General features: G+C 44.2%; 4 protein-coding genes across 15 annotated transcripts; all 4 read left to right on the top strand.

Moving 5' to 3' along the window:
- Positions 1-1379: 1379 nt before the first annotated feature.
- Positions 1380-27632, top strand: ZNF613 (zinc finger protein 613). Of its 7 annotated transcripts, none has more exons than XM_043600204.1 (5): positions 1380-1929; positions 16111-16407; positions 19433-19559; positions 19801-19944; positions 24949-27632. In XM_043600204.1, the coding sequence occupies exons 2-5, from the start codon at positions 16390-16392 to the stop codon at positions 26664-26666; spliced, it is 2007 nt and encodes a 668-aa protein (XP_043456139.1). In that variant the 5' UTR covers positions 1380-1929; positions 16111-16389; the 3' UTR covers positions 26667-27632. The 7 variants fall into 7 exon arrangements, with proteins under 7 accessions (XP_043456139.1, XP_043456140.1, XP_043456138.1 ...); XM_043600205.1 differs by lacking the exon at positions 1380-1929 and adding an exon at positions 11401-11524 and having other exon boundaries at positions 16111-16318; XM_043600203.1 differs by lacking the exon at positions 1380-1929 and adding an exon at positions 11401-11524.
- A 16132-nt stretch (positions 27633-43764) lies between these two features.
- On the top strand, positions 43765-81982 carry ZNF614 (zinc finger protein 614). 2 transcript variants are annotated; one of them, XM_043600222.1, is made up of 6 exons: positions 43765-43979; positions 45406-45596; positions 48814-48940; positions 50319-50414; positions 55466-57121; positions 78362-79413. In XM_043600222.1, exons 2-6 carry the CDS (start codon positions 45582-45584, stop codon positions 79228-79230), a joined length of 2763 nt encoding a protein of 920 aa, XP_043456157.1. In that variant the 5' UTR covers positions 43765-43979; positions 45406-45581; the 3' UTR covers positions 79231-79413. The 2 variants fall into 2 exon arrangements, with proteins under 2 accessions (XP_043456157.1, XP_043456156.1); XM_043600221.1 differs by lacking the exons at positions 43765-43979; positions 45406-45596; positions 48814-48940; positions 50319-50414; positions 55466-57121 and adding exons at positions 65577-65737; positions 68379-68591; positions 76638-76764; positions 77040-77138 and having other exon boundaries at positions 77714-81982.
- A 4078-nt stretch (positions 81983-86060) lies between these two features.
- ZNF615 (zinc finger protein 615) lies at positions 86061-101766 on the top strand. Of its 2 annotated transcripts, none has more exons than XM_043600193.1 (5): positions 86061-86676; positions 92665-92872; positions 94798-94924; positions 95423-95515; positions 98947-101766. In XM_043600193.1, the coding sequence occupies exons 2-5, from the start codon at positions 92855-92857 to the stop codon at positions 100905-100907; spliced, it is 2199 nt and encodes a 732-aa protein (XP_043456128.1). In that variant the 5' UTR covers positions 86061-86676; positions 92665-92854; the 3' UTR covers positions 100908-101766. The 2 variants fall into 2 exon arrangements, with proteins under 2 accessions (XP_043456128.1, XP_043456127.1); XM_043600192.1 differs by having other exon boundaries at positions 86061-86723.
- Positions 101767-107242: 5476 nt separating this feature from the next.
- Positions 107243-121185, top strand: ZNF350 (zinc finger protein 350). 4 transcript variants are annotated; one of them, XM_043600226.1, is made up of 5 exons: positions 107243-107370; positions 113413-113570; positions 113947-114073; positions 115335-115430; positions 118998-121185. In XM_043600226.1, exons 2-5 carry the CDS (start codon positions 113556-113558, stop codon positions 120356-120358), a joined length of 1599 nt encoding a protein of 532 aa, XP_043456161.1. In that variant the 5' UTR covers positions 107243-107370; positions 113413-113555; the 3' UTR covers positions 120359-121185. The 4 variants fall into 4 exon arrangements, with proteins under 4 accessions (XP_043456161.1, XP_043456165.1, XP_043456163.1 ...); XM_043600228.1 differs by having other exon boundaries at positions 107283-107506; XM_043600230.1 differs by lacking the exon at positions 113947-114073.
- The last annotated feature ends 339 nt before the right edge of the window (positions 121186-121524 follow it).

The following is a 121524-nucleotide window of genomic DNA, read 5'->3' as shown; positions in this document are numbered from 1 at the left end:
AACTGTCCTATTAATGACACATTTTACTGGATGCTTCCCTTCTTGAAGGACTATATCCTAAAACTAATAGCTAATTTTTAGTAAGTGTATACACATTTTTTGAACAGGAAACTATTTCAGGCATAATAATTAGATTATCTTGGTACTCTGAAAGCTATAGATGGTGATCCTAAACATTACCCTCACTTCCCATATGGGGGGGGGGGAAGGCCAAATGTATCAGAATGTCTGTTTCCTCAACACCTCATCAATCTTTTAAATTGTGCCCATTTTAAGGGTGGGGTGCCTAGGTGGCTCAGTTGGTTGGGTGTCCAACTTTGGCTCAGGTCACGATCTCACCTTTTGTGGGTTCGAGCCCCGTGTCCAGCTCTGTGCTGACAGCTCAGTGCCTGGAGCCTGCTTCAGATTCTGTGTCTCCCTCTCTCTCTGACCCTCCCCCACTCACATTTTCTCTCTCTCTCTCTCTCTCTCTCTCTCTCAAAAATAAACATTAAAATTTTTTTTAAATCTTATTCTAGTTTATTTTATAAATTGTTTACTTCCATTTCCCTCAGTATTTTAAATTGGTTATCTTTTTCTTAATCATATTGGGGGCATTTATACCTATTAATTCTACCCCCATTCTCTTATATTTACAGACACCTATATTGTTTCTCATTTGGAGCTATTTGAATAAAGGTGCTATGAACATTCTTGTGTAAATCTTCCTGAAGATATACCATTTCAGCATTGTTGAGTAGATATCTAGGAGTGGAACTGCTGCTCTCATATGGTTCTCAGTTTTATTTTGCAATTCTCTTAATCTTAGGAGTTAGTTTTGAAAGGATTTTTAGTCTTTTAAAGATTTCTGATATCTTAAGTAAGATGGATATACTTCTTTTTTTTTTTAATTTTTTTAACGTTTATTTATTTTTGAGACAGAGAGAGACAGAGCATGAACGGGGGAGGGGCAGAGAGAGAGGGAGACACAGAATCCGAAACAGGCTCCAGGCTCTGAGCGGGTCAGCACAGAGCCCGACGCGGGGCTCGAACCCACGGACCGCGAGATCATGACCTGAGCCGAAGTCGGCCGCCCAACCGACTGAGCCACCCAGGTGCCCCAAGATGGATATACTTCTAATGGATTTATTTGGGGGCATGATTTATCATGAAGGACACTTCAAAACACTCTCCCGCAAATATAGTCTTCTGCCATAGGCATTTCCTTTTCCTCATTCTTCCAATCGAGTTGTATATATTTTTTTCATGTTTACTTATTTATTTGGAGAGAGCAAGTGAGCACAAGCAGGGGAGGGGCAGAGAGAGGAGAGAGAGAACCCCAAACAGGCTCAGCACCATTAGTGCAGAGTCCAGTGCAGGGCTTGAACTCACACACCCGGAGATCATGACCTGAGCTGAGATCAAGAGTTAGGTGCTTAACCAACTGAGACACCCAGGCACCCCCAAGTTACATGTCAATTTTGGTTGGATTAGATTGGTGTTTACTTTATGATAACTATGTAAATACTACTTATAGCTCAGCCATGTAGTATACTATGATTATTTTTCCTTTCTTGCACAATTTTTTATTCTCCCTGGAGTTGCCTTATTCCTTCCTTCCAGAAATTCTGGCCTTTGGTTCTCAGAGAACCAATGGTCCTTGTCACTGGCTCCACAGCAGGATGGGGAGCCTGCTACCACATGTAACTTGCCATCTGGACATTGGCTGGAGACTGCTCTCCTCACCTTTACTGGGCGGTAATTGTGTTCTTGGGGGCTCACATCTGGGATCCAGAGACTGTGTTTCCACTTCCTTTGTCACCATGGTGCGAACCTTGGAGCTCCAGGAGAAGTGATCTTGCTTAGCGTCAGTGGATCACTTGGCTACGATGCACAATGGAACCCAGTGAGGCCCAGGAACCAGCTCAGGGAGCACCACCCATCAGACTGGTAAGAACCTGGTTTCATTTTGGTAGACCTGTCCCTAAGACGCAGAAGGGGAGCCTGATCATCTCCCAGAGTTGCCTGAGTAGTTCCATAAGGGACAAAACTGCAATTTCAAGGCGCTGGGTGCTGGACGGTGGGTTGGAGTCCCTATGTGACTGTGTGTGAATGAGACAGACAGTGGAAAGATTCCTACCTGACCATTGGGCCACAGTAAGTGTTGAGTCCCCGCTGCGGTTCCGTGGGGACCTCATACGGCTTAGGGTGGTGTCAGACTTCCTCAGGAGTCTGATCCCTGTCAGGACTTGATACTGAACCCGCCAATGCTAAGAGGCGCCTACAATATCGCCTAGAGGAGAGCGGCAGGAAACTGGCAAAGCGAGTGTGCATCCTGTCCAAATTAGTCCCTCCCTTCCCCTTTTTTCCTCTCTTGTGCGTGAAAGTTGTCCGTTAGGGGGAGGAAATGGGTGGAAAGCAGAGTAAACTGACTCCCCTAGAGTGTATGTTGAGGAATTTCAAAAAGCGATATTCAGAAGACTATGGTATGAAATTAACTCCCAGAAAGCTCCAGACAATCTGTGAAATTGATTGGCCATCGTTCAAGGTGGGCTGGCCCTCTGAGGACTCATTGATAAGAAACTAGTTGGCCGAGTGTTCAGGGTTGTTGTGGGGGATCCAGGCCACCCCAACCAATTTCCTTACATTGATTTTTGGCAAGACCTTGTCCTATCCTGGCTACCTTGGCTAAAAGTCTGTATTGAGGAGAACTGTAAAGTTACGATGGCTCGTGTCACAGCTTTCTTCAAATGCCAGCCCAAAACTGAAAAACCCATGCTGTCAGGAGAACTTGAGACCCCACCACGATATGCCCCACTGTTCCCCTCACTGCCACCTGTGCCTCCAGCCACTGGGCTGCCGAAACCCTACCGGAGCCTGCCTCTAGTCCTGAGACCTCACCACCTCCAGCACCACCGGCCTCTCCAGATGTGATGGGCTTGCCTGGACCACTTGTCCTAAACCCATACACCCCTCCTGGAAAGCAACTAGAAGATCAGGCCAGCAGAGACAGTCCCTTCCTGCAGCAACACCAGAGCCCTACAGATGCCACTAAGGGAAACTAGGGGACCTGTCTCTTAAGATCAGGAAGGCCAGATCCGAGGAGACCAGCATGTTTTTGTGTACCCAACCTTTACCACTACAGACTTCCTAAGTTGGAAGCACCATACTCCTTCCCATATGGAGAAGCCCAGGCTATGATTGAACTAATCCATAATTCATACCCACAAACCTACCTGGATGGACTGCCGCCAACTCCTCCTGACCCTCTTTGACACAGAGGGGTGTTGTGGAATTACCCAGGCAGCCCTAAAATGCTTACAGGAGAATGCCCCGGCTGGGATGCTAGACACCCAGGCTTATGCTCAAGCTCACTTCCCTGGGGAGGATCCCACATGACTCAAGTGTAGATGGAGGGCTCGCAAGGACTGAACAGTCTCAAGAAGCCCTTCTAAATGGCATGAAGGAAGGGGGTGAAAAGGCCATAAATGTGAGTAAAACATCAGAAGTGCTCCAGGCACCCGAGGAGAGCCCAAGCCAGTTCTACGAGACATTATGTGAGACATTTCGTCTCTACACCCGTGTTGATCCAGAAGCGCCCGTGACCCAGCGTATGGTCAATGGGCTTTTGTCAGTCAGGCCCAACGGGACATCTGGCCCAAGCTGCAAAAGCTGGAGGGTTTTGCTGGCATGAATGCCAGTCAGTTGCTGGAAGTAGCAACTCAGGTGTTTGTCATTAGTGACCAGGTGGCATGGAGGAAAGAATGCCAGAAGGTGCAGAAGAAGGCAGACTTGTTAGCTGCTGCCTTGGTGGAGCAATCGGAACACTCCTGGAAAGGTGCCCCATAGGGATGGAGCCGGGGCCAAAAAGGGGACAGGCGGGGAGGATCATCTTGCCCAGGACCAAAGTTAGGGTGGAACCAGTGTGCTCACTGCCATCAGGAGAGCCACTGGAAAAATGAGTGCCCCCTGCGGCTGGGTAATTCTCAGCAGGGCCCCAAGCAGAAACAAAGGGGCCATGTGGTCCAGGGCCAGTACCAACCAGCATCATGGCCTCATGGGGCCCCCAAAGATGATTTTGTGGAGCTGCCATGGAGGACTATGAGGAGGACTAGGACAGACTGGGCTCTATTTTGTTAGGCCCCCAAGAGCCTATGGTCCAATTGAATATGGGGGGCTGACCCACTGACTTCATGGTAGATACTGGAGCAGAACACTCGGTGGTGATGCAACCAGTGGGCCCCCTCTCGCAGAGACAAGCTACTGTTGTGGGGGCCACAGGCAATCAGACATGCAGTCCCTTCCTGCTGCCTCAGTAATGCAGTTCAGGTGGCCATGAAGTCATCCATGAATTCCTGTACCTCCCCTCCTGCCCTGTGGCTTTAATGGGCCAGGACCTCTTGGGAAAGCTGCAGGCCCAGATAACTTTCAACTCCCATGGACAAGCTGCTCTGGACCCTACGAAAGCCGGAAGCAAAGATTATGACTGTCAGGATTCCTCAAGGGGAAGAATGGCGCCTCTACAGTCTCATGGAGGAACCACAACAGGGACCTGAGCTGCCCTTCAGAGTACCCTTGTGTGGGCTGAGGACAACCCCCCAGGACTGGCCTGGAACATACCTCCAGTAATTGTAGCCAGGGGCAGAGCCTATCCACCAAAAACAACATTTCATCCCTCGTAAGGCACAGGTAGGGCTACAGAAGCACCTGGAGAGACTTCTAAAATATGGGATCCTCCAACCCCGTCAGTCATCTTGGAACATGCTTCTCATACCAGTCCAGAGCCGGGCACCGATGACTATCAGCCAGTCCAAGACCTGCATGCTATCACCAGGTCAGTAAACCAGGCCGTTGTCACCCTACACCTGGTTGTCCCAAACCCATACACTCTCTTGGATCTTATCCCCACAGAAGCTGCCTTCTTCACATGCCTAGGGCTCAAGGATGCCTTCTGCATCCACCTAGCCCCCCAGAGTCAACCAGTCTTTGCCTTCCAGTGGGAGAATCCTGAAAATGGTGACAATGACCGGTTGACTTGGACCAGATTGTCTCAGGGGTTCAAAAACTCCCCAACTATTTTTGGCACTGCATTAGCCTCAGACCTAAAAGCCTTCCCAGCGGATCAACATGGCTGTGTCCTGCTTCCGTATTAGATGATTTACTGTTGGCTGGAAGGTCTCGGGAGGATTGCATGGAAGGAACTCGGGAACTCCTTACCCTCCTATGGGAAACTGGCTATAAAGTCTCAAGAAAAACGTTCAAATCTGTCAAAAGAAAGTCAAGCACCTTGGCTTTCACCTCTCCCAGGGACAGTGCCAACTCTGCCTGCAGAGAAAATAGGCCATATGTTTAATTCCGGTCCTGTCGACCCGACGTCAGGTTCGGGAGTTACTCGGGGCTGCAGGTTTCTGTAGAATCTGGATACCTAACTTCTCGGTCTTGGCAAAACCCCTTTATGAGGCCACAAGCGGGGAGAGCAGGAATGCCTGTTACGGGAGCAAGTACAACAAAGGGCCTTTAAAGAGCTCAAGTGGGCCCTTGCCAACATGCCTGGTCTGGGGCTCCCAGACACGTCCAAGCCCTTCTTCTTGTATGTTCATGAACATACTGGCATTGTGCTGAGAGTCCTAACTCAGATGTTGGGGTCATGGCACCTCCCAGTGGCACATCTGTGCAACTTGACTCTGTTGCCCAAGGCTGGCCACCCTGCCTACGGGCACTTGCAGCCACGGCCCTCTTAGTGTCTGAGGCTGACAAGTTAACTATGGGACAAGAACTGACAGTCTGAGTGCCACATTCAGTATTGACATTTATGGAGTACAAGGGACAGTACTGGCTATCCAACGCCCGGATGATCACATATCAGGGAATGCTATGTGAGAACCCATGCACTCACCTAGAGGTAGTGCAGCCCCTAAACCCTGCAACCCTATTGCCTGTCAGGCCAGGTCAACCAGATCGTGACTGCATTGAAGTCATGGATGAGGTGTTCTCCAGCTGACCAGACTTGAGGGACCAGCCCCTCAAGGACCCCAACTCTGAGTATTTCCCCGATGGTAGCAGTTTTGTGAAAGAGGGAGAACGCCTTGCAGGGTATTCCATGGTGACCCTGAGTTGTATCGAGGCCAAACCCCTGCCAAAGGGGGCTTCGGCACAGAAGGCAGAGTTCATCGCACTAACCAGAGTCCTCCAACTGGTGGCAGGGATACGTGTTAATATATACACAGACTGTAAGTATGCCTTCACCACCCTCCACGTACATGGGGCTTTCTATAAAAAGAAGGGTCAATAAACTCACGAGGAAAATACACAAAGTATGGTAAGGAAATCCTTGAACTCTTAGACGCTGTGTGATCCCCTAAAAGAGTGGCAGTCAGGCATTGTTGGGGACATCAAAGGGGAGACACCACGGCTGCACGGGGAAACTGTAAGGCAGACCAAGAGACAAAGCTTGCAGCCTCCAAAGGAACAGCGGAATCAGCGGCTTTAACCACCACACTGTTCCCTAGTCCACTGGGCAGAGTGGGACCCTAATTACTCACAACATGATGTACCTGGTTTAAGACTGAAAATGGAAGCTACCTCCTAGGTGGATGGTGGAAATTCGAAGACAGCCGAGTAGCGATTCCTAAGGCCCTGGCCCTTACTCTTGTCAAGCAGTTCCATCAGGAAACCCATATTGGCCAGACAGCTCTTGAGACTACTTTGAGCCTACATTTCTACATCCCTTTACTCTCTAGCATAGCCTGAGCAGTAGGCAAGCAATGTGAAATGTGTGCCCAGCATAACCCATGTCAGGGACCCAAGGCTGCCCTTGGGGTACAGAGTGTTGGGGGATCCCCATTTGAAAATATCATGGTGGGGGCACCTGGATGGCTCAGTCAGTTAAGCATCTGACTTTGGCTCAGGTCTTGGGTTTGAGCCCTGCATTGGGCTCTTTGCTGACAGCTTGGATCCTGGAGCCTGCTTCAGATTCTGTGTCTCCCTCTCTCTCTGCTCCTTCCCTGCTCACGCTCTCTTTCTTTCTCTCTCTCTCTCAAAAAATAAACATTAAAAGAAAATTAAAAAAAAAAAAAGAATATATGACGGTGGACTTCACTGAGCTTCCCCAGGTCCAAGTCTGTAAATATCTGTTGGTCTTGGTGTGCACCTTCTCTGGCTGGATGGAAGCCTTCCCTACTCACATAGAAAAGGCACATGAAGTGGCCCAACTTCTAAAAGAAATCATTCCTCCATTTGGGATCCTTATCACTATGGGATCAGATAACGGGCCAGCATTCGTGGCCAAGGTGGTGCATCTGGTGGCAAAGGGGTTAAAAATCACCTGGAAGTTACACACAACATACCGACCCCAGAGCTCCGGGGAGGTGGAACAAATGACCTGAACCCTGAAGCTGCAGTAAGTAAACTATGTCAGGAAACCCACCTATACTGGGACCAGGTGTTGCAAATTGCCTTGTTAAGAATCAAGGTGTAGGGGTCCCTGGGTGGCTCAGTAGGTTAAGCGTCCTACTTCAGCTCTGTCATGATCTCATGTTTCATGGATTCGAACCCCACGTCGGGCTCTGTGCTGACAGCTCAGATCCTGGAGCCTGCTTCGGATTCTGTGGCCATCTCTCTCTGCTCTTTCTCAAATATAAATAAACATTAAAAATTAAAAAAAAAACTTTTAAAAAAAAGGTGTAGCCCCACTAAGCAGATGGGGTTCTCCCCTTATGAAATCCATTATGTGCGCCTTCCCTGTATTTTCAAGGGCATAAGAAGGGATCTAAATGAGATAGGGAATCTAATCCTAAGACAACAGATGTGGGCCCTTGGCTCTACCCTAACCATCTTCCACCACTGGGTTAGGGAGCAATTACCTGTGAGTCTGACCACAGAGACACTCACCCCTTTAAACCAGGAGATGCTATATGGGTGAAGGAGTGGAATGTCCAGTCCCTAAAACCCCTCTAGAGGGACCCGGTCACTGTCATTTTGTCTGCCCCTCCTGCAGTAAAGGTGGCCGAGGTGGGTCCCTTGGATTCACCACAGCAGAGTGAAGCTGGCATCTCCAAACTGGGAGTGCATTCCTGATCCATCAATGCCATGCAAGCTGACCATACGGAAGAAGCAATCTGCAACTCCAGAGGCTCCGGGAGACTGCAGCCCTGCTTTAGTCACTCCGGAAGCTGACTGATCCATGCATGGCAGAAGCTTGAGGAGTCGACGGTCCGGTGGAACAAATAGACTGTCCGTATTTTCTGTATCTGTTTCCTTACTCTGATGCACTGTCGCCTTTCATCTCTCGATGTTATTGTGATTCTTGCTCTACTTTTTGCCATAGGATTGGCAGAGGCCGCCCCGGCCAGCGGGGAGTGTGGTGAGAGGTTTCTGTTAGCATTCGCCTTCCTTTTGTGGATAGGATAGTTTGTTGGCATTGGTTGCTTCTAATCTGCACCTCTTCTGTAGACCTAGATTCTTCATCACGTGACCCATGTATTCACATAACCAGGTCAGGCCAGGGAGTCACTTGGACCTTACTATACCATACCCACTTCTCATGCCAGGGAAGGGTCCTGGGGCCCTGCAGACACAATAAGACCACCTATTCTATCTGCCAACGGGAGAGTCAATACATTTGCTTTGGCCCACAATACTCCCCCAGTGAAGATTGGTTAGAAGTCCAATCCTACCAAGGGTGGGGGCTGGAGGGGGGGGCTTGTCAGCCAGACATAAATTACTAACCCAAAGCGACCTGTGTCAATGCTGTTTGACGTCTGTGTGGTTATAAGTATTGGCCCAGGGGCATCTGTCATACGAAAAAAGCGGGTGCTCGTCATAGAGGGCCCACAGACTGTTGATATACCATGCAGAGGCTTAGATTGGGAGCCGGAATACTGACTCAATGACAAATACGTGTGTGAGGAAAGCGGTTTATGTGCCTATACACCTGAGTTTTTATGCCCCAGCTGGAGCTGTGTTTCATGGGCTACTTGGAAAAAAGAAGGCACAACAGTGCTCCTTCAGAAGGGGCTACTACATCAGATTGTCGATCGAAGGCCTGTAACCCTGTTAATTTTACCATTATTAACCCAGGAGATTCCAAATGGCAATGGGGCACCTGAATTGGCATCTGGATCCATGGGTGAGGCAGAGACCCAGGGACTGTGCTATATTTCAAGAGAGTCACTACCGCCCATCCAACCATGTTCCATCAAGTCTTCCATGCCTTCTATGGAGAAATAAGAAGTAGCCCCCTTCCCACTTCAGTCACAGTAAGAAACTTGTTTCTAGCCCTAGGAGAGACATAGCCCAAACTCTAAAGATCTCTTCTTGCTATGTATGCAGGGGAACCAACATGGGGGATCAATGGCCATGGGAGGCTATAGAATTAGATCCCTGTGAAGCTTATAATGGAACAGAATACCCCAGTCCTACTACTGGGGCTTGGCTCCTCAAAAACTCAATTATAGGGAAAAATTGCCTTGCCCAGTGGGGAAGAAAGCTCACCATTTCTGTTGGAAACATAATATGCCTAGGCCAAAGATTTTATAACTCAACCACCTGGGAAACCCAATGGTGGGGGTCCCCAGATCACCTTGAACCAGATCCCCACCCCTTGTCTAACTTCTCTCATCTCTGAGAGGCCTGGGATCATGTTGACACAGCCATCAAATGGCGGGCCCAGGTGAATATACTGGATACGTGGAAGGACAGCCTATACAGCACTTCCCTCAGGCTGGTCAGGGTTATGTGTGCTGGAAACTATTCATCCATCCTCTCTTCCTGCTCCCACTTGCCAGAGGGGAATATTTTGGAGTCCAAGTGTATGGGGACAGAGAGACTCAAAGGAAATGATGTGCCCTACAAATTGGCAATTGGAAAGGTGGTGAATGGCCTCCCTAGCATGTAATCCAATATTATGGTCCTGCCACCTGGGCAGAGGATGGGACCTGGGGTTACCACACTCCCATTTACATGCTAAACAGACTAGTCAGACTGTAAGCAGTTGTAGAAATTATAACCAATGAAACTGCCAGGGCTCTTAACTTCCTAGCTGAACAGAGAACCAAAATGTGCAATACCATCTATCAAAATCGCTTGGCCTTAGATTATCTGCTTGCTTCTGAAGGAGGACTTTGTGGAAAGTTTAACCTGAACAACTGCTGCCTACAGATAGATGGTGAAGGAAAAGTCATAGAGGAGATCACAGATCGAATGAGAAAGATTGCTCATGTCCCATCCGGATCTGGAAAGGTTGGGACCCCGGGGAGTTATTTGGAGATTGGTTTTCAACTCTTGGAGGATTCAAAACCCTCATAGATATTATTCTCTTGATTTTGGGAACTTGCTTAATCCTACCTTGCCTAGCTCCCCTGGTTATACCGTCTGTCTCCAGCCCCATTGAGGCAATGGTCAAAAAGAAATGGCCATGCATGTGATGATGTTATGGAAATACATACCTCTAAACCAAGGTGATGCTCTTTGACCCAAAGGAAGGGGGTTCCAGCATCAAAGGAGGAAATGTGGTAGAGTCCCTCCCTAAGGAATGTGGTGGAGGCCTCCTCAGAACAAAGGAAGGTAACGTGGCCCAATCAACTCCTATAGGCATATGCGTAGCTCTGACATTACTCTGTAACTTAGACTGTGTCCGGTCAGACTGTATGTCACCATACATGGGAGACAAAGAAGTATAAATTGCGTAAAAGCTACATTCCTCTGTGCCTGAAGCTCAGTTTTTTGGGTATGAACCCACTGAGCCTGTGCAGGCACGACAAATAAAGTTGCGTATTGGACTGAAAAGCCTATGTGTCCCATCTCTCTGTGTGAGAATCCTGCTGCAGTGACTCCCTCCACCTCCCCAAAGGAAGCTTGGTTTCTTCCAGTCGCTGTTCTTGACTTCCTTGGATGGCGTTATCACTCTCCCTATATTGTGAGTGCTTCTCCAGATACTGGAGAAGATACTGAAGATTCTCCAAATCTTCCTCTTGCCCTCTATATCCAGTCATCAGCGTTCCTGGGGTATTCACCCTTTATGTTTGCCCTTTATCCTCCATTGACAGGTGTTTTCCTTTGTAGAGACACCAAACTTCTAAGAAGACTGCGCCTTGTGTCTTTCGGCAATCTTTCTTTGCGCAAAGTCGTTTACTTTTCTCGCGAGCCCGCTGAGATGGACATAGCTTATTACCCCATGTTTGTCTTGTGTAAACTCGAGCTTCTGAATATCCGTGCGGTTTGCAACGCAAGATTTAAGGTGCGAGAAATGGGAGTGTTTTCGGTAGGTGCTCACTGTGCCGAGCCTTACCTGGCGACTCGCCAATAGGACTACTTCGCCTTCTGTACGTCAAGTACAGAAGGATGGCCGCCTGGGACACCCGTGGCCAGATGGGCGCGGACATATTGACTCCGGGAAAAGCCGGAAGTCCAGGCGTCCGTGCTCCATAGAAACGCCCCTGGCCCTCGCCGGCCGCCGTCGCTGGCGGGGAGCTGGGCACGGGCGCGGCAGGAGAGTTCGCGGAAGTGCAGTTTGTAGGAGGTCATCGTGGGGTCTCTAGAAAATCAGGTCTGTGTGTGGGTCCGTCTGGGGAACAGGGTGAGAGGACCGAGGTGACTGTGGGGTCCGTGGGGAGAGGACGGAAGTGGGAGCCCGTGGTCGGGTGTGTGTGGGTGCAGTGCCTCTGGAGTCGGTCCTGAAGAATTGTGAGGGTCAGTGATTACACGTCTGTCGAGATCCACGTTTCCGAGTCTGTGGTCAGGGTTCGGTGCCCGTCTGTAGCGCCCAGCGACTGAGGACTAGTTTTGGAAGTGGGTTTTGTTCATGAAAGCGGTGTCCGCTTCGGATTCGGGTTTTACCCTGTGGCTCATTGACAGGAGCGAGGGCGCCCGGTTAGCTAACACAGGTGTCTGGTACAGGTTTCGGGATTATTCCAGGGTGGGGGGTGACGAGTGTTTGGGGGAAGTCCAGGTGTGTCGGCCCTTGAGAGGTTTGTGAGGGCTGAAGCAGGTGGGTGGGTGGGTTCCAACGTTTCTTTCCCTGTCAGCCCTTCCAATCCAAGCCCTAGTTTGCCTTCCTTCCTCTCTTCTTCTCTTCCTCGGGGTCGCATCTCTTCCTCTCGACCCCCTAGATATGAGAGCTTTGTTGGAAATCGAGCATTAAACACAACCAAAGTGGTAAGGTTTCTACTAAAGATGAGGATTTTGCCCTTTCTGGAAGTTTACTGTGTGCACACATACACACACACTTGGAGACACTTCTTTTCGATGCCACTGTAACACAAGTAAAATTATATATATATATATATATATATATATATATATATATATATATATATATATATAAAGTTTATGTATTTATTGTGAGAGAGAGCGAGGGAGAGGCAGAGAGAGGGGAGAGGGAGAGAGAATCCCAAGCAGGCTTGACACCGTTAGCACAGAGCCGAAGTGGGGCTCTTTCTCATGGCTGTGAGATCGGGACCTGCGTGGAAATCAAGAGTCAGACGCTTCAGGGGACTGACCCACGCAGGCACCCGTGTGTACAAAGTTTTGTGTGGACATGCCTTTACTTCTGGATATAAACCTGGTGTGGAATTGCTGGGTCACACGGTAAATATGTTTAACTGTTGGAGGAACCACCAGACTATTTTCCAAAGTGGCTGCACCATTTTGCATTTCCACGAGCAGTTATGAGGGTTCCATTTCCTCCACATATTCATCAACGCTTGCAATTTTCTTTTTTCTTTCTTTCTTTCTTTTTTTTCTTTTTTTTTTTTTTACTATATCTCAATTGTGGTTTTGATGTTCATTTCTCTGAAGAAGAATGATATTGGGCATCTTTTCATGTGCTTATGCTATGCATAACTTCAAGGTATATATCTTTTCACTAAATATAGATTGTTAGCATTTCTCATAGCTGCATAATATTTCACTGGATGTGTATACTTTTATTCATTCAATTAATTCTCTATTAGCAGACCTAAAATTATACTTTTATATCAACTTGGCCTGCTTGTTCCATTATTTCTTTTGCACCTTTTCCTAAAAGTGGATTTTTTTTTGGATTCTAGCAAAATCTCTATTGAAAGTGTTCAATACGAAGTGTTAAGCCATTCCCCTAATAGTCACGTAACACTGCTGTAAGAAATGTGTGTTTTGGAATGCTATCTATTTAAAATTTTTTTATGTTTATTTATTTTGGACAGAGAGAGACAGAGTGTGAGCAGGGGAGGGACAGAGAAAGGGAGACATAGAATGTGAAGCAGACTCCAGGCTCTGATTGTCAGCACAGAGTCCGACGCGGGGCTCGAACTCACAAACCACAAGATCATGACCTGAGCCAAAGTCAGATGCTTAACTGACTGAGTCACTCAGGTGCCCCCAGAATGCTATCCACTTTTAGATAGAAGTCCTATAATCAGCCATCTGACCAAAAACTTATTTTTTTATACGAGAAATATTGTTTTTTTAGTTCATAGAATGTTAAGATGAAAAACTTATTTTTTTTAAATTTTTTTTCAATGTTTATTTTTGGGACAGAGAGAGACAGAGCATGAATGGGGGAGGGGCAGAGAGAGAGGGAGACACAGAGTCAGAAACAGGCTCCAGGCTCTGAGCCATCAGCCCAGAGCCTGACGCGGGGCTCGAACTCACAGACCGCAAGATCGTGACCTGGCTGAAGTCGGACGCTTAACCGACTGCGCCACCCAGGTGCCCCGAAAAACTTATTTTTGATATATGTTCGCTCAAATCTCTGAAGTTCTGACCCTTAATCACATTGAAGGAACTTTTAATCATATCCTTCCTCTTCTCTGATACTGATTATTCTTATTTGATTATTTTTTTCTCTTACTTGATTCTTTATGAAATTAACTGGGTAGCATTTCCAGAATAGGTACAGATAATGTGACGAGGTGTTACTGCTCATCCTTTTCTTGTTCTCGGGTTTAAAGAAGGTACTTTATTGTTTTACTGAACATATTTAGGAGGTATTGGATTGTTTTTATTGAATGAAATTCACAAAACAACATTAACTATTTTAAAGTCAACAATTCAGTGGATTTTAGTACATATGTAACATTGTGCCCTCACTTCTGTCTAGTTCCGGAGCATTTTTATCACTCTGAGGGGAATCCTCTAACAATTAAGCAGTCACTCTATACTCCCCTGCTCCCCCAGACTGTGACAACCACCAATCTGCTTTCTGTCTCTGTGGATTTACCTATTCTGGATATTTCATAGAAGTGGAATCATACAACATGTGACCTTTGATGTCTGGCTTGTTTCACTTGTATCCCGGGGTGCTCCTTCAGTGCTAGCCAGACTATTTTGTTTACAACTCTGCCTTACCGTTCATTTCCTACTTGCATTGAGTGTAGAGATCAGCCAGAGGGAAAGCTTAGGGTCTTCTCAGGTTTTTTTCTGAGTAGGTGTCCTGCCCTGTGCATGTACTTGGCTTTATACATTCCCCAGTATGCACTGGTGCTTTTATTTCTTTCTTCTTTATTTTTAACGTTTATTCATTTTTGAGAGACAGAGAGAGACAGAGCATGAGTAAGGGGGAGGGGCAGAGAGAGAGGGAGACACAGCATCGGAAGCAGGCTCCAGGCTCTGAGCTGTCAGCACAGAGCCCGACACAGGACTCGAACCCATGAACCGTGAGATCATGACCTCAGCTGAAGTCGGATGCTTAACAGACTGAGCCACCCAGGCACCCCCCAAATTGCCTCTGTCTTGATTGAGTGATCACTCTGCTGCTATAAACCCATGAGTTTAGAGTTCTTCAGAGTTATGATAAAGGTTTTGTTTTGTTCTTTATTCTGACAGTTCTTGCTTGTTTTTTTGATGTTTCTGTAGAGTTATGGGCCCTTGAAACTTCCCACTCTGTCATTGTCATTCAGTGGGAATTTTCCTTCATGATGTACCTGATTTGTTTTGTTTTTTTGTTGTTGGTCACTGGTACTTTTTAAAGAAATAAACTGATCACGGGGCGCCTGGCTGGCTCATTCGGAGGAGTGTGCCACTCTTGATCTTGGGGTTGTGAGTTTGAGCCCCACGTTGGGTGTAGAGATTACTTAAAAATAAATAAACAAATAAAAATCTTAAAAAAAAAATTCACTGACTGCAAATGCAACTTAAGTGATGGCCTCTAATCCACCCCCTCCCCTCCCCAGAGATAATGGCTTTCTTTCTCTTTCTTTCTTTTAAAGATTTTACCCTTTTTTTTTTAAGTTCATTTAGTTTTGAGAGAGTACACGCACACGCACATGAGCAGGGGAAGGGCAGAGAGGGGGACAGAGGATCTGAAGCGAGCTCTGTGCTGGCAACATAGAGCCTAATGTGGGGCTCAAACTCACAGACTGTGAGATCATGACCTGAGCTGAAGTCAGACGCTTAACTGAGCCACCCGGGCGCCCTAAGATTTTACCTTTTTAAAGTAATCTCTGTACCCATCATGGGGCTTGAACCCACAACCCTGAGATCGAGTCACACACTTCACTGATTGGGCCAGCCAAGCACTACTATGACTTTCTTGAACTTGGCTTAAAAATTTTTTTTAATGTTTATCTTTGAGCGACAGAGTGCGAGCGGGGTGGGGAGTGGTGGGGCACTGAACTCGGTTTATATAAAGCATGTTTTTATAGTTTCATTCAATGTGTATATAGCCAGAAAGAATAGCCTTGTCCAATATGCTTTAATTTTTTTTCCCATTGGTTTGGCTTTATTTCTTTCACATAACAATTAATGAAAATGGTTTGTTAGATAATGCTTTGCTGAGCACATTGGGTCTTCAAACTGAGCCATGTATGAAGACTTTTGAGGAGGTACACTAACACATGTGATTTTAAAGGAATAGATGTCCAAATTCTCACCTTTTACTTCTTCTCCCAAACACTGACCTGTGTGAGAGGCCCCCGTTGAGGGCGTCACGCTGTGTTGTCTCTCCTTTCATGGCGCCTTTTGCAGACCCCACTTTCACTTCCTAGAAGAAAGTGCCCACACACTCACAGCCTGGTGTTTCTTTGCTCCAGAGTGCAATAGCCTTTGGGGCTCCATACAAAGGGACAGATGGCCTTGAAATCAGGTGAGTGACAGTAGCAGTGATAGCATCTGGGCCCAGAGGAAATGTGCACTCAAAGTGAACTTACTTTTCAGCCCACAGGTCCCAGCTCTGGGAGCAAAATCCATCAAGCGAAGCAAGGAGCGGGTCTCAGGACCTGCGTGCGGTCATTTGTGGGGACACCACTGACCAGAGACCAAGATTTCTAACCAGGAATTTAGGGCAATGCAAGGAGAAACTAGAGACACAGCGTCCCCGTTACTGGCTGTTTTCCAATAACAGAAGAAAATGATTAAGGACCAGGTGACTTTATTTTATTCTTCCCTTAATTCTGTGATTGATTTTTGGAGGACTTTAAAATGCAACTGAATTAAATGGAAGAGTATACATTGGTAAATAGGATTTGTGCAGAAATAGATTTAGATTCCAACTCCAGTATCGAGGCAGATAGGCTCAGGAACATGTTGTTGTTAGGATCCACACTAACTCGTGTTAGAACATCCCGTGTGACTGGAGCATCTTTTGGGCTACGTTAGCTGTCGGCTTATGTCTGATGTCTTTGATGGCCGTCATAACCGGAGAATCACGATGATCACAGGATAGACCATGACTGAGGAGAAAGCAGACTGGTTCCACAAGGATGTCACTATATATTTCATGGCACCTAGGCATCCGGACTTTTGTCTAGGGGTGCTTCCTAGATGTGAGATGGTGTCTTGAACTTCCACTTTCTCCTAAATGCAAAACAGGGTTCCTCAGAGTCCTCTTTGAGAATAGACCAGGAGACCTCAGTGGGCACAGTTTTTTCTGGGACCATAACTAGAGAGCCCATGGATCCAGCCTTGCGGCCATCAGGGTTATTCTGAAAATAAAACCCAGGTGACCTAAGAAAATGGAAGGACTGCATGACTTTAAAAAGTCCTTATGAACAGGGGGCTGAACTGGTTGGTGTTTGAGTTCAAATATGGCAGTAGAGAGTTGAAGGTACTGTTGGGTAAGGTTGTTGGGATCCAGGCAGTTTGCTTTCAAACTCCCCCTTAATGAAAGATAGTACATGCTCCTTGCTCATGTTCAAAGCCAATTTCTACTGTCTCCTATTTTATTTTATTTACTAAATATTTTTAATGTTTGTTTATTTTTGAGAGAAAGAGAGACAGAGCATGAGCAGGGGAGGGGCAGAGAGAGAGAGGGAGACACAGTCTGAAGCAGACTCCAGGCTCTGAGCTGTCAGCACAGAGCCTGATGCAGGGCTTGAACCCACGGACCACGAGATCATGACCTGAGCTGAAGTTGGATGCTTAACCGACTGAGCCACCCAGGCACCCATATTTAAAAAAAAAATTTTTTTTTTACATTTATTTATTTATTTATTTATTTATTTTCAACGTTTATTTATTTTTGGGACAGAGAGAGACAGAGCATGAACGGGTGAGGGGCAGAGAGAGAGGGAGACACAGAATCGGAAACAGGCTCCAGGCTCTGAGCCATCAGCCCAGAGCCCGACGCGGGGCTTGAACTCACGGACCGCGAGATCGTGACCTGGCTGAAGTCGGACGCTTAACCGACTGCGCCACCCAGGCGCCCCTACATTTATTTATTTTTGAAAGACAGAGAGAGACAGCATGAGCAGGGAAGGGGCAGAGAGAGAGGGAGACAGAATCAGAAGCAGGCTCCAGGCTCCGAGCTGTCAACACAGAGCCCGACGCGGGTCTTGAACCCATGAACCGTGAGATCATGACCTGAGCTGAAGTTGGACCTTTAACTGACTGAGCCACCTAGGTGCCCCTGGGCGCCCCTATTTTATTTGTTTTTTGAGATACAGTATATTTTTAAGGATTTTTTTAAAGTTTATTTTAGAGAGAGAGAGAGAGAGAGAAAGCGGGGGAGAGGAAGAGAGAGAGGGAAACACAGAATCTGAACCAGGGTGCAGGCTCTGAGCTGTCAGCACCCTGACGTGAGGCTTGAATCATGAACTGTGAGATCAACACCTGAACCAAAGTCAGACGCTTGACTGACTAAGCTACCCAGGCACCCCACTGAAATACAGTATATTTTTAAAGTTTATTTATTTTGAGAGAGAGTGTGTGTGAGAGTGAAGGAGGGGCAGAGGGAGAGAGAGAATCCCAGCAGGCCCTGTGACTCAAGGCTCAAACCCATGAACTGTGAGATCATGACCTGAGCCTAAATCGAGAGTGAGCCGACTGAGCCACCCAGGTGCCATCTTCTATTACCTTTTAAATATTAACCCCATAGAACAGTCTGGATATATTTTAAAGGTAAAAAACTCTAATGATTACAGAGTTATATAGCAAAACTATGATTCTTCTTCATGTATATATACAGCCAGTGCTTCAAATACATATATTGGAAATGTTTTTAGTTTAGCAGAATTTAATGACTACTTATTACAGAAACTTCTGATTTGTTGAATGATACTTCACTGCGTGCTTACTGAGCATTTTGTTATACATACTTTAAACATGGATGTATTTTGCTTCTATAGCAACATAGTTTAAAAAATATCTGGGGTGCCTTAGTGGCTCAGTCAGTTAAGTATCTGACTTTGGCTCAGGTCATGATCTCGTGGTTCGTGAGTTCGAGCCCCGCGTCGGGCTCTGTGCTGACAGCTCAGAGCCTGGAGCCTGCTTCGGATTCTTTGTCTCCCTCTCTCTCTCTGCCCCTCCCCTGCTCACACTCTGTCTCTCTCTGTCTCTCAAAAATGAATAAACGCTAAAAAAAAATTTTTTTTTTTTTTAAATACCCAAAGACCTGGGGGCACCTGGATGGTTCAGTCAGTTAAGTGTCTGACTTCAGCTCAGGTCATGATCTTGCAGTTCACGAGTTCAAGCCCCCCGTTGGGCTCTGCGCTGACAGCTCAGAGCCTGAAGCCTGTTTCGGATTCTGTGTGTCCCTCTCTCTCTGCCCCTCCCCTGCTCACACTATCTTTCTCTCTCTCAAAAATAAATAAACATTGGGGCGCCTGGGTGGCTTAGTCGGTTAAGCGGCCGACTTCGGCTCAGGTCATGATCTCGCGGTCCGTGAGTTCGAGCCCCACGTCGGGCTCTGTGCTGACAGCTCAGAGCCTGGAGCCTGTTTCAGATTCTGTGTCTCCCTCTCTCTGACCCTCCCCCATTCATGCTCTGTCTCTCTCTGTCTCAAAAATAAATAAACGTTTAAAAAATAAATAAATAAATAAATAAATAAATAAACGTTAAAAAAAGAAAGAAAAATAAACATTAAAAAATTTTTTAATAAAATTAAAAATAAAACAAAAAATAATAAATTAAAAAAATATATCCAAAGACCTAAGTGTACATATGTGGTCTATGTGGCGAAAATGAGAACAACTCCCCTTATATTCCTTCCATTTCAGGAACTCAAGGAACAGTCATGTTAAACAGGACTGTGTTGTTACAGGAATCGCTGACACTGGAGGATGTGGCTGTGGACTTCACCCAGGAGGAGTGGCGGCTCCTGGCCCCCGCCCAGAAGGACCTGTACCGGGACGTGATGCTGGAGAACTTCAGGAACCTGGTGTCAGTGGGTGAGGACGGCTCCCCTGTGTCTCTCTTTTAGGGGGTTCCCAGTCAGTGGCCTTTCCTCTGTCAGCTTCGGAGAGCTCTGGCGTGTCTGTGCTGCTCTGACATGTAGGTTCTCAGTCCGTCCCCTCTGGCCCCAGATTCGAGGGTGTCATGTGCCTTTCCCGAGACAAGCCCTTTATCTTTGCCCGCCTGGAAATTGCAATTGCATGGCCCCTGACATAGAACGTTGTTCTGTGTTGGCAGACCATGGCCCAGTTCACAGAGCCTGCCTCTTCTGTCGTTTCCCACGAACAGGGTATGTGGCCAGCATGCCGGCTGCACTCTCCAGACTGGAACGAGGGGGACGGTGGATGACAGAAGATGAAACCCGCCGTTGGATCTGTCCAGGTGAGAGCCAGTGGGGTAGATGGTGAGGAGGTCGCATTTAGTCACTCAGAGTGTCACGGCTGCAAGGGTGTCTGAGGACGTGTGTCACAGAGCTCCAAGAATCTCCCGTAGAAGGGTCCTTTCTCTTTTAGGTGCTTAGAGGACCTGTCTCTGCTAGGGTTCAATTTGTGGTTGTTTCATACAGGTCTCCGTTATTTTTCTCTCTGGGTTTCTTTTTCAAATCTTCAAATCTCATCAGCCTTCTTTGCCCAGTGCTGTATCATCACCTGTTCCTTCTGCTTCCCTTGCTCCGAAACTCCACCTTCCACACCTCTCTCCAAAGAGAAGTGTTCAATTTGAGCCCCGTCTTCTGACCAGTGCCCCTTCCTGTCCCTTTGGATAACGTCATTTTCCCTTCCTAACATTCACTTCCGGTTTTGATTGGGAGTTAGGATTTCAACATGTGAATTTGGGAGGGACGTAACTTCTGATCTTCCCATCTTGCATCCGGGCTGTGTAGAAAACCTCTCGTATCTCTCCTTTGACACCACGGCCACATGCACAGAACTTCTGATGCTACGTGTTGGGGTTTCTCCCCACACCAAGCAGTTCTTTGTGACACTGGCTGGGTGTCTTACGATTGAACTCAGTTCTGACATTATCTACCTGGAGGGTAGTGTTAGATCCCATAGGTTAAGGGCAGATCCCATGAGACTGCCCCCCGCTTTAGATATCAATCAGGTTACTCACAGCTTCTGTCTGACTTGGCTACAAATTCGAGGTTCCCATGACCTCCTCCCCCTTGAATTTGATTATTTGCTAGAATAATTCAGAGAATTTGGGAGATGCATGGGCATCTTGGTTTCCATTGACCCTTCTCCCACTCTGCATGCATGGGAATTTGGGAGAATTTGGATATGGCAGAGGAGTCCAGGGAGAGTTTAGGACTAGAGATGGAAATATGGATTGAGTATATCTCGTGTGGTATGTGGACAGATTAAGAAGAGCCTTGGACAGAGGTGCCTGGGTGGCTCAGTCGGTTAAACGTCCAACTTCCTCTGAGGTCATGATCTCGCCGTCTGTGAGTTCAAGCCCATCATCAGGCTCTGTGCTGACAGCTCAGAGCCTGGAGCCTGCTTCTGATTCTGTCTCCCTTTCTCTCTGCCCCTCTCTACTCATGCTCTGTGTGTGTGTGTCTCTCTCTCTCAAAAATAAATAGATACCTAAAAATAAATAAATAAATAAAGGAGCCTTGGACAGCTAGGAATCAGAAAGGTGGCCATTTGTTAAACGCAGGGTTTCCCAGACCCTTTCTTTTGAGAGCGTGTTTTTGTTAGCTTCAGGGTGATGGCCTGGGCTGGTCTATATATGATGCTGTAAAACAGGCCCTCTTGAGCCTAATTGGTCGAGCCACAGTCTTCATATGTGCTGGAAGAAATTGAATTTAGTGAGAAGTAAAGCAATATATTCTAGAAGTAGGATTTTAGTAGAAAATAGAGAACAGGGGCTTCTGGGCGGCTCAGTTGGTTGAGTGTCTGACTTCGGCTCAGGTCATGATCTTGCAGGTTCGTGAGTCGGAGCCCCGCATCGGGCTCTCTGCTGTCAATACAGAGCCCACTTTGGATCCTCTGTCCCCCTTCTCTCTCTCCCCCTCCCCTGCTCACATGCATGAGTGCACTCTTCCTCTCTCTCTCAAAAATAAATAATAAACATAAAAAAAAAAAAAAGAAAACGGGACAAATTGGCATGTAAAACATGGAGGTTCCGCTTTGAATGAGGCGTCTCGTGCTACAGTCCTGGGCTGGGTGAAGTTAATTGTCAGTGAACGGTAAAGCTAGGAGTACTTTAGAAACTGAGGGGAAACAGTTCACAGTGATGCAGAGTGGGAGAAGGGTGGCATGATATGTGGGAGGCATAAATAAGATTGGAGTAAAGATGATGAAGGGCAAAGAACGCAGGTGTGAGTGTGGGAATGGGCACAGCCGTGTGGGGGCTGTCAGAGGACTAGCCTGACTGCAGCTACATGAAGGCCAGGTTTAGAAGGAATTCGTGGGGGAAACATGGATAAATGGGGTCATCGTTGGAGACGTAACTTATTTCCAGGCTAACTGTCGGGACTTGGTTAGTAAGTGAGGTAGAATGGTGGAGCTGTAAGTTGGATTTGTATTGTCCTTGGATGTGTGGTCTCCCTTTTTAACTGAGTGGCAGTGGTGTATATGCATCCAGTAGTTCTAAGAAAAATGGAAGGCAAAGCCGCCAAGAGTCTTGGTCTAGGATCAGAAATGTGATCCTTTAGCATCCTGTAAACGATGGAAACCAAGATGTATATGTAGAATTTTGAAAGAGGGGTGCCTGGCTGGCCCAGTCCGATTTCGGCTCAGGTCATGATCTCACGGTTCGTGAGTTTGAGCCCCATGTCGGGCTCTGTGCTGACAGCATGGAACCTGCTTGGGATTCTCTCTCTCTCCTTCTCTCTCTGCCCTCTTCACCCCCGCTCATTCTCTCTCTCTCTCTCTCTCAACTAAGTAAACTTAAAACAAAAAAGAATTTTGGAAAAAGATGCTATTGGGGGCAAGGTGTCGGTTTGGGGGCTCATTACACTGACATGGGAACAGTTGGAATATTCCTTGTGTGCAAATACAAAATGTAAATGTGACAGAAGAAGGTGACAGCCCCTCGTGTGGTATTGTGATGTAAGAAACATGTATTTGGTCTTTCGCCCTGGTTCCTGGCACAGAGTGTCTACAATCCTTGTAATTTCCTGACTATGGGCATGTTTATTTCCCTTATTAATGTAGACAATGTTTGTTGCTTCTCCCTGGGTTCCCCCCCCCTTTGGTATTTTTGTTTCTAATTAAATTTTTAGTTTTAATTCCGCTATAGTTAACATACGGTGTTATATTCACTTCAGGTGTCCGATATAGTGATTCGACAATTGGACGCACTACTCAGTGCTGATCATGATAGATAAACGTAATCTTAATTCCCTTCACCTATTTCACCTACCCCCACCCTCCTCCCCTCTGGTAACCGTCAGTTTGTTTTCTATAGTTGAGAGTCTGTTTTTTTGGTTTGTCTCTCTCTCTTTTTTTTTTCCCCTTTGTGTATTTTTGTTTTTTTTTTTTTCCAACTTTTTTTTTTTTATTTTTATTTTTGGGACAGAGAGAGACAGAGCATGAACGGGGGAGGGGCAGAGAGAGAGGGAGACACAGAATTGGAAACAGGCTCCAGGCTCCGAGCCATCAGCCCAGAGCCCGACGCGGGGCTCGAACTCACGGACCGCGAGATCGTGACCTGGCTGAAGCCGGACGCTTAACCGACTGCGCCACCCAGGCGCCCCTTTTGTTTCTTTTTTTGAGAGAGCATGCACTTGCGAGCAGGGGAGGAGCAGAGAGAGAGGGAAAGAGTCTTAAGCAGGCTCCACAGTCAGTGTGGATCCTGACCCGGGACTCAACCTCATGAACCATGAGATTATGACCTGAGCTGAAAGCAAGAGTCGGACACTTAACAGACTGAGCCACCCAGGCGCCCCTGTTTTTGTTTCTTAAAGTTCACATATGAATGAAATCATATGGTATTTGTCTTCCTCCATGGGCTTTTTTTTTTTCTAATGTTCATTTATTTGTTTTGAGAGAGAGAGCTGGGGAGGGGCAGAAAGAGAGGGAGAGAGAGAATCCCAAGCAGGCTCTGCACTGTCAGCACAGAGCCCGATGTGGAGCTCGATCTCACAAACCATGAGATCATGACCAGAGCTGAAATCAAGAGGTGGACCCTTAACTGACTGAACCATCCAGGTGCCCCAGTCCATGGGCTGTTTAAAACCCAAACTCCTGGCGCGCCTGGGTGGCTCAGTCAGTTGAGCATCCAATTCTTGATTTCATCTCAGGTCATGCTCTCACGGTTTGTGAGTTTGAGTCCCGCATGGGGCTCTGTGATGACGGACAGAGCCTGCTTGGGTTTCTCTGTCTCCCTCTCTCTCTGCCTCCCCGCCGCCCCCAACACTCTCTCTCTCAAAAATAAATAAATAAACATTTAAAAACCCAAACTCCTAATGTTCCAGTAATTGTAAACATGGTCCCGTACTTTCATCTTTCAACGTACTCATTTATCCAAGTGCGAACCCAACCAGTTTCCTGTCTTTATGTGACATTTATACACTGGTGATTTCTACATTGTTATTTCTAGTTGAGACCTTTCTTAGGATTTACATATCCAATCAAGCTCTTCGTGTCTGTATCAGCTATCCAAAACGCCTCTGAAGGCTGATACGCTCGCTTAATTTCCCCACATTCCAAACCCCAATAATATTTCCCATCTCATTAAAAGTCACTACCCACCTGTCAATTGGCCTAGGTCAAATACTTCAGAATAAGACCTGATTCCTCACATGTATTAATTCCCCCCAAGTTGAAGTTGTGAGCGAGCCTTGTCTTTTCTCTCTCCACATTATGTTCTGACTCCATCCACCTCACTCTCCATTGCTCCCTGAACCCACTTTTCACAGTTTGTACCTGCTTTCTCTGTCACTGCTTGCTTAATTTGGTTTTTCCTAACTAGAACGTATGCTCAGTGGAAACAGGAAATGTGTTTCTATGTCCTCATCACCAGCACAATGCCTGGTACATGGTCATAGTTTCCTAAGGATTTATGGATGTATGAATGTGTCCCACAACATTTTAAAACAGATATCCTTCTGTCTCCTCTGGGAATTTGGTTTTATTGTACTTTCTTAGCATGCTTTGTAAGGTCACAGTTAGAAAGGAGCCAAATCTATGTTTATTCATTTTGAGTGATCTAACCTTATTTAAGCACTGACTATTCTTACCTTTCTTCTTTGCTTATATTATTGTGCTTAACCTTTGTTCAAATGATAACAAACATATTTCCTGGAGTTTCTTTAAAATGAGGTCATAGTGTTGTCAATAAGGAACCAACCTACACAGATCCACTTGAGAAATAGTTTTAGTGTATATCAAGCTGATATATCAAGCTCATGGAAAGATTCATTCTTCTCTTCTTTCCTAGAGATCAAGAAAGATGGTGGCCATCTACAGGGGCACTTGCAAAATCAAAGATGTCCAAAGAGAATGAAACAATGCCATGAACATAATGCATTTGGAAACATTGTTCATCGGAGTAAAAGTAATTTTCCTGTAAGGCAAAGTCATGACATCTTTGACTTACATGGGAAGACACTGAAGTCAAATTTAAGTTCAGTTAACCGGAACAGAAGCTATGAAGTAAAGAACCTGACTGAGGTTAATGGGGATATGAAATCCTTTTCCCATACAAAGCATGACCAGTATTGTATTGAAATTAAATTTCCTGAATGTGGAAGTTCTGCAAATACAAATTCCCAATTCATCAAGCATCAGAGAACTCAAAAGACAGAGAAACCCCACGTATGCGGTGAGTGTGGAAAAGGCTTCTTCAAGAAGTCTCGGCTCACGGATCATCAGAGAGTGCACACAGGAGAGAAGCCTCATGGATGCAGCATATGCGGCAAAGCCTTTTCCAGAAAGTCCAGGCTCACCGAACACCAGAAAACTCACATAGGAGAGAGGCGGTACGCATGCACTGAATGTGACAGATCATTCCCCAAGAAATCACGGCTCCTTGTGCATCAGAAAACTCACACAGGAGAGAAACCCTATGTATGCAGTGAGTGCGGAAAAGGCTTCTTCAAGAAGTCTCGGCTCATTAACCATCAGAGAGTTCACACGGGAGAGAAGCCCCATGGATGCAGTCTGTGTGACAAGGCATTTTCCAGAAAGTCCAGGCTCATTGAACACCAGAGAACTCACACAGGAGAAAAACCTTACGAATGCACCCAATGTGACAAAACGTTCCGCTGGAAGTCGCAGCTCAACGCCCATCAGAAGACTCATACAGGAGAGAAACCGTATATATGCAGTGATTGTGGGAAAGGCTTCATTCAGAAGGGCAATCTCATTGTACACCAGCGGACGCACACTGGGGAGAAACCTTACGTCTGCAGTGACTGTGGAAAAGGCTTCATTCAGAAGGGCAATCTCCTTAAACATCAACGCATTCACACTGGAGAGAAACCCTATGTATGCACCGAATGTGGGAAAGGCTTTAGCCAGAAGACCTGCCTCATATCCCATCAGCGGTTTCACACTGGAAAGACGCCCTTTGTGTGTAGTGAGTGTGGAAAATCCTGTTCCCACAAGTCCGGTCTCATTAACCACAGGAGGATTCACACAGGAGAGAAACCCTATACCTGTGGTGACTGTGGGAAGGCCTTTAGAGATAAGTCGTGCCTTAACAGACACCGGAGGACTCATACAGGAGAGAGGCCCTACAGGTGCACTGACTGTGGGAAGGCTTTCTCCCACCTGTCTTGCCTCGTTTACCATAAGGGAATGTTGCACGCAAGAGAGAAAGGTGTACGTCCAGTCACGGTGGGGAATCCTTTCTCAGAGAGCCACAGCCCGTCACGTTCAAGTGATAGCACGCAGGAGAAAGACCCTGTTAATAAGGTGTCCAGGCCAATGCCTTCTGTAGCGGCTCAGACTTCGTTACGCCTCTGTGGGCTCCTAGCAAATAGGAACACAGCCACAGTGGGACAGCCAGGTGCTAGATGTGCACCACCAGCAGATAACCAAGTTTGCACAGGGAAACCTGTTGAATGCAGTGAATGTGGTGCTGCCTTCACCGACCAGTTGCATCATAGTTTATGTCCCAAAAAGCACACAGGCATAAAGTGTGATACAATCTAGGTGGAAAGCCCTTGAATAAAACTTGCCAGGTCAGTGTGTGGCTGACAGGTGTATACTGAGACGCATAGTGTAAAGCCCGGGAATAGTATAAAAAGACAAATAGAATAAAGATCCAGAAAGCCTTTGTGGAAAGATAGAGCCTGCCGGGTGTCTCACGGGTCCCATATCAGCAGTGAGCTCATAGCTGGTAGAAATATAATGACTGTGGGAAAGTCCTTCCCCAGAGAGAAGACCTCACTAGGTGCCAGACGGTTCCCACAGGAGAGAAACTGTTGGAAGAGCTTTGAAGGCAGTGACTGTGGCAGGACTGTCACTGAAGCATCCTCAGGCTGGGGAAATCCTATAGAAAAAAAGGACTCTGAGCACACCAACTGTGGAACGTCTTCAGCAAAATAGCAGCAAACACATCCAGCGAATACGCCCTGTGAAAGTGAATATTTCAGAGATTTCTGCCAGAAGTCTAGCCTCATTCCACACCGTGCACATTTCAGGACAATATACCTTGAATCAGACTCCTAATTGATGTGATGGTGACTCCTTAATTCAAAGGAGGTGGTAGATGGTGCACATCAGTGGTTAGAACTATAACCGTGCACCCCCCCTTTTCTGGGGGGCGCATGAATCTTTCATTCCCACCCAGGATCAGTATTTGGTTAGCTCCTGTATTATTTTGGTTCTAAATTTATTCAGTTAATTTTAGACCACTGAAGTCCTTCAAAAGGAAGCTGAATACATTTAATTCAGTGTTGTACCGTGGCATATTTGGATGCCTTTGACTTTGTAAATATCCCCCAAAGGAACAACTACTCGGAACTCCTGAATAACCTATCCGTCAAGTTCTTTGCCTAGAAGACAGTTCCCAGCCGGTACACACACCGCTCAGAAAACCTTTCATTAGCTATTTCCTTACATGATCTACAGATGCTGACAGTAGTGAACTAAATAAGAATCCTTGCTGCCTTTGAAGTGTTTTTTTTTTTCTTTTTAAACTGAATTACATGCATATAGCACTTTGACCTTCCAGCACATGTAATCAGAGGATAGATACACCTACATTAGTTGAAAGGGACATAAGGTAAAAGGTACAAAGTATCATGGTAATTTCTTGCTGGAGGGGCATGTTATTATTTGGACAGGGATGGGGAAAAGATTCAGTTGGTTTTACATGTGTAAAATAGGATGTGGATACTTTGTTAAAAGATACTATCTTTCTACCTGGATTATAAATCCCTACCCAGATAGTTTATAGATTTTCGCATATTCCCCAGCCCTTAGCAGACTGGAAACAAATCCCATGGCTTTGAAAGGCAACTGAAAGTAAATGTGTGGCCTAAATGAATGACCCACTGGACTAATCAATCAAGCGGATTTTTGTTCACTTAAGGAAAGGAGCTACGGAAAAGAAATTTCAAAGATCAGAAAATTATAAAAAAAAGAAAAAAGAAAAAAAAAGAATCCTGAATAGAGGCCCCTGGCAATAGAGAAAGGGCAGATCAGAGAAGGAATAGGATCCTCAGAGCAAGCCCAATTGGTAGAAAATGACGTCACCTTCAAAAAGGAGGACAGTGCGTTAGATGGGTGGAGGTGAGATTCTTTCGATGCTGTGAAGCGCCCTGACCCTCGCTCCACAGTCTGCCCCCTGTTAGAGCTTTTATCTCAGGGATCCCAGCTCCTTTGTGATGTGGTGAACTGGGACACGTAGCTTCATCACACTCACTGTCCTGGGAACGGGGCCTTGTCCTCTCTCCTGTACTCAGGGTTCTTTCCCTTGCTTCAGGAAAGATCTGTCCAGCTTAAAAGCGGAGCGCTGATTACAAGGGAAAAAAGTGGAAATTTGCCATCAAGTGGCTGTCTCATTGAATTCCAAACACTGAGTTTTTGAGGAATTTACTGCAACAGATGTTTTTTTGAGCGCCTGCACTGTGCCAGGCACTGTTGTAGACATGGGGTACACACTGATGAACAAAACATGCAAAATAATGGCCTCTGGAAGGATGGATTTGGGACAGATGCTCTTCAAAGAATCAGAAATGGACTCTTGTTCGACTCAGGCTTCAGGTCATCTCCACTCCTCGTGTCGCGAATCTGCACCGCCTCTCGTGGCCCGTGTCTTTGTCCTTGAATCTTCAGTCGGGGTCCCTGAAGGGGCTGCCCAGGCCTGCCTTGAACCCTGAGGCCCAGGTGCTGACTCACCTTTCCGAGGCTGGCGTTCCAGGTAAATAAAACATTTTAGTAGGATAGGTAATTCCAGGTGGTCCTCTTTGAGAAGGCCATGTCTGTTTACATCCTCTAGGCTCTACCTCTCACCTTCATAAAAATCGTAACAATTACTAAGCATGCTGGCTGCCAGATGATAATGGCATTGTTGGTTACTTAGACTCTGGAACGCTCCATTTCCATCTTCATGTATTTTAGGGAACTGCTTTTCTACCTTTGAAGCCTCATCATTTTCCCCTCCGTCCAGGTGCCACGTTCTCAGCTGTGGCACAGGGTGATGAGTGAGGATCCTAAGGTCTACGTGGGTCACTGCCTTGTGTGGCTCAGTGGGGTGGGTGTATTAGTCTTCTCGGGCTGTCATAACAGAGCACAGGCTGGCTGGCTTACGCAACAGACATTTCTCACAATTCTGGAGGCTAAAGTCTGAGATCAAGGTCCCCACGGTTGGTTCCTTCCGAGGTCTTTCCTCGACTTGTACATGCCACCTTCTCCCTGTGTCCTCATGTGGTATCTGGTCCAGGTTTCTTTTTTTTTTAATTCATTTTTATTAAAAAATTTTTTTAGGGGCGCCTGGGTGGCGCAGTCGGTTAAGTGTCCGACTTCAGCCAGGTCACGATCTCGCGGTCCGTGAGTTTGAGCCCCGCGTCAGGCTCTGGGCTGATGGCTCAGAGCCTGGAGCCTGTTTCCGATTTTGTGTCTCCCTCTCTCTCTGCCCCTCCCCCGTTCATGCTCTGTCTCTCTCTGTCCCAAAAATAAATAAACATTGAAAAAAAAAAATTTAAAAAAAAAATTTTTTTTAATGTTCATTTATTGGGGGGGGGGGGAGGACAGAGCGTGAGAGGGGGAGGGGCAGAGAGAGCAGGAGACACAGATCCGAAGCAGGCTCCAGGCTCTGAGCTGTCAGCACAGAACCCGATGAGAATTGACTCCCGAGGTCATGACCTGAGCTAAAGTCAGACGCTCAACCGACTGAGCCACCAAGGCGCCCAATATATGTGTATATTTAATAGTTAATATTTATGCATATATTGTATGTATATTCAGCAAACAAGTGAGTTCCCTTTTACCTTGCGGGTCCCCAAGACCACCCTCAGGTATGCTAATTTGCTAAGAAGACTCAGAACTCAGAAAGCGTTTTATACTCGAGGTTACATTTATGATAGAAAGAATAGAGATTAAAACAGCCAAGGAAAAGCCACAGCGTGGCTTGGGGGGCGGCTGTGTGTCCGTGCACCCCTGGAGAGGCTGGAGACTGAAGGCGGACATGCGTGTGTCCTGCCCAGCTGATTGAGCCCCCACACGGAGCAGACATCAAGCTCGGGAGTTTTCTGTTGGCAGTTTCCCCTGCCTTTTGTCGCAGGTGCATGCTGAGGAAGTAACACTGCCCGTGGCTCCATTGTGGGAGGTCATCTGGAAGCTCCATGTCTGGGACTTTGCTGTGCTCTGCCCTTTGCGCCACTTTTCTTGGCTCATGTTAACCCGTATCCTTTAACTATCATAAGCTGTAACAGCTTTCAGTGAGTTCTGAGTCCCGCTAGCAAATTATCATGGTCTTTCGGAATATTCTGCCCAGCTGCAGTAGCTCTGCTGCATTTTGGGTAATTTCTAGTTCACTATCCCTTCAGTGCCTCTAATATGCTTTCAACCTGTGGGGGTGTTTCTTTTTTTCAGATATACTGTTCCTCAATTCTGCCTACCTGTCTCTTTATAGTTCCTGTTCCTTAGACATTTTAAAATACTCCTGGTGACATTTTAAAAAGATGTTTAGGGGCGCCTGGGTGGCCCAGTCGGTTAAGTGTCCGACTTCAGCCAGGTCACGATCTCGCGGTCCGTGGGTTCGAGCCCCGCGTCAGGCTCTGGGCTGATGGCTCAGAGCCTGGAGCCTGTTTCCGATTCTGTGTGTCCCTCTCTCTCTGCCCCTCTCCCGTTCATGCTCTGTCTCTCTCTGTCCCAAAAATAAATAAAACGTTGAAAAAAAATTAAAAAAAAAAAAGATGTTTATTTATTTATTTATTCTGAGAGGGGGTGCAGAGAGAGAATCCCAAGCAGGCCCCACACTGTTGGTGCAGAGCCCGATGTGGAGGCTCGAACCCACGAACCGGGAGATCACGACCTGAGCTGAAACCAAGAGTCAGACGCTTAACTGACTGTGCCACCCAGGTGCCCTACCTTGCAACACTTTTTAAAAATTCCTTAGAACATTTTAAACACACTTATTAAACATGACATATCTTGTAATTCTGGCATCCCTCGTCTCCACGTGGTTAATTCGGATCCACCAAGTCTGGGAAGGCCCTGGATGAGTGTAATAACATGTTTCATTAATCTTGTTTTATTAATATTGATTAATCTTGTTTTATTAATCTTAATATCAAGATTAATGTTTGGCAAGTGTATAATGTTTGGCAAGTAAGTGCTCCCATGTATATGATTCTTGGTTGGCAAGAGAATGTCATATCTACTTATTACAGAAATTTCTGATCTGTCAGACAAATGGACTATTGAAAGTATAAATGCAGAATATCCCAATAGTATTTTCCTTCTACAGACTGATTTAAAATAGTTTTTAATGATTATTTATTTTTGAGAGAGAGACAGAGTGTGAGCGGGGAAGGGGCAGAGAGAGGGAGACATAGAATCCAAAGTGGCCTCCAGGCTCTGAGCTGTTAGCACAGAGCCTGATGTGGGGCTCGGACTCACAAACCGTGAGATCATGCCCTGAGCCAAAGTCGGATGCTTAACCGACTGAGCCACCCAGGTGCCCCTACAAAGTGGTTTTTAAAAAACTGCTTGTGGGGCTCCTGAGTAGATCAGTTGGTTAAGCGTCTGACTTTGGCTCAGGTCATAATCTCACAGTTCATGGGTTCAAGCCCTGCGTCTGGAGGGGCAGAGAGAGAGACACACACACAGAATCGGAAGCAGGCTCTGCGTTCCGAGCTGTCAGCCTAGAGCCTGACATGGGGCTCGAACCCACAAACTATGAGATCATGACCTGAGCTGAAGTCATACACTTACCCAACTGAGCCACCCAGGCACCCCAAGAAAAAATAAAATCTTAAAAAAATAACAAATAAAAGGGAAACACTTCTATCAAACAGGACCATGTTATTACAGGAGTTGCTGACACTGGAGGATGTGACCATGGACTTCATGTGGGAGGAGTGGCAGCTCCTGGCCCCCACCCAGAAGAACCTGCCGGGATGTGATGTGGGAAAACTACAGGAACCTGGTGTCAGTGGGTGAGGACAGCCCCCCTGTCATTCAGAGAGTCCCCATCAGTGGCCTTTCCTCTGTCAGCTGCTTAACACTTCAGAGTATCTGCAGCGCTTTCCAGTGGTAGATTCTCGGGTCCTTCTCTGGCTTCAGACAAGAGTGTATAACGTGTCCGCTCCTGTGAGAGAAGAACCCCTGCCATGCAGATGCGAAAAGTGCCTCAGCCCCTCACGTGTAGCGTCCTCCCATCCCGACACACCCCAGCCCATCTCCAAGTGTCCTGTCTCTCCCACGGGCAGGGCATCAAGCCAGCAAACCAGACTCGCCGAGCTGGAACGAGGGGAAGAACCGTGGGCGATAGAAGAGGAAGTCCGCAGTGGAACCAGTCCAGGTGAGCAAGTGACAACAGCAAGGTGAATGGCCGAGGAGGTCACATTCTCACGAGCCAGGGAAGGTGCCAGGGCTGTGAGAGTGTCTGAAGATGTCTAAACAGCTGCCCCTCATATCCTTCCCTGATGAGAGCTTCTTTGTAGGAGCCGATAGGAAAATATGCCCCTTTTCTTCTTCCGAGAGCCGACCCCTGTTTATTTTATGTACATCTTAATTTTTTTAAAAGATTTTATTATTATTATTTTTAATGTTTTATTTATTTTTGAGAGAGAGAGACAGAGACAGAGTACAAGCAGGGGAGGGGCAGAGAGAGAGGGAGAAGCAGGCTCCGGGCTCTGAGCTGTCAGCACAGAGCCTGACGTGGGGCTTGAACTTGTGAACTGTGAGATCATGACCTGAGCCGAAATGGGACACTTAACCGGCTGAGCGACCCAGGCGCCCCTAAGATTTTATTTTTAAGTAATCTCTACATCCAATGTGGGGCTCAAAATTATGACCCTGAGATCAAGAGTCACATAATGTACCGACTGAGCCAGCCGGGCATTCCCATCTTGATTTTTGTCATTGTTTGCTTAGTTCTCTTCTTCCTACAGTTCTCAAGTCTTTTTTGTCCATTGTTGCAGTGTCTCTAGCTACTTCTTCCCCACTTCCATTGCTATGAAATTCCACCTTCTAAGTGTTACTCCAGACATAGCTCTTTGAATTCAAAATAGTCTTCCAATTGGTTCATGTAACTGCCCCATTGCAAACTAGTGATTTCCCTTCCCAGCATTCAGCCTCGCTTTGGATGCTGTGTCCACACTGTAATCTGATCTCTGTGTTTCCATGGCTTCTTAGCTTCTTGTTCTAGACTAAATGTTTGTGTCCTCTCGAGATTCAGGTGTTGAAATCCTAATCCCCAAGGTGATGGTGTTAAGAGATGTGGCCTTTGAGAGGTGATTAGGTCATGATGGTCCTGCCATTTCTGCCATATTAGATTGTAACTAGAAGGTACTGCCCACGAGGAAGCAGGTCTCACCAGACAGCCAATCTGCTGGTACCCTGATCTGGGACTTCCCAGCCTCCAAAAATATGAAATACATTTTTGTCGGTTTTTGTTCTAGCAACCTGAATGAACTAATGAGACACTTCTCTTTCCCCACTCAGAAGTTGTCCAAAGATTCTGTTTTCCATCTCTTGTTCTGTTCTCCTGTCCTTAAACTTTCCCTTTAATTTGTGAGTTAAGCTTTTATTTTCAACAGAGACTCCTAAGTTCACAGAAACTCCTGAATGAATTCAGACTTTTTAGTAAGGAACTAAAATCACTTTCTCTAGAAGAAAATTTCTTCCACCTTCCTCTTTTTTCCCCTTAAGTTTAGTGTCTTCTAACAGTTTAGAAAAATGAGTACTATAGAAGGTTAAGAATGGGGGGCACCTGGCTGGGTTAGTTAAGCATCTGACTTCAGCTCAGGTCATGATCTCATGGTTTGTAGGTTTGAGCCCCACTTCCGGCTCTGTGCTGACAGGTGGGAGCCTGGAGCCTGCTTTGGATTCTGTATCTCCCTCTCCTCTGCCCCTCCCCTGCTTACACTCTGTTTCTCTCTCTCTCTCTTAAAAAATAAATATAAAAGAAGAAAGAAAGAGCAATGGAAATTAAGAAAGAGGTGGTGAGGTTGGAAGATCTAAGAGAGGCTGGTTCTCCAAAAGCAGAACAAAAATGTCTTTCAGGAAAGTAACAGCCATAAACGTTGTCGGGAGTTGCTGATTCAGCAAGAAAAGACATAAACTAAGGGACAGGGGTATGATCTTAGTGTTGTCTTCCCATTCATATAATTGTGTGTGTGTGTGTGTGTGTATGTGTATTGCTGCACTTTGAATTCTGTGTTCATGAAATGGTCTCTGACTGCTTGTTTTCCTTCTATGAATTCTCTTAGTGCTTTGTGTCCACAGCACTGAAACTCAGCCTTGAAAACATCGTATCTATTTTTCAAACATTTCTTAAATCCAAGGCTTTTGTTGGAGACCGTGTGTATAATGCATGCATCCAGGCCTTTCTCTCTCAGCCTGGTTGATTAGATTTCGGGTACAAGTCTGGGGATGTTGATATCTAAAGTTCTTTAGAGGCTGCTGTTGTGGCACTTTATTTGGTGACTCACAGCTAAAATGCTGAATTTCAAAAGAAGCAAAGAAATACCACCTAGTAGCAGAGATGTTTGTGGTAAATATATGACATGGATCCATGAAAATCTGTATGCAATACAGATTTTGAACACATAGTATTGTTGCTAGAATTCAAGGTTGAGGTTACATGTCAAAATGATTAGCAAAGGTGTGATACTGTGGAAATCTAGAGGAAATAGAACCTACAGTTATATAGAGAGCCTGGGGAATAATGCCACGATATGTGGGCGCATACCTTGATTTTAAATAAAGAAGGTAATGAAGGGCAAAGAAGAGAGGCATAAATAGTAAGAAATCTGCAAGGCCATGGCCAAGACTGCCACAGAGCAGCCTGAAGCCTTGCAGAGGCCAGTGTCAGAGGGTATTTGTGGGGGCAGCACTGGAATGGAAACAGGTAAATGGGGTGATCAAGGCAATGTTAACTTTTTTATTTTTAAGTTTATTTATTTGAGAGAGAGAAAGCACGAGTTGGGGAGGGACGGGGGTGGGCAGGAGAGAGAGAATCCCAAGCAGGCTCCACATCATCAGTGGAGAGCCCGATGCGGGACCCGAACTCACAAACTGTGAGATCACGACCTGAGCCCAAGTCAGACGCTTAACTGACCGAGCTCCCCAGGCACCCCAAAGCAACATTAACTTTTATTGCCAGGCTGACTGTTTAGACTTTATGTATTGTTAATTGAACTAGTTGAGGTAGCATGATGAATGGTAGGGGTTTTTTGTTGTTTTGTTTTTTCACCTCTGGGTTGTCTTAATTTCTACCTGGTGGCAGCTGTGTAGCAATAATAAGGAAGGGCCTGAGGCTGTGGGAAAAACAGCATACCAGTGGCCCGAGTCTTGGTTCAGAAGGAGGCAAGTGGTCCCAGAGGCTGCTTAACTGAGGCCAACATGGAGACAGAAATGCAGAATTATGGAAGAAGACGCAGTCCATTGCAAGATGAGGGATCAGTGCCTTAGGGGTGTCAAAATGGGAGGAAATCAGATGTGACATCTGTACAGGTACAGCTTGCAGAATGCGACGGAAGGTGACGGTCTTCTTCTTCCGTATGGAAGCACATCTGTCCCTGGAGAAGTCTGCGTGTCCACCAGTCTGGTGGAATTTCCTGGATGGTCATTCTCTCTCACCTTTGCCCCTTTCTTCAGGAACGTGCCCCAGCTAGACTAAAAGTTGGGAGTGTGGAGATAAGAGTCTGTCCCTAAATGTATGGCCAGGGTGATGGTGCTCTGCAGAATGAAGAAAGGGGTAAATTTTAGAAAGCCGACAACCACCCAAGAGTATCACAGAAATGTCATACTCAAACGCTGAGGGTCCAACATTCTGAATTGCCTGAGATGTTTGTTCATAACAAGCATCTGGTTCTGCCCTTGACCACCATAGTCCGTTTGCTTCCTTTGGTGGGACTCTTCCAAACCGGAAGTCTGAATGTTTGAGCAACTAACATCTTGGTCCTTTGCCTCAACTTTGTTTCAGTCTTTGTGCTCTGAACACGACCTCAGCTTATCCTTTATCCTTAAAAATTTACATATGGTGGGGCGCCTGGGTGGCGCAGTCGGTTAAGTGTCTGACTTCAGCCAGGTCATGATCTCGCGGTCCGGGAGTTCGAGCCCCGCGTCGGGCTCTGGGCTGATGGCTCGGAGCCTGGAGGCTGTTTCCGATTCTGTGTCTCCCTCTCTCTCTGCCCCTCCTCCGTTCATGCTCTGTCTCTCTCTGTCCCAAAAATAAATAAATGTTGAAAAAAAATTTTTTTTTAATTTACATATGGATATTTTCCACATCGCTGTGTCCACTCAGGCCAGTTCTCAACATTTGTCTATCCAACTGGGTACTGGCACCTTGCCGTCTAATAAAAATCAAAATGTTTATATGCTTCGGAAAGTCCACTTATTTCCCCCACATTCTGAACCTCAGTAACATCCACCCTCTTGAAGAAAGTTTCCACCTACCTCTTGACTCCAGCAAAATATTTAGGAGTAAACCTTAATTCTTCATGTCCTTTCTCCTTCCATTTTGAACTCAGTGGTAAGACTTGTCTTACTCCACAGTGTATCCTCATGTCCTCCACCTCTCTTCATTTCCTTTGCTTCTTCTAACCACTTCTCATAATTTGCAGTTGTCTCCCTTTTTTCTTTTTTTTTCAATATTGATTTTTGAGAGAGAGAGAGACAGAGCATGAGCGGGGGAGGGGCAGAGAGAGAGGGAGACACGGAATCCAAAGCAGGCTGTCAGCACAGAGCCTGATGCGGGGCTCGAACTCATGGACCGTGAGATCATGACCTGAGCTGAAGTCAGACGCTTAACTGACTGAGTCACCCAGGCGCCCCTGCCTCCCATTTTTCTTTGCTCAGTGTATTTTCCATACCTAGAATGTAAACTCAGAATAATACATTCACGTGTCCCCAACACCAGCGCTGTGGCCAGTACCTACCAGGCATTTTATTAGGATTTGTGGAATGACTGAATGCAGCCCTTGTAACCTTGGATGAAGTTTTTTTTCCACCTGTGTTTTCTCTTCTAACAGTGGTTTTCTTATTTTCTGCTCTTTCTGCATGTTTTGCAAGATGCTATTTAGAAAGCAGCCGACTGTATAGTTATTCATTGTGAACTATCTAAACTTATTTGTATGCTTTTTGCTTTTGCCACTTGATTTTTGTGTGTTGTGTTTTTACCAGTGTTCAAGAAATAAGGGACATTAATAGAGACTCTTTTTTTTTTTTTTCAACGTTTATTTATTTTTGGGACAGAGAGAGACAGAGCATGAACGGGGGAGGGGCAGAGAGAGAGGCAGACACAGAATCGGAAACAGGCTCCAGGCTCTGAGCCATCAGCCCAGAGCCCGATGCGGGGCTCGAACTCACGGACCGCAAGATCGTGACCTGGCTGAAGTCGGACGCTTAACCGACTGCGCCACCCAGGCGCCCCAATAGAGACTCTTTTATACTGAGATCACGCAGTCAACACTAAAGATTGGCTAGCCCACACCTAGGCACTCATTGTTCTCTTCTTTCCTAGAAGCTGAAGTTGGTGATCACCTACGGTGACACTTGCATGGCTGGAGATGCCTAAAGACAACTAAATGTGGAACAATGCTGTGAACATGATGCCTCTGAAAATATTGTCCATCTGGACCATCATTTTCCTTTAAGGCAAAATTAGGGAAAAACTCTGAAATCAAATTTAAATTCAGTCAGTTAAAGCAGAGGCTATGAAATAAAGAACTCCGTGGAGTGTAGTGGAGATGAGAAATCCTTTCTCCTTACAAAGTATGAGCAAATTCATACTAAAATTGCCTGAAATTGGAAAACCCACCAGCACTAAGGCTCCCGTTTGTTCAGCATCAGAGGGCTCACAAAATTGGGGAATGCACGTATGCAGTGAATGTGGGGAATCCTTCATGAGGAAGTCTCAGCTCACTAAACGTGAGAGGATTCACCGGGGAGAGAAACCGCATGGATGCAGTACATATGGGAAGGCACATACCACAAAGTCCAGGTTCACTGGACACGAGAAAATTCACACAGGAGAGAAACCTATAGGTGAATATGGCAAAGCCTGTTATAGGAAGTCAGAAGTCATTATATACGAGAGAAATGGAAGAGGAGAAAACCCCTTTGAGGCAGTAAATGTGGCAGAGCCTTGCTCATTAAATGACATCTCATTTTACTTCAGAAAACTCATACCTTAGAGAAACCCTATGTATGATTGTGGAAAGGGCTTCACCCAGAAGATTAGTTTCATTGTACGTGAGTGAACTCATACTGGTGATAAATCCTGTATATGTAGTGAGTGTGGACAAGGCTTCATCCACAAGGTGCGCCTCTTACGACATCAGGGAGTTCATGCAAACAAGGCTTCCTTTGTATGTAGGGACTGTAGAAAATCCTGTCCTCAGGGGCACCTGGGTGGCTCAGTCAGTTAAGTGTCCAACTTCAGCTCAGGCATGATCTCGTGGTTTGTGAGTTGGAGCCCCGTGTTGGGCTCTGTGCTGATGGCTCCGAGCCTGGAGCCTGTTTCAGATTCTGTGTTTCCCTCTCTCCCGGCCCCTCCTCACTCACGATCTATCTCTCACTCTCACTCTCTCAAAAATTAAAAAAAAAAAGAAAATCCTGTCCTCAGAAGTCAGGTCTCATTAAACATCAGAAAACGCACACAGGAAAGAAACCATATAAAGGTAGTGAATGTGGGAAAACCATCAGGAAGCAACAGGTCATTATCCATTAAAGAACTCCTACAGGAGAGAGATCTGTGAATGCACTGGGTGTGGGAAAGCTTTTGCCTACAAGTCTTGCCTTATTAAACAAACAAACAAACAAACAAAAACCCCCCACACAAAGGAGAAACACGTAGATTTATAAAATTGGAAAACCCTTCCACAGAGTCACAGCTTCTTAGAAGTGAAGTCCTGTTAATTTGGTGACTGTGCAAATGCCTTCTGTCGCCTCTCAGACATTATTAAATATCAGTGGGCTTCTAGCAAATAGGAACTTAGCCCTTTTGGAACAGCCTCTTGCTAGGTTGCGCCCTCCAGTGTTGGCAGAAAATTTGCCCAGGGGAACAAAAATCTTACAAATGTAGTCAATGTGATTGTGCCTTCAGTGGTCAATGATTTCACACGTTATGTCTCAAAAAACCTATGGGAAGGAAATGCAGAGTAGAAAAACAGTGAACAAAAAATTCCAGGCCATTATATAGTTAAGTGTATTTTGAGAGAAATATGAATGCAGAGACTGGGAAAGCCTGATAAATTTCATTCTCTATATTGTTGATACAGAGACACAGTCTGATGTTAGTAACCCTGTCGTTTCTTTGCCTCTTTTGTTTCCTCCCCTATGTTCATTTGTTTCTTAAATTCCACGAGTGATATCCTAAGGTATTTGTCTTTTTCTGAGGTATTTTGCGTAACATAATACTCTCTAGCTTCCACATCAATTGCTCAGTTTCGTCAACTAATCTGGAATGCCTGGGATCATAAGTGAAACAAAACACTGCTGTGAGTATAAAGAGATAAGGTGGTATCTGGATATTGCTAGGAATGAAAATCTTTATCATATAGAGTTGGTTGATAGGAAAAAGCAGTCTTTGACTAGTGGAGTTTGGGGAACATATAAGATCTGTTCAGTTTCCCTAGGATAGTGTGGAGATTTTCAGGACCTTATATTATGTAAAGTCACCTGAGAAATAGCCTTTCAATGAATTGCTGTTCATTCAGTGAATGTTTGTGAAGTACCTGCTTTATACCCGGTATTCTTCTACCAGCTAAGGACACAGAGGTGAACAAAATGTCTTTGCCCTCCTGGAATGAGTGTTAAGTTAGCTGAATTAGGGGCGCCTGGGTGGCTCAGTGGGTTAAGCGACCAACTTCAGCTCGGGTCAAGATCTCACCGTCTGTGAGTTGGAGCCCCGCATCAGGCTCTGGGCTGACAGCTCGGAGCCTGGAGCCTGTTTCCGATTCTGTGTCTCCCTCTCCCTCTGCCCCTCCCCCACTCATGCTGTGTCTCTCTCTGTCTCAAAAATAAGTAAAAACATTAAATTGGTTAAAATGAAATAGAAAAAAAAGAAAAAAAAAGTTAGCTGAATTATATGTAAGTGGTGTATCTTCACGCTCCATCTAACATACTCAGGGTATGTAAACTCCACATTAGGTGAAATGGGACGTGAAATAATTGGATCACAGGTTTTGTGCTTAGAATGACGTGGAGTTAGAATGATCCTAAGTACATTTTTCCCCAAGGAGAGTATTTGAATGGGAGACAAGCGAAGGAGTCCTATTAATAATGTATAAGTAATTGATTAATGAATGGATAAAGATGTGATACACACACACACACACACACACAAATGGAATGTTAGCCACCAAAAAGTGGAATCTTGCATTTGCAATGATATGGATGGAGCTAGAGAGTATTACACTAAGTAAAATAAGTCAGAGAAAGACAAATACCTTATGATGTCACTAGTGGAATTTAGGAAACAAATGAACATAGGGGAGAAAAAAAAAAAAAGAGGCAAACCGAGAGGGAGGGTGGGGAGGGGTGGGTTAAACTGGGGATGGGGATTAAGGAGTGCACTTGTGATGAGCACTGGGTCTTGTATTAAGTGATGAAGCACTAAATTCTACACTTGAAACTAGTATTACACTGTATGTTAATTAACTGGAATTTAAATTAAAACTTGGAAAGAGAAAAATAATGTATAAATAATCCAGGATACAAATACGTCTTTAGAAATGCCCATGTCTTTTCTCCCCATGTTAACTGTACATTCCTTGATAGTTTTGCACTGCTTCAGTACCACTAGCCACATGTGGCTATTTAAATGTAGATTAATGAAAGTTAAATTAAACATGTATTTCCTTAATATCAAGAGTTCACATTCCAAGAATTCAATAGTTCTAGGTGACTAGTGACTACCATGTCAGACAATACAGATGTATTACATGACAATTACATCATCACAGAACCGTCTATTGATTGGTGCTGCTTTATAGGGTCATACATTCTTTGTGACATAGAAGAAATAAAAGAATTATCATGTCGATTTGGAAGATGAAGGTGAATGGACTATAAAGAAAAAAGTTCTATCAGTGCAAAGAATGAGCGATTGTAAGGCAGCTGTAAAGAATGGAATTGTTCAAAAAAATACTGTGTGTATGTGTGTGTTATTAGGCTAAATGTTTGCCTATAAAAGGGGGGAGAGAAGAGGACTAGGATCCCTAGAGAAGCAGAATAAAAAACATGAGAACCTCAGGCAAGATGGAGGAAAGCTGGGATATGAAAGGAGGTAAGATTCCTCTTGAGTGTATTGGAGAAGAACCCTTAAGTTGTTCACAGCCCTATCACCTTTGAAAGTTGCTATAATTTGAGTTCCCATTTCCTCTGTGACCTGCTTAACAGCATATGTGGTTTGCCTTTTCTATTCCTTTTTCCTCTTATGATTGGGGCTCTTGTCCTCTCTCCTCTTTCCAGTCTTTCTCTTGATTCATTAAAGATACCCTGCTTGAGTCCTGGTTAGAGAAGAAATGGATATTTGCTATGCAGTAGCTGTTTTACATTTCCATCACAAACCCTGAATTAAGGGGTAAATTGAATCCGACATATATATATTTTTAAGCATTTAAATGTTATGTTTTAAAAAAAATTTTTTTTAATGTTTATTTTTGAGAGAGACAGAGACAGAATGCAAGTGGGTTAGGGGCAGAGAGAGAGGAAGACACAGAATCTGAAGCAGGCTCCAGGCTCTGAGCTGTCAGCACAGAGCCCGATGCAGGGCTGGAACTCACCAGCTGTGAGATCATGACCTGAGCCGAAGTCGGACACTCAACCGACTGAGCCACCCAGGCGCCCCAACCCAACACATTTTTAAGCACCTAAACTTGGTTATCTCAATTCCTGAGATTTTATTCTGTATTGCAGTCATTAGATAATGGAGAACAGGAAATTTTTCATGATTGATTTGTATTTTACAAACATCACCTTGCCTGCTGTATGAAAACGAGCTTAGCACAGACCACCGGTGCAAGCAAGGACAATTTTAGTATCAGGGGCGAGACTGGGCCAGCATAGTAATGATGGAGGAGTATGAAGATGGAACTGTCTTTTGCTTTGACCTGTGGTTACATGACTTTATCAGGTGCATTCTGAAAATTATAATAGCCTACGGGCTTTAACATAGCGGGGGCAAACAGGTGAACACAGCCTGTGTTCTTGAGGTGTCTGGTTCCTGGGAGTGAGGGAGACTTCTAAGCTCAGCAACTGGCATTGGCAGGAGTGAGGGTGGGGAGGCGGTGCGGGGTGGAGAGGAGAATATGAGCGAGAGCAGGCTGGAAACGGGTAGCAGGCCTGCAAAAGGCTGGCAAACACGTCTTGGTGAAGATGCACAGGGCTGTGGTCAATCTGCTTTTTGTGCTCATTTTATTTCCTGCACGTGAATATTCACAGCAGTTCCAGCTGCAATATCCAAAACACTGGAAACAACCCCAAGGCAATTATGCTGTGTTCAAGAAGCTAGAAAAAGGAGTACATACGCAACTAATTTCATGAATATGTTGCAGACTAATCTTTATAATTTTTTTAAAGTTTATTTATTTACTTTGGCGGGGGCGGGGGTGCAGAGAGAGAGGGAGCGACAGGCTCCGCACTGTCAGCACAGAGCCCCATGCGGGGCTTGAACCCACGAACCAGTGAGATCATGACCTGAGCCGAAACCAAGAGTCGGACGCTCAACCGACTGTGCCACCCAGGCGCCCCTTTATAAATTTTTTTTAAATTAACATGTATTTACTTTTGAGAGAGCACGAGTGGGGGACGGGCAGGGAAAGAGAGGGAAACAGAGCCCGATCGCCGGCTGGAACCCACAAACCGTGAGATCGTGACCTGAGCCAAAGTCCCACGCTTAACCGACAGAGCCACCCAGGCGCCCCTAATCTTGAGTGACAGAAGTGGCTGCCTGGGATGTGTAAGGGACATGGGTGGGATGAGGCTGGCAAGAGGCTCACAACGACCGTGGCTTCAGCTCTCTTGGCGACCGCCGCATGCCCCACCCCATCTCACTTTTCCAAACCGTGGTCTCCCCGGCACCCTCGCCGAGCTCCCGGCCGCGCGGCTCCCTCCCAGCCGGCGGGCACCTGCCCCGGCCCTCTCCGGCCGCAGCACGCCGCCCGCTTTCTTGGCAAGCCTGCTGGAGCTTTTACACCGCCGCTGAGCCTTTCCGCGATGAGAATCGAGACCGAGGTGCCCAGAGGTTATTTTAATTTCCCACCGAGCGGAGACCTCACGGCCGGAGGAGCCGCGCCCCTTAGATGGGGAAGGGCTCCGGCTTTGGTCAACTCGGCGCCGTTCCGCGTCCCCTACAACTAAGGGTCCTCTGTCCCTTCAAAGGTTACCGCCATATCACGTCTGCTTCGCGTGAGCGGGAGCCTCTGAACATCTCCCCATTTTCCTGTGAGGCCTGGAGGGGCGAGAAAGGGCGAGGGTTTCCGCGGCGTTCTTTCACCGCCGCCTCACAGCGCAAACACACCGCTGCCCAGGTTTCCGTACGGCGGGTATTCAAATATGGCGGCCCCCGGGGCGCCGAGGCGACGGCCGCGCGGACTTATGACCTCATAAGGAGGAGCCGGAAACCCGTACTCCGTTCTCCATAGAAACGCGCCAGAAACGCCGCTGACCCTCGTCAGGTGTTCCCGGGAGAGGAGGCCGGGCGAGGGAACTAGAGCGAAGGAAGTTTAGGGAAGTAAGTTAGGCCCTGAAGAGGTCGCTGCAGGTTCAGGAGAGACTCAAGTCCTTGTGTGGGTCTATTTGTAGAAAAGGCGGGGAGAGGGGCGGCCTGTCGGCCTCTAGGTAAGTTGTTGCTCCCCTAAGTCGGTGAAGGTAGCGTAGGGCGGGTGTGTTTTTGGAGGTGAGCACGGAGGAGTCTGTACTGAATGTCTGCAATCGAGATGTCTTTGGGGTCAATCCTGGGGGGGGGGGGCTGTGCTGGTCAGTGATTAAAGATCTTAACAGATCAACTACCGGGAGTCCTGAGGTCAAGGTTTAGGGTCTTCGCAGGTCACCCAGCCTGTAGGTGATTGACAGCTGGTGGGGTGGTGTTTGTCACAGAAGGCGGCGTTTGGCTCTGGTTCTGCAATAATTTGGAGCTCAGTGATTAAGGAACCATTAAGGGAGGTCAGTGTAGCTGATCCAGTTTTGGTATTGATTCGGTGGGGTCGTGGCCTGTCTTTTGTGCAGGATCGTGTGACAGCAGGCTTGGAGGCTCAGGGGCCCCGGCTGGTTCGTGCGTTGGGCTCAGACCGGCTCCTGGAACAGACGTGTTGAATGTTAACATTCCTTAAAAGCTTCAGGTCCAAGTCCCTCCTCCATATAATTTTCTAATCTCTTTTGGCTCTCCACATCATCCCGTCCCTTTGAATCCGCAGAAATGAAAGTTTTGGGAGAGAGAAACGATTCAGCAGATTTAAAATTAATTAGCCTTTTGTTTTTATTAGGCTTTTATTTAAGATTCTGTGTTTATCCTTCTGTAATTTTACTGTGTGTTGTCTTGGATATTTCCTTTCAGGTTATATATTATATAAAGTCTGCTATTTTCCCAGTATTTATTTAAATTTTTTTTAAATGTTTGGTTTTTTAGAGAGAGAGAGACAGAGTGTGAGAGTGTGAGAGGGGAGGGAGCAGAGAAAGAGGGAGACACAGAATCCGAAGCAGGGTCCAGGCTCCAAGCTGTTAGCACAGAGCCCAATGTGGGGCTCGAACCCATGAACTGAGAGATCATGACCTGAGATCACATCGGACACTTAACGGACTGAGCCACCCAGGCGCTGCTCAGTATTTATACTTTTGAGTTGTCTTTTAATTTTTAATTTGTTGAGGTGTTTTTAAAACTTTGATTCTATAGCTCATATTCTCTCTCTCTCTCTCTCTCTCTCTCTTTCTCTCTCTGGTGTGCTCATTGTTCTGCATATTGAAGTGTATGTACATAGGGTAAATAAAGAGATAGGAGAGCAACATAGTTTAAAGGAAAAATTCACTGTTCCTCGCTGTCCATATGGCCTCATTTCTAAAATTGATCTGAAAATTACTTGCCACTGAGGCAGAGTTCTGTTCCGATTCTCCTTTGCCACTTCCCATTACCTGCTACTTCAGGGTCTTATGCCTAAGTCATGATTCCTGGGGAACCAAATAGACACAAATACTGGGGACCATGTGTCAAGGTGAGTACACAGCAAGAGAGGATGTAACACTGAAAGTAATTTTGCTCTTTGGCCTACAGGTCCTGACAAGAGACAAGAAATGAATGAAGAAAGAGGAGGTTCCACGACCTAGACAGTGTCATTTCTGGAGCACTTTTGACTGGCTACTAGATTTCTAACTAGAAATTTGGGGCATATCCGGAAGAGACAAAGACAGAATATCCCAGTTGTTGGCCATTTCTCAAAACAGAAGAAAATGATCAATGCCCAGGTGATTTTTGTCTTTTTTTAAATTCTCTTCTTTATTCCCTGGTGAATTTATAGAGGCTTGTGAAAATATAGAGCCTGAGTGGCTCAGCTGGTTAAGCGTCTGACTCTTGATTTCGGCTCAGGTCACAATCTCACAGTTGGTGAGTTCAAGCCCTGCATCGGGCTCTGCATTGCAGTGCAGAGTCTGTGTGGGATTCTCCTTTTCTCCCTCTCTCTCTGCTTCTCCCCTGATCACGTTCTTTGTATCTCAAAATAAATAACTTTATTTTTTTTTAAAAATCCGTTCAGTATCTAGAGAGAAATAAACTTTGACTCTACCTCCAACATCATGGCAAAGTAGAATCAAGAATATAGTGTTAATGTGATTCCTGGTAAATGACCAGCGTTGGAACATAATATGTAACTAAAGGATCCTCTGGGTTACATCAGCTGACACGCTGCATCTAATATGTGTGACAATGACAAGAGAATCATGCTAAGTTACATGATATGCAGTGACTGAGAGGAGAAAGCAGAAAGGTTCCTCAGGGGATGTCAATATTTCATGGTACTGAGGACTCAGGAAAAATTTTATATTCTTCTTAGAGGTGATGGGGTAGACAGTGTTTTCAGCAGTCACCTTTTTTTTTTTTTAAGTTTATTTATTTTGAGAGAGAGAGAGAGACTACCAGCGTGGGAGGGGCAGAGAGAGAATCTCAAACAGGCTGTGTGCCATCAGTGCAGTGTATGGGGCTTGAACTCACAAACTGTGAGTTTACGACCTGAGCAGAGATCACGAGTCGGACACTTAATCAACTGAGCCACCGAGGCGCCCTAGAACACTAACCTTCTAATAAAGGCAGCAGCTGACTCCCTCCTGCTGTTTATTATAGAGTACCACAGAGACTCCTGGGGCATAAACCAAGCAAATTCAGTGAACACGGCTTTTTCAGGGGACCAAAGTAAGGCTCCAGGAACAGGTGCCTGTACTGGCATTCAAGAACAGATTTGGCATTAGATAGTTGCACAAAATTTTGTCTAGTAAGGGCTTGAATTACTGGGTTCTAGGATGTTTACAACTTTATGTTATCTCAGAAAATGAAGAATCCTTTCCTGTTTAAAAAAAATTTTTTTTAACCTTTATTTTTGAGACAGAGAGAGACAGAGCATGAATGGGGGAGGGTCAGAGAGAGGGAGACACAGAATCCAAAGCAGGCTCCAGGCTCCGAGCTGTCGGCACAGAGCCTGACGCGGGGCTCGAACTCATGGACCGCGAGATCACGACCTGAGCCGAAGTCGGACGCTTAACTGACTGAGCCACCCAGGCGCCCCCCTTTCCCGTTTTTAGATCCAGTTTTGACCTACTCTTCTTTTTAGTGCTTTTGTTTCCTGTAACTATACAAATTGCTCACGAGTACCTTTTAAAGAAAAAAAAAAATCGGGGCACCTGGATGGCTCATTCGGTTAAGCATCTGATTCTTGATCTCGGCTCAGGTCGTGATCTCACAGTTTGTGAGTTCAAGCGCCATGTCAGGCTCCGCACTGATGGCATGGAGCCTGCTTGGGATTCTCTCTCTCCCTCTCTCTGCCCCTCCCCTGTTCATGCTGTCTCTCAAAGTAAATAAATAAAACTTAAAAGCAAAAAAGTACATTCTCTCTTCATGTCCTCTTTCCTCATTCCTTCATACCGCTTTAACAGATGTGTGAGGTGCTCCTGCTGTCCCTGGACCTGTGTGTGTATCTGTGCACGTGGCCCACTTACAGATGTAACTGGATTTATGTACATCTGTGTATGTAAACACACCTGTCATGACATCTTGTGTGTCGGTGGAACCATACTCCAAAGAACATAATCTGTTCTTAATCCAGGCATCTAAAGAAATAATGACTGCAATGGATTGATGAATATTAACTATACAAAATTCCATTGGTCTGTAGTCATACTCAATGAGTAAAACTGTGTAAAGCATTTAGCGGGTACCTTCTAAGAGATATGTGGATCATCTTTGCCTAAAATCTTCACCAATGCTTAATAATAGCACATTATCAACTTGCATAATTGCAGTCTGGGGCTCGAACCCACGAGCCGTGAGATCAGGCCGAAGTCAGCTGCTTAACTGACTAGTGAGCCACCCAGGCGCCCCCTAATATCCTTGTAGTTCCTTAAGTGAAAAGAGCACTAGAGGTATCTTTCGGTCCAATATTTGGTCTTCGATCTCATCTGTGACAGAGTTCCTAAATCCCTTGGAATGTCCTGGGTGATAGGAGCAGCTCTTGTTCTTAATAAACTTTTTATTTAAATTTTTTTAATGTTTATTTATTTTTGAGGCCGAGAGAGACAGAGCATGAACAGGGAAGGGGCAGAGATAGAGGGAGACACAGAATCGGACGCAGGCTCCAGGCTCCGAGCGGTCAGCACAGAGCCCGACGCGGGGCTCGAACTCACGAAGTGTGAGATCGTGACCTGAGCCGAAGTCAGATGCTTAACCGACTGAGCCACCCGGGCACCCTGGAGCAGCTCTTGTTCTAATGGTGTGACTCTGGGTGGGCTCCTGGATGGGGGCTGGTCTGCAGAAAGGCCAAGCCATTATCAGAAGTGTGGAATTTTCAGCTGTATCCCCATTATCCAGCGAGGAGAGAGGGGCTGGAAATGGAGTTCATGACCCCCCATGCCTGTGATGGAGCCTCCATAAAATCCCAAAGGTGTGTGGTTTGGAGAGCTCCAAGCTTAGTGGATGTGGGTCCTGAGGGGGTGACGTGCCCCTCCCCTCGGACCTCGCCCTGTTCGTCTCTTTCATCTGGATGAAATCTGTATCTTTTATCATATATAATAAACTAGTACGCAGTTAAGTACACTGAGTTCTCTGAGCCGCTTAAGCAAATTAATCAAACCCGAGGAGGGGGGTCACTGGAACCTCCACTCTGTAGTTTGTTAGAGCACGGGTGACAACATGGACTTGGATTGGTGTCTGAAGCAGGGGCAGGGGCAGTCTTGTGGGACTGACCCCTTAACCTGTGAAATGTGACGCCGTCTCCAGGTAGGTAGTGTCAGAATTGAGTTCAATTGTAGGCCATCCAGCTGGTGTCAGAGAAGGGCTTAAAAAACACACAAAAACACCACCTATACTTCAGAACTGGTCTCAGCGTCATAGTTACTATTAGCAGGGCAGCTTCCTTTATATTCCTCATGAACCAATAAAAGCGAACCTTTCATATTAAACAGGGCTTTGTTATTACAGGAATCACTGACACTGGAGGACGTGGCCGTGGACTTCTCCCGGGAGGAGTGGCGGCTCCTGGCCCCCGCCCAGAAGGACCTGTATCGAGATGTGATGCTGGAGAACTACAGGAACCTGGTGTCAGTGGGTGAGGACAGTTTCCCTGTGTCCCTCAGAAGGTGCCCGGTCGGTGGCCTTTCCTTTCTCAGCTGCTTACACTTCAGGGTCCCTGCACTGTTCTGAATGGCTGATTCCCAGGACCACCTCTGGCACATGCTAAAAGGGTCTAACGTATTATGAGCTGTTTTTATTAGCAACACAAATGATGCCAAGCGCGTGGGGGTTTTCCGCACCGACAACCAGGCCTCCAGCTCTTCAGGTAGCAGCTAGGTGTCCTGCAATCCATTTCAGTTCTGACACTACCCAGAGTTGGCGTCAGACTCCACAGGTTTAAGGGTTTAGTACCGCAGGACCGCCCTCACTTTGGAGGCCAGTTGCAAGTATTGGGTACCCACTGTACCCACGCTTCAGTCCAGCTATAAATTAGGCATTCCTGCAACCCCGCTTCTGGTCTGCTAATTTGCCGGAATCTCAGGTCGCAGAGCTGAGGAAAGCACTTTACTTAGGATTACCATTTTATGGGGGCACCTGGGTGGCTCAGTCAGTCAGGTATCTGACTCTTGGTTTCGGCTCGGGTCATGGTCTCGCGGTTCTTGAGGTTGAGCCCTACATTGGGCTCTGTGCTGACAGCGCAGAGCCTGCTTGGGATTTTCTCTCTCTGCCCCTCCCCTGCTTGTACTCTCTCTCTCAAAATAAATAAATGAACATTAAAAAAGAATATTACCATTTTATTATAAAGGATAAAACTCAGGAGCAGCCCAAAGGAAGAAAGGTAGAAGGGAAAGTATGGGGGGAGGGGTGTGGACCTTCTATGACCTGTCCAGGTAAGCCACCCTCCTAGCACCCCAGTGTGTTCATCAGCCTGGAAGCTCTCCCAGCCTGGTTTTTTGGGACTTTTTATGGAGATTTCATTATGTAGACATAACCACTGAGATCATTAGCCACTGGTGATTAACTCAGTCTCCAGCGGCCGGGGGAGGGGGTTGGAGCTGAAGGTCCCAACCTCCTAATCACTCGTGGGTGTTTCTGGCAGCCAGCCCCCAGGCTAAAGCTAGATTGGTGCCCCTATGACCAGTCATTAGTTCACAAAAGACACCCTTCACTCTGGAGACTCCAAGGACCTTAGAAGTTCCCGTGTCAGGAATTGGGACTTAGAACAAATCCTGGAACAGATGTTCCTATCACAGCTGCCACTCAGGAAATTACAAGGGCCTTACGAGCTCTGTGCCAGGAGCCTGTACAAAGACTAAATATATATTATAATATCACAGCATCACGAGTGCCCTCTCCCGAGAGAAGAACCCCTGCCATGCAGATGCGAAAACTGTCAGCCCCTCACGTGTAGCGTCCTCCCATCCCGACACATCCCAGCCCATCTCCAAGTGTCCTGTCTCTCCCACGGGCAGGGCATCAAGCCAGCAAACCAGACATGATCGCCAAGCTGGAACGAGGGGAAGAACCGTGGGCCATAGAAGAGGAAGTCCGCAGTGGAACCAGTCCAGGTGAGTGGGAGCCAGCTAGCTGGGTCACTGAGGAAGTCCCCCTCCAGCCGGGGAGAGGAGGCGGGCCGGGTGCTTGAGGACTCCATGCATCTCCCCGCCATGGGGGAGCTTTTCCTCCAGGTCTTTAGAAGGAAGTAGAACTCTTTTTTTCCTCTTCTGATATCTGATCCTTGCTTTTTTTCATTTTACACCTTAATTTGTGTTGCTTTTGCCTAGTGTTCTTCCATGGATTCTGTAGCTGACCCCCTTCTTTGTGCCCCATCAGAGTGGGTGTCCCTGTTCCTCCCACCCTGGCTGTGAAATTACCCTCCCGGGGGCTGAGTCCAAAGAGAAATGTGTGACTTCACACTGTTTCCGACGGTTGCACGTTCAGGCCCCTCTGGAAATGCTGATTTCCCTCCCAACAGCCAACCCCACCCTGTATGTTGTGTCTCCACAGTAACCTGGTCTCTTCCCTGGTCCGCTTCCTAGCTCTTCCCCCACCTCGAAGGTCTTCAGATCCTTTCCATTTTCTCTGCTGTATTCCTAATACTTGAGATTTCTCTTCTGGGTTATGGATTAAGCTCTTTCTGATGTCTGGATGAGACTCCAAATCGATACCTCCCTACTTGTTGTCTAGTGTGAATTCAGTTCTAGGTATTTTACCTGCCTACGATTTCTGAGTCCCTGCATGAGGAATAGGAATGCTCTGCCCTCTACACAAAAAATCCCTCTTGATCCCATTTTAACATTATTCTGTCTTAGTACTGCACACCTTTTCCTGCCCACGCTGTTAACTGTGGCATTCTTGTCTTAAAGACCTCTGCTGTTTCTGTTGACTGTGTCACTAGAAAAGTTTCTGTTGACTGTTTCACTGGAAAAGATGGTTTTACATCATCAGGTCTAGTGTAAATCAGCTGTGTTTGCTTCTGTGGCTTCCTTCCTGTGGTTGATATTTCTGATTTTCCTTTGGTTCATCATAGGTCTTCCCGTTGTACTAATTTCTCTAAGTCATTTGTTTTTCATATTCTTTTTTTGTAAGCAGTTTTAAGATAATTCACATAGCCTACAATTTGCCAACTTAACGCATACAGTTGAGTGCTCTGTATCACATTAACACAGTTATGTAACCATCCCCGATTCTGAAAGATTTTAATCACTTTAAAAAGAAACATTTCTGGGGCACCTGGGTGGCTCATTCGATTAAGTGTCTGACTCTTGATTTTGGCTCAGGTCATGATCTCACGGTTCATTAAGTTCAAGCCCCGCATGGAGCCTGCTTGGGATTCTGTCTCCCTCTGTCTGCCCCTCTCCCACTTGCTCTCTATCTCTCTCTCATAATAAATTTAAAAAAGGAAAGTTAAAAAAAAGGGAAACATTTCTAGAGCTCCTTTTTTGAAATATTTTGAAATATTTTTATCACTTTAAAAAGAAACATTTCTAGGGCACCTGGCTACTGGCTCAGTTACGAGAGTATGCAACTCTTGATCTCAGGGTTATAGAGATTACTTAAAAGTAAAATCTTTGGGGTTCCCAGGGGGGGCTCAGTTGGTTAAGCGTCTGGCTCTTGATTTCAGCTCAGATCATGTTCTCATGGTTTGTGAGATCGAGCCCTGCATTGAGCTCTGTGCTGACAGCATGGAGCCTGCTTGGGATTCTCTCTCTCCCTCTCGGCCCTTCCCTGACTCGTATTCTCTCTCTGTCTCTCTGTCTCTCTCTCTCTCTCCCTCTCAAAAAAAAAAATTTTTTTTTTAAAAAGTAAAATTTGGAGTGCCTGGGTGGCTCAGTCAATTAAGTGGCCGACTTTGGCTCAGGTCATGATCTCATGGTTCATGAGTTCAAGTCCTGCGTCGGGCTCTGTGCTGACAGCTCAGAGCCTGGAGCCTGCTTCAGATCCTGTGTCTCCCTCTCTCTCTGCCCCTCCCCCATTCACACACACACACACTCTCTCTCTCTCTCTCTCTCTCTCTCTCTCTCAAAAATAAACAAACATTAAAAGGGTGCCTAGATGGCTCAGGCTGCTAAGCTTCTGACTTCAGCTCAGATCATGATCTCACGGTTCATGAGTTCAAGCCCCGCGTTGGGCTCTGTGCTGACAGCTGGGAGCCTGGAGCCTGGTTCACATTCTGTGTCTCCCTCTGTCTCTGTCCCTCCCATGCTCACACTCTGTCTCTCTCGTAAATAAACATTAAAAAAAATTTTTTTAAGTAAAATCTTTTAAAAAATAAGATAAAGAATAAAAGGAAACATTTTCTCCCAGGCCCCCAGCCCCAGGCAACCCCTGCTCTCCTTTCTATATCTACAGATTTGCCTGTTCTGGATATTTCATATAATCATAAAATATTTGGTCTTTTGTGTCTGGCTTCTTGCATTTAGCCTAATGTTTCTGAAGTTCTCCTGTGCTTTAACATGTATCAGCACTTCATTCCTTTTTATTGCCAAATAATACTCCCACTGTATGGATATACCACTTTTATTTACTTATTCATCCATTGATGGACATTGGGTTCTTCCACTTTTGGGGCTTTTATGAATTATTCTATGAACATTAATTTTTCTTGGGTATACATCAAGGAGTGGAATTCTTGGGTCACATGGAGTCCAGGAAGTGTCCGAACATGGTGCTTCCAGACTCATGGTCAGCATTTCCTCCTCCCAGCCACGGTGTGTGACAATAACAGAGTATTGCCAACCAGGGGACCTCACTTGATCCTTTGGGTGTTTTTACTGGGGCTCAATCCCACATTGCCCACGTGGCTGAACTTTAGTTTCTAGCCCCTCCAGAAATCAGGCTAATTCCTATAGTCTCCAGTTCCTCTGAGGGTCTGAAGGTTGGAACTGATATGGCATGACCCAAAGCCTCCATCGTAAATCACATTGTTAGAATGTCCAGTGGTCAAAGACCCCAGGCAAACAAAGACACTCCTGTCAGGTAGGACATCCCAAGGGCCTAGAGATCACTTCCCTGGAGCCAAGGGCAAGGGCCAGACTTCTCTTTGGGTGAGGTTAAATCTTCACTGAAGGTAACTCTAAACACGAACAATAAAGGGATTAATTTAGAAATAAAGAAGAAATAGAGCTGATGGCCGTCCGATCAGAATGGAATGACAGCATGATATGTATAAGGTACACGTACATTTTGAATTAAGAAGATGCTGCCATGAATTAGGAATGAAGGCATGAAATAGGAAATGGGCAAGGCCATGGGGTTGACTATTCAGAGTGGTCTGGAATTGGCTGGATGAAAGCCAGCATTAGAAGGTGTCTGTAGGAGAAACAGCGGGGACATGGATGAATGGGAGTATTCATGATGATGTACACGTTTATTGCCAGGATGACTGGGTTTGATAGGTGAGTAATCGAGGTAGCATGGTGGAGGGCTGTGCTTGGTTTTGTATTTTTTGTACAAAGATTTCCTGCCAATCACGTGTGGCCTATATGAGCCAGGTGGACCAAGGTTGGACTGTGGTCCACTAAATCTGATTGATGTTTGGGAAGTTAGTTGGATGGTGGTCTATAGAAAGGCAAATTTAGGAACAGGATTATAATGCAAGAGTATCTTTCAGCTCATGTTAAATTCTGAAGGCCTTACTTTCTTATTTGCTAGGTAACAAATGCATTTTTTCTATATACACCTTAGTATGCATATTTCCCTGATCTCTCTAGTCAGAATTTGGTTTCTCTCCGTGAACTTAAAGAATCCGCAAACTAAATGTTGGACTATCTAAAACCTTCATTATCTTTCATTCTCTGTGTCCTCCCAATGTTTCACCCGGTCCTCTTTTGAATAACAGGTATGTATTATTTCCACATTGCTATCTCTATTTATACCCCCAACCAGATCTTGATGTCTATACTACATTTTTTTAAGTTTATTTATTTTGAGAGAGAGAGACAGAAAGACCGTGTGTGGGGGGAGGGACAGAGAGGGAGAGAAACAACCCCAAGCAGCACAGAACCTGATGCAGGACTCCCCATCCCACGAACCATGGGATCATGACCTGAGCCAAAACCAAGAGTTGGACGCTCAAACAGCTGAGCCACCCAGATGCCCCTATACTACATTCCTAATAATCCTCTCGATGTTTGCAACACAGACTTTTTCCAACACTTTCTGGATCTCAGTAATATTCCTCATCTCCATTTGACATGTTTCTACCTACCCAGTGGCTCAAGCCATAAAGTTAGCAGGGTCACCCTGATTCCTAACCACTGTCTGCTGAATTCATCATTTAACTGTCTTTTCCTTATGCAAGTACGTCCTGTTTTTCTCTACTTTCCAGTGTCCATTTCTCCTTTAATCACATTTAACAGTATCCAACTCCTTTCTTTTTTTTTCTTCATTTGGTTTTCCCCAACTAGGCTTAAGATCAGTGAAAGTGAGGCATATTTTAAATGTTCCAAACACCAGCATAAGTGCCTGTACACAGGAGCCATTCAGTAAACAGCTGGGAGTGAATAAACACAACCCTCATCGTTCTGGATAGTAGTCTCTTCTACCCCTGTGACCTGATGTCTTTCCAAGTTCTGTGGAATGGTATCCCTCCGACCTTGTCATTTGCTGCCAAAAATGACTTGTGTTTTAGTATCTCTGCAAGTTCCTAGTTAGAAAGCAGCCAAATGTACATACATTGTCAACGGTGTCACCTTATTGGTACACTTACTGCTTTTTTCTTTTCATTTGTCTGTATAATTATGTTTTTATCAATGTATAAGAGATAAGGAACATTTATATATGGCATTCTGTATTATACTGTTGTCACTAAAATGCCGTTTTTAAGACACACCAAAGAATTTCTTAAAGTTTTATTTGGGGGCACGTGGGTGGCTCAGTCAGTTGAGTGTCCAACTCTTGATTTTGGCTCGGGTCGTGATCCCCAGAATCTTGGGATTGAGCCCCACATTGGGCTCCAAGTCTGGAATCTGCTTGAGATGATCTCTCTCTCCGTCACTCTCTCTAAAAAAATAAAAAATAAAGTTTTATTCTCTCTTTCTCTCTAAAAAATAAAAAATAAATAAAGTTTTATTCAAAACAAGATTATGAAAGGATTCATTGTTCTCTTCTTTTCTAGAAACTGGCAAAGTTGATAATCACCTGCAGGGTCACTGGGAAGATGAAAGAATGCTGAAAGGTATGGAACTGTACCCCGAACACAATGCATTCGGAAATATCGTCCCTCAAAGCAAAAGTCATTTTCCTTTCAGGCAAAATCATATGTTTGAGTTCTATATAAAAACTTTGAAATCAAATTTAAGTTTAGCCAACCAGAGCAAGATCTATGAAATTAGGAACTCTACAAAAGTCAATGGAAGTGAGAAATCATTTCTGCATGATAAGCGTGAAGATTTTCATTCTGCGGTTAAATTCCCTGTAAGTACAAGACCCGTCAGCAATAAGTCCCAAGTCACTAAGCATCAGAGAACTCATGAAATAGAGAAAGCCCATGTGTGTGGTGAGTGTGGAAAAGCCTTCGTTAAGAAGTCTCAGCTGACAGATCATCACAGAGTTCATACAGGAGAGAAACCTTATGGATGCAATATTTGTGCAAAAGTTTTCTCCAGAAAGTCCAGGCTCAACGAACATCAGAGAATTCATAAAAGAGAGAAATCCTTTATATGCAATGATTGTGGAAAAATCTTCACCATGAAGAGCCGTCTAATTGAACACCAGCGAACTCACACCGGAGAGAAACCCTATGTTTGCAGCGAATGTGGCAAAGGTTTCCCAGGGAAGCGTAATCTCATTGTGCATCAGCGAAATCATACTGGAGAGAAATGCTATGTATGCAGTGAATGTGGGAAAGGCTTCACTGGGAAGAGCATGCTCATCATACACCAGCGAACTCACACAGGAGAGAAACCCTACATCTGCAGCGAATGTGGGAAAGGCTTCACCACGAAGCACTATGTCCTCATACATCAGCGAAATCACACAGGAGAGAAACCCTATCTATGCAATGAATGTGGGAAAGGTTTCACCATGAAGAGTCGACTGATTGAACATCAGCGAACTCACACCGGAGAGAAACCCTATGTATGCAACGAATGTGGAAAAGGCTTTCCCAGGAAGAGTAATCTCATTGTACATCAGAGAAATCATACGGTAGAGAAGTCCTACATATGCAGTGAATGCGGAAAAGGCTTCACTGTGAAGAGCATGCTCATCATACACCAGCGAACTCATACTGGAGAGAAACCCTACGTCTGCAGCGAATGTGGGAAAGGCTTCCCCCTGAAGAGTCGGCTGGTCGTACATCAGCGAACACATACCGGAGAGAAACCTTACAGATGCAGTGAATGTGGGAAAGGTTTCATTGTGAATAGTGGACTGATGTTACATCAACGAACTCACACTGGAGAGAAACCCTATATATGCAATAAATGTGGAAAAGGCTTTGCCTTTAAGAGCAATCTCGTGGTACACCAGCGAACTCATACTGGAGAGAAACCCTTTACGTGCAGTGAATGTGGGAAAGGCTTCACCATGAAACGCTATCTCCTCGTACATCAACAAATCCATACAGGAGAGAAATCCTATGTCTGCAGCGAATGTGGTAAAGCCTTCGCTGTGGAAACCGAGCTGATTTTACATCAGCAAATTCATACTGGAGAGAAACCTTATGCATGCAATGAATGTGGGAAAGGCTTCACTGTGAAAAGCCGTCTAATCGTTCATCAGCGAACTCATACAGGAGAGAAACCTTTTATATGCGGTGAATGTGGAAAAGGCTTCTCCTCAAAGAGAAATCTGATTGTACATCAGAGAACTCATAATGGAAACAAACCCTAATGACACAATGAACGCGGTCACACCTTGAGGAGGAAAATACGCCTTGTGCCACATTGGAGATTTCACACAGGATTGACTTCCTTGATTTGTACCGACTGTGGAAAATCCTATTCATTACCTCCCAGGGAATTTATGCAGGAGACAAACTATGTATGTGGTGAGTGTGAGAAAGTCTTCCGACACCAAGTCAGCACCATTGGACATCAAAGAATTCACAGAAGAGAAAGCCTCGATGGGTTCAATAACTGAGGATTACATCTCTCTCATTTGTCAAGCCTCGTTAATACACACAAGAAATGGGGGCACCTGGGCGGCTCAGTTGGTTAAGCGTCCAACTTTGGCTCAGGTCATGATCTCACGGTTTGTGAGTGTGAGCCCCACATCAGGCTGTGTGCTCTCAGTGCATCAGGCTCTGTGCTCTCAACACAGAGCCTGCTTCGGATCCTCTGTCTCCCTCCCTCCCTCTCTGCCCCTGGCTCACTTGCATTCTCTCTCAAAAATAGACACTAAAAAAATACACACAAAAAATGTGTAAGTCAAAGTACATAATCCTTTGCAGGGAATCTGAAATTACATACAAGTGAACTCAGGCAGGAGACAAACAGTGATAGTTCAGTGAACTCATTAAACACCAGTGTGCTCCCAGCATACCTGAAAAAGTCAGTGTAGATTAATTAGCCTGTTGCTAAATTTTCACCCTTGGGAAGGTAGGGAATTTGGGTAGGAGTGACATCTAATGGATGCAGAGAATGTGCTAGTGCCTTCAGTGATCAGTTACCTCACACCGTAAGTCAAAACAGGTAGACAAAACCTCTGACACATTCAATGTAGAAACGTCTTGAAACATTTTTAGGTAATTATATATCTGAAAAGCATACAGTAAGATGAATCTTGTGACTGGAGAGAGCAGGAAAGCCTCATGGGAATAAAGATCCTGTCTAATCAGTGATCATAACAGATCACCAGTGAACTTACACACAGTAGCAACATGATGATCGTGGGAAAGTCTTTGCCTAGAAGTAAAACCTCAATAATTGTCTGAAAGTCATGCTGAAGGAAAATGGCAGTGAATATGGCAGGATTTTAGTGATACATTCTGCCTCATCCTTTCTCATGAAGTCATGCAGAAATAAAACTCATGAACACACTAAATGTGTTGGAACTAGCAAAATACCAGAAATTCTGAAGAAAAGAAGCCTCATGAAAATGATGCATACCTGAGTTTTCTGTCACAAATCTAAACTTAATACACCTGATGTCCATTTTGGGGCAGGGGACCTTGAATCACATTCTCAGTGATTCCATACTTTTAAAGCAGGGTGTTCCCACCGCTGATTAAATGTTAACGTTGTACACAAGGCAGGAGTGTTCTGTGCCCAACATGTGTCATCTGATTCTTGCATTTCTGAGGCTCTAAATTCATCTCTTTTGGGCAAAAGAAAAAGGAATATATTTATAAATGTAATTTAACATTTGGACGTATTTATCTAAGTTTATAAGTTAGCATTAAGTAGTTTACAAAAATAACCTTATATATGATTTTTCTAAGTTTTTTGAAATAATTTTAGACTCACAAGAAAGTGTAAAGTATGCAAAGTTCCTGAGTACCTGTACTCAGCTTCTTCAGTGACGTGATCTTACATAACTGTAATACATAATCAAAACCAATAAAATAACATTGGTACAATGCTGTTAACTATAGGCCTTTTTTGGTTTTCACTAGTTTTTGCATGCACTAATTTGTGTGAGGTTTTGTTTTGTTTTTTAGTAGAGAGTTCTAAGAAACTTTATCACATATATAGATTTCTGTAAATCCCACCACACCACAAGCAGGAAGCAGAATTGTGGCAACACAAAGAAACATCCTTGTTCTGCCCCTTATAGTCACACTCTCCCCACAACCCTGACCCATGGCAACCGCTGACCAGTACTCCATCACTCCGATTTTGTCATTTCAAGGATGCTGTTGAAATGGGATGATTCAGTGTAGCCTTTGAAGACAGGCTTTACTTTATGCAGCAAATTGCCCTTAAGTTCCATCCACTTTGTTGGGCATATAAATAGTTTTGCTTTTTGTTATGAGTAGTGTTCTTTTGTGATGAATGTACCATGGTTATCTGTTCAGTGTTGATGGACTTTGGGTTGTTTCTAGTGTTTCACTGTTATGAATAAAGATGCTATGAATCCAGTTTCGTGTGAATGTAAGTTTTCATTTCTCTGGGACAAGTACCCATGTTAAATTTGTGTTTAACCTTATAAGAAACAGCCAGGCTCTTCCTGAGTAGCCATACTAATTTACATTTCTACCAGCAGTGTACGGATGCTCCAGTTGTGTCTTTTCTAGCATTTGGCACAGTCATATCGGATCCTAGACATCCCATCCAGTGTGTGTGTGTAGCACATAGTGGTGGTCTTAGCTTTCCCAACGGCACGTGATGCTTACTTAGCACTTCTACATATGCTGAGAACCATTATCAGGGAAAGTTGTTACTTTTGTTTTCAACCATCAAACATAATTTAAAAAACTCAAAGCCTATCATGTCTGATGATATATTCACCTTTTCCTTTTTTTACTTTGATATGTTTATTTTTATTTTATTTTTTAATTTATTTATTGTTTAACATACATCCAAGTTGTTTAGCATATGGTGCGACAGTGATTTCAGGAGTAGATTCTTTAATGCCCCTTTACCCATTTAGCCCATCCCCCCTCCCACAACCCCTCCAGCAACCCTCTGTTTGTTCTCTGTATTTAAGAGTCTTACATTTTGTCCCCCTCCCTGTTTTTATATTATTTTTACTTCCCTTCCCTTATGTTCATCTGTTTTGTCTCTTAAATTCCTCATAAGAATGAACTCATATATTTGTCTTTCTCTGACTAATTTTGCTTAGCATAGTACTCTCCAGTTCCATCCACGTAGTTGCAAATGGCAAGATTTCATTCTTTTTGATTGCTGAGTAATACTCCATTGTATATATATACCACATCTTCTTTACCCATTCATCCATCGATGAACATTTGGGCTCTTTCCATACTTTGGCTATTGTTGATAGTGCTGCTATAAACATGGGGGTGCATGTGCTCCTTCAAAACAGCACATCTGTATCCCTTGGATAAATACCTAGTAGTGCAATTGCTGGGTCGTAGGGTGGTTCTATTTTTAACTTTTTGAGGAACCTCCTTCCTGTTTTCCAGAGTGGCTCCACCAGTTTGCATTCCCACCAACAATGCAAAAGAGATCCTCTTCCTCCACGTCCTTCCAACATCTGTCGTTGCCTGAGTTGTTAATGTGAGCCATTCTGACTGGTGTGAGAGGTGGTATCTCATGGTGGTTTTGATCTGTATTTCCCTGATGATGAGTGATGTTGAGCATTTTTTCATGTGTCGGTTGGCTATCTGGATGTCCTCTTTGGAGAAGTGTCTATTCATGTCTTTTGCCCATTTCTTCACTGGATTATTTATTTTTAGGTGTTGAGCTGGTAAGTTCTTTATAGATTTTAGATACTAACCCTTTATCTGATATGTTGTTTGCAAATATCTTCTCCCTTCTGTTGGTTGCCTTTTAGTTTTGCTGATTGTTTCCTTTGCTGTGCAGAAGCTTTTTATTTTGATGAGGTCCCAATAGTTCATTTTTGCTTTTGTTTCTCTTGCCTCTGGAGATATGTTGAGTATGAAGTTGCTGTGGCCAAGGGCAAAGAGGTTTTTGCCTGCTTTCTCCTCTAGGATCTTTTTTTCTTTTTTTAAATTTTTTTTTCAACGTTTATTTATTTTTGGGACAGAGAGAGACAGAGCATGAACGGGGGAGGGGCAGAGAGAGAGGGAGACACAGAATCGGAAACAGGCTCCAGGCTCTGAGCCATCAGCCCAGAGCCCGACGCGGGGCTCGAACTCACGGACAGTGAGATCGTGACCTGGCTGAAGTCGGACGCTTAACCGACTGCGCCACCCAGGCGCCCCTCTCCTCTAGGATCTTGATGGCTTCCTATCTTACATTCAGGTCTTTCATCCATTTTGAGTTTTTGGGTTTTTTTTTGTATGGTGTAAGAAAGTGGTCCAGGTTCATTCTTCTGCATGTCGCTGTCCAATTTTACCAGCACCACTTGCTGAAGAGACTGCTTTATTCCATTGGATATTCTTTCCTGCTTTTGTCAAAAATTAGTTGGTCATATTTTCCCTTTTCTTCATTCCTGATGTTTCATGTTTCCTTCTGTCATTTCGTTTTTGTTAAAACTTCCTTTAGTAATTCTTGAGCAGATCTGCTGGCAACAAATTGTTAGTTTTCGTAGCAAAAGGGCTCTTGTTCTCTCTTTTTTCTGGTTCTCTCTTTTTTGGTCAGTTATTTCTCTTGATATAATAAGGATATGCAATCCAATTTACAAATCCTACTTGTGGGGAAAAAAGACGTTTGCCATGCAGTGTTATGGTAAAATTCATTACCAACTTAGTGTTGAGTAATTCATTTATTAAAAAAAATTTGGGGGGCGCCTGGGTGGCGCAGTCGGTTAAGCGTCCGACTTCAGCCAGGTCACGATCTCGCGGTCCGGCAGTTCGAGCCCCACGTCGGGCTCTGGACTGATGGCTCGGAGCCTGGACCCTGTTTCCGATTCTGTGTCTCCCTCTCTCTCTGCCCCTCCCCCGTTCATGCTCTGTCTCTCTCTGTCCCAAAAATAAATAAACGTTGGAAAAAAAATTAAAAAAAAAATTGGGGGGGACGCCTGGGTGGCTCTGTCAGTTAAGCGTCCAACTTCAGCTCAGGTCATGATCGCACAGTTCATGGGTTCGAGCCCCGCGTCGGTCTCTGTGCTGACAGCTCAGAGCCTGGAGCCTGCTTCGGATTCTATGTGTGTGTCTCTCTCTCTGCTCTTCCCCCACTCATGCTCTGTCTGTCTCTCTCTCTCTCTCAAAAATAAAAAAATAAACATAAAAAATTTTTTTAATGTTTATTCATTTTGAGAGAGAGAGAGAGTGTGGGTATATATGCATGAGTTGGGGAGAGGACAGAGAGGGAGGGATAGAGAGAATCCCAAGGAAGCTCCACGCTGTCAGTGCAGACCCCAACGTGGGGCTTGAACTCATGAACTGTGAGATCATGACCTGAGCCTAAATCAAGAGTCAGACGCTTAACTGACCGAGTCACCTAGGCGCCCCTAAAAATATTTTTTTTGAGCATTTACACTGTGCCAGGCACCATTGTAGTCGCTGGGGACACATCAATGAACAAAATGAACAAAACAGGCAAAGTCATGGCCTTTGTGGTACATATCATATCGTAAATGCGACTGAGTAAAATAAATACATAATAGAATGTCAGTTCTGCTAAGTGCTATGAAGAAATATTAAGCTTAGTACATAAGTTGTAATGGAGGAACTATTTTAATAAGGGTTTTCAAGGAAGGCTGTTCTGAGCAGATGTAATTTGAACCAAGACCTAAGTGTACTGAGGGTAACCAGCCAGCATATTTGTAAGCCAGGAACACTCCAGATCAGTTTCTAAGTGTTTTCTCTGGGCTTCCTGACTCAGGATTCTCTGAAAAGCTTGAAAAAGATACAAATCCTTGAGTCACACTCCAGACCTCCTAAACCAGGACCTCTAGTATTGGGGTCCAGGACCCTGCATTTATAAAATGATCTTTGTGAACTCTTCTTAAATTTTAATATCTCTTCCCTAAATCCTGGATTAGTGTTCCTGTCACTATCTCCACTCTGTAACAGGATGGATTCTGGGCACTCTACAGTAAAAACAAACAAACAAACAAACACACACACAAACAAACAGACATGAATGCTCTAGCAAGCAAGCGCTTAGAACCCTTTTACTTCTTATCCTTCTGTGAATCTACACATCCTGCCATGGCAAGGAAACTGATCAGGCAGGGTCCAAGAATAGGCTACCCAGGCTGCCTTGAGCTCTCTGGACCAGATGCTGAACTCACTTTTCAGAGCTTGACATCCCAGGTGAATGGGGCTGCCCATTTAATCCTTGAAGGGAATATAATACTATTAAGAAATTATGCCAACAATAAGTTCTAAACATATAGAAACTAGAAAACATATATAAGCAAATGAAGAAATCTTAAATCACCCATAACTATACCTGAGAGTCTAGCATTGTTAACAGTATCTTCTCCCAAATTTTCAAACATATGTAAGTATGTCTTTCATGAAAGAAAAATGAGGCTTTTTATTATATTTACTATGTTATGAACATCTACATCATTAAATATTCTAAAACTTTTCTAAGATTGACATCTTTTTATAATATTAAAGTAACAGAATCATGATACAAAGATGTTAATGGAAAACTGCAAAAATTGGGAATGTGAAAACTTTTTTAAAAAATGATACCTCTTCAGTGACTCAAGAATGAACCTTTTATTTTTTTCCAAGATTTTATTTTTTTTAAGTCATTTCTACACCCAACGTGGGGCTCACACTCACAACCCAGAGATCAAGAGTGAATGGCACGCTCCATGGACTGAGCCAGCCAGGCCTGCAGGAATATGAAAACTTCTGACATTCACTACCCATAAGTATAAACCCTGAAGTAATCCAAACTAAATATTTAGCCAATGACTGGGGCGCCTGGGTGGCTCAGTCGGTTAAGTGTCCAACTGCAGTTCAGGTCACGATCTCGCCGTCCGTGAGTTCGAGCCCCGCGTCAGGCTCTGGGCTGATGGCTCAGAGCCTGGAGCCTGCTTCCGATTCTGTGTCCCCGCCCCTCCCCTGTTCATGCTCTGTCTCTGTCTCAAAAATAAATAAATGTAAAAAAAATTTTTTTTTAAAAATATTTAGCCAATGACAAATATTTATGATTTGTTCCCATAACGGGGGTCATAATATTTATACTATCCAGCAGGCGTGTTTTTTTCTTCTTGAGAAAAGTTATATTTCCTTATTTAAACTGACAGCTGCAGTATATTCTTTTCTCTCTTTTTTAAGCTTATTTATTTTGAGAGAGAGAACAAGCAGAGGAGGGGCAGAGAGAGAGAGAGAGAGAGAGAGAGAGAGAGAGAGAGAGAATCCCAAGCAGGCTCCGCATGGTTAATGCAGAGTCTGATGCAGGGCTCAGTCTTATAAACCCATCTCATGAACCCTCAGATCATGACCCGAGCTAAAATCAAGAGCCGGAGGCTTAGCCGACTGAGCCACCCAGAGGCCCCTACAATATATTCTTTTCAATTTCTATATACTGTTTCTCTGAGTGGATATTCCACAATTTACCAAAGTATTCGTGTATTATTGTACATTTAGTTTTTTTCTTCTAAATTACAAAAGCCAATGTGGTTAATATTAAGAAACATTTTTACCGAGTAAACTGTTGCAATTAGAATTTCTAGGTCAAAGAGAAATTTTTAAATTGATTCAAGTTGCCTTCTAAAAAGGGAGTAGCTAGGGGCGCCTTGGTGGCTCAGTCCGTTAAACGGACGACTTCAACTCAGGTCATGATCTCGCGGTCCGTGAGTTCGAGCCCTGCGTCGGGCTCTGTGCTGACAGCCTGGAGCCTGTTTCAGATTCTGTGTCTCCCTCTCTCTGACCCTCCCCTGTTCATGCTCTGTCTCTCCCTGTCTCAAAAATAAATTTAAAAAAACTTTAAAAGAAAATAAAGGGAGTAGCTACTTAACATCTTCTAAGATTAAACCTCCCACGCCTAAATAGTAATAAAATTTTAAAGTGTGTTCTTTTTTTTTTTATTTGGGAAATGTGCAAAGTATCATCTCGTAATTTCATATTCTGCAATGCCCCACGGTCACCTTCATCTATCTTTGGAAGGAAACATACTCATTTGCACCTTCACTTCATCCCTTCCCGCTAGAAGTAGCTATGTATCTATCTACTCTCGGGGGTGGGGGGGGTGGGGAGGGGGGCATTAGCATCTATTAGGAAGCTCCGCCCTATTGGCTTCGTCCCTTCAATGGCAGTCTTCCTGAAACACAACCGCCCTCTCCCCACACCCAAGATGTCAAGTGACCACTGCTTTTGTCAACTCTGTTACTGCCGCTTCTCCAAGACGTCTCAGATTCTACAAACCTTTTCCCCCCGCCGTCTGTCGGGGCATGAGCCCATCTCAGCCGTACGGACACCTGCCTTTCTCTAAGATGGCCGCGCCCATGGTGCTCCAGTCTGACGTCGGCGCTCGGCCGTGCACAAGGGCGCTGCCATCTTTCTTCCCCTGACGGATAAATGTGCCTGGTGGCCTTAGGTAAACACCGGTCTCTGAAGTCTCACCTGGTTAGTACCGCTTTGTTGGTCATCCCTCGCATGGAGGAGGTGAAAACACTGAGGTGGCCAGTAATGATTTTGGCCTCCTCGCAGAGCCGCTCTGGCCCCTCCCGTTAGAAACGCCGGGGTGGGCGTGGCCGCTGACATCATAGAGCGGAGCCCGCCGTCGGAGCCCCGAAATCCCTCAGCGCCCTCAGGTCCTCGCGGGATTCGCTGGTTCCTGTGTATCCGAGTCCCTGGGTACTGCGAAGAAGGGCTTCCGACCAGGAAGTAGCTTCGGACGTGGGCGGCCTTTCGTCTCTACCCGCGGTGTTTGGAGAGGTACTGGTTCAGGTGAGTCGGGTTCTGGGCTTGGCTCGCCGCCTGTGGCGTCCGTGAAACGGGAGCGCGTGTGAAGGACCGCCGTTGGGATTTTATTTGGGTTCAGTCATTGAGGAATCCGGGGTACTGATGGGGCCTTTGGGAATCGGTGATTTAAGAGTCTGAGGAAATCGTCCACCGAGAGGCCGACTGTGTTAGGGTTCGAGGTCCACGTGGATCACGCTGCTTACGGGACCCGGTGCGTGAGAAGTGGGGTGGAAGGTTTTTTTCCGTGAACGCGTGTCTCGTCCAGGTTCGCGAGTTAATGTGGGGCTCCGTGTTAGAGAAGCCTGGGTTGGTTCAGTATGGCGTTTAATAGACGACTCACTCTCAGAGACTCCCGGTGGGCGCTGTCAGTGTTTGAGGAGGACCAGGGTCCTCGGAGAATCAGAAGGTTCAGGCTCAAACCCTGAAAGCCGTAAACAGACCTGAAACCTGCATTTCCCCAGTTAATCGAAACCCAGTTCGCTCCTTCAAGGTCTTCACGGACCTAAGAAAAAACTTTGCCTCCGCACATCACCACTCTTCTCACTGTGTCCGCAAAATTCAGTGTGTTCGGGGTGAGCTAGTGATACATTTACTGCTAAAGATGTAGTTCTTGTTCTTGCCTTTAAGGGGGTGCCTGGGTGGCTCATTCCGTCAAGCGTAGGACTTCGGTTCAGGTCGTGATCTCATCGTTCGTGGGTTCGAGCCTTTGCGTCGGGCTCTGTGTTGACAGCTTAGAGCCTGGAGCCTGCTTAGGATTCTGGGTCTCCCCCTCTCTCTCTGCCTCTCCCCTGCTTGCGCTTTCTCTCTCAAAAATAAATAAACATTTAAGAAATTTAAGTTTACTATACTTTTGGAGATTTTAGATTTTTTATTTTTATTTTCAACGTTTATTTATTTTTGGGACAGAGAGAGACAGAGCATGAACGGGGGAGGGGTAGAGAGAGAGGGAGACACAGAATCGGAAACAGGCTCCAGGCTCCGAGCCATCAGCCCAGAGCCTGACGCGGGGCTCGAACTCCCGGACCGCGAGATCGTGACCTGGCTGAAGTCGGACGCTTAACCGACTGTGCCACCCAGGCGCCCCGATTTTAGATTTTTTAAAGCTTTATTTATCGTTGAGGGAGGGAGCGCGCATGCGTGGGGGAGGGGCAGAGAGAGGGAGACACAGAATCGGAAACAGGCTCCAGGCTCCCAGCGGTCAGCCCAGAGCCCGACGCGGGTCTCGAACTCACGGACCGCGAGATCGTGACCTGAGCTGAAGTCGGACGCCTAACCGACTGAGCCACCCAAGCGCCCCGAGCACAATCCAGTTTTAAAGCATTTTCATCACTCTGAAAAGTTTTCTTGGTCTTCTATCCACTCCTTCTCCACTCCTACCCCCAGCCATGCACAACCACTGATCATCTTCTTGGGTCTATTAGTTTGCAATTTCTAGACATTTCTTATAAACAGAATCATAAAGTATGTATAGTCTTCTGTTGCCACCTTTTTTGATTGGCATTAAATTTTGGTCTATATTATAATTCTCACCAGGTTTTTCCCCTTTTCCCCAAGCGATTTATTGAGGCAAAATTGACTTACAGTAAGCCACAGATATTTAAGTCATATTGATTGGGGGACACCTGAGTGGTCAGTCAGTTAAGCGACTGATTCTTGATTTTGGCTCAGGTCATGATCTCATGGTTTGTGCATTCGATCCCCACGTGGGGCTCCGTACTGAGAGTGGTGTCTGGGATTCTCTCTCTTTCCCTCTGTCTCTGCCCCTTTCTGTCTGTCTGTCTCTCTCTCAAGATAAATAAATAAACTTAAAAAATCATATTGATTGGTATTTTGACATATATACTCATGAAAGTATCACCACCATGAAGATCATAAACACACCCCTCAGCACCAAATTTTCTTTATGCTCCTTTTTAATCTACCCCTCTCATACTTCCCCATCTCTCCCCAAGCCACCACTCATCTAGTTTTCATTACTATAGGCTAGTTTATATATTTTTAAGTTTTATGTAAATGGACTTATACAGGATGTGCTGGGGTTTTTTAAAATTATTTTTAATGCTTATTAAAAAAAAACTTTTTTTTTTTTTAATTTTTGAGAGAGAGTGGGAGCAGGGGAGAGTCAGAGAGAGAAGGACACACAGATTCTGAAGCAGGCTCCAGGCTCTGAGCTGTCAGTGCAGAGTCCCATGAGGGGCTTGAACCCACAAACTGTGAGGTCATAACCTGAGCCAAAGTTGGATGCTTAACTGACTGAGCCACCCAGGCGCCCCTGGCCACATTTGCTTTTTAAATGCACATTGTCCAGATCTTTGGAACCTTCCATATGTCCTGAATGGATGTGCCTGATAATCCACCTGCTTCTGAGGCATTGTGTCTTCTGCTTTTGCTTTCCCAACTCCCCTTTAATAGCCATGCCACTTCCGCTCCACAGAGGAAAGGCATACCTTTCACACATTTAGAACTCCCCTGCTTTATTGCCTTACGGTGTGAAAGCCTCGGGGGCACCAAATGAAGGAACAGTTGGAAATATTGGGGTCCTTTAAGGTAAGTGCATAGCAGCAGTAACAACACCTGGGCCCAGGGCGAATGTGTAGGCAAAGTCCGTTTGCTCTTTACCCCACAGGTCCTGGGTCCCCAGGAGCAAGAGAGGTCAAGCAAAGGAATGAGGGAAGAAAGAGGAAGTTCTTGGACTTGGCTATCATTGCTTCTGGGGAGAACTTCAAGGGGACACCAAGATTTCTGACTCTAAGAACTTCGTGGCAGATGCAGGAGACACCAAAGTCATAGAATCCACGTTACTGCTTCCTGAGCACAGAAGAAAATGATCAAGGCCCAGGTAATTTTCTTTTGCTACATCTTTCCTGTGTTTTCTGACATATTTGTGGTGACCTGGAAAAAATCAATTCAACTAAAAGAAGTATAAATTGGGATACTTGGGTTCTAGGGAGAAATTAACTTAGACCCTAAATTCAAAAGCAGGGCAAAGTGAGATCAGGAATATATCACTCACAGGCGTCATCCTGAACGATGACATCGGAACACTGTGGGTTACATTAGCTGTCACTTTGCCTCTCGTATCTCTAACAGACATCACAACCAGATGGACATGATGTCCACTGACTCTGTGGGGCAGGCAGACCAGTCTCTTGGGGGATTCAATAGTTTATGTCACCTAGGTCTTAGGAAATTTCGTCAGTGGATGTCTTGGGAGGGGATCATTGGGGTATATCCTCACCCAGAGCCTTCTGGTAAGTGGAAAAGCAGATTTTCTATGGCTGCCTCTTACTGAGGCACATTCCCTCCTCTGGGAATACGCCATATGCCAAGCAGAGCTCAGAGGATACAGTTCTTCAGAGCACCATAGTCTGGGGACCCAGGGACCCAACTTCATAGCAGTCTGGTTTTATTCAGGAATAAAACCACTGAAATGGCCTACGAAAGTGGAAAGGTTGCATGGCTTTCAAATGGTCCTCCATAAATAGGTAATTGAAGTGGAGTTTGAGTAGAGATTTGGCAGTAGTAAGTGGAAAGTGTGTTTCCCTATTAAGGGTTTGGATTGGGGCACTTGGGTGGCTCAGTCAATTAAGCGTCCAACTTCGGCTCAGGTCATGATCTCATGGTTCGTGGGTTCGAGCCCCGCCTTGGGCTCTGTGCTGACAGCTCAGAGCCTGGAGCCTGCTTTGGATTCTATGTCTTCCTCTCTCTCTGCCCCTCCCCTGCCCACACTCTGTCTCTCTCTCAAAAATAAATAAATACTAAAAATAAATAAATAAGGGATACCAGGGTGGCTCCATTGGTTAAGTGTCTGACTTTGACTTAGGTCATGATCTTGCAGTTTGTGGGTTTGAGCCCGTGTCGAGCTCTGCTAACACCTCAGAGCCTGGAGCCTGCTTTGGATTCTGTGTCTCCCTCTCTCTCTGCCCCTTCCACACTTGTGCTCTGTCTCTCTCTCAAAAATAAGTAAATTATAAAAATAAGTAAGTAAGTAGATAAATAAATAAACAAAATGAGTTAATCTAGGGGCTCAGTTGGTTAAGCATCTGACTCTTTTTTTTTTAAGTCTTTTTATTTTGAGAGATAGCTCTCATGCATGAGCTGGGGAGGGGGCAGAGAGAGAGAGAATTCCCAAGCAGGCTCCGCACTGTCAGTGACGAACTGAACTGTGAAATCATGACCTGAGCCGAAATCAAGAGTCAGTTGCTTAACTGACTGAGCCACCCAGGCCCCCCAAGCATCTGACTCTTGGTTTAGGCTCAGGTCATGATCTCACAGTTGTGATATGGAGCCCCTCATCAGGCTCATGCTGGGTGTGGAGCTTGCTCAGTATTCTCTTTCTCCCTCTCCCTTTGCCCCTCTCCCGTGAGCATGAGCACGAGCATGTGCTTGGCCTCTCTCATAGATAGATAGATAGATAGATAGATAGATAGATAGATACGTAGATAGGAAGGAAGGGAGGGAGGGAGGAAGGGTGAGTTAATCTAGACAAAGCATTTAGAACAGTGCCTGGTTGATAGAAAGCGGTATGTAATAGCATTCAGTGCCCCACAGCTTGCCAACACTTGTTGTTATGTTACCAAATTGTATATTTTTCAGTTTGTATGATCTAATATTCTCTTGCCTTATTTCATTTTGCATTTTCCTCATCAGTTGTGAGGGTCAGATACATGTCTCTTTGTTGCTTTTTTGGATTATTTCTTCTTTGCTCATTTTAAAAATTAGGGCCTCCTGGGTCTCTCAGTTGGTTAAGTGTCAGACTTCAGCTCAGGTCATGATCTCACCATTTGTAGGTTCAAGCTCCACGTTGGGCTCTGTGTGGACAGCTCAGAGCCTAGAGCCTGCTTCAGATTCTGTGTCTCCCTCTCTCTCTCTCCCCCTGCCCCAGTCACACTCTGTGTCTCTCTCTCTCAAAAATAAGTAAACATTAAAAAAATTTTTAAAAATAAATGTTAACTTTTTTATCTTACTGATTTATATTATTTGTCTTGTGGTGTATTGATCCTTTTATATGTTGCAAATATTTTTCTAGAATTTTCCTTGTCTTTTAGCTTTTGTTCGTAATATTTTTCTCCATGCAAAAGTTTTATTTTTTTATTCAAATTAAAATGTGTTAGTCTTTTTCTTCATGGCTTCTTACTTGTGCTATAAACATTCCGTATTTTCTTCTATTCTTTCATAAGTTCTTTCTTTAAAAGTTTATCTCCCATATTCATTAAGTATTGATGCTATGAAATAAGAACATATATATATGTAAATCTCTGCCCCTGGTTCCTGTTAATACTTAGTCTTTTACCCTGGCTCATGCCCAAGAGTTCTTCTGAAACCCTTATAATTTCCTGGGTGATAGGAATGTCTGTCACTGGGCTCTTACATCTCTTGGAATTTTCTGGGTGATAGGACCGTCCTTTGTTCTAATAAGGTGACTCTTGGTGTGGGCTCCTGGATGTCCCCTGTGGGGGCTGATCATTAGAAAGACCAAGCCATGATTAGAAGCGCAGAACTCGTAGCCCCACCCGCCATCCTCCTGAGAAGGGAGAGATACTGGATAATGAATTAGTAATTGATTATTAGATCATGCCCATGCAATGAGGTCTCTATAAAAAGCACAAAAGTACAGGATTTGCAAAGCTTCTGGATTGGTAGACACATCTACATTCTGGTAGGGTGGCGTACCCCAGCTCCACAAGGACAGAAGCTTGTGGGCTTGGGACTTTCCAAACCTTTCACTAGGTGCCTCTTCATCTCAGCTGTTCATTCATATCCTTTTTTTTTTTTTTTTTTTTAATTTTTAAGTAAACTCTGCCACACGTGGGGCTCAAACTCATGACCCCAAGGTCAAGAGTTGCATGTTCTACCGACTGAGCCAGCCAGGCTCCCCTCATTTGTATCCTGTAAAATGTCCTTTACAATATAGTAAACGTGTGGGGTCTATGCCGACTCCAGGTGGTTGGTGGCAGAATTTGTTGGTGTGGAAAACCCACACATCTGGTCACTGAGGTGTTCTGTGTGAGTGTGTAAAGAAAAACAGAAGTGAGTTTTTCTCAGCTGCCTGACAAAATTACTCCAAAACTTAGCAACTTCAAACACCTTTTTTTAATCTCATACTTTCTGTGGTCAATAATTTTAACATGATTTAGCTAGACTGTGTTGTTTTTACTCATAACACCTTTGACACCGTATGAGGTTTTTTCCTCCTGACACCAGATATTGGATCTCTTCCAACGCCACTTCTCCAATTCTCTGACACTGAGTACCTGCAGTTAGCAACTGGTTACATGGATTTAAGGCTGCAGACCAGCAAGAATGCCCCCACTTTAGATGCCAATCACAAGTCTTGGTCTCCTGCACTGACTGATGGGCTCTAAATTTTTTTTTAAATGTGTATTTATTTTTTGAGAGAGAGAGACAGAGTGTGAGTGGAGGAGAGGCAGAGAGAGAGGGAGAAACAGAATCCAAAGGAGGCTTCAGGCTTTGAGCTGTCAGCCCAGAGTCTGATGTGGGGTTGGAACTCATGAACTGCGAGATCATGACCTGAGCGGAAGTTGGACGCTTAACTGACTGAGCCATCCAGGTGCCCCTGATGGGCTCTAAATTTATCACGGTTTCCATGGTCCTTTTCTCAGGACAGAGTGTGGGGGCCTGCAACCCTTCCAGGACCTCGATGTGCTAATGAGCTTGGAGGAAGCTTGCTGACCCTGTAGTTTTGGGGGTTTTGTGAAGATTTCGTTATGTGGACATGATGGATTAAATCATTGGCCACGTAAACTCCATCTCCAATCCTTCTCCCCTCTATGGAGGTTGGGAGGTGTGGCCAAAAGCTCAACCCTGTAATCATGGGTTTGTTCTTCTGGCATCCAGCCCCCATCCTGCAGTGGTGTGATAGCCTGGGCTACCAGTCATCTCATTAGCACACAAAAAACACTTAACACTGGAGATTCTAGGCATTTTCGGAGTTCTTTGTACTTGGAACCAGGGCCAAAAGCCAAATATTTTTTGTCATGTTGCTGCTGGGTACTTTGTTTCACATTCTTTCCTGAGCCTGTAATCAAGGTGTAAGCCAGGGTGGCGTCTGATCTGGAGGCTCAGGTGGGGAAGGATGCACTTCTAAGCACACTTACTGGGTTTTTGGCAGGATTCATTTCCAGAAGGGCTGATCAAATGAGATCCTCAGTTCCTACTTGTCTGCTCGTATAAGATTCTTACTTTTTAGTTCCTTGCCACATGGGCCTCCCCAACATGCCACTTGTTACATCAAAGTCATCAAAGGACAGGTTCTGTTAGCAAGATGGAATTCACACGCACAATTGTATGAGGTCACCTCTAAACCCGTGGAATTACCTGTGTGACTGGAGTATCTTTGTTATTCATCATGGGCCACGGGGACCACACTTTATAGTTTATGTCAATGAAGTGACTCATGTAGGCCCTAAATAATTTGTGCTAATGAGGTGACTCAAGATGGGACTGTCCATGCCAGAAGGACCAACCATGTGATTTGTGGCTTTGAACCAGGTGACCTCCAGGAAGGGGAAGGAACCTGGAGATTGAGTTCAGTGATGTAGTCTGTGTTTCAGTAAATCATGCATAAATCATGAGGCCTCAGTGAAAGGTATAGACTTTGCTTGGAGTTTTTTGGGAGTTGTGAATCTGAGGTTTGGAGTATTTAATTAGTTGTGAGTTTTTCAGCTTTTAGGTCTTTGGATACTGCTTCTCCAGTATTCCCTTTTATTTTTGAGAAACTATAAGCTGGTATACATCAGATCTTTTGACACTGTATGCTTATTAATCTCTTTCTTACATTAACCTTCTTTTCTGTGGTCCATTTTTGGTAATTTTTTCAGTTATATTCCAGCTTACTACAGTGTATCTAATCTGCTGTTTTCTGTCCACTGATAAATGTATGTGTATGTATGTTTGTCTATTAGAAGTTTCTTTTTTTCCCCCCAAATATTCCTAATCAACTTTAGTGGTCTTTTTGCATTAGATATACCTTGTATGGTTTCTCTTATTCTTTTACATTTATTAAAAATACTATCTTATAAACTGTGAATGTGGTCTGGTTGATGCTCATATTGGCTGTGAAGTTTTCTTGTAAAGTAAAAATATTTTATTTGTCCTGGTGTTATTTGCCTATTTTTAGTATTTGAAAATGGTGCTTATGTAGTCAACTAGTCTTTGACAAAGCAAGAAAAAATATCCAGCGTGGGGAAAAAAGCCTATTCAACAACTGGTGTTGGGAAAACTGGACAGCTACATGCAGAAGAATGAAACTGGACCACTTTCTTATACCATACACAAAAATAAATTCAAAATGGATGAAAGATCTAGATGTGAGACAGGAAACCATCAAAATCTTGGAAGAGAACACTGGCAGCAACTTCTTTGACCTTGGCCGTAGCAACTTCTTATTGGATACATCTCCAGAGGCAAGGGAAGTAAAAGCAAACATGAACTATTGGGACCTCATCAAGATAAAAATCTGCTGCACAGCAAAGGAAACAACCAGTGGAACTAAAAGGCAGTCTATGGAATGGGAGAAGATATTTGCAAGTGACATATTTGATAAAGGTTAGTATCCAAAGTCTATAAAGAACTTAGCAACTCAATACCCAAAAAACAAATAATCCAGTTAAGAAATGGGAAGAAGACATGAATAGACACTTCTTCAAAGAGGGCATCCAAATGACTAACGGACACATGAAAAGATACTCAACATCACTCATCATCAGGGAAATACAAATCAAAACCATGATGAGATACCACCTCACACCTGTCAGAATGAATGGCTAAAATTAACAACACAAGAAACAATAGATGTTGGCAAAGATGCGGAGGAAGGGGAACCCTCTTACACTGTTGATGCAAATGCAAACTGGAGCAGCGACTCGAAAACAGTATGGAGATTCCTTAAAAAGTTAGAAATAGAACTACTCTATGACCCAGTAATTGCACTACTAGGTATTTACCCAAAGGATACAGAAATACAGATTCGAAGGGGCACATGCACCCCGATGTTTGTGGGAGCATTATGAACAATAGCCAAAGTATGGAAAGAGCCCAAATGTCCATCAACTGATGAATGGATAGAGAAGTGGTATATATATATGCAATGGAATATTACTCAGCGATCAAAAAGAATGAAATCTTGCCATTTCCAACTATGTGGATAGAGCTAGAGTGTAATAATCAGAGAAAGAGAAATACCATATGATTTCACTCATGTGGAATTTAAGAAACAAAACAGATGAACATATGGTAACGGGGGGAAAAGAGAGCGAGAAGGAAACAAACCAAAAGAGACTCTTAATTTTTTTTTAATGTTTATTTTTTTGAGAGAGAGAGTGTGAGCAGGGCAGGGGCAGAGACAGAGGGAGACACAGAATCCGAAGCAGGTTCCAGGCTCTGAGCTATCAGCATACAGCCCAACATGTGGCTCGAATTCAGGGACTGCAAGATCATGACCTGATCCAAGGTCAGACACTCAACTGACTGAGCCATCTAGGTGGCCCAAACCATAAGAGACTTTTAAGGATAGAGAACAAACTGAGGGTTAATGGAGGGAGTGGGAAGGTGGTGGGCTAGTTGGGTGATGGAAAGTAAGTAGGGCACTTTTTATGATGAACACTGGGTGTTGTAGGTAAGTGATGAACCACTGAATTCTTTTTTTTTTTTTTTTTACATTTTTTTATTTAAAAAAAATTTTTTTTCAACGTTTTTATTTTATTTTTGGGACAGAGAGAGACAGAGCATGAACAGGCGAGGGGCAGAGAGAGAGGGAGACACAGAATCGGAAACAGGCTCCAGGCTCTGAGCCATCAGCCCAGAGCCCGACGCGGGGCTCGAACTCCCGGGCCGCGAGATCGTGACCTGGCTGAAGTCGGACGCTTAACCGACTGCGCCACCCAGGCGCCCCATACATTTTTTTGTTTTGATATACAGAGAGCAAGCAGGAGAAAGGCAGAGAGAGAGGAGAGAGAGATTCCAAGCAGGCTCTGGGCTATCGGCACAGAGCCCAACACGGGGCTCAAACTCTTGAACTATGAGATCATGACCTGAGCTGAAATCAAGAGTTGGACACTCAACCGACTGAGCCACCCAGGTGCCCTGTGATGAACCACTGAATTCTATTTTTTTTTCCACTGAATTCTATTTTTGAGACCAATATCGCACTGTATGTTAAATAAAAAGTTGAAGGAAAAATAAATAAGTGAAAAAGAAAATGGTGCTAAAATATGTAGAAAGATAGGATTTTGCTTCCACTAAAATGCATTTAAGAAAAGTATATAGGGGCGCCTGGGCGACTCAGTTAAGCCTCTGCCTTCGGCCCAGGTCATGAGCTCGCAGTTTGTGAGTTCAAGTCCCACATCAGGTGAGCTTGAGCCATGCATCGGGCTCTGGGTGAACTTGAGTCCTGCATTGGGCTTTGGGTAAACATGAGCCCTGCTTCAGGTGAGCCCCGCTCCTCTCTCTCTCTCTCTCTCTCTCTCTCTCCCTCTCCCTCTCTCTCTCTCTCTCTCTTCCTGCCCCTTGGTCACTTGCACCATCTCTCTCTCAAAAAAAAAAACAAAACACATATTTGGATGAGGCTTTGGTGATTACAACTTCCCTCATGCTTCTTCCATGTTGATAAAAGTAATTCACATCAGGGGCGCCTGGGTGGCTCAGTTGGTTGAGCATCTGACTTCGGCTCAGGTCATGATCTCGGGGTCCGTGGGTTTGAGCCCCGTGTTGGGCTCTGTGCTGACAGCTCAGAGCCTGGAGTCTGTTTCAGATTCTGTGTCTCCCTCTCTTTCTGACCCACCCCCATTCATGCTGTCTGTCTCTGTCTCAAAAATAAATAAACGTTAAAAGTAATTCACACTAAACAGGACTGTTGTCGTTACAGGAATTACTGACACTGGAGGACGTGGCTGTGGACTTCTCCCGGGAGGAGTGGCAGCTCCTGGCCCCCGCCCAGAAGGACCTGTACCGGGATGTGATGTTGGAGAACTACAGGAACCTGGTGTCAGTGGGTGAGGAGAACTCCCCTGTGTCACTTAGAGGTGCCTGGGCACTAGCCTTTCCTCTATCACTCAATGAAAGCTTTGCCATCGCTGTGGTCTTGAGAAGAGTCCAATGTTTGGTCCCCTTTCTTGACCCCAGACAGAGCGGTGTAATCTTTTCTATCCTGAAAGAGAATCTTTGCATGTGAGAGATTGGTCGTCTCTAAAATGTAGTATTTTCCCAGCTTGACCTACTGTACCCAAGTCACTAAGCATCTAAGTCTTCTGTCATTTCTCATGAACAGGGTGTCAAGCTACCAAACGAGATGCACTCTCTGTGTTGGAACACAGAGACGAAGCATGGATGAAAGCAGAGGATGAAATCCAGGATAGAACCCGTGCAGGTGAGTGAGTGAGAACCAGCAAGGGGAATGGTGGAGGAAGTTACATTCTAGTCATGAAGACAAGGTGTCACAGCAGAGAGGGTATCTGAAGATACCTAAACAGCCCCTCCTCATACTCCTTTCCCCAGATGAGAACTGTTTTTCTTTGTGGCTGTTTAGCTTTAAATATGCTCCTTTTCTCTCCTTGGATCTTCCATTTATTTCATCTTACATCTTTATAATTTTCTTTTAAATTGGGATCATGTAGGGGGCGCCTGGGGGGCTTAGTTGGTTAAGCGTCCGACTTCTGCTTGGGTCACGATCTCATGGTTCATGGGTTCGAGCCCCACATCAGGCTCTGTGCTGACAGCTCAGAGCCTGGAGCCTTCTTTGGATTCTGTGTCTCCCTCTCTGTTCCTCCCCTGGTCACACTCTGTCTCATTCTGTCTCTCTAAATAAACGTTGAAAAAAAAATTTTTTCAATAAATTGGGATCATATGATCAACAATAAAGAGTCAGCCCCGCTATGTCATCTTTAAAACACTTTTATTTCATACCGTTCTCATGAGAGAATTTGTTACTGTCTTTTTGCCTAGGAATTGGGAAGGTTGACAGTCATCTGCAAGAGCACTCTCAAAACCACAGATTTCTGAAGAGCCTTCAACAATATGGAGAACAGAGTGCATTTAGAAATGCTGTTCACCTGACCAAAATACATTTTGCCTTAACGCAAAATCATGTGTTTGACTTATGTAGAAAAGCTTTGAAATCAAGTTTAAGTTTAGTTAACCAGAAGAGAAGGTATGAAATAGAGAAAGCCGATGACTTTAATGGAGACAAGAAATCTTTTCTACGTGGTAATCATGAATGTTTGTATACTAGAATTGAATTCCCTGAATGTGCGAAACACATCAGCACTAAATTCCAAGTCTTTAAGCATCAGAGGACTCCTAACACGGAGAACTCCCAAGCATGCATCGAAGGTGAGAAAACGTGCATCAGGAAGTCCCGGCTCCTTTACCGTGAGGGCGGTCACAGAGGAGAGAAGCCCCACGGGTATGATCCGTGTGGGAGATCCTTCTCCAGAAATGTCATGTTCACTAAGCATCAGAAAACTCCTGCACCAGACAGAGTCTGTATAGCCAACGACTGCAGAAGAGGCGCTAGTGCGAAGAGCAGCCTCGCTGTGCCTCAGCAAACCCATACGGCAGAGAAGTCCTACACGTGTGGTGAGTGTGGAAAAGGCTTCACCATGAAGCGCTATCTGATCGCACATCAGCGAACTCACAGTGGAGAGAAACCTTATGTCTGTGATGAATGTGGAAAAGGCTTCACCGTGAAGAGCAACCTCATTGTGCATCAGCGAACTCACACAGGGGAGAAACCCTACCTATGCACCGAATGTGGAAAAGGCTTCACCATGAAGCGTTATCTTGTTGTACATCAGCGAACTCATACCGGAGAGAAACCCTATATATGCGGCGAATGTGGAAAAGGCTTCACTGTGAAGAGTAATCTCATTGTGCATCAGCGATCTCATACTGGGGAAAAATCTTACATGTGCTCTGAATGCGGAAAAGGCTTCACCACAAAGCGCACCCTCGTTATACATCAGCGAACTCACACAGGAGAGAAATCTTACCTATGTAATGAATGTGGAAAAGGCTTCACCACAAAGCGCACCCTCATTATACATCAGCGAACTCATACAGGTGAGAAACCCTATGAATGCAGGGAGTGTGGTAAAGCCTTTAGCCAGAAGATCTGCCTCATACAACATGAGAGGTGTCATACAGGAAAGACTCCCTTTGTGTGTACTGAGTGTGGCAAATCCTATTCTCACAAATACGGTCTCATTACGCATCAGAGAATTCACACGGGGGAGAAACCCTATGAGTGCAGTGAATGTGGGAAAGCGTTCACCACAAAGTCGGTACTCAACGTCCATCAAAGAACTCACACAGGAGAGCGACCCTATGGATGCAGCGATTGTGAGAAAGCCTTCTCCCACTTGTCAAACCTTGTTAAGCATAAGAAAATGCACACGAGAGAAACGGGTAGATTCAGTCAGGTTGGAAATTCCTTTAACACAGAGTCGAGGCTCATTACTTAACGAGTGAACTCATGCAAAACAAAAGCCCTTTGAATGTGATGCCTTCTGTGGCAACCAAGACTTCGTTAAACATCACTGTTTCTGGCAGATTGGAATGTCATTGTGTCCCTGCCTGTTGTCATATGTGTGCCCTGAGGAGATTAAAGAACTTGTCCAGGAGGTAAACCTGGTGAATAGAGTGAATGTGGTGCCTTCTGTGATCCTTACCCTGTATTTTCTGTCAATGAAAACATGTTGGAAAAACTCATGCATTGAGCATGGAGATGCCTTGAGCAAAACTTGCTAGCTTCATTATATTCTGAGAAGTGGATACTGAGCCAAATTCTGTTGACTACAGAGACTAGGAAGGCCTTCAGTGGGAAGGGAGATTATTATCAGGGATCGTCGTAGATCATCAGTGAGCTTATTGTTCATAGAAATACCATTTTAAAGAAATTCATGTTGACCATGACCATGGGAAAGCCTTTACCCAGAAAGAAGACCTCAGTGAGTGTCAAGAGTCCACACTGGAGAAAAACTTTAGGAGGACAGTATGACAGGATGTCAGTGATACATCCTGCCTTGTTTGGTCAGGTATCATACAGAAATTAAAACTATGAACATGCTAAATGTAGAGCACCTTTAGTCAGATATCAGAGAACTTGTGAAGGAATGAAGTCCTGTAAAAGTGGAAAATATTTGAATGCCTTTTTTAAAAAAGTTTTTTTAATGTTTATTTTGAGAGAGAGGGTACAAGTGGGGGGGGGGGACCGGGGGGGGGGGAGCGGGGACAGTGGATCCAAAGCCAGCTTTATGTGGACAGCAGAGAGCCTAATGCGGGGCTCGAACTCGCAAACTGTGAGATCATGACCAACTAGGCCAAAGTTGGACGCTTAACCAAGTGAGCCACCCAGGTGCCCCTGTTTGAGTGCTTTTAAATATTGCAAGTCTGACCTCATTGTATACATCAGGTAATTCACCTGATGTGCATTTTCAGATGATACTTGGGAACCCTTTTCTAGTTGCCTTGTCACTGATTCCATAGTTTTAAAAGTTAGTCTGCTTTCTTCATCATTGACTAATATTTATTGTTCTATGGAGTGTTCTAGGACTACCCTGTATTATATGATTTGTAAATTTAGTATTTTGAAGTATTTTTTTTATTAAAAAAAATTTTTTTTAACATTTATTTATTTTTGAGACAGAGAGAGACAGAGCATGAACGGGGGAGGGTCAGAGAGAGAGGGACACAGAATCTGAAACAGGCCCCAGGCTCTGAGCGGTCAGCACAGAGCCCGACGCGGGGCTCGAACTCATGGACCGTGAGATCATGACCTGAGCTGAAGTTGGACGCTTAACCGACCAAGCCACCCAGGCGCCCCGAGTATTTTGAAGTATTTTAAAAGGAAACTTTTAAATTTATGATACCAGATATTTGTACTTGCTTAACTCAGTTTTTACTTATGACCAGATATTTTATAAAACCACCTTCCAAGTTTTTTTTTTTAATTTTGTTTTTTAATGTTTATTTACTTTTGAGAGAGAGAGAGAGAGAGAGAGACAGAGCACAAGCGGGGGAGGGGCAGAGAGAGAGGAGACACTGAATCTGTAGTAGGCTCCAGGCTCTGAGCTGTCAGCACAGAGCCCACTGTGGGGCTCAAACTCACCAATCAGGAGATCGTGACCTGAGCCAAAGTTGGATGCTCAACCAACTGAGCCACCCAGGCACCCCCAAGTTATTTTTGAAAATGTTTAATTTGAAATCATTTTAACTTAGAAGAAATTGCAAGATAGTCCAGAGACTTCCCTAGTATCCTTTACCTAATGTCTCCCAGTATGTAAACCACATTTTGTTGTTGAATCTAGGAAAGTGACATTGGTAGTGTACTGTTAGCTAAACCCTTAACCTTATTTGGATTTCATTAGATTTTCATAGTTTTTGTTTTGTTTTGTTTTGTTTTTTTAGGTTGTAATTCTAAGCAGCTTTATTACATTATAGAGAGTGATGTAAACCACTACCACAACCAGGATGTAAAACTGTAATCAACACAGAGTCTCTCCCTTTATATGTTCATACCCTTTATCCAGACCTACCTCCTGCAACCACTTACATTTTCCATCAGTATAACCGTGTAATTCTATGAATGCTATAAAAATCATTTTTATAACTGGATTTTATATATTTTGTAGATATATTGTATTTATATAATTTTATAATTTTGATAAAGGTTATTACAATATTATTGACTATGTACAAATTTATAATTTTTTATTAATAGGGAGCATGTAAACTTTTCATGTTTTTGTCATTTGCAAATTGCTCTGAAGACTTACTTGAGTTGCTGGATGGTTTTATTATTGTGAGTAGTACACATACAAATGTGTCATTACTGACACATTTTATTAGTAATACACATGACCAGTTTATTTATCCCTTTATTTTTTTTAATTTTTTAAATTAAAAAAAATTTTTTGAGAGAAAGAATGCACGTGAGCAGGGGGCAGAAAGGTAGAGAGATGGAGAGAGAAGCGGGGCTCACCTGCAGCGCAGCACGAGTTCACCCAAAGTGGGTCTCGGGCTCACCGATTATGGGGCTTGAACTCATGAACCGTGAGATCATGACCTGAACTGAAATCTGAAGCTTAATTGACTAAGCCACCCAGGTGCCCCTTTCCCTTCACTCGAGATTTTTGTAAAGATGGTATGAAATCTGCATACGGGGCTTTGTGTGAACATAAATTTTAATTCCTCTACAATAAATATTCAAGTGTATGATTGTTGGAATGTATGGTAAGTTGTGTTTAGCCTTTTAAGAAACTAGTCTCTTCCAATGTCCCTGTGCTCTTTTACATTCTCACCAGCAGTGTATGAAATACTGTTCCACATCCTCTCCAGCACTGGGCATTCAGTATACTTGGCCTTGAATAATGTAGGGGTTAGGGGCACTGACCCCCACGCAGTTGAAAATCCACATATAACTTAACTGCTAATAGCCAACTGTTGATCGGGAGCCTTGCCAATAACATAAATAGTTGCTTAACACATATTTTGTATATTATATGTATTACATACTGTATTCTTAAAGTAAGCTATAGAAAAGAATGTTAAAATCAGACTTTTGGGGAAGAAAGAAAAATACCATATGATTTCACTCATACATGGAATTAAAGAAACAAATGAATAAAGCAAAAAAAAAAAAAAAAAAGACCAAAAAACCAGACTGTTAAATATAGAGAACAATCTGAGGGTTACTAGGAGGGGAGGTGGGTAGGGGAATGGGTAAAAACATGGGGATTAAGAGTACACTTGTCATGGTGAGCACTGAGTAATTTATAGAATTGTTGAATCACTGTATTGTACACCTAAAATTAGTATAACACTGTATGTTAATTATATTGGAATGTTAAAAAATTTACAAAGCCTAAGAAAAACAAAAACAAGGAAGAGAAAGTACATTTACAGTGCTTTACTGTAAAAATTAAAAAAAAAACCCTGCATATAAGTGAACCCATGCAATTCAACCCCACGTTGCTCAAGGGTCAGCTGTAGATTTTATTTTAGCCATTCCACCAGCAGCGTAGGAGAGACTCAGTCGCTCTCCATCCTCACCAGCACTTGGTATTGTCGTTATATTTTACATTAACCATTTTATTAGGTATATAGTAGTAACCGATCTGGAGCTTAACTTGGGTCTCCCTAATGGCTAACGATATTCCACACATCATTACTACTATTATTACAGACTTATTTATCTTATAACTGGAAGTTTGTACCTTTTGATCACCTTCACCCATTTCATCCACATCCCACCCCCACCCCTGCCTGTCACAACCAAATTTTTTTCTGTATCTAGGAGTTTGGTTTTTTTTTTAGATTCCATATATAAATAAGATCATACACTATTTGTCTTTCTCTGATTTATTTCACTCAGCATAATACCCTTAGGATCTATTCATGAGTCATATATGACAGGATTTTCTTCTTTTCTTTTTTTTTTTTTTTTAAGTTTATTTATTTTGAGAGGGCACAATTGGGGGCAGGTCAGAGAGAGGGAGAAAGAGAGAATCCCAAGCAGGCTCCACGCTGTCAGTGCAGAGCTCAACACGGGGCTCAGCCTCACAAACCGTGATATTGTGACCTGAGCTGAAGCCAAGAGCTGGATGCTTAACCAACTGAGCCACCCAGGTGCCCCACGGTTTTCTTTTTTATGGCTGAATATTCAATTGTGTGTGTGTGTGTGTGTGTGTCTGTACCACATTTTTTTTAAATTTTTTTTAACGTTTATTTATTTTTAAGACAGAGAGAGACACAGAGTATGAACGGGGGAGGGGCAGAGAGAGAGGGAGACACAGAATCGGAAGCAGGCTCCAGGCTCTGAGCCATCAGCCCAGAGCCCGTCGCGGGGCTCGAACTCACGGACCGCAAGATCATGACCTGAGCTGAAGTCGGACGCTTAACCGACTGAGCCACCCAGGCGCCCCTGTACCACATTTTTAAAAAAATTTTTTTTCAACGTTTATTTATTTTTGGGACAGAGAGAGACAGAGCATGAACGGGGGAGGGGCAGAGAGAGAGGGAGACACAGAATCGGAAACAGGCTCCAGGCTCTGAGCCATCAGCCCAGAGCCTGACGCGGGGCTCGAACTCCCGGACTGCGAGATCGTGACCTGGCTGAAGTCGGACACTTAACCGACTGCGCCACCCAGGCGCCCCTGTACCACATTTTTTAAATCCATTCGTTTGTATAGGACACTTAGGTTTTGATGCATGGCTATTGTAAACAATACTGCGGTGAACGTGGGGGTACGGCTGTGTTTCTGAAACAGTGACTTCATTCCATTTGAGTGGATACAGGAGAATTGGTGGATCATATTGTAGTTTTGTTTTTAATTTTTTGAGGAACCTCCGTACTGTTTCATAGTGGCTACACCAGTTTACAGTATGTCTGTAGGTTGTTCATGAAGAGACATCTCTGATTTAACAAATCACCTACTGGTGTACATTCATACTGGTATTCGTTTCTTTTGACTGCATTACAAAATTACTTTCCTAAAAGTTAATGTCTAAAGACAAACATTTACCAATTCTGTTGTGTGGGTCTAGGGTTGGATTGTCTAGTGTGTGCTGTCTGGACTGGGGCTGCACAAGCTAGGTGGCTTTTTTTTTTTTTTTTTTTTTACACGTCTAAGTGTCACTGGAATGGATGGGGTCATTCACAATCTCATGCTGCAAGAGGCTAGCCTGGGCTCTAGTATAATGTGTTAGAGGAGCTTCAAGAGAACCATATACCATACCTCACTGAGCAAGTCTGGTTCTGTCCTGTTTGTTACTGTCTTATTGGACACATTAGTCACAGTCCCTAGGAGGGGATGCTATCCAAAAGTGTGAATATAGAGATGGAAGGATAAATTTATTTTTTTAAATTAAAAATTGTTTATTTTTGAGAGAACAAGCAAGCGAGGGGCAGAGAGAGAGGGAGAAAGAAAATCCCAAGCAAGCTCTGAACTGTCAGTGCAGAGCCGGATGTGGGACTCGAACTCATGAACTGTGAGATTGACCTGAGCCAAAATCAAGAGTTGGACGTTTAACCGACTGAGCCACTCAGTGTGCAAGAGTAAATTTAAGAATCACAAGAGTGTTTATTTCCTTACATTTGTCAAAATTTATACCATAAATATCCTTGTACATGTTTGTTCTCAAAAAGATTAATTTCTACTGAATCAATTCTTAATATTAATCCCTGGCTCAAGGAGAATGAAAAGCTTAAATTGGATAATTGCAGATTGTACTCTAAAAACATTTTAGGGGCGCCTGGGTGGCGCAGTCGGTTAAGCGTCCGACTTCAGCCAGGTCACGATCTTGCGGTCCGTGAGTTGGAGCCCGGCGTCGGGCTCTGGGCTGATGGCTCGGAGCCTGGAGCCTGTTTCCGATGCTGTGTCTCCCTCTCTCTCTGCCCCTCCCCCGTTCATGCTCTGTCCCTCTCTGTCCCAAAAATAAATAAACGTTGAAAAAAAAATTTTTAATAAAAAAAAAACATTTTACTAATTTACATACTCTGGTCTGAAGCCTGTCGTCCTAAACATACCAAATACCTAAAACTTATTAAATGTGGTGTGCATCTTTTAAACTTAGAACTGTGATAAGCATGATAATAACCTCAATTCATTCAAAGCTGTACATGGTGGACAACAGTTACCTACTAAGCAGATGAGAAAAAATAAAACTTAGGCTTAGCATAAGAGTGCCTTTATCCACATGGCCTCGCCACTGTGAATGTTGCTCATCATGAATGTTAAGGTTTAAAATGTTTTTGTTTTATGTTTATTTTGCATTTATTTGAATATTAGATGCATTTTAAAACTTGTTATGAGTACTTGCGACTTTTAAAAGTAAATGGCCTGTTTGTTATTTAGTTATATAAAAAATTAGGTTGGCCTTTCTCTTATTCCTTTTGTAATAGGGTGTGGAAGAGTGGATCTCATGTATTGATCATAGGAATGGAAACTGGCACACTGACTCTGGAAAAGTTTGGCGGTTTCTCTTACACACACACACACACACACACACACACACACACACACACACACTCAGGCCTTTCCTGTCCTTTCCCTCCATTCTTCCAATATATATGACAGGTTCAGTTGGATCCAAATTTAGGATTTTTATTGCTGTGACTGTTGATGCTTTTCGCAATTGACACATGTGGTATAACATTTTTTTTTTTTTTACACAACTTTTATTCTTGTGCAAGCTGTCACAGTTGCCTATTCCTGGCCACTGGTCCTCAGAGCCCTGCCTTCCTCTCTGGACCCAGGAAAAGCTCTGTGTGCAGCCTAGCCTCCGCCCTTCCCTGGGCACTGATCTTCTCTCACTTTCGCTGGCCTTAGTGGCCTTCCCACCCCATTACTCTTGCCCACGCCTAACTGGCGCGTTCCAGCGGTTTTCTTTCCTAATCAGTGACCGTCATCCCTGTGCCCTCAGAGCTTCTGCGAACGTTGTTCTCCGTCCAAAAGTCGCTTCAAACCCATTTCTGCTGGAAACTCCCCCGAGGAGGCTTCTGTGAGTTCTGTGCTGTACAAATACCTCCACTTCCTGTTAACAGGATCACGCCAACCGAGCCGTGTCCTAATTTTAATTTTCCAGTCCGCTCGCTGAAAGGGATTTTCCCCGCACCGTTTTCTGCCCGGCGTAAGCTCCAGCTTTGCTCCTCCTACCTGTGCGTTTCTGCCCAGACTGACGGGCCCTTTCACTTTCCCAGCCGCCCCTGCCGGCGGGCGCGGAATCGGGCTCTTGGCGCCCCGTAGGGCCGAGACCCAAGATGGCTGCCCCCACGGGGCATGGCCAGGGTGCGGCCATGTTGCCGCAGCGGCAAAGCCGGGGTCCAGTTGTCTTTTCTCTAGAAATGCTTGAGACCCTTGTTGGCCGCAGCCCCGCGGTGCTGAGGGACGCGGACGAAGTTCAGCGAAGTAAGTTCAGGTGCCGGTCGGTCGCAGTGGTGTGTGGCGAGAATCAGGTGCGTTCGCGGACTGTGGCCGGGGACGGTTCGTCGGCGTCTGCCTGGGGTGGTGTGGGTGGAATTCTTGCGGGAGGAGACCGTGGGTGGGTGTTCTTCCGTGTTAGGGTGTGCGCTTGCGGTGCCCGTGGTCTCGGTCAGGAGGTGCTCTCGTAGTTCTTGGGTAAAGATTTCTCGGGAACAGCGACCGGGTGCAGAGGGCACATTTGGGCGCCGTTTACTCGCTGGGGCTCAGAGATTGCGAGCGGGAGGGTGGTGGCGGTCAGCTGCAAGTGGAGCGGGTTTTGTTCGGGCTCAAAGACAAGCTGTTTCGGGGCTCACGGGTCGGGGTCCGTGGAGCTCACGCGGGGGCCGCCGGGTGCGTCGGGGGTACGGGTGGGAACGTGGGCTGCGCCTGGATGCGGGGGGCTTGGCCGCGGCGTGCGGAGCTCGGGCCTGGGCCGCCGCCAACGACAGCGGGTGTGCGTCCCCGCTTCTGCCCTTTAGCCCCGGGTCCTTTTTTCAGCTCTGGTTTTTTGGCAGCCGGCGCCACTTCGTACCCTCGGACTCTCAGGAATGAAAGTTTTTGCCGAGATGAACGAGCCAGCCTATCTAATAGCAGTTTTATGTTGAAGTTGCCGCCTTTTCTCTTTTGTCCTCCGAGGTTCCTTGCACATTCTTCTTGGATATTTCTTTTCAGATTCTGACACAAGTAAAATCTCTTATCACACTGTACGTTCCGTCCACAAGGGATAATCCTTGTCAAAATTTTGGTAGATTTCAATTTGAGGCTTTTAGATTATGTGCTTAATATTTGTAATTCAGATAAATTGTGTAAATGGTACTGTGATTTTCTCCTTGGCCTTATTTCATATAATAAACACTTACAAATTATTTTTAATGTGTGAACCGGTGATATTGTGAGTGGATTCGTATTAAGCATTTGCTTATGTATAATCTATATAGAGATGAAATGTTTGAGATGTTTAGGTATCATTCGGGGGACAGTTTATGATTATGCATTTATACCCTTGGATTTGTTCCCCAGCCTTTCGTTTCCAATATAAACTGTTTATTTTTATTGCAGTTGTAAGCGTGTTATTACTTTCTGACTCCCTTTTCCTTATCATTTTCTATAATGCAAAAGATCAATTAACTGTAAATATTTATTTGCTACTTGGCCACCCTACTAAATTCTTATTACAGTATCTTTCTCTCCACCCAACATTTTAGTGTAGAAAATTTTCACACATACAGACATACTGAAAGAATTTTAAAGTAACTATTCATATACCTACCACCTAGATTTTACCATTAACTTCGGACTAGACTAGCTCTACTAGTTAGTTACCTGAGCCTCTATCCATCTTCTTTTCATGAATCAGTCTTCTAGTTGGTTTTGGTGCATTTTATTTATTTATTTTTAATGTTTATCTATTTTTGAGAGAGAGACAGAGCACTAGTGGGGGAGGGGCAGAGAGAGAGGGAGACACAGAATCAGAAGCAGGATCCAGGCTCCGAGCTGTCAGCACAGAGCCCGAGTCGGGGCTCGAACTCACAGACCGTGAGGTCATGACCTGAGCCCAAGTCGGACGCTTAGCCGACTGAGCCACCCAGGTGCCCCAGGTTTGGTGCATTTTAAAGACAGTTGCAGATCACTGCCAGTACTCTAAATGCCTCTGCAATTACATGATTAATAGCGTTCCAATAGCTTTTCACTTGTTTCCTTTGTTTACTTAATGAACAGAGATTTTATTTACAAATTGTCTTGGCCTGTTGTGTAGTGGAATGAAAGTGAATTTGGGAACGAAATTAATCTGATTTTTCAATTCCATTGTGTGACGGGTGTGACCTGTGTCTCTTTCCCACTTGGCAAAAAGAGAAGTTAAACTCTCTCCCTCAGGGTTGTTTTGAAGATAAGTATAGTAAAATACCTAAAATTGTGGTCTGTGATGGCAGGAGCCGAGTGTATTTGAGTAAAAAGGCTGATAATTTCCCCATATCTATGGTTTTGTGCTGTGTAAAATTTGTATGTGTAACTCATTTTCTCTCTCCCTACCTCCTTCCTTACTTCTCTGTCTCTTTTTTAAAGTAAACTTGTGAACTTACATTAATGATCTAGCAACAGCAATTTAAATGTAGAATGCCAATAATTTTCTGACTTAAAACATAAGTGCTCTTGGGGCGCCTGGGTGGCGCAGTCGGTTAAGTGTCCGACTTCAGCCAGGTCACGATCTCGCAGTCCGTGAGTTCGAGCCCCGCGTCGGGCTCTGGGCTGATGGCTCAGAGCCTGGAGCCTGTTTCCGATTCTGTGTCTCCCTCTCTCTCTGCCCCTCCCCCGTTCATGCTCTGTCTCTCTCTGTCCCAAAAATAAATAAACGTTGAAAAAAAAAATTAAAAAAAAACAAAAAACATAAGTGCTCTTATGAAAACATATAGTGAGGAACTAAAAATGACCTCTCAAATATTACACTGTTGTCAGTATTTCTTTTCAGAAGTTCTTAGAAGTGGATTTTTCAGTTACTGGTGATACTTTTATTGCCTGTTTTAAGTGAATGTTAGGTGTGGTTGGGTGGCCAAGTCAGTTGAGCAGCCGCATCTGACTCTGTGTTAAGCCCCAGTCAGGCTTGTGCTGCGTGTGGAGCCTGCTTAAGATTCTCTCCCTCCCTTTTCCCCTCTTCTCTGCTCGGGCTTTCCTCTCTAAGAATGAATGAATGAATGGATGGATGGATGAATGAATGAATGAATGAATATATAAATAAATAAATTTTTAAAATGTTAAATTATTCCCATGAAATGTCCTGCTCTTTAATACTGACCTTGACCTGTGTATGCTTTAAAATGGTCTAGATTTTTTTTTTTTTTTAATATTTAGATAGAGTGTGAGTGGGGGAACAGGGCTGAGGGGGAAAGAGAGAGAGAGAGAGAGACATTGAGAGAGAGAATCCTAAGCAGGCTCCATGCTCAGCACAGAGCCTGACACAGGGCATGATCCTAAGACACTGGGATCATGACGTGGGCTGAAATCAAGAGTCAAGGCGCCCAACCGACTGAGCCACTGAGGCGCGCCTAGAATTAAAAATAATTTTTTTTTTAAGTTTACTTATTTATTTTGAGAGAGGAGAGCAAGCAAGTGGGGTAGGGGCAGAAAGAGTAGGCAAGAGAATTCCAAGCAGGCTCTGCACTGTCAGCACAGAGCCCTACTCCGGGCTTGAACTCACCAACCTCAAGATCATGACCTGAGCTGAGATCGAGGGTCAGTCGCTTAACCAACTGAGCCACCTAGGCGCCCCTAGAATTTTTCTATTTAAATGTTGTAGCCAGCCACCTGACTAAAGATGTACACAGATGTGTTAGGTGAATAATGATGATTTGCCTCTTTCTATATTCAAAAGTCATCTTTGATTATTTTTTCAAAGTTTTGTTGTACTGGGTAATGTTTTCAGATGTAAATTCTCAACTCTACCTTTGTAGATAGAGTGTGAAAGCCTGAGAGAATGGTCAACAAGTGGATCTGACTGTATTCCCATAAAACTATTTACAAAAACAAGTGGTCTAGGCCCTGTGTTACTGACCCTTGATTTAGATGATTATGTGGCTTTTGTGTTCTCATTTGGAGTTGGGCAGGTAGAGCCCATGAACTGAATCTGGGCCAGTGCCTGTTTTTGTTAATAAAGTCTTATGGGAACTCAGCCACACCTATTTTTTTTTTTTTTAATATGACTGCTTTTGAGCTATAGTAGTATAGTTGAGTAGTTGCTACAGAAGCCATGTGCATTATATTTTTTTCTCTTTTAACATGTAGTTATGTATGTTTAAAAATATATATATTAGTTTTATTCACACTAGAGATTGCAAAATAACATACAGTTTGTATTTGTCAAAGTATTACGGTAATTAGTACTTTTTTTTTAAATTTTTTTTCAACGTTTTTTATTTATTTTTGGGACAGAGAGAGACAGAGCATGAACGGGGGAGGGGCGGAGAGAGAGGGAGACACAGAATCGGAAACAGGCTCCAGGCTCCGAGCCATCAGCCCAGAGCCTGACACGGGGCTCGAACTCACGGACCGCGAGATCGTGACCTGGCTGAAGTCGGACGCTTAACCGACTGCGCCACCCAGGCGCCCCGGTAATTAGTACTTTTATATTCTTCTCTGTCTATACAGAGATTTTAGAACAGTTTTTCATTCACCACTTCTATGTTATATGCTGCCATGGAATACTTTATTTTTTACTTTATTTTATTTTATTATTAATATTTTTTAACGTTTATTTTTGAAAGAGAGAGAGAGAGAGAGATACAGAGTGTGAACGGGGGAGGGGCATACAGAGAGAGGGAGACACAGAATCCTAAGCACTCCAGGCTCTGAGCTGTCAGCACAGAACCCGACGTGGGGCCCGAACCCATGAAACTCGAGATCATGACCTTAGCCAAAGTCTGACACTTAACTGACTGAGCCACCCAGGTGCCCCTGTCATGGAATATCTTAACTCTTCATGTTTTTAAAACCTTCTGAGAGATGATCATTGTTATATTTCCAGTTGGTACTGATTTAGACTTCAACTCTTATTTACCAGTTTTATTTCTCTTGGCTCCTTGCTCCTCTGCTTACATTGGAAGATCCTTTCCTTTTGCTTGAAGAACCTTCTTATTTGCTGTAACACAGGTCTTCTGATGAAGAATACTGTGTGCTTTCGCCTGAAAATTCAGTTCTATTTCTAAATTTTTTTTTTTCAACGTTTATTTATTTTTGGGACAGAGAGAGACAGAGCATGAACGGGGGAGGGGCAGAGAGAGAGGGAGACACAGACTCGGAAACAGGCTCCAGGCTCTGAGCCATCAGCCCAGAGCCTGACGCGGGGCTCGAACTCGCAGACCGCGAGATCGTTACCTGGCTGAAGTCGGACGCTTAACCGACTGCGCCACCCAGGCGCCCCTCAGTTCTATTTCTAAAGAAAGTTTTTGCCAACTATCCTATACAGGTTTATACTTCTAATACTCTACAGAGTATGAAGAACTGGATGGCAATGAGAAATTATGAAGACAATGTGTTATTATTTGCTTGTTAGCATGATGTTCTCAAAATCAAAGTGTATGTCCCCTAGGATGTAAAAAGACTTTTGCAGAGGTAGATGGACATGCATGATTTAAGAGAAAAATGTGTATCTCTTACTGTCTGTGTGTCCTCTTTCCTAAAAATGATGTGCCTGAGGAGGCCCCTGCCACTTGGCCCAGAGCACTTAATAAAAACACCGATTTTTTTTTTAATTTTTAAATTTTAGTTAACACACTGTGCAATATTGGTTTCAAGGAGTAGAATTCAGTGATTCATCACTTGCATACCACAGCCAATGGGGGGCGCCTGTGTGGCTCAGTTGGTTAAACATACAACACCCAGTGCTCATCCCAAGTGCCCTCCTTAGCACCCAGCACCCATCTAGCCCATCCCCCACCCACCTCCCTCCATCACTCCTCAGTTTCTTCTCCATCACGAAGAGTCTCTTTGTTATGCCCAGAGTTCGTGATCCCCAAAGACCACCAGGGAGCCGAGTCTGATGCAAAAGCAAAAGAGCCTTTATTCGAGCTAGCTCAAGCTCAATCCCCTACCTGCACCAACACAGCGGTGAGATACCGGGGGGAGAGAGAGCCAGTTTCAAAAGCACAAAGGTTTTATTGGGGTCTAGGGGCAGTTGGTGAGGTAATGGCTGTGGCCTCAGCCGATTGGCTGGGGAAGGGTCGTCGCCTTGGCCGATTGGCTAGGGAAGGGTCGGAGTCCTGTTACTCAAGGGGAGGAGGCGTGGTCGGCCAGCGTAGGTCCGCCCCTTCATCTTGTGGTTTTTTTCCCTCTCTTTTCAAAAAGACAGGTCTTTGGGGGCCTTGGTTTAAGGTGAATGCATAGCGACAGTGACAATATTTGGGCCTAAAGAGATTGTGCCGCTCAGAGTAATTTGCTTTTCAGCCTGTAGGTGCTGGCTCCCCAGGGACAAGAGGAATCCAGGGAAAAAGGAGATGATTCCAAGACTTAGGCATCAGCATTTCTGGGGAAACCTTTGACTGGAGACTGAAATTTTTGAACAGAAATTTAGAGCTGATCCAGAAGAGCTAAAGACAGAGCATCCCAGTTAGCAGCCATTTCCCAAAATCAGAAGATGATGATCCAGGCCCAGGTGACTTTTGGTTTCTTTTATTCTTTCCTCCCCCTCCCCCAATGGATTTGTAGAGGCCTGTAGAAAAAAAAAAATCAGTGCAATTAAACAAAAAAGTATGAATTGAGAATAGCAGGATCTGGAGAAATCTGGGCCAAGTAGGATCAGGAACATATTTTTCATAGGATTCATACTTTGTGGCTCTTGTTGGAATATATGTGATTGTGCAAGACCCTATAGGTCACGATACCTGTCAATGTTGCATATATCTCTGACAGCCATCATAAGAGAATCTTGGTAAGTTACATGGTAGGCATTAGTTACTGTGATCTGTTTCTACTGCCAACACTTCTGATACCAAACATGTGAATTTTTTCATACCAGCGACCAGTTCCTCAACTCTCTAGACACCACTGTGTACAATTTGATTCAATCTTGACGCTAACTACCTGGAGTTACTATCGTACTCCACAAGTTTATAGGGCTCAGTCCCACAAGAATGACCTCATTACAGATGCCAAGCATTAGGTGCCCAGGGTACCCATACTTCTGACTTGGCTACAAATGGGGAGTTCCCACAATCCCTTCCTTGGGTTCGAGAATTCACTCCAGTGGCTCACATAACTCAGGAAAACACTTTACTTCACATTTACCAGTTTATTATAAAGGCTACATGATGGGAACAACCAAATGGAAGAGAAGCATAGAGCAAGGTATGGGAGAAGGGGCGAGGACCTTCCATGCCATCTCCAAGCAAGCCACCCTCCCAGCACCTTGATGTGTTAACCAACATGGAAGCACCCCAGCCCTGTAGTTTAGTGTTTTTTATGGAAGTTTCATTATGTAGAGGCGATTGATGAAATCACTGGCCATTTAGTGATTATCTCAATCTCCAGTTCCTCTCCCCTTCCTACCCTGGGGTAGGGCTGACACTTCCAGCCCTCTAATCAATAGCTTGGTTCTCATAGGAACCAGCCACATCCTCAGGGTATCTAGGGGCCCACCAGAGTTACCTCGTTAATATAAATTCGGGTATGGTTGAAAGGGGCTTGTTACAAATAACACAAGGTGCCCCTCCCACCGCAAGCCCTTCTAAAGGCTTTAGGAGCTTTGTGCTAGGAACTGGAGATGAATACCAAATATATACGTCTTAGTATATCACAGTATCACAGGCATCGACTGTGAGGAGAAAACAGACTAGTTCCTTGAGGGAATGTTAATGTTTCATGACACATAGGTTTCAAGTTCACATAGGTCTTTGATTGTTCGTCATAGATCTGTTGTGGTGAGTAAAGGCCTTAACTGCCCTTACTTCTCATAAATGTAAAAACGTGGTTCCTGCAGCTGTTTCTTCATTGTTTCTATTGTAGTGTTAACTCTGCCTAATGATATGCACACATACATATATATTTGTCTATGTACATCTGTGTGTCTATAAGTATATTTGTAGTTTTTTTTTATAAATTTGCTTGATCATTAATCTCTTTGCTTTATACATGCATTATACGGTTCCTTTATTTTGTTTAGTATATTAACCACTGAAATTAGTATGGGTTTTCTGGTGATTCTAGCATATCTGCAGTCTTCATCACTGATTTTGGTATTGGTTCACATGCTCATGGTGAACTTAGAAATCTGTGTTATTCATCTACGTACTTCCATATTGGCAAATAGATGCTCAAATTTATACAGATGTTCTTACACCAGCAAGAGGATTTAATGGTACATATTACAGAAACTTTCTCTGATTTTCAACTTTGTTTGATGAAGAGAAGACTGCACAGTGACATAATATTTTACAAGATTTCTTATTCTATCACCATGTATTAAAGAACAAAACCCACCAATTTCCTTTATGGTGAAATGAACAGAATAGTTTCCCTTATCCATTTTTTACATATCACTGAAAGAATATCATTTCATTAAACGTAACTGTGTTATAACAGGAATCCCTGACATTTGAGGACGTGGCCGTGGGCTTCTCCCGGGAGGAGTGGCGGCTCCTGGCCCCCTCCCAGAAGGACCTGTACCGGGATGTGATGCTGGAGAACTACAGGAACTTGGTGTCCGTGGGTGAGGACGACTCCCCTGTGTCTCTCACAGGGTGCTCTGCTAGTGGTTTTTTTCTTTCTCAGCTACTTAACTCTTTAGTACTCTGACATGATAGATTCTCGCATCCTTTTCTTCTCTCAGACAAGAGGATATAATGTCCCCTCTCTTGAGAGAAAAGCCTTGATGTTTACAGATGTGAAACATTGTTTATTCCCTAAAATGTAACATTATGCCCTCCTGATATACCCCAGGCCATAGAGTCGTCTTCTTCTTTTTCTTTCTTTTTTTAAGGTTATTTATTTATTTTGAGAGAGAGAGAGAAAGTGTGAGTCAGGGAGGGGCAGAGAGAAGGGAGAGAGAGAGAGTCCCAAGCAGGCTCCGCACTGCCGGCGCAGAGCCCAACATGGAGCTTGACCCCGTGAACCACGAGATCGTGAGCTGAGCTACAGTCGGACGCTGAACCAACTGAGCCACCCCGGTGCCCCAACCACTGAGTCCTCTATCATTTCTCACGAACAGGGTATCTCGCCAGCAAACCAGATGCACTCTCCAAGTTGGAAGGAGGAGAACTTTGGACAACAGAAGATGAGATCGACAGTCGAATCTGCCCCGGTGAGTGAGAAGTTGGCAGGGTGGGGGGTGGCTGCAGAAGCAGTACCCTGGTCAGACAGAGAAGGCGTCACAGCTGTCACAGCCCCTCCCCACATCTGTTTTCCCCTATGGGAACTCTTCTTCTTTGTTGAAATTTCGAGGAAAATATATCCCTTTTTTTCTTTTGAGATCTGATCCCTGTTCCCTGTTTGCTTTATATACTTCTTGTTTTTGTTTGTTTTGCATAGTCATCTTCTTCCTCAGACTTTCTAATCTTCATCCACTGTGACAGTGTCTCTCCTGCTGTGAAATTCCACTTTCCAGGCCTTTCTGGAAAAAAACAACTTTGACTTACCCACTTTTTTCTCACTACTATGCCTGCTTACCAGGAAATAATGATTTCCTTCCATAACTTCTGACTAATCCTTTGACACTTGGTCTCCATGGTAACCTGGCTTTTGCTGTGCATTTATGTCGTTCTTTGCCCCCACCCCCACCCCGGGAACCCCTGAAGTTCTCCATACTTTTGTTCTCGTTTTCTTCTCAGTCCTCCTCACTCTTAAGTTTCCTCCATTCCCGGGAGTCAACCTCTTTCTCTTTTTCTTAAGATGTCAATTGACTTCTCTCTCAATATTGCCTAATGCATGCTTTCATCCTATATACTTTACCCTTCTTCATGGCAGCCAGCCATAACTTCCCATTCTGTGTGTGAGCACAGGAATCCTCTTCTCTTCATCCTTTTTTTAAAATGCAGGTTCTTGAGGTGCCTGGGTGGCTCAGTCGGTTGAGCATCCAACTCTTGGTTTCGGCTCAGGTCATGATCTCACGGCTTCGTGGGCTCAAACCCACAGAGCATCGGGTTCTGTGCTAGCAGCACGGAGCCTGCTTGGGATTCTCTGTCTCCCTCTGTCTCTGCCTCTCCCTTGCTTGTGCTGTCTCTGTCTTTCTCAAAAAATAAATAAATAAACTTAAAAAAAAATAAAATTTAGGTTCTCTTTGAGTTCAACACAACTACACATTTTAAATTGTCCCCATCCTGGCATTACCTTGAATGTTCTCTGCTTGCTGAGCTCTCAAAGGTTATTTAATTAACAAGAAAATATCTTTTTTAACATGCCACATGATTGCCAGCCCAAACTGGGTCATAAGTTATGTCTGCTTCAAATGATTTCCTTCATGGTTTTGTTAATTCAGATTTTCCTTTAATTATTAGATGTTATCACTGCATTTATTTTCCTAAAGCTTTTGTTTTCACATATTTTTTTTAAATTTTTATTATTTATTTTTGAGAGAGAGAGAGACAGAGCACGAGCAGGGGAGGGTTAGAGAGAAAGATGCAGAATCCGAAGCAGGCTCCAGGCTCTGAAGCACTCCCTGACATTATTATTATTATTATTGTTGTTGTTGTTGTTGTTATTATTATTGTAATTCAGTCACACCCTGATACTGGATGTACCCATGTATTATTACTTTTCAATTTGTAAAGTGATGGCAAAATGGGGCACCTGGGTGGTTCTGTAGATTGAGCGTCCAACTTCGGCTCAGGTCATGATCTCACAGTTCGTGAATTGGAGCCCCACGTCGGGCTCTGTGCTGACAGTTCGGAGCCTGGAGCCTGCTTTGGATTCTGTGCCTCCCTCTCTCTCTGCCCCTCCGCCACTCACTGTCTCTGTCTCTCTGTCTCTCTCTCAAAAATGAATAAATGTTAAAATAAATAAATAAATATAAAAAATAAATTTAAAGTGATAGCAAATGGAATTTCTACTAATTTTTCAAGAACTTGAGTCTGATTTTTTTTTTTTTAATTCAAGTATAATTAACATACAGTGTTATATTAGTTTCAGGTGTACAATTCAACAATCTAGGGGTGCCTGTGTGGCTCACTCGGTTAAGCATCCAGCTCTTGATCTTGGCTCAGGTCATGATCTCACGGTTCATGAGTTTGAGCCCTCCAGTAACACAAAGCCTGCTTGGGATTCTGTCTCTCCCTCTCTCTATCCCTTCCCTGCTCTCATGTGCTCATCTCTCTCTCAAAATAAATCAACTTTTAAAAAAATCTCACATTTTAAGATGTAATTTCACATTTTAAGATCACATCTTCACATTTAGCATGCATGTTTCACAATGCATGCTAGATTTTCCCCTCATTCTGGACTTCAGTAATATTCCTTATTTTAGTGAGAGACATTTTGTCCAGCAGGCCAAGCCACACAATTCCTGAAGTGATCCTTGAGTCCTCGCTTTCATTAACCTCTTCCCACTTCTCCCATTGAGCCCATCAGTGAACCTTATCTTTTCTTTAAATATATCTTGATTTCCTCTACCTCTTACTTCTCCACTGCTTCTTTAACTGTGTTTCACAAACTGCAATTGCCTTCTTTAATCCTTTGCTTCAGTTGTCTATACCTAGAATAAAATCAGGATGTTTTACAGATTTAACTCAATTCTGATACTATCTACCTGGAAAGAATGTCAGATCCTATAAGCTGAAGGTTCAGTCCCACAAGTCTGTCCCTACTTCAGATGTCAGTTGCAAGTCCAGATTGTTACCTATGCTTCTGTCCATCTGGCTATAAATTGTAGATCCCATGTCCCCCTCTTTGGGTTCAATTAATTTGCTAGAGTAGCTCACAGAACTCAGAGAAACACTTGTGTTTGCCAGCTTAATAAAGGATTTATAAAGGATACAGATGAACAGCCAGATGAAGAGGTACATAGGGCAAAGTATGAAGGATTTCTGAATGCAGGAGCTTCTGTCTCCATGGAACTGGGGTGTACCACCCTCCTGGCACACGGATGTGTTTACCAACCCAGAAGCTGATCAGATCTTATTTAAGAGTTTCTATAGAGCTTTTTAAAAAAAAAAAAAAAAAAGTTTATTTATTTTGAAAGAAAAAGAATGAGCAGGGGAGGGGGAGAGAGAAAGAGAGAATCCCAAGCAGGCTCCGTGCTGTCAGCACAGAGCCTGACATGGAGCTCAATATCACAAACTGTGAGATCATGATTTGAGCCAAAGTCAAGTCAAGAGCTTAACTGACTGAGCCACCCAGGTGCCCCGAGAGTTTCTGTACAGCTGTAATCTCTAGTTCTTCCTGCCTTTCCCTTTCTTGGTGGGTGGGGCTGAAAGTTCCAACCTTATAATCGATTGGTCTTTCTGGGTACCAGCCCCATTTCGTGGTTGTGTAGGAACCCTATGCTAAATCGCCTCATTAGCATAAACTCAGTTGTGATTGAAAGGGCTTGTTATGAATAACAAAAGAAACTCCCGTTAGGACATTTAGAAGCTCTGTACCAAGAACTGTGGATAGAGACCAAATGTATTTCTTATTATACCACCTGTAGGATTGTCACTTAAAATAACTACTTCACATGAAGGCCTTTTTAGAACAGTTTTATTCCAAACTAAGATTATGAGAGATGACAGAGTGATTCATTGTTCTCTTCTCTCCTAGAAATCAGGAAAGTTGATGATCCCCTGCAGTGTCAGTTACAAAATCGAAGCATTCAGAAGAGTGTGGAACAATGCTGTGAACATAATACATTTGCAAGCATTTTTAACCAGAGTGAAAGTGATTTTCTGTTGAAACAAAATTATGATATGTTTGATTTACATGAAAAACCTTTAAAATCAAATTCAAGTTTGGAAAGCCAGAGTATAAGCTGTAATTTGGAGAACTCTGCTGAGTTTCATGAAGATGGGAAATCCCTTCTTTATGGTAACCACGAACAATTTTATAGTGTAAATAAATTTCCTGTAGGTGTAAAACCCATTAATAATAATTCCCAGGTCATGAAACAACCGAGAACTCAAAATACGCAGAAAGCCCATGTATGCAGTGAATGTGGGAAAGCCTTTGTCAAGGTGTCTCAGCTCACTGATCATCAGAGAGTTCATACTAGAGAGAAACCTCATGGATGCGGTATGTGTCGGAAAGCATTCTCCAGAAAATCCAGGCTAATTGAACATCAGAGAATTCATACAGGACTGAAACATTATGAATGCACTGAATGTGACAAAACATTTCCTAAGAAATCACAATTCAACATACACCAGAAAACTCATATGGGACAGAAGCCTTATACATGTAATGAATGCGGGAAGGCGTTCATCAAGAAATGTCGGCTCGTTTATCATCAGCGAACTCATACAGGAGAGAAGCCCCATGAATGCAGTCTATGTGAGAAAGCCTTCTCTACAAAGTTTAGTCTCACTACGCATCAGAAAACTCATACAGGAGAGAAACCATATATATGCAATGAATGTGGAAAAGGCTTCATTGAGAAGAGGCGTCTTGTTGCACATCATCGAATTCATACTGGCGAGAAACCTTTTATATGCGATGAATGTGGGAAAGGTTTCACCCTGAAGAACAGTCTTCTCACACATCAGCAAACTCATACAGAAGAGAAATTGTATACATGCAGTGAATGTGGAAAAGGCTTTTCAATGAAGCACTGTCTCATTGTACATCAGCGAACTCATACGGGAGAGAAACCCTACACATGCAGTGAGTGTGGAAAAGGCTTCACCTTGAAGAGTCCGCTCATCAGACATCAGCGAACACATACGGGAGAGAAACCCTATGTGTGTAGTGTATGTGGAAAAGGCTTCACCATGAAGAGTGATCTCATTGTACATCAGCGAACTCATACTGCAGAGAAACCATATATATGCAGTGATTGCGGGAAAGGCTTCACCGTGAAGAGCCGCCTGATTGTACACCAGCGAACTCATACGGGAGAGAGACCCTACATATGCAGTGAATGTGGGAAAGGCTTTCCAGCAAAGATACGGCTGGTCGGACATCAACGAACTCACACGGGAGAGAAGCCCTATATATGCAGTGAATGTGGAAAAGGCTTCACAGAGAAGAGTCATCTCAACGTGCACAGGCGCACTCATACAGGAGAGAAACCCTATGTATGCAATGAGTGTGGCAAAGGCTTAACTGGGAAAAGCATGCTCGTTGCACATTTGCGAACTCATACCGGGGAAAAACCGTATATATGCAGTGAGTGTGGAAAGGGCTTCACCATGAAGAGTACTCTAGGTATACATCAGCAGACTCATACCGGAGAGAAGCCATACAAATGCAACGAATGTGATAAAGCCTTCCGGAAGAAGACCTGCCTCGTACAACATCAGAGATTTCACACGGGAAAAACCTCCTTTGCATGTACCGAATGTGGAAAATTTTCTTTGCGCAAAAATGATCTCATTACCCATCAGAGAATTCACACGGGAGAGAAACCATTTGAATGCAGGGAATGTGGGAAAGCCTTCACGACCAAGTCAGGGCTCAATGTTCATCAAAGAAAACATACCGGAGAGAGGCCCTACGGATGCAGTGATTGTGGGAAAACTTTTGCCCACTTGTCAATCCTTGTTAAACACAAGAGAATTCACAGATAGTCACTTTGGGAAAACCTGTTGCCAGTTGTAGGCCCTCAAGATAATATTTTGCAATGAAGAATGAATGTAAAGAATGGTATTATCTTTAGTGATCAGTTGTGTCACATTTTACGTTGACAAAAAATTTATAAAACTGCTCGCGCAGTCAGTCTTGATGAAAATATCTTAGGACATTATACATCTAAAAAGTGTTGACTAAGATAGATTCTATGAATGTGACAGACTAGGAAAGCCTTCGGTGGGAAGAAGACCTATTACGTGATCATCACAGATCATGAACGACTAGGAAAGCCTTTGCCCAGAAGTTAAGACCTCAATAGATGTTAATTCACACTAGAGAAGTACTTTCCTATGGTAATAAATATAGTCCGGTCTTGAAGTAACGTATTTGCCAGGAAATCCACACAGAGATAACTTAGGAACACGTTCAATGTGGTGGACTTTACCAAAATACCGGACAACTTAAGGAAAGAGGCCTTGGGGAAATGATGGAGAGTTCTGTCATATGTCTAAACATAACAGATAATACACCTCTCAGACATTGAGAACAGGATACCTTCAGCCATATATCTGACTGCCTTGTCATTGATGTTACCAATTTTAAATCGTGGCAGTTACTCTTATCATGTATTAAATTTTAATATGTACAATGCAGGAGTGTTCTATGAGTGTTCTCTGCCTGTTTCATTATATAATTAACCCTTGAATTTCTTTGTTCCAAGTTTAATTGTTATTACCAAATACTTGAATTACTTCAGAATGAAACGATATATTCATATGTGTAACTCAATATATTTGGATGTGTTTAACCAAGTTTATAAGCAGCATCAAGTGGTTTATAAAATTAATGTAAATGCAACGTTTATATAACTTCTAATTTTTTTTAAGTTCATTTATTTTGAAATAGAGACCGAGATGGGAGAGGGCAGAGAGAGAGGGAGAGAGAGAGAGAATCCCAAGCAGGCTCTGTACCATCAGTGCAGAGCCCAATGCGGGGTTTGAGCTCACGAACCGTGAGGTCATGACCGTCAGATGCTTAACCGACTGAGCTACCTCGGCGTCGTATGTGAGTTTTAATTTTGAAATAAGTTTAGAATCACAAAAACGAGTATTTCTGAGATTTCCTAAATGCCCTTCAGCCAGCTGTTTCCAAAGGTAAAACCTTACATAACCGTAGTCCAATATCAAATAGAGGAAAGTGAAATTATTATACTACTTTTAACCACAGGATTTACTTGGATCTCACCAGTTTTCACATGCACTCATTTTTGGTTTTTATATATAGTTTTAAGAAACTTTATCACATATGTAGGTTTCTGTAACCAACACCACAGTAAAAATTCAGAATGTGTTGTCGACACAAACTCCCCATGCCACCCCTTCATAGTGACACTTTTCCCTGACCCTAAACCCTGGCATCAGAGATTCTATAAATTTGTCATTTATAGAACATTAATTAGAAAAGTAGAGTCATTTAGCACTTAATTTTTGAAGTTGGCTATTTGACCTTATGAGATAATAGGAAATATATAGGTCTCTGCCCCTTGTGGCCAGCTGCCCCTGGTTGCCGGCACACGCTCCTGAAACCCTTGTAAATTCCTAAGTGATAAGTGCATTAGGAGCAATTTTTATTCTAATGAGGTGACTCTGGGTGGGCTCCTGTAAGGCTTCTGGATGAGGACCAAGCCATAATTAAAAAGTTTGCAACATTCTGCCCAACACCCATCTTCCAGGGAGGGGAGAGGGAAATTGAGTCAATAATTGGTCAGTCCTGAAGAAGCCTCCATAAAATCCCCAACGAGGGTGAGCTTCCAGGTAGGTGAACACAGCCAGGTTGGGGGAGAGCAACATAACACAACTCCACCAGGACAGAAGCTTGTGCTTGGGACCCTTCCAGGTCTCATTCCATGTGTCTCTTCATCTGGCCGTGTACCTATATGCTTTAACCTAGCTTTTAATTGGTGTCCGTGTTTCTCTGAGTTCTGTGAGCTGCTCCAGCAAATCAATGGAACTGGAGGAAGGAGTCGTGGGGAACTCCCACTTGTAAGCAAGTCCGAAGTTGTAGGGAACCTGGGGACCTACTGCTGGTCCCTGGGGTATGAAATGAGGAGGGGGGTTCATTCGTGGGGCCGAGCCCTTCACCTGTGGGACCTGACACTCCAGGTAGCTCGTGTCGGGATGGAGTTACACTGCATGGCCCAGCTGGTGTCCTGGAGAATTGCGGGGGTGTGCGGAAATCCCCACACGTGTTTGGTGACCGGAAGTGTCCCAAGGGTCGCGTGGCAGCCAGTGTGAGTAAAGGAGAAGCACGGGAGGAGGCCGAAACTGTAGGTTTGTCCAATACAGACCTCAGGAAAAGTCAACCCAAGATCCAGCCAGAAGCTCTGTGGGGTCTTCTCTGCACTTGGACGCGAACTTCACGCAAACTGGCTGCACCCCAGGTGCTCCTGCCTAAGTGCTCAGCTTGCCCTTTTCCCCAAACTGATGATCAGAATGCGCCCCCACGTCACATGGGCTTCGGGTAGGTTCCCGCCTCCGAAGAGGCCTGTGACCGTCTCTTTCGAGGAGGGGAAGGCCCCGGGTGCCCTCATGACGGTTCCGATTCTTCCCGCCGGACAGAGGGCCGGCAGCCAAACGACTGCTCCGGTCAGAAGCGCTAGGAGCGCTCAGTGAGGAAACGAGGTCACCTCCCACCCGAGTGCCCTCAGGCCCGGAGCGAGCGAGCCGAGACGCACATCCGGAAGCCCCGAGCCCGCGCCCCTCGCCGCCCAGGCCCCGGTGTGGGTCCCGAGCGAGGGGCCAGGCCCGGGAGGCGGGAATGCGCCTGGGGACGTCCTCAGTCCCCGAGGAAGGCGGGCGCGCGCTCAGGCGAAGTCTTTGGGGCCCGACGGCCGAGGGCGGCCGGTCGGGACCGGGGGCTTGTGTGTTAACTTCGCGGGGCGGGCTGCGGACCCGCGAACACCGCGCCTCGGCGACCTCAGCGATTTCACCTGGGGCTCCGAAGGGGCAGGTGCGTCCACGCGCCAGGAGAGCTCCTGCGGTAACCTTGACATCGAATCTGAGGTCAATGTTGTTTTGGGGAGTGCAGGATTTGAGAGCCTAGGAGTCTAGAAGTTTTGAGACTCATAACCCCAGGCCTGTGTGTGTGTGTGTGTGTGTGTGTGATTTAATGTTCATTTTTGAGAGAGAGAGAGAGTACAAGCGGGAGAGAGGCAGAGAAAGGGGGAGACAGAGGATCCCAAGAGGGCTCTGTGCTGATAGCAGCGAGCTGATGCTAGGCTCCAACACAGGAACCATGAGGTCATGACCTGAGCGATGCTCAACGGACTGAGCCACCCAGGTGCCCCATGAGGCTCAACCTTCTGGATGGGGGAAGTATTTCCTTTCAGTCTTTTGAGTCCCTTCTCAAGATTCCAAACAAAAATTCGAGTCAAAATTTGTCTCCTGCATCCCCTCTCCTCACTGTCCCTGCAAAAATCAGAGTAGTTTGCCATGATCAAGTGCTGTGTCCCTGAATAAAGATAGTATTTTTATCTTTCTTTTCTTTTTAAGTAGACTTCACACTTAAAAGCAGACTTGAACTCATGACCCTGAGATCAAGACCTGACCTGAGATACTTAACCCACTGAGCTACCCAGGTGCCCCAGGATTTTTATTTTATGGCAAAAGTCTCCTCAGGTATTTCCTTCCAGGTTTGACACAAGCAACCATTTTCGTAAATTCTCCTTCTCCATGAGAGCTATTTCATTAAATAAAAAAAAAATTTTTTTTAATGTTTATTTATTTTTGACACAGAGACAGAGACAGAGCATGAGTGGGGGATGGGCAGAGAGAGAGGGAGACACAGAATTTGAAGCAGCCTCCAGGCTCTTATGTCACTATCACCACTATCCAATTTTTTTGAATTTTCATGACCCCCAAAAGTAACTGGATGGTTGTTTTGGTATTGTTGAGTTTTGGCAATTCTTAATATATTCTGAATATAAGTCCTTTATCAGATGTACAATGTGGAGGTATTTTCTCCCAATTCCTGGCTCCACTCTTCTTAAATGTTGTGCTTAGAAAGTACAAATGTTTAAAAGAAAAAAAAAAAGTACAAATGTTTTTAATTTTAACCAAGTCCAATTTATCACCTTTTATGGCTCATCCATTACTGTCTTGTCTCACGAACTCTCTGGCTAACTTATTTGGTTTATGAACATTACCTCCCATTTGCCTCTCTCCCTTATATTTAGGTCTGGGATCTATCTTGAGTGAATTTTTGTATATGTTTAGAGTTAAAGGTCTTAATTTATTTTTCTGCAAATAGAAATACAATTATCCCAGCATCCTTTGTTGAAAAGACCAATCCCATTCAATCATCTTGGTACCTTGGGAAAAAAGCTATTGATCTTAATATTTTTGGACTCTCAATTCTAGTTGTAACTTTCTCATTGACTCCAGACCCTTGTTGGCCTCACTTTAGTGGCCTTTTCCTGAGGCCCCAATCTCAGTCCCAATTTAGGTTCCTCCCAGCTGCTCTTTCCTCTAGTTGGTGTTGGCCAGCCTCATGCTGATGAGGGACAGAAGCAGAAGAATGTTCACTTTTAGTCTGGAAGGCTGACCCATAGCCAGCATAGTTCTAATAAGGATCAAATATGTACTGGTTCCTACATTCTTCTTCTTTTTTATTTTATTTTCTAAAAATCTTTATTTATTTTTGAGAAAGAGACAGAGTGTGAACAGGGGAGGAGCAGAGAGTGAGGGAGACACAGAATCTGAAGCAGGCTCCAGGCCCTGAGCTGTCAGCACAGAGCCCGACGCAGGGCCCGAACTCACAAGCCCTGAGATCATGACTTGAGCTGAAGTCGGATGCTCAACCGACTGAGCCACCCAGGCGCCCCTACTTCTTCTTTTTTAAAGTTTATTTATCTTGCGAGAGACAGAAACAGTGCCAGTAGGAGAGGGGCAGAGAGAGAGAATCCCAAGCAGGTTCCTCATTGTCAGCACAGAGCCTGACACCGGGCTCGATCTCTTGAAACCTTGAGATCATGACCTGAGCTGAAACCAGGAGTCTGACACTTACCCAAACTGAGCCACCCAGGCACCCCTAGGTTGCTACATTCTTAAAGGGCCTCATGACTGCCTGTAAATCTCACGGATAGTTACTATCAAACTGAATGATAAGCACCAGAGATATCTTGGGTAAGTAGTTTCATGAGTCGAAATTCTAAGAGAACATTTATGATCCAATACTCCCTGCGTGTCCCCTTGCCGTTGAGTAGTAAGCACATAACTACCAGATTCATACAGCAAAAGTGCAGCTTTTTCTGCCCACAGGTCCTGTCCCGGTGCTGCTTAAATTAGTAAGTTGCACCACAAAAGTCTCAAGAATTCTTTCTTCACCATTTAGCTCAACAATCTCACAACAATATTGTACCAGTTGCTCAAAATATTTTTCTGTTCTTAAAACCTCCTCCTGCAAGCAACTTTTCACCAGAAGCTTTCCGTGGGTGCCTGTTACCAGATGTATTTTCCTCTTTCCAGACGTTTGTTCTCTGCTGCACCATCCACACTCGAACTTTTACTGTTTGGAAACTTTTTTTTTTCTTCCAGAGAGAGAATCCCGGAGGCACAGAGACAAGGAGAGAGAAAGTGAGAGAGAAGCGGGGCTCCAGCTCATCTAATGGGGGCTGGAGCAAATGAACGGTGAGATCATGACCTGAGCCCAAGTCCGATGCTGAAGGACTGAGCCACCCAAGTACCCGGAAACCTTTTTTTAAAAATACAGCATGGAGGGGCGCCTGGGTGGCTCAGTCAGTTAAGCATTGGACTTTGGCTCAGGTCATGATCTATCCTTCCTGAGTTCCAGCCCCAGGTCAGGCTCTGCACTGACAGCTCAGAGTCTGGAGCCTGCTACGGATTCTGTGTCTCCCTCTCTCTCTGCCCCTCCCTCGCCTGTGCTCTGTATCTCAAAAATAAATAAAATAAAATAAAATAAAATAATAAAATAAAATAAATAAAATAAAATAAAATAAAATACAGAATGTATACTATACACTCGGGCCTTGTCACTTCCTGCATAGCTCGAGAATGCAATTTAACTCACACCAAGTTTGCCTCCAAGAAATTGAGTCTGAAAATCTACCCGTCTCCCGCAAGACCCGACTTTAAGTAAATGAGATAATTTCGGCGGCTTCTGACTTCCGGGCCATCACTGGCTCGCAGCCGCAAACCCGCCGCCTTGCCTCGTGTACGTCACTTGTCCCACACTCGTTCCAGCATGGCCGCCCCCGAAGCCACAGCCAGCGGGCGCGGACATACTGCTCCCGGAAATACCGGCCAACCTTTCGCCTTTCTTCGAAGTCTTAGGGTCCTCCTCGGCCGCCATAGGCTGTCGAAAACTTGGAGCGACGGTTCCAGGAATAGCAGCAGTTCGCGGAAGTGTTACCTTTAGGTCTCCTTGTTTCCTGGAGAAAACCAGGTCGGTGTGTGCTTTTGTCCCTTGGAAGGTTTTCGGTTTGTCCCATAGGAGGTTTGTTTCTCATGGGATGATGTGGTGTCCACATCGTGGAAGTGGAGTAGGGTGGACCTGTGGAATTACTGGCTCAAAAGTGGAGGTATTTGAGGGGAACCACGTGGGAGTCTGTGACGCCTGTGTCTGTGGATGGGGTACTTTTGGGGCCATTAAGACCGTTAAGGGTCTGTAGAGATCACGACCGTGTCCGCGCTGTAGAGCGTATGCAGTCCTGCAGCAGGCGGGGCAGATCATTTACGATGATCGAAGTGTCTGGTTCCGGGGGGGTATTTAATTTGGGGCTCAGTGATGTTGGGGCTCCGGTGGGTGCTCATGACATCGGGGTGTCTCGCCCGGTTTTCGGATTAATAAGGGCGTGTGTGATCGGTGTCTGGTACAGAGATATTTATCAGGGCTGCAGCTTTGGACGCCAAGGACCGGGGGCTGGAGTTTGGGTTGAAGTTCTTAGCTGGGCTGCTGGGACCGAAGACTGCAGAGCGCAGGAGGGTAGTTCCAAACCCTCTGTGGTTTTGTTTGGTTTGTTTTGTTTTGTTGTAAAGCCTTTTGTGCAGGGGTTGACTTATTGCAGACGGAGGGGCTAAATCGCCACTGCCGTCTGTTAGTCATCGTCTGTGGCTGTTTTCCCGGCGCAGAGGAAGAATTGAGTCCTTGCGACAGAGATCTTAAGTTGAAAACGTGTAATATCTATCCGTTTGCAGAAAAATGTTTGCCAGCGCCCGCACTCACCTCTTAATACATAGCAGCGGGGAACACTGTCGCTTACTTGCCTGCCCTACGTCCACACTTTGTTCTTTGCCAACAGAATGCCCGTTTTGCTTGGTATCCACCCCTCTTGCAGGGTGACCCACATGTCGGTTTATTACTAAGTACCGGTTGGTGTTAGTCAGCCGTGGTGGCCCCAGTTCCGATTGCTAATGACTGAATTTCTGTGAAATGAGCTTAGTATGTGGGGCGGTTCCAGCCAGCTATCTGTGAAAATCTGCTTACTGGTTTCTGGGGGAGCATTTTCTCTTTTATGTTAGTAATTCTTTGAATCTCTTTTTCTATGTCCATGATGATGTTGTCTGAGTATAATCTTAATTTTCATTCCGGTTTCCAATGTTTATAATTTATTATAATTTATATTATTTTGAGCAAGGCCTCAAAAATAAAGGAAATATAAATGAAAATGCAATTTATTTATTTAAAAATGTTTAAAAATGTTTATTTTTGAGAGAGACAGAGACAGAGAGCAGGGAAGGGACAGAGAGAGAGGGAGACACAGAATCCAAAGCAGGCTCTAGGTTCTGAGCTGTCAGCACAGAGCCCTCCGCAGGACTCCACAGTTTGAACTCACCAGCCCTGAGATCATGAGGTGATCCGACATCGGTCGCTTAATTGACTGAGCCACCCAGGCACCCCAGGTCCATTTTTGTTGTATACGTTTCAAGGCTATGTTGTTACGTGCATAGAAATTCAAATTTTTATAATGTGGTGGATTGGACCTCTTAACCAGTGAGTGTTGTTTCTCTTTTTCTTTAGTAATTTTTGGGCTTTTTGGTCCATTTTGTCTGAGAATATAGTTAAACCAGATTATGCTTACTCTTTTCGTGGTATACTTTTTTCCTAATCTTTTTTTCTGGAGCTTTCCATGTCATTGTTTCAGACATGTAACCTATACTAGCATGTTATTAGGTTTTAAATTTTAATCCAGTGGGACAATTTTGAGGCATTTGTGTTTAATGTAATTAACTGGAATCCTGGTTATCCTTAATATAATTCTTATGTTTGGTTTGGTTTAAAAACAGTCATCCAAGTGCATTGTAGTTACCCCACTTATTCTCAGTTTCTTACTCTTTTTTGCCTTGTTTTGGGTGAGTTTCATGCCATTATATTTTCCCCTTCTGTCAGCATGAAAATTGTGAACATCAAGACAATTACTGGTTTTTGTCAGGACACTGGACATTATCTGTATGGCATGGAACCTTCCTTTGTCAAATTCTCATGTTAATTAGTTCTTTTACACTCTTCTCCAGCGATGCAGGAATCTTAGAACACTTCGACTTCATTTACCACTTTTCAATTTATTTTTATTTTTAATTTTTAATTTTTTTAGAGAGAATGAACTGGGAAGGGCCAGAGGAAGAGGGAGCGAGAGAATCCCAAGCAGGCTCCACACCCAGCCCAGACCCCAAGTCTGAGCCACTCAAGTGCCCCACCACTTTCCAATTTATTTACAATGTTCTGTACTTTTGTTTCTTATGTATTGAAAACCTCCTAAGATATTACCATTATTGCTTATAGAACCATGCTTCTGATTTTCCCAGTACTTTGGTTTTCAAACTGAAGTGCCTGTACTCACAGGCTGTACAAAAAGCTCTGAAGATATACTTGAGCAAAACAGTGCCCTGATCCTCTTCTGTGTGGTCTGTTGTGTGCAAGTGGTCTGCCTGATTCCCCTTCTCCTGAGGCATGTGTTGGGTGGATCTCCTTTTCCTCGTCTCATGTCAGACTCCCCCGCTTACACATCACACGATGAAGGAAAACCTTCGCCACATTCAGAACCTCAGGCTTTACTGAAGAATAAATCTTCTGGGGTATTAAACAAAGGGACACTGAGTAGAGGTGCCTGGGTGGCTCAGTTGATTAAGCGTCCAACTCTTGATCTCGGTTCAGGTCATGGTCTCATGGTTTGTGAGTTCTAGCCCTGCATTGGGCTTCTGTGCTGTGTGGAGCATGCTTGGGATTCTATCTCTCCCTCTCTCTGCCTCTCCCCTGCTTGTGCTTTCCTTCTCTCTCAAAGTAAATAAACTTAAAAAAAAAAAAAAAGGGGGACACTTAGCAATACTACAGGTATTTGTTAAGGTGAGTGCCCAGGAGTAGTGACAGCATCTGGGCCCAGAGGAAGTGCACCACTCAGACTACGTCATCTCCTCAACCCACAAGTCCTGATGCCCCAGGAGTAAAAGGATCATGTGAAGGAGAAAGAAGTTATGGATATGGTGTCAGTTTTTATGGGATACACCTGACTGAAGATTGAGATTTTTTTTTTTTAATTTATTTTCAAGATAGTTAACATATAGTGTAGTCTTGGATTCAGGAGTAGAATTTAGTGATTCATCTCTTACATATAACACCCAGTGCTCATCCTGAAAAGTGCCCTCTTAATGCCCATCACCCATTTATCCCATCCCCTCACCTACCTCCTCTCCAGCAATCCTCATTTTGTTCTCTGTATTTAGAGTCTCTCTCTCTCTCTCTCTCTCTTTTTTTTTCTAAATCACACTTCTCTTTAATAATGCTTCAAAGTATAATTTTGGCTTCTTTTCTTTCTTTCTTTCTTTTCCCTCTCCTCCCCTCCCCTCCCCTCCCCTCCCCTCCCCTCCCCTCCCCTCCCCTCCCTTCTTTCCACCCAAGTTAATTAGCATATAGTGCATTAATGATTTCAGGAGTAGAATCCTGTGATTCATCCCCTACATATAACACCCAGTGCTCATCCCAACAAGTGTCTTCCTTAATGCCCCTTTGCCCATTTAGCCCATCCCCCACCACAACCCCTCTGGCAATCCTCAGTTTGTTCTCTATATTTAGGAGTCTCATATGTTTTGTCCCTTTCCCTGTTTTTTTTTAGCTTTAATTTTTTTCACCCCCTCCCTGTTTTTATATTATTTTTGCTTATGTTCATCTGTTTTATACCTTAAAGTCCACATATGAGTGAAGTCATATGTCTTTCTCTGACTTACTTTGCTTAGCATAATACACTCTAGTTCCATCCACATTGTTGCAAATGGCAAGATTTCATTCTTTTTGATTGTCGATTAATACTCCATTGTGTATATATATATCACATCTTAATCCATTCATCAGTTGATGGGACATTTGGGGTCTTTCCATATTGGGCTATTGTCGATAGCACGGCTATAAACATTGGGGTGCATGTGACCCTATGAATCAGTAATCCTGTATCCTTTTTATAATTACCTAATAGTACAGTTTCTGGGTTGTAGGGTAGTTCTATTTTCAATTTTTGGAGGAATTTCTATACCGTTTTCCAGAGTGGCTGCACAAGTTTGCATTACCACCTAGCATTGCAAGAAGGTTCCTTTTTTTCCACAGCCTCACCAAGATCTGTGGTTGCCTGAGTTGTTAATTTTAGCAAGTCATACTGGTGTGAGATGGTATCTCATTGTAGTTTTGATTTGTGTTTCCCTGATGATGAGTGATGAGCATTTTTTTATGTGTCTTTTTTGGAGAAGTGTCTATTCATGTCTTTTGCCCATTTCTTCACTGGATTATTTGTTTTTTGGGTGTTGAATTTGATAAGCTCTTTATAGATTTTGGATACCCTTTATCTGATACGTCATTTGCAAATATCTTCTCTCATTCCATTGGCTGCCTTTTAATTTTGGTGATTGTTTCCTTTTCCATGCAGAAGCTTTTTCATCTTGGTGAGATCCCAATGGTTTATTTTTGCTTTTGTTTCCCTTGCCTCCAGAGACATGTTGAGTAAGAAGTTGCTGTGGCCGAAGTCAAAGAGTTTTTGCCTGCTTTCTCCTCTAGAATTTTGATGGTTTCCCGTCTTATATTTAAGTCCTCTATCCATTTTGAGTTTATTTTTGTGTATGGTAAGAAAGTGGTCCAGGTTCATTCTTCTGCATGTTGCTGTCCAGTTTTCCCAACACCATTTGCTGAAGAGACTATTCCATTGGATATTCTTTCCTGCTTAGTCAAAGATCTGTTAGCCATACATTTGTGGGTCTATTTCTGGGTTCTCTATTCTATTCCATTGATCTAAGTGTCTGTTTTGTGCCAGTACCATACTGTCTTGATGATTACAGATGTGTAATACAGGTTGAAATCCCTAATTGTGATGCCTCCAGCCTTGGTTTTCTTTTTTAGTATTGGTTTGGCTATTTGGGGTCATTTCTGGTTCCATACAAATTTTAGGATTGTTGGTTCTACCTCTGTGAAGAATACTGGTGTTATTTCGGTAGGGATTGCATTGAATATGTAGATTGCTTTGAGTAGTATTGACATTTTAACAATATTTGTTCTTCCAATTCATGAGCATGGAATGGTTTTGTGTGTGTGTGTGTGTGTGTGTGTGTGTGTGTGTGTGTGTCTTTTTCAATTTCTTTCATAAGCTTTCTATGGTTTTCAGTGTATAGATTTTTCAACTCTTTGGTTAGGTTCATTCCTAGATATTTTATGGGTTTTGGTGCAATTGTAAGTGGGATCGATTCCTTGATTTCTCTTTCTGTTGCTTCATTATTGGTGTATAGAAATGCAACCGATTTCTGTGCATTGATTCTATATCCTGTGACTTTCCTGAATTCATGGATCAGTTCTAGCAGTTTTTTTGGTGGAATCTTTTGGGTTTTCCATATAGAGTATCATACTGTCTGTGAAGAGTGAGAGTTTGACTTCCTCCTTGCCTGTTTGGATGCCTTTTATTTCTTTGTGTTGTCTGGTTGCTGAGGTTAGGACTTCCAATACTATGTTGAACATGGTGAGAGTGGACATCCCTGTCATGTTCTGTTTAAGAGTCTCTTATGGTTTGCCCCTTCTCTTCTGTTTTTATCATGATTTTCCTTCCCTTCCCCCATGTTCATCTGTTGAGTTTCTCAGATTCCACATATGAGTGAAATCATGTGATACCTGTTTTTCTCTGATGACGTATTTCACTTAGCATAATACCCTCTAGTTCCATCCACGTTGTTGCAAATGGCAAGATTTAATTCTTTTTGATTGCCAAGTAATGTTCCATTGTATATATATACCACATCTTCTTTATCCATTCATTAGTGGGACATTTGGGCTCTTTCCATACTTTGGCTATTGTTGATAGCACTACTATGAACACTGGGGTGCATGTGCCCCCTCGAGTCAGCGTTTTTGTGTCCTTTGGGTAATACCTAGTAGTAGGACAAGCCCCATTTTAACAACATGTTCATGTTTTCATTCTGCTTTTTTTTTTTAAATCAAAATATATTTATTTATTTTTTTCAGGAATAAAATTTAGTGATTCATCATTTACATATAACACCCAGTGCTCATCCAGGACTGAGATTTCTGAAGAGAAGTTAAGAGTGGATCCAGAAGACACAAAGCAGAGCTTCCCCATTGCCAGCTATTTTCAGAGAGCAGGAAAAATGATCCAGGCACAGGTGACTTGGTTTATTTTATTCTTTCCTTTGTTCCCTAATGGTGTTGTAGAGACCTATAAAAAAATCAGTTCCATTAATCTGAAAAGTATACATACATATATCTTTAGTCTGTCATCTCCATATGGATGGTGTTTCTAGGTTAACAAGATTGAACTTCTACATGTTATAGAAACTTCTCATTGGAAGAATGGATGGATGACTGAGTGCACAATTACAGAATATTTAATTAGGTATTTGCTTCGTCCACATTGTACCAAAATAAAAGCACCACTACATGTCTAGATAAAACCTAGAGTGGAAATAGGCAGAAAAATTTTAACATTTCTTCCATACCATCAAAAGGACATCACTTCATTAGAGAGCACTGTTATTACAGGAATCCCTGACGTTTGATGATGTGGCTGTGAACTTCACATGGGAGGAGTGGCAGCTCCTGGCCCCTGCTCAGAAGAACCTGTACCGGGATGTGATGTTGGAGAACTATAGGAACCTGGTGTCATTGGGTGAGGACAGCTCCCCTGTGTCACTCAGAGGGTCCCCATCAGTGGCCTTTCCTTTCTCGGCTTCTTAAAGCTCTGGAGTATGTGTGCTGCTCTGAAATTAGATTCTCAGTCCCCTCCCTGGCTCCAGAGACATGGGTATGTTCTCCCTTCACCTAAGTGCACAACCTTTACTTTGTACAAATGTATGATATTGTGATATATATATATATTTATGTATATACATGTATGCTTTTGTATACATATACATATGTACATGTATATTTTATACATATATACATGTATATGCATATGTATGTATATGTACATATATTTATATCTTTTTGGCCTTCATCTCCAATTTTGGCACAGAGCTCCTGCAACAGTTGTGATTTCCTAGGTTATAAGAAGATAAATGTAAAATGGGTGTCTTTTGTTATTTATATAACAAGACCCTTTCAGCCATATTTGGATTTATGTTGATGAGGTGATTTTGGAAAGCCACTATATGACCTAAGGATGGAGTCTGGTTGCCAGGGGAGCCAACCACGATTAGAGGGTTGCAACTTTCAGTTCCACCTCACCTCTGGAGAGGAGAGAACAGCTGGAGTTTGAATCAGTCACCAAAGGCTAATGATTTAATTTACTTAATCATGCCTACTTAATGAAGCCTCCATAAAAACCCACAAGAACAGGTTTAGAGGTGCGGGGAATGTGGGATGCCGAGACACAGCATGGAAGCTCCACACCCTTCCCACATACCTTGTACTGTGTATCTCTTTCACTGGGCTATGTCTGAGTTATATCTGTTTATAATAAACCAGTAACGTAATAAGTAAATTGTTCTACTAAGTTCCGTGGGTTGCCCCAGCAATCAATTGAACCTGAAAAAGGGGGTCATGAGAACCTCCAGTCCATATTTAGTCTATCAGAAGCTCAAGAAACAACTTGGACTTCTGATTGGCGTCTGAAGTGGAGAAGGTGTGCAGTCTTGTGGTAGTGAACCCCTAACCTGTGGGATCGGAAGCCGTCACCAGGTGGAGATTGTCAGAACTGATCTAAGTTGTCGGACACCCAGTCGGTGTCCTTTGGTGTCACAAATTCCTTGATGTGTGAAAACCCCATGGATCAGGTGTCAGAAGTCAAGTACTTAGTAGAGTATCAACGGGAGAGGAGACCAGCAGGGCAGTAATGTGAAAATTGTTTTGTCGTCAACTGTAACATTTCTGTGGTCTTCAGAGACCGCAAGCCCAATGCTTAGTCTTCTGTCATTTCCCATGAACAGGTTTTTACCCCAGGAAACCAGATGTGCTCACCAAGTTGGATCAAGGAAAACCAACAGGGACAGTGGAAGATGACATCCCCTTTCGAACCTATTCAGGTGAGTCAGAGAACCAGGAGGGGGCTGGGCTGTGGAAATCATATTCTAGTTGGCCAGATAAGAGTCACAGCTGTGAGAGGGTTTGAGGATAGGTAGGCAGTGCCTCCATGCATCTCTCTCCCAACGTGCGACCTCTTTTTTTTTTGTAGGAGTTTAGAGAAAAATATACTCTTTGCCTATTCTGGGATCTATTCCATTTTTATCTACATGTTAATATTTTGCCTATTTGCATAGTTTTTTTTCTTCCTAAGATTCTCTGATCTTTCCCTTCCTCTTCATTCCCTTTGACCTCCCTTGCTATAAAATTCCATTGTCCAAAGGCCTCTTTCCAAAGAGAACACTTCGAATTCCTGTCTTCTGACTACTGCACCCCTCTGTCCCATTGGTAGTGTTGATTTTCCTTCCTAACCTCCACCCCCGCCAGGATGCTGGGTCCCCAAAGTCTTCACTGTGCCCTTGTCCTCACTCTGAAGTTCTCCCAAGGTTCTGTTTTCCATCTTCTCATCTGGTCTCCTAGCCCTTCACACTTTTCTGCATTCTAATAAGCTAAGTTTCTTCTGTTCACTTAAGAAAATTCCCAAACTGACATCTCCTCAATGTGATCCACCAGACTTTAGGTCTGTATAATTCACTCATCCCCATGGCAACTCTCCTGAGTTCCCAATTACTGCAAGGAACTCACCTTCTCTTTCCTCCCAGGAAGCCCCTGTAAGTTTAGGTTCTTCTTTACTCCCGTGCATCTCACATCCTGGCCATCCAGGCATGACCTCAGATATTCCCTACCTGCAGAGTGCTCTTCTTTAAAGGAGTCAGTTGTTCATGAATTTTAACTAAAAAGATATTTTAACATCCTTCACTCTCTGCAGATCTTACCTCATGCCTACTTTAATTCCTTTGTGTATTTACTAATTTTGAACTTTCTTCTTGTTCATTATAGATGTGACACCACTGTGTTAATTTCCCTAAAACTTGTATTTTTTCCATTGGATTTGATGACATTGAATCCCAGTTAACTACGTTACCTGTCATGTGACATGAAATTCCTCTTTCTGTGATATCTATGATGTACCATCTCACTTACACAAAGGCAGAATTTCATCATCTCTCCTACACTCTCCCCAGTGTGTTCCATACATGTGACTGCTTCCTTCATTCATTCCTTTAAAAATTAGTTTCTGGTAGCTTAGCAGTGTATACTTGAGGGTAAGAGCAGTAAGAAAAACACAAGAGCTTTCGTTCTAAGAGAAGGAATAAAGAAAATAATCAAAATAAACAAATAAATATGTCTAGGGAAGTGAAAAGTACTGTGATAAAAATTTAGTTACCAGGGCATCTGGGTGGCTCAGTTGGTTAAATGTCTGATTTTGGCTCAGGTCATGATGTCATGGTTTGTGAATTTGAGCCCCACATCAGGCTCCACTCCTGTCAGGGCAGAGCCTGCTTCAGATCCTCTGTTCCCCTCCCTCTTTGCCCCCCACCTCAAATATAAGTAAGTAAACATTTAAAAATATGTAAACATTTAAATAGAAAAACTTAGTCACCATAATGGAACAGTAGGGTCTTGGTCTCCTTTTTAGGAATGGAGCACCCCTCTGATAAGGTGCCTTAGAGCCAAGAGGTGAGGGAAGTTAACAGGTTGCTGGGTTGGGAGTGTTCCAAGTAGAGACCATAGCAAGTTCATTTTTTTTTTTAAGTTTATTTATTTATTTTGAGAGAGAGAGAGAGAGAGAGAGAGAGAGAGAGAGAGAGAGGTCAAGCTGGGGAGGGGCAGAGAGGGAGAGGGAAAGAGAATCCCAAGTAGGCTCCACGCTGTCAGCACAGAGCTCACAAATGGTGAGGTCATGATGTGAGCCAAAATCAAGTCAAATGCTTAACTGGCTGAGCCACCCAGCCGTCCGAGAGCATAGCAAGTGACATGTAATAATTATGTTTTCAAAGAATCCCTCTGCTGTGTATATAGTAGACAGTAGCAGGCAAGGGTGTAAGCAGGAAAGCCATATAGGAGGCTGCCGTACAACATGACAGGTTGGTTGTCCTCAGAATGGGTGGAAGGGACGTGTTGGTCATGATCTGGATACGGTCATTACAGAGGGCAGATGAGATCTGACATTTAAGTAAATATGGGCTATAAGAGGAAGGAATGAATGGAGGTTGAAGGTAAGACTCTGGGGGTGGAAATGGCTATAAGGAACGTTAAAACGGCATTATTGAAGAATGAGTGCTTGGTCTTGGCTGTGATTTGAGGAATAGGAAATCCTTAAGGTACATTTGAGCAAGTAGATGAGGGATGTGAGCAGCTCCGTGGGTAAGGAATGTTCCAAAGTAAACCTGTACAGTTCAAAGGCCCGAGGCAGGAGTGTGATCTGAAGAATTTAGGAAGAGTGGACAGAGCAAGACTGGAGAGAAGGTCACTGGGGTAGTGACAGGGGGTTGGGGTAGCAGGTCACATAAGGCCTTTTAAGGACATGTTAAGACCTTGACTTTATTCCTCATGAGATGAGAAAATGTTAGGGAGTTTCAAGTAGAGGAGGCTTGACATGATGTAATTTATGTTTGAAAGGATCACTTTGGCTATTGTACAGGAGACAGGACTCGGCAGGGGAGGAATAGGAAAGCCAAGTAGGAGGCTGCTGCTGTAAAATGAGAAAGAAATTGGCCTCCACGAGGGTGGAGGGCATTGGTGTTGGTTCAGTTCTGGTTATGATTATAAAGAGGGCAGGTGGGATTGATCAATGAGGTAGGTACTGTGTGTGAGCAAGACAGACAGATGACAGGAGGCGCTGAGGAGTTCTGTCCTGGTTAAAGGGAAGACTGGAGTTGTCATTCACTGTGATGGAGGTGCTGTGTGGAGGAGGAGATTTGGGATGGGAAATCAGGAGTTCCCTTTTGGAATTTGTAGGTTACATGTGCTTGGAACCCAGTGTGTATCATTATTATTTCTCCCCAAGGCCAACCACGACAATGAATCCTATAGGGAGGCCCGTTTTCCAAGTGTAACCTGATTTCCTGCACCTCTCTCCATCTCCAATGTTCCTTCCCACCTGTTTCACAACCTGCAGCTGTTTTCCTTGTGTCCTTCTTTGCCCTTTAAGTGGTTTTACCAAATGGCAATGTAGGCTCCCTGAACATGATGACTCTGTGTGTGTGTGTGTCCCCAACATGAGCACATGCCCCGTGCACTGTAGTCATCAGTAAGGATTTGTGAAGTGAAGGAGTCTCTTACCAGTTTGGATGAGGCGACCCTCCAACCTGTGGTCTGCTGCTCACAGTAAATTGTGTGTATTTCACAGTCTCTGCATGTTTTGTGAGGCCTCCTTTAGAAAGGAGGCAAATCTGTATTTATTCATTGCAAATGATCTAACCTTGTTTTTACGCTAACTACTTTTATCCTTTGGGTTATTTATATTATCGTTTTATCTGATGTGCAAGGAACATTAAAATGTATTTTTATTGATCCTAATTTCATAGGGTCATCACTAAATAGACACCTTACATCAAGATAGTTTTTCAGTGATCTTTCTTCCAAATCAAGATGATGAATGAATTCATTGTTCTTTTCTTTCCTAGAAATCTGGAAACTTGATGACTATTTACCGGAGCACTTAAAAAATGAAATAATGGAGAATAGCCTAGAACAATGGCATAAACATAACGCATTTGAAAATACTGTTCATCAGAGCACAGCTCATTCCGTGTTAAGACAAAATCATGATATATGTGACTTACATGGAAAAACTATGAAACCAAAGTTAACTTTACGTAACCAGAACAGAAGCAATGAAATAAACAACCCTGCAGATCCTAGTGGAGATGCAAAATCCTTTCTCCACACTAATAATGAACACTTTCATACTAAAATTAAATCCCCTGAAAGCAAGAAACTCATCATTACTAAGTCCCAATTCAGCAAGCATCAGAAAACACAAAAAACAGAGAAGCCTCATGTATGCAGTGAATGTGGGAAAGCCTTCAAGAGGAAGTCCTGCCTCACTGATCATCAGATCATTCATACAGGAGAGAAACCCCACAGATGTTGTCTCTGTGGGAAAGCGTTCAACAGAAAGTTCATGCTCACTGAACACCAGAAAATGCATACAGGAGAAAAACCTTATGAATGCAATGAATGTGGCAAAGCCTTCCTCAAGAAATCACGGCTCAAAATACATCAGAGAACACATACTGGAGAGAAACCATACATTTGCAGTGAATGTGGAAAAGGCTTTATCCAGAAGGGAAATCTCATTGTACATCAGCGCATCCATACAGGAGAGAAACCTTATATATGCAATGAATGTGGGAAAGGCTTCATCCAGAAGACCTGTCTCATAGCACATCAAAGACATCACACCGGAAAGAGTCCCTTTGTGTGCAGTGAATGTGGAAAATCCTGTTCCCAGAAGTCAGGTCTCATTAAACACCAAAAAATTCACACGGGAGAGAAACCTTTTGAATGCAGTGAGTGTGGGAAAGCCTTTACCACAAAGGAAAAGCTCATTGTCCATCAGAGAACTCACACAGGTGAGAGACCCTACGTCTGCAATGAGTGTGGAAAGGCTTTTGCCTACATGTCTTGCCTTGTTAAACATAAGAGAATACACACAAGAGAGATCTGTGGAGATTCAGTCAAAGTGGAAAATCCTCCCTCAGAGAGTCACAGCTTATCACAGACTAGTGGTGCTGTGCAGGAGAAAGGCCTTGTTAATACAGTGACTATGCAAGTGCCTTCTGTGGCTTGTCAGACGCCATTAAACATCAGTGGACTCTTAGCAAATAGCAATGTGGTCATAGTGGGACAGCCTGCAGCCAGATGTGCACCCTTAGGAGATAACAGAGGGTTTGCACAGGACAGAAACCTTATGAATACAGTGAATGTGTTCGTGCCTTCTGTGGTCAATTATGTCTTATTTTATGTCACAGAAAACCAGTAGGAGGAAGCTTGGAGACATTCTACGTGGAGAAGGATTGAGCAAAAATTTCTAGATTATATTATGGCTGAAAAATATATACTGAGAGGAATTGTATAAAGGCTGAGGCTGGGAAAGCCTGATTTCCTCATCCTATTAAAAATATGCATTGATACAGAGGCATAATCTGATGTTAACCCAAACACATACACATCAGTTGCTCTATTGTATCTGTTAAAGGAATGGAGGAAGTCTGAGTTCAACTAAGTGGAGGAAATGAGTAGGTGAATTTTAAAAACATACAAGATAATTTGTATCTGGAATGCTGCTATGAATGAAAAATCAGGAAAGGGCTAATATTGGGTGGGTGGGATATGGGACATGTGTATATCAATTCAGTTTCCCCAGGCCAAGATGATTCATTGGAAACTGGGATGTCTGCTGTAAGCTCTTAAAGTTTATTTTATGCAGAGGCACTCATGAAACAGCAGCCTTAGACTGAGTCAGTTCATTAGTTTATGGAGTATTTGTCAAATACTCCTTTTGTACTGGGTCCTGTTCCAGAAGCTGAGGATACAGTAGTGACCAAAAGTAGAAAAAGCCCTAGTTTCCTGGAGAGAGCACTGAGGTTACTAGATTATCCTTAAGTGGTATGTTTACACACCAGCTAATCTAATAAGAGGATGTAAATATCCACACTAGGTGAAATAGTTTTGGTTGTTTGCTGTAAGAGGATACTGTAGACTGGATGGCTTATAAAAAAAAATTATTAAAAAAGTGCAAAGTTTCTACGTAACGAAAGTTTCAAAACTTTCTAAGTATGAGAAGAATAAAAAATGAAGAAAAAATTATTTCTGTTGTGGAAGCTGCAAAGTCGAAGATGAAGGCACTGGCAGATTTGTTGCCTAAAGGTCTGCTTCCTGGCTCACAGGAGGCAGTCATCTCACTGTTGTCCTCACATAGGGGAAGGGGAAGGGCATTCGTGGGAGGTCTTATAGGGGCACTGATCTGATTCATGAGTGTTACATCCTTATGGCCTAATCACCTCAAGGGCCCACTTCTTTATTTTTTTTAATGTTTATTCATTTTTGAGAGAGAGAGAGACAGAGTTATGAGCAGGGGAGGGGCAGAGAGAGAGGGTGTCACAGAACTCGAAGCAGGCTCCAGGCTCTAAGCTGTCAGCACAGAGC

The sequence above is a fragment of the Prionailurus bengalensis genome, chromosome E2 (assembly GCF_016509475.1).
Source record: "Prionailurus bengalensis isolate Pbe53 chromosome E2, Fcat_Pben_1.1_paternal_pri, whole genome shotgun sequence".
NCBI lineage: Eukaryota > Metazoa > Chordata > Mammalia > Carnivora > Felidae > Prionailurus > Prionailurus bengalensis.
The sequence above is the reverse complement of the archived record's forward strand: the minus strand, read 5'-3'. Positions and strand labels throughout refer to the sequence as shown.

What these genes read in the sequence shown, in the direction of transcription:
- ZNF613 (XM_043600204.1), top strand. An exon ending in CAGGAACCTGGTGTCAGTGG is followed by an intron (nt 19,560 to 19,800) that starts GTGAGGACGGCT and finishes CTGTGTTGGCAG; the next exon opens with ACCATGGCCCAGTTCACAGA. An exon ending in CCGCCGTTGGATCTGTCCAG is followed by an intron (nt 19,945 to 24,948) that starts GTGAGAGCCAGT and finishes CTTCTTTCCTAG; the next exon opens with AGATCAAGAAAGATGGTGGC.
- ZNF615 (XM_043600193.1), top strand. An exon ending in CAGGAACTTGGTGTCCGTGG is followed by an intron (nt 94,925 to 95,422) that starts GTGAGGACGACT and finishes TCTCACGAACAG; the next exon opens with GGTATCTCGCCAGCAAACCA. An exon ending in CGACAGTCGAATCTGCCCCG is followed by an intron (nt 95,516 to 98,946) that starts GTGAGTGAGAAG and finishes CTTCTCTCCTAG; the next exon opens with AAATCAGGAAAGTTGATGAT.
- ZNF350 (XM_043600226.1), top strand. An exon ending in TAGGAACCTGGTGTCATTGG is followed by an intron (nt 114,074 to 115,334) that starts GTGAGGACAGCT and finishes TCCCATGAACAG; the next exon opens with GTTTTTACCCCAGGAAACCA. An exon ending in CCCCTTTCGAACCTATTCAG is followed by an intron (nt 115,431 to 118,997) that starts GTGAGTCAGAGA and finishes TTTCTTTCCTAG; the next exon opens with AAATCTGGAAACTTGATGAC.
- ZNF614 (XM_043600222.1), top strand. An exon ending in CAGGAACCTGGTGTCAGTGG is followed by an intron (nt 48,941 to 50,318) that starts GTGAGGACAGTT and finishes TCCCACGGGCAG; the next exon opens with GGCATCAAGCCAGCAAACCA. An exon ending in CCGCAGTGGAACCAGTCCAG is followed by an intron (nt 50,415 to 55,465) that starts GTGAGTGGGAGC and finishes CTTCTTTTCTAG; the next exon opens with AAACTGGCAAAGTTGATAAT.